Raw genomic sequence first — 110,161 nt, 5'->3', positions numbered from 1 at the left:
AAATTATCTTTGCTTTTACTGAGTTCGCGCCGGAAGTCGGAAAAATCGGGCTCCATAGCAGGGTAAGAAATAAGGAATTTCAATAGATAACCCAAAATTATATTACTCACCTTTAGTTTTCTTTCGTTTAGAATTTTTTTAAGAGCTACAGGCATGATCCATTTTGGTTTTAAAACAATATAACGCAAAAATATCTGGTATCTTGAAAACCGCAAGCAAAGAATATTCTTTGTCGCAAGTCAAAAACCACGGCGCAATTTTCACTAAAACTTTTTAACTAGATGTCGGTAGCCCTGCCAGCAGCGGCTCTAAGGAGTAAGGAGGCAGTTTTTTCCATAGAAATCTCAGGGTCCAAGGGGTGATTATTCCTCGTTTCGGTTTGTCTCTCCGTCAGAAAATCGAGAGCTCCTCTAGTCGCAGTCGCGTGTGACGTAGTTGGATCCCTTCTTTGAAGCGCCTACGATCTAGACACAATAATGAGGCGTCTTACAATCGCAAAACCATGTATAAACTATGTCTGTCATTTTAAAAACCTCAATCGTTTTATAAGAATTTAGGACTATAAGGGAACTTATGGCACACCGTTCAGGACTAAATTCAACCAAAAATATTTATATATTTTTTGTAAATATAAAGGTGTTTTTAAAATATAAAGGCGTTTTTGAAATATAAAGGCGTTTTTGAAATATAAATTACTTTTCAAAATATAAGGCGAATTCGTCGAAGACATTCGAGGCCAGTTTAAGAAATGTACTACCTACCTGGAAGGTACAAACGCACTATAGTAACACATACCTCACAGGCAGTACAAGGGGGATTTCCAAGTCACCGCCACCATTAGGCCTACGTTTGATTGTACTAAATTGTCACCCCTCCTCGACCCCCTTTGACGAATTTCTGACTACGCCACTGCTTACAGCCTAGAAGGATAGTTTTTTATGTTTATTTCCTGCAACTATGTATTAGGAGACAGCAAATAAACCAAAACTTTATCCTACAATGCAGGAAAAATGGAGTACACCCTAAATCATTTCTCCTAAGCATACCAATGGAAAAAGGACAAAACCAGGGACCCTATATTTTAAAAACACCTTTATATTTTAAAAGTGCTTTATATTTTAAAAACGGCTTTATATTTTAAAAATGACTTTATATTTTAAAAACAGCTTTATATTTAAAAAAATACCCCCATATTTACAAAAAAATCTCTATTTTTCTATTGAGTTTTGTCCTGAACAGCGTGCCATAGGAACTCTTATTTATTTACATCTAAATAATCCAAAGTTTATATTTTCATAAAAACACTTTAATATAGACTAAATCCAAAAATAGTTCTCAAGTACAGAAATATTTATCACACAGGCATGTTAAATGATAAAACACCTTTCAATTAAATTATTAATACTAGTTAAGTGACACCTTTCAATATATTAACGCTTTTAATATTTTATACATTCAGTAACTATATAACGTAATGTGATACCTTTATTATATAAAATTATAGATTTTTACTTTTAAGTATTTTAAAGTATATTAATTATACATATTCAAAATTTACATTAACAATCAACTAGAACTTTATATACCAATTTTATAATATAACACCTTAAATTTAAAATTTTAACATTAACAGAAATCTATACATTCCTGTTACTTTAGTCAATTTTAAGTTTGTACATATTTAAACTTTAAATAACACGCTACTAATACTTTATCACTTTCTTTATACTATATTTCATTTCTTGTTCTTTTTTGAAGGAATGGCAGTGGGTATTCAGAGCCTCTTTGTATTGGGTTCATCAATTCTACTCTCAGATCTCTTGGATAATCTTCTTCATAGAAATGTTCTGAGCAAATCCTTGCATATTTCACATTTATTTTGTCTTGGGAACGTCCGCAAGCGGTTATCCATTTTTGCCTTATAGTTATTTGAGATGGGAATAGATGGTATGACCATGCTCCCGCTATAGTAGCGGATCCAAGGAGGATTATTATTATAAACACCCGAACGCAGAGTTGTATACAAATTTCATTGGACGAACCTTTTCGCCGATGCTTCCACTCTGGGAAATTTGAAATTCCCTTTTTCAATATTAGGTAACCGAAAAAATTCCCTTTTTAATGTTAGAAATTCCCTCAAAATTTCCCTATTGATTTCTAACATAATATGAGTTAAATATAATATTTTCACCTAATATTTAAGTCAAGGAATATTTTCAAATAAATTTATTTTATTATTATAGACCACGTGGCTTGAAAAGGGGCTACGGCCCGAAAGCTCGCCAAAATATTTATAAATTTCTTTTAATAAAAGGAAAAAATTTAGTCATGAAGTATCGTCATGAATATACGTTAAATGTATCGTGTCTCTGAGTTATTTTTAATGTTATACAAAACCATGACTTTTAAAAATATAAATGTTAAAGATAAAAATTTGTAAGTTTACATCCGAATTCCGAAAAACTAAAATGAAACCAAAAAGAACACGATACAGAGTTACAGACGAATATTTCAAAGCGTCTATTTTAGCAACAAGAGAACAAAAAGTATTCCTGAAATTTCTTTAATGTGACAAACATGATATTCAGGTGTAGGTTAATTAATCACAACGTGTTTAGTAACTATAGGAACTGTGCAGCTGATTCCCTTACTATTCAATGAACTATATTCTACTCATAATAGTGGTAACTTACATGGTTTTCCAGAAAAATGGGAAATTCCCTTTTTTTCAAATAAAAATCCCTTTTCTAATTTTTAAAGTTGAAAATTCCCTACAAAGGGAGAAATTCCCTAGAAGTGGAAGCATTGCTTTTCGCTGAACGTTTTACGGAAAGGGCATAGAGATAGAAAATAAATAGAGGCACTATTGAATCTGGCGAAGTTGACCGCGAGTGCCGACCCCCTTTTCGCCAATGTAGGAAGCCATGAGCAGCCTTGGAAATAAGGTTTTTTTTTAACTGGTCCTTATGACCACTGGCCCCTTAGAATATGAATTATTTAACTGGTCTCATATAAAATGTTCTAATGTCATTTTATAAGCCTATAAAAACCTATAATACATGGTAACATTAATTTTACACGTATTCAAAATAGTGTATAGTTTATTTTATGAGTATCACAAGACTACTGCCATAGCCTAGAAGACCCTCGTAATTTACCGTATTCTCTCTCTCTACTCTAGGCCCCGTAGCTCCCGAGTCCCCGGTCCGTTACCGCGTAGATTACCGTACTCGGGAGAAAGCGAGACAGAGGATTGAAGGTTTTGGGCTTTGAGGCCAGAGGGGGTTCGACAATTTGACTCGTTCGTGTGATGCGGAGTCGCGGTAAATAGAAATCCGGTGAATAGGGAAATCAAAATTGATCGAAACCTTGAAAAAATAATCTGTTCATCTCCTATTATTTGATATTATTAAACTGGTCACCTTCTATTTTTTTCTAATTATTTCGAATTAATAAACTGGACACGGTGACCAGTGACCCCCAAAATTTTGAATAAATAAACTGGTCTGAGCAATTAATAAACTGGTCTTTGACCACCTGACCACCGTTATTTCCAAGGCTGGCCATGAGATGGGCAGATTACGTGGCGCCATCGACGCGCGGTGAAATGAAACACATCATGCCTTTTGGAAAATCAACTGTCATTTGAAGTAAACAAAGGAAGATAGATGGCGTTGCAAATTCTTCCCATCTCCGCTTTCATACATTCGTGGGGAGGGATGAATTTTCCCGGTCAAAAACAGGGGTGCCTTAACGCGGTAATCTTCCCTCTACTTCTTTTCTATCTCTATGGGAAAGGGTGAAGACAATTTCCGAATTTTTCCTTTCCGACGGCAGCAGGCGCTAAAGCGCCTAACCAATGAAAACTGTACACAAGAAAATGCAGGAATTTTGACGGGTTGCGTTCTCCTTCTGTGGGGTGCTGTGTTTGTTGCTCCTAGATAGCGGCGTACACGCCTAGATGTCGAAACATGAAACACATTTTTAAGTTAATAAAAATTTTACAGTGTAATGATGAACGTTGAAAAGTTTTTATTTACTAAAATAGTAATTACAAATTTGTATACTGAAAAAAATTAATACTTTATTCTTTGTACAATACCAAAAGACAGTATTGGTGTCCAGCATGAAGGAAAGATATGGAAGCCCAACTACCTATTTCCAAAAGATACAGCTGTTAGGCGATAACTAAAACAGTCCAGCAAGATGAATAGATGGCATTATTTAAAAGGTGGATTTGACTCTCCATATCTTTCTTAGGAACATAAAAAAAACCATGGGATGCTTAAACTGTCTATACCATATTTAACAAAGTTATATAAATTGCACTTATTGTAAATAAAAAAATACATTGGTTTGGAATACATGAACAAAAGCCATGAAACGTTTCTTTTAAATTTAACGAAATATATTTTGAAATAATAAAAGAAAAATAAAACATATCACAAACAACTGCAATCATTTAAAATGAAACTTCTAAAAAAAAAAAAAATTAAGAGAAATGAGAAAATGATACTGGAATTAACTGAACAGCTTCATTGTAAAAGAATACTAAATAATTGTAGAAAAACTGATTGCGATCAGAAATACATAACTTGAACAAAGAATTGTGATTATTTCAAATGAGGGGAAGAATTGTCATCCAAAGTTCAATGAAAAATCAGTTGAATTATAGGTGGTATTCACGAGAAGATGGCGGCCATTGCTCTAAGGTAGATAGTTATGGGGGAAAGGGGGATGACACTAGCTTTCCACTTCAGCGATGATGATGTCACGAGAATACACCCTATATATCAATCATAGCAGGGTTAACTGTTTGTTAGTTCCTGCCTCTCCCCCCCTCTTATTTCTTTAGTGCAAAAATGAAAATCTGCCAAAATACTAAACGTTGACAGACACTTCCCTTGGAATTAGGTTGAGAGAATAACACTTGAACAACCAGCATTATTTATATTTAGCCTTTTCGTATTCTATAAACAATCACTCCAACTATGAGGAAAACAGCGCACCAGGATATAACACTTAAAAATCCATAGACAACAACCATGTTATTGAGTCCCCAACCTTTGGAGAAAACTGAACGAATTGCGTAAGTATTTAATGTCACAGGGACAAAATAAGCTATGTTTCTTAACAAAACTGGCATTCCTTCCAGTGGCCATATAAAACCTGGTAAATAAAAATAAAACAAAGTGTATTAGAAATTTATTGGGTGTGTGTGAGTGAGGGTGGATTCATTTGTAATTTAGAGAATGGTTACATAATACCAACCACAAGTGACTAAATTTGGATACATGACTCCTAAGCCAATCATTACTCCAGTATTTACTCTATTTGTTGATGCAGCAATAAAGAATCCTGTAAAAACCCATAACAAAATCTTTTAGTACAAACTTAAAAGAAGATGAAATTCCACATTTTACCAAACATTATTCCGCATATTCCTTGCAAAATTATTAATATAATAACGTGGATTAGATTTCCTTTGAGTTCGTAGTCAAATGCATTCAATTGTACAATGAGCATGAAAGTGATTTGACCCAATACAACAAGAAGGTTGGTTAAAAGCTGCGAGGCAAAAATTTGAGCCTTAGTGACTCCAGAAATTTGGAGTCTCTCAAAAACTCCACTCTCTTGCTCCATAATTAGGCCCAGACCAGTATAAGCGGCAGCCAAGTAATGAATGCAAATAAGTAGAACTGTCGGAGAAATGTACTCGCTATATTTCATCTTCATTCGTCCATAAACAGGAGGCTCCTGGAACTAAATTTGAATTTGAATTATCTAATATGAAAAACGCCATGTATAAAAACTATTTAACCTCAACAGGTAGATTGGCAATTGATGGGTTTGAATTTAATGCCAACAGTACTTTTTTTTCAAATTTTTCAAAAGCCATCAAAAGGTAATTTTGAAGACTTAGAGATAGAATTTGATCTGTAATTTACATTAAATTATTTAATTAATATTAAAAAAATTAAATGAGCGAGTTAAAAACTTACTAGTCGTGTCCATGTAAAATTTAATGGATGAGCATTCTAGAGTTGCATTATTAGCCCATACACCCAGGTTTAATCTATGAAGTAGACAATAAGAAAAATCTGAATTGAAATGTATGGCCGCTAGTGTTTCGCCGTTCTGAACTTTCCTGATACCTTCCTCTAGAGTATTGTAATTTTCCTAAGAAACAATATGTTTAAAGTTTTCGATTAAAAAGATAACAGCTAAACATTTACAAATCGTTTATTACCTTAATAACATCAAATCCATCCAGTTCTTTCAGAAAATCAGCACTTAGATATGGCGGATCTTCTTTATTGATTACCGCAATTTTCAAGCCTTTAACATCTTCACCAATACATATGCCAAATAAGGCAACCGTTACAGCGGGCAAAAGAAATTGCATTAACAGAATCATCAAACTTCGTTGAAGCACCCGTATATTTTTCTGAATTAAACAAGTAATATTGACTAAATCATCATGCTGTAATCGACAACAGCCTGAAAGCTCCGAAATCAATTTGTCGCAAGCCGGCCGAAATTCAATGGGTTTTAACATCTTTTCTGACAATTTTTGACTAAAACTTCTATTGCAGTTAGAATTGTTAATCTCAGATGTGTTTGCATCATTTTCCTATAAAAAATTTGCGAGATAAGAATTAATTCAGCCTGGAAACTCCAGAAAAAAAACTTACTAAAAGGCTCTGTCGCTCAGGATCTCTTTGATTACTTGATGTTTCGGCCGCTACAGTATTTTCACTTTTAACACATATTTTATAAAAACACTGCTCTAGGCTAGATTCTCCCAAACGTATCATCAGTTCTGATGGAGAAGCTTCTGCTAATATCTTTCCATCACGCATCAAACCAATCTTAAAATAAACAAAAAATTACAACAGATGTTACAAAAACGATAGTATTAAAATATCAGAGACAAATTCCAATAACATTACATTTGACGCTTCTTTCGCTTCATCGATATAATGTGTTGTAAGTAAGATCGTTTTATTATGCTGTGAAGTGAGCTCTATCATGTACTTCCATATTGTTTGCCTTAATATCTGAAAATTCAAGTTAAAGAATTTCAGTAGGACCCTTAATTATTTTCAACAGGGTTAATTAAACATTATTTACTGGATCTAAGCCAACTGTAGGCTCATCAAGAATCAACAATGGTGCATCCCGTAATAGTGCAACAACAAGAGAGACCCTCCTTTTTTGACCACCACTTTAAAAATATAATGTATATTGTAGATACCAAATTATGGAAAGATTATTAATAATAAAATAAATCTAACTAAATAAAATCTAATAAATGTTTCGTTAATTATTGATCTAAGAAATCAAGTTCTGAAAGATATTTTTTTACAAAGACTGCAGGGGGTTTTAAATTATATGTTTCAAATTAATTTAATCTCAAAATCTATTACATTACAAAAGCAGTATTAAAAAAAAATACTCAATAAACTAAAATTTTTTCTGTTATTTTATGTATAAGTATTTAGTAAAAAAATATTTGACAGAAAAGGTTATATAATAATTATAACTTACCTAAGGGCGCTTATTCTTCTATTTCTTGGGGGAATCTCAAATAATTTTGAATATTTGTCTATTCGATCATTTAAAGCTGAAGAAGAAATTCCACAGATACGGCCAAATAACCAAAGAGTTTCTTGTATAGTTAGATTGGGAAAGAGTGCCAACTCCTGAAAAGCAAAAGAACGAAAAGAGATTTAATGCATTTGAAAACTAACCTCATAAAAGAAAATTGGTGTCTTCATATATATCAAGCACTTCAAGCGTAATGCAATATGTGCTAATATAGTTACTCCCTTTGTACTCAATACCTGGCTTAAGGCAGTATAAGACTAAAAATTTGTTTTGTGAAGATAATAAAAGATAATAGGAATTCAAGTTATCTAAGTTAAGGAACAGATAAAGAATGTTTTTCTTCATATAAAATAAAGACCTACCTGTGGCATAAAACCTATTGCTGAAACCGAGTTTCCAAACCCCAAACTAGGTGGAAGCCAGATTTCACCTCTGTATGGAGTTTGTAGACCAGTTATACATTTGAGAACTGTTGTTTTACCACATCCACTGGGACCAAGTAGGGCGTATCTGCGTAATTTAATGAGTAAAAATCACAGAAAAAATAATTTAATCTACATCTTAACATACATTTACTCACATTTCGCCTTTTCTGACACTAATACTGATCCCTTGGAGTATGAAGTTTTTCTTCGATGGTTTATCGTATGTATAGTAAACATCTGAGACTTTGGTAGCCAGTGATTCATTGTCAGGTACTAGCTGATTAAGTATCAAAATATAGCTCTTTAGAGAGAGAGAATCACTTAAAGTTTGATGTAAATATTGGGGACCATACTTTTTCTAAAACTTTTATATCTTGAAGATTTTCGTTTGAAACCAATTCTCCTTTCTCAGTGTCAATATTATCTTCAATATTTATATCATTACTATTCACTAAATAAACAATATAGTATTATAGTCTCTCTAAGGTTAAGTCTAATAATAACAGGGGTAGTGCCCATTTTGACAAGTCATGGGACTCATGGCTAAAGTTTATTTCATTTGTGCTTTATCATATGGAAAGAAGGAGTATAAGGTACCGGGTGTAATTTAGCATAAGAAAAAATTTAGTGCTTTGAATTAGTAAATAGCATTGCGTGTGTTAACAAAATGTATGTTTAAAATGATTAACAAAACAAAGACTGAGTACTTTTTCCGTCTATAACAACAACAACTCGCCATAATCCGGAATGGAATTAATTAAATTGTGGAACTTGAGATTAAAATTTTACTTTCTCGATATTTTCAAAAACATGTAGGGCCATGGTAGGGCGAAGTAGCAGCATGGTTATTCAACTTTTAAGAGATTGGTTGCGAAGCTATACCTAGATGGCACCTAGGAGCAACAAACACAGCACCCCACACAAGGAGATTAATTAGACATTTTCTACGTTTCGTTATCTGCCGAGCTAATTAGACCTAAGGGTTTTCCAAAAATAATCCGACGCCATTTTGAAATATGGTGGATATAAATCAACCTTGGTTATAAATAAAACTTATGATGCGATAACTCCCGAAATTATTTGTCGATTTACGTGAAATTTAATCTGACGCCATTTTACAAAATGGCAGATATAAATATCTCATAATGCGATAACTGCCGAAATTATTTGTCCATTAATTTGAAATCTGCCGTTTGCAAAATAGCGCATAACAATGTATCTCGATCTTGATTGTTATTAGAAAAATTATCGGAAAATTTATTTAAAATGGATATATTTCGGCAAATTCAAATAATATTGGATAAGTTCTTATATCATTGGGTTAACTGAAATAATTAAGGTTAATTTCACATTAAATTAGGAAAGGAATACATTTAGGTAAATTCGTATAATTTGGGAGAAATTCAAACTATATTTGGTGTTTTTAATAATATTGAGTAACTTCAAATAATTTTGATTACATTGCGATAACTGCCGAAATTATTTGTCGATTTACGTGAAATTTTCTACATTACATTATCTGACCCAATATATAAGCCCCTTGCACTGTGATAGAACAATTTTGAGTAAATTCCAATAATATTTGGTTAATTGAAATAATAGTGGGCAAATTTAAATAATATTGTGTATATTTATATAAAATTGGTAAATTGAAATAATATTGTGTATATTTGAATATTGAGAAAATTCCAATAATATTGTGCAATTAACATAATTTTGTTTACAGTCTATTAATTTTTACTAAATCCAATTTATATAGTGCAAGTTCATTTACCATTGGGCGAATTATAATAATTTTGTTAAGTTTATATTATAATATATTATTTGGTTAAAATAAATATCGGAAAAATGTATGTTATATTTTGTAAATAGACGAGAAAAGAAATCAGCTTTTAAATTTTTGCAACGATTTTCCGAGGGAATTGTGGGAAGGAGAAGATAAAGTGATTGGCTATTTCAGGGGTCTACACATAACCTTACTACTCTTTAAACAAATTAGTAAATATATAGACCAATATTACGCCTCCTATAGGTGATACTTTAACTATACTCTTTTGCTGTAGTGAAGTCCAAACGTTAAAATATTTGTAATTAGTTCTACCATATGTAACATAATCACTCATAAGTATGCCATAAAATCATTTTCGTTAATGAAACCTTGTTCACGGGATATGACGTAAATTACGTCACTTACAACTCCGTGATGAAATACGCGTCATCAACTTTACTGATGGGAAACGGAAATTAGTGAGAATTCCTCGCGCGTTTCTGGCTTTGCCCTTGTCAAGTTTAGCTCGTGCCTCGCGATCACATGATTTCATTTAAATGGTAACCTTTTCAATAGCGCAAGGATTATAAGAGTTTTTGCTTTTTGGGTCCGCTTAATGTATGTTCCGTGTGAAACAAAGTCTCATTGAAATTTTTTCAATGGAAATGTTATACAGAGGCATACTTATGAGTAATTATGTTACATATGGTTCTACCTTACCTTGGGGCATAACTGATTTTGACCATGTTTTGACATATTGCCATATAATCTCCCGAATTACCAATAATTTCCCGAGTTACCAATAATTTCCAGAATTACCAATAATTTCCCAAATTACCCAAATTTCCTGAATTACCAAAAATTTCCCAAATTACCAATACTTTCCTGAATTACCAATAATTTCCCAAATTACCAATAATTTCCCAAATTACCCAAAATTTCCTGAATTTCCAAAAATTTCCCGAGTTACCAATAATTTCCAGAATAACAAATTATTTCCCAAATTACCAATAATTTCCAGAATAACAAATTATTTCCCAAATTACCAATAATTTCCCGAATTACCAAAAATTTCCCGAATTACCAATAATTCTACAATGCCAATTGAACTAATTTAATAATATTTCAATTTACCCAAATTATGCCTAAATGATGAATTTAACCATATATATTTTCTATTAATCCAATGATATAAGAACTTACCCAATATTATTGGATTTTACCGAAATGTATTAAAATTTACCCATTATAATTTTTTTATTAACAATAACAATACGGAATTTATCGCATATTTTGAAAAACGGCGTATTTCTCTCAAAGGAAATAGGACTATAAATTGGAAAAATCTATTATTTTAAAAAATGACATATATTGTTTGTTAACCTAGCTTACAAATATAGAGACGTAACCAACAAACGGGTTAGACCCCTGATGACGGAGCGATGTTGCGGCCGAAACTAGTCGGGTTTTAAATATTTTATTTTTTAATAAACAATTCTTGTGCACTCTTAAAATATCGTTGTTTTTACTTATTGTATAATTTATAGAAATAGGACTAGTTTACTCGGTCAGAAATAGAAAATTTCAGAATAATTGATGAATAATTACGGAACTTCTCAGACATGCGCCATTTTGCAAAATTCTTTCAAAATAGAAAGGACTTATTTATTCGATCATTTAATGGAACAGAAAAATTCAGATTTATCGTCGAATAATTACGGAACTTATATGACCGTGAGACATCCGCCATTTTGCAAAAAGGCCTCGAATTTTATTAAAATTAATAGGATTAATTATCTTTAATAGGTAATGCAAAGTAGAAAATTTCAAGTAATTGGACAAATAATTTCGGCAGTTATCGCATTATGATATCTGCCTATTCTGCCATTTTGTAAAATGGCGTCAGATTTCTATCACAGTGCAAGGGGCTTATTTATTGGGTCAGATAATGTAATGTTGAAAATTTCACGTAAATCGACAAATAATTTCGGCAGTTATCGCAATGTAATCAAAATTATTTGAAGTTACTCAATATTATTAAAAACACCAAATATAGTTTGAATTTCTCCCAAATTATACGAATTTACCTAAATGTATTCCTTTCCTAATTTAATGTAAAATTAACCTTAATTATTTCAATTAACCCAATGATATAAGAACTTATCCAATATTATTTGAATTTGCCGAAATATATCCATTTTAAATAAATTTTCTGATAATTTTTCTAATAACAATCAAGATCGAGATACATTGTTATGCGCTATTTTGCAAACGGCAGATTTCAAATTAATGGACAAATAATTTCGGCAGTTATCGCATTATGAGATATTTATATCTGCCATTTTGTAAAATGGCGTCAGATTAAATTTCACGTAAATCGACAAATAATTTCGGGAGTTATCGCATCATAAGTTTTATTTATAACCAAGGTTGATTTATATCCACCATATTTCAAAATGGCGTCGGATTATTTTTGGAAAACCCATAGGTCTAATTAGCTCGGGCAGATAATGAAACGTAGAAAATTTCTGATTAATCGACGAACATTTACGGAACTTATCGCACCATGAGTTTTATTGATATCCGCCATTTTCCAAAATGGTGTCGGATTTCTATAAAAATCTATAGTACGAATTCATTCGGGCAGATAATGTAACGTAGAAAATCTCAGGTTAATCGGATACAAATTACCTAACTTATTGCACCATGAATTATTGAATTTGTCATTTTCGCATGTTATTTTACATAGACTTTTTCTCATTTTATGTTGTTAAAAACATTTTTGGTTGCCATGGCAAAACGGAAACCCAGCGTAACTTTTCCCTTTAAAGGGTGTAGAACCCTCCTTGTTTGGTAGGGTGCGCATTAGCTTTTCTCTTTTCTCGCTCATGGCGCTAGTCTAGAACAATAGCAGAAACACCCAATTCTTATATTAGAGGAAGCGTGCCCGCCCTGAAGAGGTTTTCTCACTTGAAACCTTTATTGTTTCATATTTACTGTTTATTTTTTAAATGCACCCTTCATTAACATATAAACAACAATACTCCGAGCTATAACTCAGGGGCGTAGGAACTTTTTAGAAGTTGGAGGGGGCAAAGAGAAACGAAAAGGGGTCTGGAGAATGGTTTTGAATTTTTAAGGGGTGTAGCTTCTCCGAATGCATGTGTACTGTTTACTACTATGTAAATTGGCGGGAAAAGACTGAAATTTAAACACAGTTGAGGTTCTATAAACTGTATATGCTTTTAAAATGATAATTTGAGCCTTTTGAAAATTTCAACTGACCAAAAAGTTGGAGGGGGCAATAACATTAGTTGCCCCTCCCAGCAAAATTCTAGGGAGGTATGAGAATATTAAAGCACTACCAAAGCGAGGATACTTTTAGTGTTATAATACTCAAAAACCACTGTATTTCACACTACGTATAACAAGTGGTTAGAAAAATGAGGGGAGGGAATTATGTATTGCCCCAAATTCCTGAAAAGGTTATACTCCCTTTAACGGGTTTCATGTTACATCTAGGTCTAACATTCTCTCCTCGTAAGTAGAAACAGTAGCACAGGCTAAAGGCGTTTTTTCACCAGAACCTCTGATTGTAATAATAGGATACCGTGTATGTGATTCATAGAAAAATATTTAATAATAACCCAATCAATCAGGCTTCAGAGCAAAAATAACGAATAGAAAAATATAAACTAACCCAATCGATCAGGCTTCAGAGCAAAAATAACTCATAAACAAATATATAATAATAACTCAAGCGATCAGGCTTCAAAGCAAAAAAAATAATAGAAACATTTATAATAATAACCCAATCTATCAGGCTTCAGAGCAAAAATAACGAATAAAAAAATATAAACTAACTCAATCTATCAGGCTTCAAAGCAAAAATAACCGGAAGAAAAATATAACGCAATCAAGCCACAAATTACTTCAAATATTTTAGAAACTAAGCAATAGAAAATGTAATTATAGCAAGAAATACAACAAATTACCATTCACAAATTCAAATTTTCGACGTTACTATAATGCAACCGGATAAATTTTAGAACACGATGCATACACTTTAAAACCTCCTCTAACACTGGACTATTTCGCGGGGAAAAAAAAGTTAACAACAAAGAAAAATATGAAACAGGAACAAACCAACGATACGGAAAAATAGACAAAAAAAAACAACGTTATCACGATCAGTAAAATACGAGGGGTCCGTCACTCTTTCAAATTTGGTACACGCCAAATTTCAAATTTCTGATTAAATTTTAGAAAATCTTTTCAAATTTCTCAAATGTGTTGGCAAATCTTCAAATTTTGATCGATTCCGACAAATTTCTCAAATTTAATAAATCTTGTGAAATTTTATGGTTTTCCGCAAATTTTTATGAAATCTTGCAAAAATTTGTAAATTTCAATTGAAATTTTAGCAAATCTTGAGAAAATTAAAAAATTTCTACGGAAAATTTAAGAAATCTTCAAAATTTACAAATTTACAAAAATCGCAGCGAAATTTTCTTCGCCCTCGCTAAGATATCCGAGGCAATATCCGAGCTCAGCTTTATAGGGTGGGTCGATGGGGTCGGCCCTCGGATCTACCATAGCGTTTGCCGAGTGTTCGTTCACATAATATATATTTGTAAAACAAATGGGATTTCTAGCATCAGCTTCGAGCGCTCAACTTAGTCTAACATTGTTTTTGTATAAATCGTAGTTCTACTTCACCCACCTATACATCGACCTTGAATTTTGCCCCGTTTTGGTTTTTGTCTCATACAATCCTAAGGATTTGTGTGTTTTAGTCTCACGTACAGTGTAGCCGATGCCGATGCCGCCGATGCCGCCGTGTGGCGCATATCTCTTCAACGGTTAGGGCTAGAAGAGTCAATGATATCTCGTTCGAATGTACATACATCGCCATTGATAGACTTTCATGAAGGTTTCAAATCGGAGCCCTAAAAGTTGGGCATTTGCCCAATTTACTATTTTCGGTGGTTTCGCTTTATGTGGTAGATATTTTATTTACAATTAAGTCCGATAGCGTAAAAAAATCTTATTGGATAGGTTAGGATTCAGCGGACCTACAACTTTAGTTATATCAGTAAATATTAAGTTTAAGTATAGTTTTCAGGGTAATTTACGGGACCCCAATTTTCATGGTTTTATATTTTGGCCTAAGAATCTACATACAGTTCCTTAATTTAAGTCCCATTTTCATGAAAGTTATATTTTTGAATAGCTGTAGTTTACATATAACTTAGAGTTGCAAATACGTTCCTTAATTTTAATTCTAAGTTAGGTTTTTTGTTCAGCGTATACGGACCCCCGCAATTTTCAACATTGTAAATCCGCGTGTTTATAGTGGTCTACGCGCCCGTTTCCTTCTAGCGTTTTTCAAGGCCGTTCAGAGTGCGCCGTGCTTTCAACGTATGACCAGAAGTAACAATTAAGTATGACACTCAGCGCCCTAGTTTTTGGCGTATGACCAGAAGTAACAAGTGTGACACTCAACGTAACAAATAAGTGTGATCAGAAGTAACAAATAAGTATGAAACTGATCGAACTAGCCTTTGTCGTATAACCAGAAGAAATAAGTGTGACACTCAACGGCAGACTAGTTTTAACAAATAAGTGTGACACTGATCGAAGGAATCTTCGATGTTTTCAAAGTATGACTAGAAGTAACAAATAAGTGTAAAAAAATTATTTGTGACCGTGGATATATATTGGTTGTGATACCGGCGTTGCAGGTTGCTGTGAATAGCTCAAACAAACTTAACACATTAGAAGGATTGTGTGTATTCTGACCGTCGTACGTCTTGTTGTTTCTCGCTCGGTCCAGAATTAAAGATATTTCGTCGAATTTACAAATTAAAAAGTACTGTTACACTCTTGTCTATCGAAAAAATACTACCTGAATATTACAGTAAAATCCGAGCGGTAAAATCCCGGACATGTTGGTAATATCGAAATGTTGATGTACTACCCTTTAGTCATAATAAACCGAGTAATACACACTTTTAGATTGATTAGTTAAGTAAATTGAATAAAATTGGCCTCTTCACATTAAAAAGCAATTATTAACACACCTTTGGAAATTCAAAAAGCTTAGATATCCATTAAAGAAATACTCTGGCTTCGTTGCTTTAAAATTATATAAATTTCAAATTTAAATATTTAACTGCAGTAAGTTTCCTAATTACCATCAAAATTTGCGTTTCTCATAAGCTTTGGTCACACGTTGGAATCGATTTCGAAACGGTTTTGGACCACTTTGTAAGGACGGTGTTACGTCACGAAAACGATTTCGAAGCCCTTTGAAACGGTTTGAAGATAATTAACGCGGTTCACACTAGCCTTTGAGAACCGTTTTCGACCGTTTTGGAATGGTCAACTTGATTTTTTTAGCCATTTCGATAGAGTGATCGTTGAAAAATGAAATTATACTTTTCAAAATTAATTTTGATTTCTCAAAACGATCGAAAACGGTTGAGTCGCGTTCACACTAGAGACTTTTACGAAAACGGTTTGAAGCCCCTTGAATCGATATGAGAAAATGAGAGAAATGTGAACCGAGGTCGAAAGAGTTACAGATTTTCGAAAAACAGTCAAATTAATAAAATATTAAAATGACGATCACGATCAAATCTCGTTAAAATTTAAAAAAAACCTATCAAAACTTATCCAAATTTTCAAATTCCTATCAAATCTCATTGAAATTTGCAAATCACATTTTAAATTTGGAAATTCTGCAAATTTGGTAAATTTATGAAATTTTGGTCAAATCTTCAAATCTGGACGAAAAGATTTGAAGATTTTCAAATTTCGTACGCATTTTAGACGAATGTCGGACCCCTCGGTAAAATAACATAAGACCCTTCCTTTGTCTGAAACACAAATTCTTATTATATTACAAAAAAAGCGTATCCAGAAAAAAATAAACCTACTGACAACAAATAACGAGTAAAGAAAACGACATTGATAACATCAAAAGTAACATAAGACCCAAAAGTGTGTCAGAACTGTATAGTAATTAATGAGAATTTGTCCTAAAGTAAAAAAGGGAAACGAAGAGGGAGTCGGAAAATACGTCATAAAAATCGAGATACTCGAGCGCTACCGTGTGAGGCGGCTTAGAACTAAGAGTGATATTCCTACGCGAGCTGTGCTAGTAAAATGGTGCCAATTCTCTGTGCATCTAAAACGTATCAGATTGCGGCTTAAAGAGTTTCAAGCTAATGGCCAAGTTATAAAACAATGTGATGCTAAATACATTGAAACATTTTATTTATAACAAAGTTAGCCTTGTCTCAACGTCACACACATTCAAAATACGCAGAAGTAAAGTTATACTACACCCAATTCAATATCAAACATTAAAGTAACAGAAACAAAAACAAAATAAACATCTACGTAAGGTGTTTATAATCTTCCCACCCAAACAAATATTACATTTATTTTTATCCCGGTTTTACTGGTATTTAAACTTCAGAGATGTAGACGTCAATGGCTCATCGGTAGAACGTCCGCGTCATAAGAATGTGCCCCGGGGTCGGATCCTGACGACGATCGTATTTAACTACAAATTGATCAATTTCCACATTTGACAATTTTATACATATCAAAAAAAAATGCTACACTCTGTTAAATAAGTCTTCGGCCGTTGGGATTTCGGCACTTATTTGCGATTATCTCAAAAACTATGAATGATACCCAGACACACAGATACGGTGATTGTATAACCCCTCCGAGGGGACTACAGGGGCGTAGGAACCGGGAGGGGCAGGGGGGGCAATGCCCCTCCCTAGAATTTTGCTGGGAGGGGCAACTAATGTTATTGCCCCCTCCAACTTTTTGGTCAGTTGAAATTCTCAAAAGGCTCAAATTCTCATTTTAAAAGCATATAAAGCTTATAGAACCTCAACTGTGTTTAAATTTCAGTCTTTTCCCGCCAATTTGCATAGTAGTAAAAAGTACACATGCATTCGGAGAAGATACACTCAATTAAAAATTCAAAACCATTCTCCAGACCCCTTTTCGTTTCTCTATGCCCCCCTCCAACTTCTAGAACGTTCCTACGACCCTGGGGGACTATGTAAAGCAAGGGGCAAAGGAATTCACAAATACAATTGGAATCAAAGATAATATAACTACGTACCCTAGATTCGAAATTACGGCGTTTCTCGATAGCGCGTTTTCTCGTGAGGCTTTTACTGAGTTCGCGCCGGAAGTCGGAAAAATCGGGCTCCATAGCAGGGTGAGAAATAAGGAATTTCAATAGATAACCCAAGATTATATTACTCGCCTTTAGTTTTCTTTCGTTTAGAAACATTTTTAGAGCTACAGGCAATGATCCATTATTGTTTTAAAACAATATAACGCAAAAATAGCTGGTATCTTGAAAACCGCGGGTCAAAAACCACGGCGCAATTTTCACTAAAACTACGTTTTAGCTAGATGTCGGTAGCCCTGCCAGCTCCATGGAGGCCGTTTATTCCGACTTCCGCCGGGAACTCAGTAAGAGCAAGGATTCTATATTTTTAGAAGGATAGGAAGAAAACGCGCGACTGCGCAGTAGCTCCTTCCAAAAATTACCCAGCCAAAGTCAAATACCGCTATTGTAAAAGGGAAATATTGTTAATTTTATGACGGGTCCCAGCAGGGACAGTAGATACAGGGACGAGAAAGCAGGAACGTCTTCATATTCACGGGGAGTTAGATGTAAACAAACCGCAGCCATTGTTAAGACGTGGTTCACCATGGAAAGTATTATTGTAGTTAGTTTTTACCATTTTGATGTTAAATTAAAAATAAAACTACGAGCGTAAATAAAAAAATAAGCGTCGTCAAGAACCACTAAAATTAGGTGACCGCCATTTTTTTTGTTTACAACTAACTCTCCTTGCGTTTAGGTCGTTTTAGGTGATTCCAACAGAGGCCGCAAATACACTTTCTCGTCCCTGTATCTACTGTCCTTGGTCCCAGTAGACTGAATATTAATAAATTTTAAGCAAACTGGGGCTGGAAGTTTATTAAGTTTAATGGCAAGTTTTGTAAACTGATTTCGGGCTTTTAGTAGTTGAAGTTTATCAGATTCGAAGTGCGGGCTCCATATAGGGGAACAGTAGTCAAATAGAGGGTGAACAAGGGAGTTATATAGTGAGTCTTAGTGACTTAATAATATTATGAGATTGTAAATACCATAAGTGTATAATATTCCTACATAAGTGTGACACTTCCTATTCTTCACATGCAAATGTTTTACTGAGAGCTATTCAGAAGACAGACTCCATTACGGTCTTCGTCATCGTTTCGCGTCAGCTTGCCAACGCGTCACACGTAGCCTTTGACAGCGTCTCGCTAGAGGGAGATTTTCTTCCTGTGATGACGTCACTCCGTTACTAGCTCTCAGTAAAATATTCCCCAAAGTGACAAACTTATAGAATAATATTATAGACTTATGTAAATATATGTCTTAGAACAGCCAAGTTTAGAGACGTTATTAGTGTGACTAGAGAATTTGAGGGTCGGGTCAACAATAATTCAAAGGTCCCGTTCCGAGAGAGTGGTATGCAAAGGTGAGTCATCGAGATAGTAGGTGGAATTGGGGTTTTTGCGACCCAAGTGTAAAACTGAACATTTGTTCGAATTGAAGAACAGACCGCATTGAATTTACAAGGACATTGAAAAGTAAAGGTCCCAAGACCGACCCCTTATTAAAAACGTGCATGTGCGAAAGTATCATAAAAATTCGAAATTATCTGCTCCAAGCTTAAACATGGCCGCTCCTTGTAAAATTTTTCCTGATAGAGGCAGGGCCGCGTTACAGACTAGGCAATATAGGCAATTGCCTAGGGCCCACACTTTCAAAGGGCTGGATTCTAAATGTAGGTTTCCTACTTTCCTTACAGTTAGTGTAGGGCGCTGTTGACCCGCGCGGCTGCCCCATGGCAAAACCTTCTAACCAACAAATTTGTGAAAAATTAGATTTTTACGCATCAGTATTACTAAGGCATGTACAAAAGTACTGTAAAAGTTTCAGGTAAAAGTCATAAATATTTAACTATTTATGACTTAAAAAATGGTTTTGGATTTTATAATTTTCGCGTTAAAAACCACGTTAAAATCTTATAACTTAGGTTTAGAAAAAGTCAAATATTTCAAATTTACGATCGTGTTAGTTAAAAGGTTTTGCCATGGGACAGCCGCGCGTGGCATGAAGGGCTTATCACCACCCTCCTACGTATTGTAGCCCGGCCACCTGCATTAATGGCATTAAAAGTCGCTAGCTGACTTGGGCCTAAGGTATTAGCCTAGCTGATTATTATTATTATTATTTTAGAGAAAAATAAAATGCAACATTTAAGGACCAGATAGAAGACTTTGCCTAGGGCCTAGAAAATGGTAGTAGGGATAGTTATAAGAGTGTTTCACACTTAATAGAGAAATTTAGTGGCACCGAAACCTCCCTAAATTAATTAGTCCAAGATCGTCGTGTCTAGAAGTATGGTCGCGTCGACATTACAAGGGAAAAAAGCTGGCTTAAAAACGCAATGGGATCGAGATTCCACATTTTCTTTTCATGAATTGAAATTTGGTTTAAGGCAAAATCCAACTTTCTATTTTTTGTTGACTATCTTGATCGAAAATGGGGCTTTAGGCGTACAAGCCCATTTGCCCCTATTTTTTCCCGGTATGTAATATTACGAAATACGAATTAAAGCTAAGGAGAGCCAATTTCACCTTTGAAAGTTAATTTTGAAAATTCCACACTAGCCATCGTGAGGATATACCGCGCCAGTGGTTCTTAGTAATATATTTAAGTGATGCGGTTATTAGCGAAAATATGAAAAATTGGGAGAGCAGACGAAAACTGTATGGCACCGCCCATTTAGCATCGCTACCAGCCACTTGACTCTCCTTATCTTACCTCCATTATAATACCATGTACAAATTTTCTAGTCTATTCAACTTAACTATAAACGGAATTTATACTTAAAAATTAGATAGCAAACAATTAGCAGTCCATTTATTGTTAAATACCAGGTTTTATTAAAAACTAGTTCCTGCCCACATTCAGAGTTTCATCGTCCGAATTCGTAGCGAAAATAATCGTCTAGCTCCATTATTATAGACATTGTTATGGAACATTATTATAGCCTTGCCGTTTTTAATTAATTTTTATGGACACTAAATAGACTCTTAATTAACTCAATATTTATTGAAAATAGTCTTTGGTTTCGTATTTCTCGATGGGTATGCAAATCGCCGCTAGATGTGTGGCCGAGCTTGAGTGAAGTTATTAGATTGGTAAGCTTGACAATAAGAATTTATTCCGAGATTTATTCCATTGTTAATCTTGACAATAAGAATTTATTCCGAGATTTATTCCATTGTTAATCTTGACAATAAGAATTTATTCCGAGATTTATTCCATTGTTAATCTTGACAATAAGAATTTATTCCGAGATTTATTCCATTGTTAATCTTGACAATAAGAATTTATTCCGAGATTTATTCCATTGTTAATCTTGACAATAAGAATTTATTCCGAGATTTATTCCATTGTTAATCTTGACAATAAGAATTTATTCCGAGATTTATTCCATTGTTAATCTTGACAATAAGAATTTATTCCGAGATTTATTCCATTGTTAATCTTGACAATAAGAATTTATTCCGAGATTTATTCCATTGTTAATCTTGACAATAAGAATTTATTCCGAGATTTATTCCATTGTTAATCTTGACAATAAGAATTTATTCCGAGATTTATTCCATTGTTAATCTTGACGACGCACTTTTTTTAAACTAAAATCACGCGCTGTGCTTATCGAGAAGCTCTCGCTCGGTCACACCACTAACGGCGAACGGTAGCGGACTGTAACCACAAATATTGGTTTCCATTAGACCAAGGAGCCCAATTAGAAGTATAAGGCTATTATTTAGTTGGAATAATGTTTCATATTTACGAGGGCCCACTTGCCATCGGACAAGGCGACCCTATGTACAGTCCCCCACTGACGGCGAATGTTTGCGCTTACACCTATTAGGTGTTTTCATAAAATCGCCATCAAAGAACAGCCTAGGAGGTGGTATACTCTAGGAAGGGACATGTAACCGGCTGTAGTCTTTGGTTTTTATTGATTTTTCGGGAAACATGTTTGCCAGCTTATTGACGTACATTCATGCGAGTCGCGCCGACGGTTTTAGAACTGGAACGTACTGAACTGAACTCCCATCAAAGACTGAGGAGGCAATTTTTGTCGGGGGGGAAAACAACATAGCCGGATTTTATGAAAACACCTATTAGTAGACCTAGAAACAAACTTCACTAAATTAAAGATAGTTTAAGTAAAACAATTATAAGCTTAGAAGGCTGAGAAGGCTTATGGTTAGTGAGATAAAACGCGTGTCGAAAGTACATTACGGAAGTTGGCCATTCTAATATTGTCCCAAACGAAAATACCCTTACATGATTGGAACCGGCTAATTTGAAAGCGTGTTTTACGCTCATGGTTCTGTGCAATCAGTGGCGGACTGGGTCTAATATTTTGGGCTGCCAGAAGACAAAGGGACCCAGCTTTAACAACTATAACGCTATCATGTTTGAGGGGCCCACTTCATGAACGGTCCGTGGGGCCCACCTGCCATCGGGCAGGTTCACTCTATGGCCAGTCCGCCACTGTGTGCTATTGAGATAAATAACGCGCTCGCATCATTATTTCCAGACACGTTCTTTACCGTTGCTCTATTGTGGAAAATATGACATAGAAATTCAAGATTGGAAATATGTATGGAAACTAGGAGCAACAAACACAGCACCCCGCACAAGGAGAACGGAACCCGTCAAAAGTCGTGGATTTTCAGCAGTTAGCCTTTAAACACGGTAAAGCAGTGTTGTGCACATTTGGCTAGACGCTTTAGCTGCCGTCGGAAGGGGAAAATTCCGAAATTGTCTTCCCCCCCGCCCGTAAAACGTTCAGCATAAAGGCTCATCCAATGAAATTTGTACACAACACTGCGTTAGCGTGTTTAAAGGCTAGGTGCGTTCTCCTTGTGTTTGTTGCTCCTAGTTGGAAATTTGTATTTTCGTCCGCGAAGCAGACACTTCGCGTTTTATACGAGGGGCTAACCACTCTTAGAAAGTCTGTACACCGGACTACGCTTAGATTAGCACTGCCAAAGGCAGGGACTTCAAAGATTACGCGTAGTCCCATTAGTACAGTCAAAGGTACGGCTCTGTACACCGATTACGCGGAGTGATCAGCCCCTCGGTTTTATAATAGCAAATTGTTCGCTTAGCAGACGAAAAGCCGGCAGTTTATGAGCTTCTCTCGTTGGTCGCTACGTGGCTCTATGTAAACAGAAATGGCTAATTCGCTTAAACATTTTTGAAATGATAATGCTTTTAAAAGATATCCTTTATTAGTCGTAGTGGATATTTAAAGCCTTTTTTAGAGCTACCAGAAAATAAGCAAAATTAGGATAAGATTTTTAATTATATCACTCTGCAAAAATGTTGTTGTCAAAACCAATTTTACCACTACCCACAATTACATCCTGACTGAAATTATTTGGTAGTACTGAATTTTAGAACTAGGCAAAAATGTTGGATAGTATGATTAGGCCATTAGGAATCGAAAAAACCGTTCAGAAAGCGGCTAATAATTTCCTAAGCCGCGTATCGTTTTGAAAGATAATTTTTGCAATTTCTTTCCCCAAAAGGGATTACTAGAATTGAATTAAACATTACCAGTAAAAAATGAGATATTTACCTTGTGAATATTTGTTGTTTAGGGGGATGACTTCCACGGGATCCGCGCTCATTATCGACAGATTTTGGTCGGTAAAACCGGAAACGCTGTCTCAACACAATAACCGGTATTCCAATTCATCCACTCACGCGCAAAAGAAGTACCTCCGACTGCCACTGAAAAGTCAAATAATTTAGAGACTTCAAACTCGAGGTAAAATTGTGACTCCGTTTATAAAAAATCTCAACGCGCTGCGTTGCCCAATCCGGCAAAAGATAGTTTCCTTTTGGCCCGTAAATGGGTGGACGCTAATAAATTACAATTTAGAGGCCGAGCTTAAAACTGGCTCATGCCTCCAGTCTTTTTTTCTTTTTCTTTCTATAGGTGGTGACTTTTCGCTTACGTGGTAGAGTAGCTAGGTTAGCGTCATTTTACTCCCATTTTGTCCTCGAGCATAGTTCGGGTTGTTGTAACCTAGTAAAAGATTTCCCGTGGGGGATTACTGTACACCGTAAAAGCATTGGCCAAGGGCCGCTGGGATTTGGACGCGAGAGTAAAGATTAGTAATCGGATTTGGTCGTCTGTAAAGTCACAGTAGCTAGCTTCAAAGTCAAGTTTGGGGAACGCGAATTTAAGAGTAACTTCCAAAACAGACGAAGCGTACCCACCAAAAGCGCCGCCAATCTCGACTTTTAAGCAGACGAATATTAACTTACAAACATCCAAATCCGAGTACTGCTCTTTAGCGTTCCTATTGAGGAGGAATAGAAAGTGTAACACGAACTAAAAGTGTGCTCTTTTAGTTCCAGAATTATCGAAAAGTAGTCGGCTAGTTTCGTGACAAAGTCGAAACTACTTACCAATGTTAAAGTCCCACTACGACGTCGTGTTATTTAAAGTCGCTATAGCCGAGACTAAAATTATCTAAACGTTTAATATTTCCATTCAACATTCGTCACTCCAATTTCGCGTTCTGTAACGAGATACTGAAAGGGAAAGTCGATTAAACCAAAGTCCGACCGACACATTTTCAAGAACGCTTTTAATTCATAATAAACGTTAAAACGTAACAGGTTTTCGAAAGGCTCTTAACTCCGAATATTTCGTCGAATTCACGAACCCAGTGCGCATCACTATTCACTAAAGGTTCTACTAGTGGCGCGTTTACACTAACAAGGAGACATCCCGAGGTGTTTCTCCCCGATTTTTTTCATTTCGAGAGTTGAGTAGACCTTCATGTACCTCGAAATCTCCTAAAGTGAAAAGTTTCAATGAAAATTCGTTTTGCCATGGCAACCAAAAATGTTTTTCACAACTCAAGTGTAAACTTTCTCTACGTAAAATAGCATGGCAAATTCACGGATTTGCCGTTTTCAAAAAATTAAAAAATTTAAATTCTGGCAAAACAATTGGGTAAAATTGATAAAATTAGGTGAAATCAATAAAATTCGGTATAATCCGCGATTTTGCCATGCTATTTTACGTAGAGAAAGTTGAAACTTGAGTTATGAAAAAAAATTTGGTTGGCATGGCAAAACGAATGGCCACTGAAACTTTTTCTTTTAAGAGCTTTCAAGGTACATGAAGGTCTACTTAACCGCCGAGTTTGCCAAAAATCGGGGAGAAAAACCTCGGAATTTCTCGTTGTAAGTGATGCCCCTGAGCGTCGTATCAGTTTGGGGCCCTCTCTCTATTATTGTATTTACACAATTGATGATACAAATGTTTTTAAATATATTAATTTGGGGTAAATCGGATGCCTAGACCTAAAATCGCCAGGGATTTCCGTCGTTTTGAAGTTCTTTAAAATCACGAGACCGTTAGACATATTCTTCGTCCGAATATAATTTCAAAACATTTTTTTATTACGTAAACATTTCTCGGAGCTTCCCCTTCTAATATTTCTGAAGTTGATTTCGCGAGTTAACCTCGTGCACTAGTTAAGCAGACCCCAGAGGTTAAAGATCCACAGGATCATTTGAAAAAATCGGGTCGAATTTCAAGTAGCTCCTCCCCTTCCGCGCGTCATTCAGTCATTCTATATTGAAAACACGTAAGCCGACCTTCAAAATTCAAAATGATTTTGTGGTCCTTTAATCTCCCCTTGAACCACTTTTTACAATTGGCCCTCTAGTTGGCGCTCTGACCAAACCAACCCACCCGATAAGCATCCCTCGAGTTAATTACTCCATGGTTGAAACGCACGCCCCACATCGAGGGTCAGTGGTGTAGCAGAAATTCATCAAGGGGGGTCACCAAAGCGAGAGGTGGTTTCTTTTAGAAGGCGATCGGGTTTCGGGGTTAAAATTAGTACAGTCAAATCCACAAGACTAAGAACTAAAGGAGTGGGAACCACCCCTTGTAGAGATATCCAAACCTTGGCTCACGAAATTGTAGTATACGCGAACGCCTACGTCTATCTAGGAATATGAATGACCGATATCCTGTAATGGAAACTGTATTCCCCCAAATCGGGCTCCCTACGCACCTACGCTAACGTAGCTCAAGGTAAAACTTTAACCTAAGCCTGTAGCGCCATCTTACGGCAGGCATTATTACTAGATTAACATATATGCGTGTACATATAATTTCTTCTGCTAATAAGAAGTAGTAACGGGTTTTTCTTTGGTTTAGTAGTGGAAACTGATTTTAATTAGTGGAAGAAGCTGAATGTTTGGTTACAGTAGCAAATTTCAGGAAGAGACGTAGACGTTCGCGTTTATGTCATTTTTACGAGTTGCTTCCACCTAGGAGCAACAAACACAACACCCCACACAAGGAGAACGCAACCCGTCAAAACTCGTGTATTTTCTCGCGTACATTTGTCATTGGTTAGACGCTTTAGCGCCTGCTGCCGTCGGAAGGGGAAAATTCGGAAATTGTTTTCCCCCTTTCCGTAAAACGTTCAGCGTAAAGGTTCGCCCAATGAAATTTGTACACAACACGGCGTTAACGTGTTTAAAGGCTAGCTGGGATTTCCTTGCGTTAGTTGCTCCTAGCGGAAAGTGTATATCATTTTACGATTACGCACATTTCTTTCCAGATTCCGCTATTACATTTTCACGAGCACGTTTTGGAGAACCAAATTTAGTATTTTTGTCACGTTGGTTATAAACGTCAAATACCAATTGCGACCTTAACGTCTTTTGAAGATTGAATTTTTTCGTTTTCAAAACACGAAATTATAAAACTCTGGTCGTATACCGCACGCGATTTCAAGGTCCTTAAGCCTCCGAACATGAACAAAGATCAAGGAGTTTCTAATCCATCTTTATTATAACCCACTCTTAATTTTCATTCCCTAAACTATAATATAAATACTATTTTCAATGGATATATTTCGAAGGAACTTTTTCATTTTGGTAATGAAGATCGTCATTTTAGATAATTCGAGACTTTTAGACATGGTTTCTATACAGGCACAAGAATTAATTAATAAACGTTCTTTTTTGGACAAGACCACGTGAATTATAAACACACCACTACCCTAAAACGAGTTGCTACTACCACCCAATGTGTAATCTCGTTGCGCCGAAAAACGTCCCAGATCCTAAGCACTGATATGGCTTCTTCGCATTACATGCTAACGAAAATAGTAACGATAAATAAAAGCGTATGAAATTGGTGTTTATATAAAATACGGGAGGTCACTAGCTTTAGTTGTTGAAGATATAAGGCCAAAACTATTCGCACGCTTTGGGACGAAAAGAGTACACCCTTTACCCCAAACTACCAACTTCTTCCATACAATAACAGCCAAACTGTATTTTGAAGCTGCTCAGTATTTCGTAATGAGTGCGCGCTTGAGTTGACAAAGATTTTTAAATTTTAAATCCACCTGCGAAACGCACGTGCCAAACTGAAAATAAAGTACTAAAAGCAAGGAGGATTAAGGGAATACGAGAATACAGTAGAAGTTCCGAAAAAATTTTGGGAAGCTTCCAGTGGCCGAGACCGTAAAGGCGTCATTATTCGGAGTTTTTGACTGAGTTCGAATCCCGGTTTCGCCAAAACTGCAAATTATTTTCGCAGCGCCATCTGCCGTGTCGTTGCTTTCCACACCAAACAAACAAACACACACACAACACTTAACGACAATCCGTCCATAGCAATAGTCCCACTTCGATATATATATATATATCTCGATGTGGAACTAAAAAGTACACATTTGGCTGCTGATTGATAATACATATTTAACTAAATAATATAATCAGCCGCGCACTATTCTCAAGCAGAAATTAATCATATATGTAGAATACTTCCCATTGCATTTATAATACATCGGACATTCTGTTAATTATTTTTCTGTAAAAACAGTAGCGGCGCCAGGATTTTTGGGGAGGTAGGCCAACCACAATGTTTCCACATCCGTCACGTGGATTATTTTTTTTGAAGCAAGTGGTGAAATTTTTGGGTAAAATGGGTACGCGACGAAAAAAGTTATTTATGAATTTAAACATTACTAAAAACTGAGTGTGTTGATCCTTTTTTGTGTACCGATAACACTTAAACAAATGAGTGGTTATTTACTTATTTCTACCACTGAATTATAGTCTATCAATTTACATTCATTCCTTCGGTACTTCGCATGTACATCCCTTACATCAGAAGTTGATTCAGAACTTACAACTTTACGAAAATGAATGTACGTAGGTACAATAAGTAAAGTAAATTTAAGAACCATTATCTTGTAAAGATAAAATTAAAGATACAATTTCGATATAGTAGCGCTCGCGAAAAACTAAAACTAAAAAATAAACTACGGTCAAAGAAAGTTACTCGTACCTTTAAAAGGAATAAAAACAGCAGTGTCGTTAAGCCAATCACTCGCGTTGAATATTGGAAAATTAATAAATAAATAAATTATTTCGCAAACAAATTACAGAATTTTCTGATATTAAATAATTTGGAGGCCCATATATTAAATTTTGGAGGTCCCTTAAGACGACTTTTGGAGGCCCCTACCAAAATTTCAAGTAGGCTTAGGCCTACCCCGGCCTATTGCTGGACCGCTACTGTGTAAAAACAAGGAGGATTAAGGGAAGGGGAGTTGTATTGAGGCTCCTCTTATGGCTGCATCCGTAGTCAGAGACTCAGAGAGCGTGAGACGCCCAGTGGGTGGGAGCGGGAGGAAAACGTATGTAAAATACCGGCTCGCGTTCCTGTTTTGAGCGCCCTCAAGTTCAAAACAATTGTTGAAGGTTATTTCGGTTTTTATTTTGAGAATTTTGCTGCTTCGGTGTTTCGTCGTGAATACGCTAAAAATGTATGTCGACTAGATTTACTTAGTAAATAAAATTCGAATTTTTTTATCACGCGAAGATTAATATCATATAACTTAAGTAAGAGCATTTTCCATATAAAAAAATATTTTGAGTTTTGCAAATTGTTTACTAATTTACGGCATTAGAAAAACAAACACCAAAGTAGCCGAATTCTCAAAATAAAAACCGAAATAACTTTCAACAATTTTTTTGAACTAGAGGGCGCTCAAAACAGGAACGCGAGCCGGTATTTTACATACGTTTTCCTCCCGCTCCCACCCACTGGGCGTCTCACGCTCTCTGACCAAGGATACTTGAAATATAGAATCCTTGCTCTGACTACGGATGCAGCCATAAGAGGAGCCTCAATACAACTCCCCTTCCCTTAATCCTCCTTGGTAAAAATTCCCCAATTTTTATAATGCTGGCGCGGAGGGCTCCAAGAGGACTGGGAAGCAGCGGCATCTTGGAGGATGGAAATTATGGGATACTGGTCATTCATATTCCCAGGCGGCATGACCCTTCCCAAATAATGTAATTGCCCTCTCCAACCTTTTAGTTGGTTCAAAACTTGAAATTGGCCAGGTAATGATATAAAATGCATCATGAAGAAAAACTGAACGACCAACGTTAACTATTTCGGTTGTCGATAACCCACGCTTTAGTTTCCACAATTAAAAGGCACTAGCCTAGCTGATTATTATTATTATTATTATTATTGTTTTTTTTAAATAAGTTAGATTACTAATTTTCAACCTGGCTAAATTATCCACCTCCAATTGCTCTTCTGATTGCCGATATCGAGGTTTTGATTGTTTATATCGACACCCGCGTTCGAAGTTGGCCGTGCCTCATCACTAGAAACATTTACAATACTGCCAGATTTTTGGGCAAATGAAGAGTAAGGCGACTCAATTCGTTAAATAGATTGTCCATCTTAAAACGGAAGTTAATAGAATTGGTTTTTAATTTATTTTATGGTACACGGAATGAATAGCACTCGCATCATTTATGAAAAATATTAAAATGAACCTGAATTTATATAATTTTTACATGAAATCTCTCGAAAATTATGAATATATTTAACGCGCGCTGGATTTTCACCCGCTAAGCTGCCATTTTAGCCAGGGCAAACTAGGATCTTCTCGTAAACTCGCACCGTAGGCCCAACAGCTAAATTGTTCGCCGCTTGGTGCACCAGTAAACCAGCACAATGTTTTTCTTAATATTTTCCCAAACGTTACGATTTAAGCTGGCAGGCCTTATGTACGAGTTTACGAGAAGATCTAAGTTGGCCGTGGCTAAGCGGACGAAATTCCAGCAGCTAAGTCTTGGGCGCTAGGTGGCTCTATGCTCACTGAAAAGGCTAATTACATTGGAAATATAACTGAATTGATTTTTGTAAATCATCACCAATTGCATCTAACAATTTGCAAAACTGCAAAAATAATAAATATATCATCCGGAGGCGTTAATTAAGGCTTTCGCATTTCGTTCCTGAACAAGTCCTTCTCTGATTTGCCGCTTTCGTAAATTATAATTAACCGCTAACGACTATTTTGAACTTAAGGAAAATACGGCTATTTTAAATCAAGTTCATATATTACGTCTATTAACAAAATGGGAGGTATCGCGAAATTTAATTGCCTCTCAACAATTATTTTCCGCTGCGTAGATTCTAATGACTTACAATCGTCTTTTGAAAAACATTACGTGTAAATTCAGCTCCTTATCGTAGGGTTAAGTTTAAAATTTAAGGAAATAAAACAGTAAATTAAAAAAGCTTAAATTACAACAAACGGGTTAAGCCCGTACTTGAAAATGCGCGTAGATAACATGTAGGGGAAACAGTCTGCGAGCGTTAAAGCTTGTTCACGTTCTCCCTACGCGTTTTCTAGCGCTGTAAAAACTTCGCTTTTGCCAACATTGTTTTAAATGGAAAATCTTTCATATTGGTCATAACATATTTATCTCGAAAACGTGTAAATATTTTTTTTATTTTCCTAACGTTTTTCACCAGAATTTCAAGGACACAGCTGGCGCAACAAACATTCTTTGCGTGGATAAAATAATCTTGATGAAAAGAGAAATCTTCTTATAGGCTTTCTATCGCCCAGCGAAAACGGAATAGATAGGAGAGTTACGCTGGCAGTGTGGCTGGCTAAACTGTATATTTTAAGAAATATATAGTTTTGAAACGCTAAATTCTTACATTCTTAAATTTTCAAACTGTTTCTTAAACAACAAGAAATAGGTGTTTCCATAAAACAATATAAAACAAAAAAAAGCTAGTGACGTAGAAGATACATTTACACGTGACCGCCCGTATTTTATAGAAACCATGAAACAATAAGCCTTTCTATAAAGTTATTAAGCTTGCCGAACTTGTTTTAATGTATCGCTTTCGTCACGAGATACGTAGGAGTCCAGTTCAGTTTTGAAAGTTAGATCTTTATAGAAAGGGCGACTCGTCGAATTTTAATTCGTATCTTGTTCAACTTATATTTTAGCGTAAAAGGCTCGCTCTTTTTTTTTATTTCGGCGGTCCATTTACGCTAAAATATTAAAGTGCGCGTGGAACTTTTTAACAAGTTGAATAAGACATAAATTGAGTTTATACTAGCGTCTATTGGCTATCATATAGTGAAACGTCACTTCTACCATTCTACGTCACGAGTGACGCGCCCTATACATCTAAACAAGAAGGCCAATGTTACTTTTTAGGGCTATTATTATACGATCATTTCACTCGCTGATTGAAGCGTAATAATAAGAGCAAATATAACTTGAAGACACCGAAGACACGCGGAAATATAATAGTTAAATTCAAGTGGCTCGATTTTAAAAGGTGAAATCCCAGGTTCCTACAAGCGCTCGAACGCACTATTGGGTGAAATCGTCTTTCATCGTCGCGTGTCTTTTTGACGTCCACCACTTTCACGCGTTTTATTTTCTGATATAATAATAATAATCAGCTCTGCTAATAACCAAGGCTGATAAAATACGCGAAAAAGTAGATTAGTCCATAATTAAAAGGGATAATATAGCTAAATCCTAAACAAATTTGAATAAATTAAAAAAACTCACTAATAACTCGTACCAATAGGTCTTCGAGCAAACAAAAAACGCGAATCTCGGATCAAATAGATCTTCGAGTAATAAACTACATAAAAACTAAAAAAAAAAAACTAAAACCAATAACCAAGGCACCACCCTAAGCCCAAGTTATCTAGCGACTTTTAATGGCTTTATCGCAGGTGGCCGGGCTAAATTGCGTAGGAGGGTTGTTACCAGTCCTTCACGTCACGCGAGCCAACAGCTCCCTACACTCACTGTTATTGTTAACCTTAACAAGTTTTTATGGAAAGGGGAAACCGAAGAACTCGTTAGAAACCCCCTTAACTATACACGGAAGGAGTAATTCCTAGTTTCCACCCCGTCAGTGCCTCCAGCGGCGTACCAAGCCACTCCCAAATTTCCTACTGGGGGACAACACCCGTGTTTGTCCCCCCTGAAATACTGTTAATTGGTTTTTACAACCATTATGAAAAAGATAAATTTGTCGTTTACTTTTAACAACAAAGTAAAAGCGAATTTAAATTCAACTTTCGATTTTTGGTCAAATTGAGATAAAATTTGCAAATATTTGTCAACTCTTTTAATATCATATATATGTGAGGGTCGCTTCGCTCGCAATGTACCCCAAAACTCAAAAACGTTCCAACGCCCCTAAGTGCCACAACCACAAGCTGGGATCGAACCAGGCTCCTCTTGCTGCGGAGCGAAAGTGAGGTTGAAAGATTGGATTATAAATAGCGTACTTCGCTTACTTTGTTCTTCGTACTTCGAATACAATCGCGCAATCGGTAGCGAGACATTCAGACTCACAAATTTTCCGAAATACATATAATTTTAAAACGTTAATTTAGTACCTCGATCTACAAATTTTGGTTATTAAGTCTAATAATAATACAACTAGTTTATAATTTTATCACACAAACATAATCAAAAGTCATAGCATACTCACATTTGAATAAATTTCACGAAGAACCGTCTCTTGTCACTAGGTTCGTCATGTAATGTTATTGTTTGACTCACTTTCTCTTCGAGACGTCGAGATACCCCGCGAAGGGGAAGATAAACGCCTCTCTATCCCCCCCCCCCAACTAGGACGGACGAACGGACGGAAAACACGTACTGAGGTGTTTGCGCCTCGCCCGATGATTGAATGGATGGAAGCAGCCTTCGAAACAAGGGAATGGAAATTCCACCGCTATATCATATTCCAATATTTTATCGAGGGATTATTATAACTTAATTGAATTACACTCAATGGAACAATAGCTCTTTCTATAAAATAATATACACGCATACATGTATAAAAAGTGTTATTTTTCGGAGCGCGCGCTTCCTAATATTTCCGTGTAGAGGGTCTCGTGCGTTTTCGCGCGAGCTCAACAAAAACAAAATATGCGCGCGCTCTCTAACTTTAACTGCACGATGAATCTAACGTAATCACGTGACCTCTCGTATTCTATATAAAGAGCTATTGAAACTAGGATTTAGTTGAAACCGCAGTCCGTACAGTGGCGTAGCTAGCATAGGTGACACCCGGGGCGGTTATCATGGTGTGCTACTTAATAGTCTCTAGTTTGAGTAAGATTTAATTTTTTTCACGGTCGGCTATCACCTCCAAATCACGTCCAAACGGGTGGCAACCGCCCCCCCCCCTAGCTACGCCACTGAGTCCGTAGAATTTAAATCAAATCAGCTAAAAAGTATCGCAGTTATTGCGTACATGCAGGAACTACCATTTTCCAAGGTAGTGTCGGATTTCAACCAAAAGTAATAGGCGTTATCTGCGGGGTGTGACTCACTAACGCGAAATATTTCCGACAACATGGCTAAATAGTGCAGCAATTATCGTCCGAGATATATAATTTGTATCCGCTATTTTCTAAGACGCCCTTGCTCGTACTCCTAAAGTATACGGGAATATTTTAAATGTTTTAATGCTCATTATTTTCAACGAATTGTTTTATTACCGGAAGTTTCCTTCAAATGAAAGCTCCTCTCACATTGAAAGTCAGCCCACCTGACAATTAGTGACACCTTGACAGCCGAAAATTACATAAATTTACATATATCGATAGAACTTCCTGGTGACAGCTCACGCGTGGATTTAAACCCCAGACATCTTCCCTTCTCCTGTTACTAATATTTTGCACAATTTTCATTGTTTATATTCCACGCTGTAAAAAGCACTCAACCGAGGGAATGGCTTGTTTTTCAAGGAAACGCTTGCTCTGGTACTTGACCAGCTCGCGTTGTAATTACCGAAGTTCGGACACTCGTAGAAGCTAGTTTTTTTGCACCACAATTTAAACACGCGAAGGTGACTCGTTTTAAAAGGAAGCCGATTATAAATGAGCTACTCCAAACTGAAGAGTTTCAATATCATTATCATTACGTACCAACAATCCATTTACAATTTAATTACATGTCCCTACCCAGAAATAATTATAATAAATGCTAGTGGCTTTTGGGACGGTAACCCAAGGTTAAATGTTTTTTCATGGATAAAGAAGCGGATGTATTCCTTTATTATTGATATTCTTCTATTAAAGGTCTCCTTTGGGTCACTAAGGGCAAAAATGAACGGCGTTTTCAAAAATTTACGCGAAAAAATATTTACGGAAAAATATCGTATTAATTTATTTAACACTATTTAATTAACTCTGATTAAAATGAATTTCGATAAATAGGGCTTAAAAATTACAAAATTCATTGGTCGTATCTGCTATGACGAGCTATGGAAGGGGAGGCAGGGTTGCCACAATATTCCCTGACCATTTTAAGTTATTTTCCCTGACTTTTTAAGGCCAAAATTAGACAGTTTTTAACTTTTACATTTATCAGAAGTTAATCAATTTAATCAGCTTATATTTCAGTACACACGTTATTTCGACGTTAAAAACGTTTCAATTATATAAATAATAATAACATAATTTGCCATAGATCTAAATTAAAATTACTTTAAAAAAGTGTCCAGATGAAACTAAATTCCCCAATGTTTCACAAATTCTTAAAATTCCCTGACCTTTAGGGCCATTTTTAAATTCCCAGATTTAACATTATTATTTATTTTAATATTATTATTTATTTTAATACTATTACTTATTTTAATATTATTATTTATTTTAATACTATTACTTATTTTAATATTATTATTTATTTTAATACTATTATTTATTTTAATACTATTATTTATTTTAATATTATTATTTATTTTAATACTATTATTTATTTTAATATTATTATTTATTTTAATACTATTATTTATTTTAATATTATTATTTATTTTAATACTATTATTTATTTTAATATTATTATTTATTTTAATACTATTATTTATTTTAATATTATTATTTATTTTAATACTATTATTTATTTTAATATTATTATTTATTTTAATAATAAGATTATAATATTATGTAATATAATATATATAACGTTAATATGTCATTTTCAAAACTAGGCATCAACACACCTTGGGCAATGAAATTAATGTTTGAAATTTTGTTTATTTGACAGATTACTTAACTTTAACGACTTTTCATTAAAAAATGTGTCAGTAACTTAACTAAAATTAGTTCATCTTAACTATTATTTGATTATTGTTTATGTTAAATTTGCTGTGAATTGCAATAGGAGCTTCAATAAAACATCTTCAAGGAAATCGCCAAGAAGTAATATATAAGAGAGCCAGGCCCTGCAAGTTACTGTTTATATAGTGCTTGTTAAAATAATGGAAACTTTACACCTGTAAACAGAACGTCGTGTTTTTGCTAAGCCTTAATATGTCAAAAAAGCTAATGGGTTAAAAGGAAACACTTGTTGCATACGGTACAGGTTAAAAGTTCCCATTAATTAAACAAGAACTATATAAACAGTAACTTGCAGGTTCTTGTCCTTGGAAACATTACTTCTTAGCGATTTCCTTGAGGATATTTTTTATCAAGAGAAAATAGGGGAGAGTGTAGCTCTTAAAATAAAAATTGACTTTCCCTTCTTCTCGGGAATATAGTGCTGAGCGAGGTAGTCTGGGATACGTTTATCTCTCGTTTTCTACGAAAAGCGCTCTAAAATGTCAGAAATGTAACCCTTGGTTTCATGGCTTTTAATATTTACGTAGGTGGCTTCGGTTTTAAGAGTGCGGTAGTTTTATAAATACGGGAAAAAAATTTAGCTTAAGGATATGCCACCACGCAAGATGAAAGACGGCCACCAAATTATCTACATAATAAAACTCTAAGCCCCTTTCGTCGCGTTTTTTTCTGACTTTCATTCGCGACTCTAACGTGGCATCGCCGCGGGTACCCGGAGGTACACACCGAAGGTATACCTAGCGCTTTGCCTTAATACTAGGTCATTGAGTATATTTCAGAAATCCAGTCTAACGTGACATCGCCGAAGGTAATATCTCTGTGTATAATCCGCAGCCGTTGCGCTTCGCCTAAATACTAAGTCAAGTATACATTTGGTCATTAAGTTTGTTTTTATAATTTCGGATCGGATTTCGCACTGGCTCGAATTTCGCACTGTCAATCGGGATTCAAGGACGAGCGTATTTTTATTTGTTCGTCATGAGAGTAAATCAACCATTGGATACAGGGGGTTTAAAGAAGTACAGAGGGGTTTGGGACGCCTGCAAGTTTTTGAGTTATTTAGCGGGGAAAAGGGTACCACGGAAATTCTTGCATGGGAAAAGGGGAGGGGAGTACCACTGTAACTATCACATGGGAAAAGGGGGGAGGCGGTACCACGGTAATTATCACATGGGAAAAGGGGGGAGGGAGTACCACGGTAATTATCGCATGGGAAAAGAGGGGAGGAAGGGCCTTACTGGGGTGCTTCTACTATGGGGAAAAGAGGTACCATGGTAATTATCCCCTGGGAAGAAGGGAGAGGTGAGTACCACGGTCATTATCACATGGGGAAAAGGGGAGGAAGGGCCTTACTGGGATGGTTCTACTATGGGGAAAGGAGTACCATGGAAATTATCCCCTGGGAAAAAGGGGGAGGAGGCCTTACTGGGGGGGGGGTCGACTATGGGGTAAAGGGTGCCACGGTAATTCTCGCATGGAAAAAAAGGGTCGGGGGTCTCACTGCGGTGGTTCGACTGTGGGGTAAAGGGTGCCACGGTAATTCTCGCATGGGAAAAGGGGACGGGAGTACCACGGTAACTATCACGTGGGACAAAGAGGGAGGGGGTACCGCGGTTAGTATCACATGGGTAAAGGGGGGAGGGAGTACCAAGGTAATTATCACATGGGAAAAGGGGGGAGGGGTACCAAGGTAATTCTCGCATGGGAAAAGGGGGGGGGGTACCATGGTAATTATCGCATGGGACAAAGAGGGAGGGGGTACCGCGGTTATTATCACATGGGAAAAGAGGGGAGGGAGTACCAAGGTAATTATCACATGGGTAAAGGGGGGAGGGGGTACGACGGTAGTTATCACATGGGAAAAGGGGGAGGGGGTACCGCGGTTATTATCACATGGGAAAAGGGGGAGGGGGTACCACGGTAGTTATCACATGGGGAAAAGGGGGGAGGGAGTACCAAGGTAATTATCACATGGGAAAAGGGGGGGGGTACCACGGTAATTATCACATGGGAAAAGGGGGGAGGGAGTACCAAGGTTATTATCACATGGGAAAAGGGGGAGGGGTTACCACGGTAGTTATCACATGGGAAAAGGGGTTAGGGAGTACCAAGGTAATTATCACATGGGAAAAGGGGGAGGGGGTACCACGGTAGTTATCACATGGGAAAAGGGGGGCGGGGGTACCACGGTAATTATCACATGGGGAAAAGGGGCGGAAGGGCCTTACTGGGGTGGTTCTACTATGGGGAAAAGAGTATCATGGAATTTATCCCCTAGGAAAAAGGGGGAGGAGGCCTTACTGGGGGGGAGGTTCGACTATGGGGTAAAGGGTAACACGGAAATTATCGCGTGGAAAAAAAAAGGTCGCGGGCCTTACTACTATGGGGTAAAGGGTGCCACGGTAATTCCCGCATGGGAAAAGGGGGGAGGCGGCCTTACTGCGGCGGTTCGAATATGGGGAAAAGGGTGCTTCGAAACACACCACTAGCTGAGGGCCCGCCTGTAAGGCGGGCTTCTCAGCTAGTTACAAATATAAAACTAAACAAGACGTACGACGGTCAGAATACACACAATCCTTCTAATGTGTTAAGTTTGTTTGAGCTATTCACAGCAACCTGCAACGTGGGTATCACAACCACACGGTCACATATATATACAAATTTACACTTATTTGTTACTTCTAGTCATACATTGAAAGCATTGAAGCATATCCTTCCTCCATGATTGAAGATTCCTTAAATCAGTGTCACTTTAATTTTTTACTTCTGATCACACTTATTTGTTACTACTAGTCAGCCGTTGAGTGTAACACTTATTTTTTTCTGGTTATACGACAAAGACTAGTTCGATCAGTTTCATACTTATTTGTTACTTCTGATCACACTTATTTGTTACGTTGAGTGTCAGACTTATTACTTCTGGTCATACGCCGAAGACTAGGTCGATCAGTGTCATACTTAATTGTTACTTCTGGTCATACGTTGAAAGCACGGCGCACTCTGAACGGCCTTGAAAAACGCTAGAGGGAAACGGGCGCGTAGACCTCTATAAACACGCGGATTTACAATGTTATCAATACGCTGCCCAAAAAACCTTACTTAGAATTAAATTTAAGGAACGTTTTTGCAATTCTAGGTTATATGTAAACCACAGCTATTCAAAAATATAACTTCCATGAAAATCGGACTTAAATTAAGGAACTGTATGTAGATTTTTAGGCGAAAATATAAAAACACGAAAATTGGGGTCCCGTAAATTACCCTGAAAACTATACTTAAATTTAATATTTACTGATATAACCGAAGTTGTAGGTCCACTGAATCCTAACCTATCCAATAAATGTTTTTTGAACGTTATCGGACTTAATTTTAATGAAAATATCTACCACATAAAGCGAAATCACTGAAAATAGTAAATTGGGCAAATGCCCAACTTCTTGGGCTCCGATTTGAAAACTTTATGAAAGGCTATCAATGGCAATGCATGTAAATTCGAACGAGATATCAGTGACTCTTCTAGTTATAACCGTTGAAGAGGTATGCGCGACACGGCACCATCGGCTTCGGCGGCAACGGCTACACTGTACGTGAGACTAATACACACAAATCCTTAGGATTGTGTGTAAAAACCAAATACATTCAGGCCAAGGCTTTAAATAATGCACAAAGTGTTACAATGTATGTTTAACGCACCACTGTTTTGAAGTTTTTCTATTATGCTCCTGTAAAATCCACTTTCGTCTAACTCAAAATTATTTATCAAAATGACTGTGTTTAATATGATTCCTCGTGTTGCCATTTTGACTTGAAGTAAACCGTAAAACTCCAGGCAGTCAGACTACTACAAAGCTCAGCATACACGTTTGATCTAAATTTCGTAATTGAAAATATAAATTTCCTTTTAACATGCCTTTTGTTTATAAATATAATATATAATTTAAAGAGATAGTGTCAGAATATTTTTGGTGTATTAAATTTTTGCACGAGGTATATAAATAGATAATGATAATAATAACGGCAATGATTATTTTACTTGAAAAATAAATATTCACTAGCAAATTGAAGGGTAGGCTTCACTGCATTTCTTGGGTGTCTATTATTTACGTCATTTGCGGGTAGATGTTTATCTTGGTTGCTACTAGAGCGAGCCGAGAGAGAATGTTTAGAGGGAGATCAGAGATAAAATAGTAAGAGAAAACTTTCACAAGCCTAACTTTGGGATTTTCCAAAAACATTTTAACTCTTATGATGAACACTAATACGACATCGGGATCGAAATTCTACCTTTAATAAAATCATATAATTTTTTTACGTATAATAAATTTAATTATAAAAAAACAGAAATCAATACACTCTTTTATATCCTTATTTGTGAGAGCTGTCATTTTATTACAGGTCTGATTTCAAATAGTGCATTCAAGGCCGCTTCACGCGGTCAAGTGCACGCGACGTCTCGAGCTGATGAGCACGTGCAGGCGTCCTTGCCTGTACTATTTTAAATTAGGCCTGTAATGAAATGGCCGACTTCGTAAAAGAGTGTATACCTTATTTCCAAAACAAACGATAATATAAGAAGCTTTCGAAAAATATTGGTGGTTTATGAAATTTTATATTATAGTAATATCACTTGTTTTCTATCAATTTCAAAAAACGAAATCGAAATTAGCCTGCGGGTTCTCAAGTTAAACCCAACCGAAAATGGCGGATTTGGTGCATTTTTCAGTGGTTTTTGTTCGATAACTTCAAAAGTAAAGGACATAATGCAATGAAATTTTTTTATATAAGATATGGAACTAATTCATAACTGCTTTCGATGCTTGATTTGCTCAAAAAAGTATCACAAGGAGAACGCAACCCGTCAAAAGTCGTTTTGATCGAAATACGACGCCGTCTTGGAAAATGGCGCCTAAACTACGGTAAATTTTAGTTTGTTGTTTATTGTTTTTGGTCCCTAGCGCAATAACTGTAGTTATTTTTATATGATTTCGGCAAAATTTTAAGAATATGGAAAGTTACACAGTTTCATTCAATTAATTCCATGTATAATTTTAATGAGACTACATGACTATTTATTTCTCGTGAACACTCGGCGATCCGAGTAGCATTGCCGAGGGCTAGAATGAAAAATGATAAGGACGTTAGCATACAGCGAGATTTCGTCATTAGACAACTTTTTATTTTTCCCGCGTTAGTACCTCACGGAAAATTTTAAGATAATGCAAATAACTTTTTCCAAGAATTTCGACCCTGAAAAAAAATCGTTTTTCAGGCAAGATGTATAAACTCTTAATGAAATTCCCCCATTTCTAAGCCGGTTAGCGTAGCAACTACGGCAAAAAAAATCAAACCATATTAAAACTTTCGAACAGACTTTCCTCGAATTTCGTTAATAATAGCGCTGTAGGGATTTTAAATTATAACCAAGTTTCCGTTTCTTTATAAGAATAAGACTTAAAAGTAAAACCCTTATAATTACCAAATTTCGTAAATGCCCCGTTGAAAATTATCCCTTTATTTCCGTTTATACAAAGATACAATTATAATCTTGTATTTCTTGTCCGTTAGGATTTCTCAATAAATTTCCTCAAATTAAAATATAAGTAAAATTACATTTTAAATTTTTAACCTTAAAAAATGTGAAAGACCTAAACACTTTTAGTTTTTAGCAGGGGCGGATTAACACTGACGGCGCCCCTAGGCACATAAAATTTTATCGCCCCAAATCCAAACTAGCTGTTGATTTCAGGTTTTGTTTTGAAAATTAAAAACCATTTAAAAAATATAACTTACTAACTTGTAAGTATCTTCTTGATTTACCTTCAACGGAAAACCTTGGATCGGACCATTATCGTATTTTTTAGCGTCCGTCCAATGTGACGATATTTCAGCGAAATTTTTAATAAATTCGCCGAAGAATGATTAAATGTGACCTGTTTTACAGTTTCTTCGTTTTACTACATTAGTCTGTCTAATTTTTAACAAAACGTTTGAGAAAATGGAAAAACGATATCAGAATATTGGCGCCCCTAGAAAAGTGGCGCCCTAGGCACGTGCCTACTGTGCCTAATGATTAATACGCCCCTGGTTTTTAGGTTAGCGAACTTGCACAGCGATACATGTACTAACCTAGAATCTGAACATTTTCGAAGCAACAATTTTAATTATTATCCCTTGAGTCACAGCAGCATATTAATAACTGTATGTCTAGGCAATCAGCGGCGTAGGAACCTGGGGGGGGGGGGGGGCAGGGGGGCATTGCCCCCCCCCTGGAATTTTGCCTGGGGGGCAACCCATGCAAATGCCCCCCCCCCTGGAAATTGCTTTTATTCATACCATAGTCCATCGGGCGGGGACGTCGTACCTTGGTCAAAATCCAAAAATATACATAATATCATTTAGTATTTTAGTAGCCTACTAAGTCTACTTACTTTTCGTAAAATTATTTCAAAACATAACTTAGACAATGTGGGAGTTTTAACTTTTAAGTCTTTTTTCTAAAGTAGTATTAGACTAGTTTCGTGATATACTTTTTCATATGTGTCGGGTACCCGGTTTTACTACTAATATCAACACTATCATGTAAAAAAACGGTTTTATGTATAAGATTTGCTATTTGTGCGATTATGTTTCCCGCTTCAATGAGGCGGCAAAATTATCGCACAAATAACCTCACCTTCGCGTAGCAATACAGGTTGCCAACCCCTTTAAATCGGCCAGTTTTAATTAACTGGAGTCGTGAATAGGGTTTAGCGTCGGTACAGCAGCGCCACCGCAACATCGCACTGTTCTCGTAATATTGTAAAATAAAACAGGCGCTCTCGAGTCCTGTCTCTCCTCTGCACCTTGGGAAATACCAAAATTGCGTGTTTTGCACCAGCGTTGCCAGACGTCCTATAATTATAGGAAAAATCTATAATTTTGCCACAAACTTTTCGGTGTCCTATAATTATAACAGTGTACTATATAGGGCGTTTTTTTTCGATTTTTCGATATTGATAACCTATAAATCCTATAATCTGAAAATCTCTTACTGTAAGCGTTAAAAGTCGAAGAATTTCTCGGATCGCAGCCGACAAATGCGATGAATAAATGTGTTTTTATTATTTTTAATATTTTATTTGTTTTTATTTAAAAGGTTTTATTTTACCATACGTCAATGGGTTTATTTGAAAGTGAAATTTTATCAAACATCAGTGGTATATCTGATGCAAAATTGAAATTACCGCCAAATACAATGTGTCCTATAATTTGAACTGGAAATCTATTATTTTTAGTCCTTGGGCCTATAATTTAATTTTGGCTCTCTGGCAACGCAGTTTTGCACAACCTTTATCTTGCAACCTACGATTTCTTCAGTTGGTTTCGCGCCACGGCTTTGCCCAGGTAGTTAAATAGTAAATATGTTTTGAATTATTGGACAGTGTTTGTAGGCCTATTAATTTTATTTGGAATAAAAGTTTACGCAATCAGGTAAAGATCGTTTAAAAATTTAGCACTGAGGCTTCTAACTTTCTATGATTCCTTTATTTAATAGACTTAATTTTTAAAATGTTGATATCTAAATGATCACTCAATTAGGTCTGATGTTGAAAATTTATATCTTACAAAGTTATCACTACTGAGCCTTCTAATTTTTTATGAATACACGTTATTTTTGTTACACTAGGCTTAACAAAAACATATATCTGATTATCTTTAGATCAGATGTTTAAAATTTATTAAACATAAAACAGTTATGACTGAGGTTTCTAGCTTTCTACGACTACATGTTTTGTTATACGAAACTTAATAAAATATATTTTACACAAAAGTGAACCTAAATATTTAAACAATAAGTGAAAGATTTTGTAAATTTAAAGTTAAAATCTTAGGTACTGTTAATAGGTTAGAGACTAGAGTACGGGAAAATTCATCATTCATAATTGTTGAGATAACGTAGGACTCGAGTTCGCGTTGAGAGAGAAGTTTAAACTACTGTATAAGGCAAACAAGGGAGTATGTATTGTTTTTGAATTTTAAATATTTTACGTTTTTAGTTAGTGTCTGTAAGCGAGTCTGTAAGGGATTTGATTTTGCTTTACAGGATGGAAAAGGGTTTGGGCTAGCGGGAGAGGGATCGAATATAAATGAGGGGTAATCGGGCGGAAGAAAAAATTACTTACCAAGTGTCAGAAAAATTGAACTCTACAACCGGGAAATTTTAATTTAGCGAAAATATTATCGAATTTTCCCCGGTTTTAACGCATTTGACCATAATTATCCACATCTGATTTGAGTTAAGTTCGTACCGCTTTTTTCTAGTCGTTGCTTTATATTCTGTGTTACTCGATTTTGAATTTTATTTGTTATGTATTCGGCGAGATGGAAGCGAGTGCTGAACTATTCAGACCACAAAAATACATTTTATTTTTTGTTACATAAACTCAACTATTTTTCTTCAGTAGTAGCGAGGTCAATAGAGCGATTAGTCTATGCTTTGAATGTCACTACATATTTCACTACAACAATTTTAGCGTACTTGCGTCGACTCAGGCTCGATTAAATAACTTGCGTCTTCTTAAAGTGTACAAAGAACATGTTGATAACATGAATACTGATAAAGTGCTATCCGATTTCATTTCAAAAATGAAAACCGAATCGCAATTTTTGGATCCTGAATAAAAAAAATTTGTTTTATCTAGAATCCAAATATTGCGATTCGGTCTAGCATTTATGTTCTAATTTTGAATAAAAACGTTTTATTTAATTATAATGTATTTGGATTCAATGGATTCTTTTTTTTTTCAGTGAGAAACTAAGAATAGTTAAGTAAAATTTTATTTCTTTTAATTACCTAAAATTTACAAAACTTTGATCCCCCGTGGAAATTCTCACCCAAAAAGAGAAACAATAACAAAAAAAATTATATCTGGGGGGTTCTTGTCTTTGAGAAGAAATAGACTTTTTTTCAACACTGGGGAAAGACTTGGGAGTTTTATCGGTTTGCCCACCCCCCCTCAAATAAAGACCTTCCTACGCCCCTGTAGGCAATATTATAATTCCCGCTCATTTAATATCAGGCATCATAACAGTGGATCACTTCAAACTTGCAGTTAAATCATTTTTATCGCGGGAGATTCGCCCCTTAATTACAACAGGAAAAACCCATAATTTCGTACAGAAAAAGTCTTCCTGTAAACACACCAAAAATATGAACGCGGAATATCAACTCAGCGGAATAAGTTGTTTTCTGAATCTGACAAACCTATAGCTTGAAATCTACTCGCGCTAGGTTCAACGTTAAAATTCTGTTAAAATGTAAAAATATGGAAATAACCATGAAGGAAACATAAGAGCCAACTCCGCCTTTGATGTAACTCAAGGTTTGTTTAATGCCACACTAGCGCCTTCTACTCGTGAGTTGTTCGTAATAACATAATTTAGTGATGCTCCACAGTCTGCACTTAAGTAGAGGTACAACTAGTACAAATGTTTAATTGTCATAGACCAATATTTAATAGTCTTTCATTGGTGGTGATTCTATCAGTTGGGCCTAGCAATGTTTGAAAACTCCGTTTATCATATGCACCAATAATTAAGTTTTTATTTGAGAAAAATAGAAAAACAATTAATGGTGATAAGACTAACGCCCTGCCTACTGCTCTACCGAGAATCCCTTTTTCACTTGCTCGTTGTTTTGGTACTTTCAATATTTACTAAACATTTAACAGGGAGGGTATTATGTGAAGACGCCGTGTGTCATAGGCACCAACAATAGTGTTTATTTTGAAGGAAAAAAAAACCAGTGGATAGTATAATTATAGCAGGGCTACCAACCTTTTTTCCAGAAAAGGGCCGAGTTGGTTCTACTTATCTTTCCTCTATTGAAATAACCAATGCAATCTCAGTTTAGAAATCTACCGGTACACCCTTCACCGAAACGCAATTCTCAGTGAAAACAGAAAGAAATGAATTGAAGGATTCCCTTACAATTTACTTATGGTATTTGTACTTGATAATCATTAACCCTTATATCTGTATAGTACTTGCTCTCCGTCTCCTTCCATACAAGTTGTTGTCTCAGTCTGTATCTTGAAAAATAACTGGTCGCAATTGCTTCAATTATTAGCGTAGTTTCGGGAACTTTCGGCAGTATACAATGTAGAAGCAGTGGTGTCGAAAAAATTTAAAAGCTAATAAAATAAAATAAGATTTTTTCGATTATAAAAAGTCCGCTATGGAAATTAGTTAACGAGATAATTAAGATTCTAATCGCGATTAACTTCTAGTATTGAAGTTTCAATTGCAGTATTGGTGACTCGAGTCAGTTTATAAGGAATTATGGATGCCGTCTATATTGCTAAACGAAGCTACATTGTTTTTTTGCTCATAAAAACGTAAAATTTTGACCTGGTCATCTTTAGGAAGGAATGAGTATTTAAGTCGAAGTCGGCGTTTAGAAGTCAGTAGGGAGTTAGAAATTTTTAGGTCGTCCGCCCCATACATTTCGACCACAAAATTTGTGTTATTTTAACGGACGGCCCAGCCTGCGAAGATATATGTTTTAATGACGTAGATGGATGATGCTTATCTCGTAATATCAAAAGTAGCATAAGACCCAAAAGTGTGTCAGCTGTACCTTCGCGCCTCTTAAAATTTAACACTATAGACTACATAACCTACTAGTTGGAATAGTACTAGCAACATTATATTTAGTCTATAGTCTGGCGCGATTATCTCTCTTCGATTTACTCGCCCGTAGACATACGTTCTAAAACGCCTCACTCGGTGGCGCTGGAGTAACTCGATTTTGATGACGTATTTTCCGACCCCCCTTCGTTTCCCTTTTTTACTTTGCGACAAACTCTCATTAACTACTATACCGTTCTGACATACTTTTGCGTCTTATGCTACTTTTGGTAATATATATTTTATAAACTCCTGGTACAACCGATAAGATGGGCAGCCGAGTTTTAAGGCAGATAAAAACACTTGATCAAAGTATCCTAATTAATTTAATACGTATTTATTTGTGTTCTTTGTGTGGAAGGAAACTGGTTAGACACTTTGAAATATTTAACACAAAGATTTTGAAATCAATCGACGTCGGTAGTTCCGGGGTAGGATTCTTTCTGAAATCTCACCTCCTTAAACGGGACGTTTAAAGTATCACGTCTGTTACGCGAGCCCGATGCGTTTTTCCCCCGACGTATGATAACCTTTATGACCTTCAGCATTCCGAGGAAGGACAAAAGGCAACCGAATGCGCAAATGGAGACGGTGTAGAGGACGATGTTGGCGATAATCTCGAGGGAGGAACCGATAACCAAGGCCATAACCAAGCCGCCGCAGGAGCAACCAACCACGAAGAGACACGAAATGTTGTTGGAGATACCAACGTAGATTTCCAACCAGGCGAAGAGCGAAGCCCAAGTGGATGACATTCCCATACCCAAGAGCGCGGTGAAGACCCACATGAGAGTCGCGTTCGACTCGCCCCAAATGGACAGCGCTGCACCGCATACGTTCATAATGATAATATTCGTAACCAACATGTGGATAGGCTTAACTTTGGTGGCGAATACGACAGACAAACCCCGAAAAGCGCAGAATAAACCCCAGAAAACGGACGTCATAAAGGAACCGGTTGATTTCGAAAGGTTCAATTTGCTCTTGACGAGGTAAGTGGTGAGAAATTGTGGGTACGTCGCTTCGAGTCCCACGTACGACATCAAGAACAGCATTCCAAAGGCTACCAACACCCGTGGCAACACGGTTCCCGGTACTTGGGTGGTCGAGCGGACTTTTTCGGTGTTGCTCTTCAGATCACTACCGTCCAAGCAAAAGGCGAAGATGGAGCTCAAAGTAACCAGGAACAAAAAGGCGCTGAAGATCGAGTAAGGAATGGTCACATTCCCGTCAGACACATTTGCTGTTTCATTACCGAAATCAGAGAGTGTGTTGTTGTCCAATGAAAAGGATTCGGTGGATAGGAATGGTTCAGCCACTAACGGTCCGACAAAAGCACCAGCACCGTAAAAGAAATGCAAAGCTTGTAAGTAAGGAGCTGGGTTTATTGACCATAGATCCAAGCACCAAACGCTACCGCCTGCAAAAAAAGAACCATTTGGTTATATTCCGTTGAACAATCTCTTTAATTACGTATGACCAAGAATGCGTTTCGGTGAACAGGAAATAAGTGGGCAGCACACTGTTCGCTTCGGGGTTCCGGGACGAAAAACCCTTCCCCTCGGCCTTTTCTCCTCGTAAGGACGAAAGCACTTCTGTACGATCGTAGACAATATCTCCGTTTACGGGTAGAATATCTTCCAGGAAGCATGAAACAGAGGCTATAATTGCGGCCACATATTATCCGTTAAGCCGTTATACATTTTTAGTACGAGCTATAAATCCCCAGACGCATCACGGCACACGATCAATTGAAGATGTACGAAAAAGAGCTTACCAGTGTCCATAGCGCCCATGGCAAATCCAGCTAGCACCATGTCCGAAATAAGCAACATTAATGAAGACGTCAAGGGGATTATTAAGTTGGTGAAGGCAATAAGGAAAAAACATCCAATAAGGAGCAGTTGACGATTGTATTTGTTGAACATGTAACCGGCTAAAATTATGGCCCGTCAATTCAGAAGCTCTGTATCAATTAAGTAATTGTTCCATACCAATTAGGGATCCTACTAAATATCCGGCTGACCTTGCCGCGATCCCGTAAGCCATCTCTTGAGTGTCGGAGCCTACATTTTTACCCAGGTCCAGTAATGTTGGACCTGGTACAGCGTAAACTAAGCCCAATCCGAAGTAGCTCAGGTACAGGTTTACCGTTCGTAAAAGACGTATATTTTCCCAGGACACCATGATTGGTTTTCTCGGCTGGTTTTCCGCGAAACTACTTTGTTTTTTTATTTTCAAACTTAAGGCGTATTGTAGATTATTTCAGCTCTCAAACGACATTGAGGTTGCTCAAAAAGACGGGCTGGAATTTCAACAGACATTTCAAGAAAAAAATTGCAAGATCGAAAAATATAATTTCCTTACAAATCGTGATTTCCAATAAATTCGTGCATAATTTCGCTTCTTTGTTTCTAATTCCAAGGTGAAAGAATGTGTCTGCTGCTAAAGCGAATAACTCAACCAGCAAAAATCACCGAGCTTTTAACTTCAATTTTCATCGGAAGAACGTGTATTCTACGAGCATGATTTAAGAATCACCTAATCCAGTTCAGTCGAGAACATTGTAAAACCCACATTGTTTGAGGGTTTTTTTTCAGGATTTTACATTAATAGGCAACTTAAATTTATATACTTTTGGTTTTTAATTTTCAAGGTCAAGTAAAACATTTTCAAATATAATTGTCCCAATACTGGTATGTTTCATACGTTGTACATTAATATTGTACTCAATGCAGATGCTAAAAGGTCAGTATCCACAGTCGTTATGGAAAGAACGACGACACAAGCCTTTATGAAAGTTAAATCCGTAACCGACATGGCACAGGGTACTAAATACGATTGACCAAACCTCTAAAGGCGCAGCATTAACCCCAGAAAGCGTAGATCATACGAAGGAACCGATAAATATAGAAAGGTTCAAATGGCTCTTGATGAGGTAGATTTTTGGTTTTTCGGTGGTCGAGCGGACTTCCTCTGACTTGGTTCGATGATGAATATGGAACTCATCGTAACCAGTTGTCGAAAGGCGCTGAAGATCGATTAAGGAATGGTCAGTGTGTGGTTAACAAATGATTATTCGTCGTTATTACGAAGGATTCAATCGATAGAAATGGTTCAGCAACCAGTGAGTCCAATAAAAGTCCCGGGACCGTAGACAAAATTCAAAACGGAGGACGTAATGGTCCGTTGTCTAGGAAGGCAACGTTCGAAATCCAGGCAATATCATGTCCAAAATCAGAATCATTAATGACGAGGTCAAAAGTACAATTTCAGGGCCCTCACTCAAATCTTCAATTTTTTTATAGGAAAAATAGGATTATATTTCTAAAACTATAGGACTTTATAGGACCATTTTTTTTAAATTATACGATTTTATAGGACTAAATATGATATTTCATTTACTAACTTTATGCATTTAAAAAAGAAAATCTATATTTAGTGAAATAAATCTTTGATTTTCACTTGAAAAATAGAAACTATTGAACCATTTCATCACAAAAATATACTAGTAGCTAACCATGTTAACAATAACAAAAATATAGACTAGAGTGACTTTGTATAGGAATTGATCCTATAGCTAAATCTAGCAATTTAACAGAGTGGCAGAAATGGGAAAAATATCAAAATTATAGGATTTTATAGGACTTTTTAGGGATTTTACTAAAAATATAGGATGTTATAGGACATTTTTGAAAATATAGGATTTTATAGGAAGTATAGGACCTTTGGGGGCCCTGCAATTTAGTTGGTGATGCCAATTGTGGAAAAATACGCCCCACCCTCGTGGCATGTTGAGATAATATATCATGGCTTTCGTTCGTAACTTCTGCTTATGACGATATAACATAAAATCGACACAGTCAGCTATAATTAAAGTTGAACGAAATAATTTAAAAGTAAAATCGAACCTTTCCGTAATTAATTATACGTATCCTTGAAATATAAATAAAACTTTCTTAGGACCAATACTAGAGGGCGTGATACAATAGGGAAAATGTGGGGTTTCCGTTTTAGATTGGCGTTCAAGTCAAAATAGCGGGCCTGTAAGGTAAACTCGTAAGTCCGCAATAACCTTAATATATTCTTGAGACAGCTAAATACCCTTATAGCAAGATCGTATCTTTCTCAAAGCGGTAATTTTTTTTCCAATGGGCTGAAATCTCTTTACTTAGCTCTAACATATTAAGTAGACAGATTGGAACTTTGAGGTATTCTGTCCAATAACATTATCTGCGACATATTGAAATACTAACCTTTCCAAAATCGCGATTTCTAATAAATTCGCGAGTAATTTTGTTCCAAAGTCACAAGAACCTTGGAGTGATTAAACTAATTTACAGGGATAGTTATCTCTCCTACAATTCGCCTTAGTAATACTTCAAATGGTTGGTTTTACCGGTAATATAAGTATATGATAATCAGCTAGGCTAATACCCAAGGCACCACCTTAGGCCTAAGTCATCAAGCGACTTTTTGAAGCCTTTAATTCAGGTGGCCGGGTTACAATGCGTAGGAGGGTGGTGGCAAGCCCTGCTTGCCACGTGATCGAGCCAACAGCTCCCTACACTAACTATTACCATTTACCTCAACAAGTTTGTATGGAAGGGGAAACCGAAGAGCTCGGGGGAAAACCCCTTAAACCAGTGAGGAGAGAACTTGCAAACTTAACGCTGAAGTAGTTGTTCCGAGTTTTCACCCAGTGCCACAAGCTGGGATCGAACCCGGCTCCTCTTGCTGCGAGGCGAAAGTGCTAACCACTCCGCCACCCTCTAGTAACCTCTAGTGTGCCAAGGGTTGCACAATAATGGTGTGTAATCGCTTAAATTGTAATCTTCCGTAAAGAAAGCGTTGGAGGTCATATTACTTCTAACAAGGCAGAGTTAATGCTACTCAAAACGCAAATATTTTATTCCTGGAAACATGCATCGCTAAGGCGCGATGTGAACGAACACATTACCAGAGATAACCATCCAAGTGAGGTTGTTTAATCCACGATTGATTTTTGAAGGCGATGGGATTCTTTATAAAACGGGGGGTGGGAATCTCAATCTAGACTGATTCAATGTCGTGATTTAATATTTTGGTCGGGACTACAAAAAAAAACCCATAAATAAAGTAGTAGAAAACGTCATAAAAGGCTTTGATTTTCAAGTCAAGATTCATTTAAAAAAGGAGAGAAATATTGTGGTTATACATGTTATGTTACATATATTGTCACATCGCAATCATACGCAATACGATAAACTAAAACTTAGTAATAATAGTTGTACGATCCTCTACCGCGTCCTCGACTTCGTCCATAGCCAAAGCCGCGACCTCGGCCTCGGCCTCGATACTGATAATCTGAAAATTTGACATTGAAGAACTTAAACACTTTTTTTGGTTACTAAGAACGGATCGAGGCAACTGAGAACGAAGAAACGTAATATTCCAAATGACAAGATCATACAAATGTGCTCTGAAGAACCGTTTAAGGACTACTTGGTTTCAAATGATAATGTCAAAAACCACTGGAGGGAGCTGCCAATATTGGAACACTTTGGGGGTGACAGTAATAATAGAGACTATACAGGGTGGAAGCCTCAGCCGTGGTCCAACCTCGGTACTTCTCCTAGAACAAGTTATATTTCCACAGAAGCTATTCAACTTAAAGGGAATATAACTTCTTTTAGTTCTGAAACCCCCTCCAAAGGGTTCCACAATATTGTCTACTGCCTTCTATGGTTTTTCACATTTCCAGCACTGCATAGTTTTTTGTGGTGGTGGTAATCCTTAAAATTTCTTGGGGTTAAGGTGAAATCCTATGACTGTTTACTATTCGCGCCTTCCACAAAAAGGAGGAGTTAGAATCCCTTCAACGTTGATCTGTACTAATAGCTAGAATGAAATCTAATTATACAGCCAGTGATGAATAAGAACCAGTGTGCTTTAAAAACTTTTAATAAATTCATATCTCGGCTGTAAAGTAACTAACTTAAACAGTTACGAATTTAGCAACATCGAAAGAGTAATAGAAGATATAAAAACAATTTATTAGGCAATATAAGTATAGAGAATGATAGCCAAAGAATGACTTGAAACCCATATTTCAAATTATATAACATAATTTAAGGGCCTAAATGGAAAATGTGTTTCCAAAAGATCTTGAAACGGTGATTCTCATGTTTAAGATGAATTTTAAAAATAATTAAAGGGTTAAATGAAATCCTAAGTTTGGTATATTAGTTCAAGTACCAAAAACAGAACACCAAAACCTTTTATAGTGGCCAGAATTACAAATACTGTGACCAGAAAGGTAGTTAAGGTGTAAAGAAAAATCTATTTTAAGAAATGAAGAGGTTATAATGGTCAAATAAAATGAAAAATATTGACCTCTAGTGAGAAATATAGTATCCTAGCCATATTAAAATGAAAACACTTCTTATCACCTTAAAGGCATTCAAAAAATACCAATTTAAGTGTTTATGAAAGTTAAAATATTAGAATAGACCCATGATGAAAGTTGGGGGGCCGAAAATTAACATTTTTACCTGGCAACTCCGCATTTGGACGGAGCATCCGTTTCCTTACTTCCGCCTGTATATTTCAATTATTTCAATGGCGGTCACGTGGTTCAAAACGTCATAAACAGGATGTTCCGTCCAGAGGTCTCACTAAGCCTCGTCTGCGGCCCCTCTTTTGTTATGGGTCTATTGAGAGACCTATAGTAATGTTCCTCAAATACTAAGACCTTTTTCTATACATTTCCATTGCCTAAATGCTTTACTTAAATAGACTGAGACTGAACACACAACTGTCCTGAAAATGTTTCCAATGAGGATTACCTTGAAAACTTATGTTCTAATTAAACCAAATGTTCATTGCCCAATGTCCTCTTTCATAAGGATGTGTCCTGGGAAGCATAGTATCTGATTTATTTATTCTTCAGAGACTTCAGTTCATCTTTTAAAAATTTATTTATTTTATAACCTGCTATTTTAATCTTTAATTTAAATCACGTCAGGTTAAAGTCAATTGGATTTTTTCCAGTACAAGCAAATCTAAATTCATTTTTAGATGACCTTTTTTCACTATCAAATGACCCCCCCACCTCAAGAGCAAGCTTTTTGACTTGTTATTATTAAGTCCTGGATCATTTTTAGTGGCCAACATTTAGTGTTGGTGACAATTTACCTTTAAATAAGTATTTTCCCTAAAATTTTAATTAATAAAAAGGAGATCACAAAAGCATTCTCAGTTGTTTCAATCTATTCAGGGTTTGCTTATATCAATACCGAAGAAAGTTGGTAATGACTTACCAGTTTGAAAATCAATTTTGGTGCTATATTTTCCACTTGGTGGTTGGTATATTTCTCTGGTATTTTTAAAAGCAGGATCTCCACCCCCTCGAGCTGGAGTTCTCATTGTTTTCTCACTCTTATCGTAAACAATCGGAGTTTTTGAGGTTCTTTTCACACTAAATATTATAATAAAATTAGTTGCTGCTACCAAATAAGTAACAAAGCAACACCAATATCAGTTTCTAGAAAAAAAGGTATATTACAGTAAAATTAAGTTGCGTAAGATTTAAAATATTTCTTATAGATTTTGCAATGAAAAAAACAACATAGTTTGGGAAAAGGGTGGTTACCATGATTGTAACTCGTAATACCTTCTCAGACAGCAACAGATTCTACCATGTCGAATATAAATATATGAGCTAATGGTAGCATTTTAAAGTGTGCTGGATATACAAACATAAGAAAATAAAACCAGTGTGGTTTTCAATCAGTTTGCTTAGCAACCTAAGTTTTTGAAAATCCACGACCCACATATATTATAGTATTTGTTAAATAACATGTCAAAGATATAGGGCACTAAGAGGGAACTAGCATTAGACTTCGTAAAATTGTGCAATGTCACATGAAATCACTCCCACATATCGAACAAATCAAAGTGGTTTCTCCTGTTCTCTGAAAAACTATTTCAGCAGATTTCAATCAGATTCTCTTATTCGAACAACTTATTTAGCAAACGCTTAAACTTCATGTCAACACACTTTAACTCTGAAAGATGTAAAGCTAAATTTCCCCAAAGGCACTTCAAATAAAAATAAACCAATCTTTTAACTATCAGTCTAGAAAAAGTGGTTTCTCCTGTTCTCTGAAAAACTATTTCAGAAGATTTCAATCAGATTCTCTTATTCGAACAACTTACTTAGCAAACGCTTAAACTTCATGTCAACACAGACTTTAACTCTGAAAGATGTAAAGCTAAATTTCCCCAAAGGCACTTCAAATAAAAATAAACCAATCTTTTAACTATCAGTCTAGAAAAAGTGGTTTCTCCTGTTCTCTGAAAAACTATTTCAGAAGATTTCAATCAGATTCTCTTATTCGAACAACTTATTTAGCAAACGCTTAAACTTCATGTCAACACAGACTTTAACTCTGAAAGATGTAAAGCTAAATTTCCCCAAAGGCACTTCAAATAAAAATAAACCAATCTTTTAACTATCAGTCTAGAAAAAATGTTATATGAAAACTAATTAGGTCCAAAAACTAATCGAAGTTCTCTTCAATAACTGTAGTTTTTAACAATTTGGTTTGGTTTAAGCCTTGAGAACAAGAAATATTAACCATGTACTCAGTCCAATAATAATTCAATATATTTACAATCAAAGTTCAATGAGCAGGCTTACCCAGTAACTAAAGGATCGTCGTCAGTAACCTTAATCACAGCTTGACTCTTCTAAAAATGAAATTTAACATTTAGACATCAATTTTAATGTAATTAACATTACAACACATACTTGCACAGTGGAAGATGCCCCTTGTGGTGTTTTCCATGACAAAGTAATGGTACATTTGTAAGAAGGTGGAACATGGAACAAATCTTTAATCAAATTATTGATATTTGAAGTTGTTCTCAACGCAGCAAGCTTCAATTTATTCTTATAACAAAATATAGACTTTAAACCGTGCTCAAAATACTTTAAATGTAAATCAAAATCAGTCTTACTTCTTCGGACTTCAATTCTGTGCCTTTAGTAGCTTGTAATGCCTCACGCAGCTTTTTGATGTATATTTGGATACCTCTAGCTAAATACTGTAACCTATTTGGAAAAAAATATTGTTTTAAAAGAAAAGTTTAACTAAAGTTCATTCCCTAGTATCAAAAAAAGGGTTCAATCATCTTTTTTTTTCTTTCCCCAACATTAAAGTAATAGCCACCTCGATATTTAGACATTGCAGTTCTATAGCTTAATGAAACTTGACGATTTGGACATCGGTTACAATGCTGGATTTAAAACATCAAAATGTTGAGGTAGGGAGAGCGAACTTACCATCGCTAACAATAAAGTGGTTAAGAAGCCAAAAATATATTTAAGACCTTTTTTGAAAATAATGTTGAACCTAGGCCTCCAAAAAAGTAATTAATTATTTGAGAGGTCAGACATTCAGTAAAAATGTATGGCATTTCCAAAAACAATGATTTTTGGAGTTTTAAGTTTTTTTGCTGGACATTTTAAAAATTTTGTATTTTTATTTGAGGATTTAGTAGATTTGTTAATTTATTGCGCGGCTTTTCTTTCATTTTCACTGATTGTGCGAATTTCCTAAATGATTTTGTGGATTAGTTAAAAATTACCAGTTTTTCCATGACTTTTTCAGCTAGCTTACATTATTATTCTGAATGTCTGACCGCTCAGTCATCATTAAAATAAATGGATAACTGACCTTAATTTAAAGTCACGGACCCTGTCAGCGCTGTTTTCACTAGCTAGGAAATCTTGATGTTTTTTGGCCAATTGATGAAAAGTATATAATAAACACTCAACGTGAGAAAGGTGTAAATTAGGAACATCGGGATTTAAGGTATCATTCTCTGCATTGTCATCAGCTGGAGGTAAATGTAAATATTCCTACAATACAAGGCTAAATTTAAAATTACAGCTATTTATGGACATATGAAAGTTAATTAAAAATATCGTACCAATAACTTATTGAAGACAATTTCAACGCAGACTGGAATGTTTTCCATTTTTGTTGAATGTGGACTTATTTCCGCCAATAATTTCAATATTTCTAAACCCATGTCAACATTATCTTGTTCGTGTAGAAGCTCTAACTCAGGAATTACTTGCAGACATATATAACTTATGAATGGAGCTGCACTGACATATGCCTATTGAAAATGTCTCTATTATATCTAACTTTTGAGTGAAAGCGTAAAGTTTAAACTCAAATTTAAAACTTACGCAAAAGAAAGGCATTGCTTGCTTTAAGCAATGAATGAGTCTTGATAAAGCATCGGGATCTGTATGCTATTGGAACAATTAGCTTTAAGCCACTTAAAACAGTATTAAACAATGACTTGTGACTTACATCAAAAACTTTATCAAGCTCAGCTTGTTCAACAACTAGATCCACAAGAGCTTGCTGACCAGTGATGGATTTGGAGACTTTAAGAACACTTAAAAGACCCATAAATGAAGCAAATTCTTCACCAGTTACATCTTGCATTACCTATTAGAAAAAAATTAACATTATAATTACTTTAATTACACTTTGGTAATTTAAGATGTATTTCATTCAAAAACAACAACCTTTTTGCATTCTTGGAAAAGGTATTCTTCAACTTCTTTCGTTGTGTATTCAGATGGAAGTGTCTTCCATTTACTGCAAAGAAACTTGATCGCCCGTTCTCTTACAGCTTCTTCTCCATTCACAATTTGTGAAAACACTCCTGCTAAAGTACCACGTTGGTTTTGCTTAAATAGAGCTAGAAGGGATGTATGTACTGCTACAATTTCGGGTGGCTCATCTGATGGTAAAAGTTGGGTTAAAACATCAGCAATTTTGGGAAGAAAGTCTTTAGCATCGTTGCACAAATTTGGCAAATCTTTAATCGCTTGTTTTCTAATCTGTATTAAATGAATATTAATAACCTTTATAGGTGGGCTTAATAATGAGAAACATACAGTAACATCTTCATCTTCCAAAAGATCAATTTCCGCTTCAATCGCTTTTGTAAACAAATTTGGAAAATGTTTAAAGAAACGCGGAATGAACTGCGCTGCCAAACGTTTTTCATTGCTCGATCCCCTTACTGCTTCTAAGATGTACACATATTTATCTTCATGCTTTGAAAGAAAAGATATATTTTGGGAAATGGAAAATAATAAAAAGTTCAATGTTTAAGCCTTGGTGGAAGCAAATTACCTCCGACACTTTATCTTTTGCTTCCGCAAGAACGTCGTAATAATTGTAGAGTTTTTCTACGCCATCCATCACAATTACAGTTATTTTAAAATAGTGATATTTCACAAAATAAGTACCTTATTAAAAACTTGTAAAAATATCAAACTTTGCTAAAAGACAGAATCAAATGAGCGGCGCGGTTAAAGTTGTTAAACACAAAACACTGTTATTTTCTCTCCCAGTGTGGAGCATGAGGACTGGGGGAGGCAAAGAAAGTAAAGAGAGGAATAGAAACTTCATCTCGGGATATGTTAGTGCTAAAGCCAGAAAGAAGAGTCTGAAGTAATAGTACGGAGTCAGAGGGGGGCCAATACGGACGCCGCCCGTACTGGGATTATTTCGCCCGACCTGGCGTTCCGCGTAAAATAAGAAATTTTTATTAAACTTTCATGCGTCTAAAGACTCTCAACTTTAAATGCTTAAATGTATTTCAATTTACGTTTATTTTTATTTCCTTTAAAAGCGCCGATCCCTGAATTCTGATAAGACTTCGTATAAAATCTTATCAGACTTTTGATATTATTTTTAAATGTTTTGTTGGATCTTGAGTCCACTGAATTTTTATTATTCAATTTATATTTATTGAACCATCTTTTTCTTCGTTTCTTAAATCTGGCAAAAGCAAATCGTATTACGCTAGTGTGAATAGACGCTTCAATACAACATCATCAAATAAGGAAATCGACAAGTAATATTTCCGAGAACCAGGACCTGAAAGTTACTGTTTATATAGTACCATAAGTATATAATATTATTACATAAGTGTGACACTTCCCATTCTTCACATGCAAAAGTTTTACTGAAAGCTATTCACAAGATAGACTGCATTACGGGCTTCGTTACCGTTTTGGGTCCGCTTGCAAACGCGTCACATGTAGCCTTTGACAGCGCGGGGTGGCAGATACACCGGAATTCTATCCATATTTTTTGCAGTCTACCCTGTCTTCGCTGAAAATTTGCCACTGGGCAGACTGCCCTTCCCCCTACGAGCGTGGCGTCTGGCACAAGAACACAATCTCACCTGGCTCTTCCATACTAATTCAAGGGGTCATCTTCCCGGACGATCATCGCGCGTTGGCTCTCTTCTTCTCCCAAAGGAGGTGCCCAGTCAATTCTTCTTCGATACGCTCGACCGTTTAACCAGTAACGCGACAGTGATCTATACGCATGGCTCACTCGCAATGGACTCGGGAGTGGCTTATACGGTCTTCGCGATTCCGGTCCTTGTGGTTGGCGCAAGGTCTCTCGTGGATTTCGGGCACCCTATCAACAAGATCGAGCTTTTCGCCGTACAGATGGCTCTTTCCTACGCGATGTCACATGTGTGAGGCGCACTGGTGATATTCTCAGACTCTAAAAGTGCGCTCACTCAACTCATATCGCGTTCCGCTGATCCGTTGGACATTTGTGACAAACGTCCTAGCTTCATCACTCTTATGTGGTGTTCCGCGAACATTGCCGTTTCTGGTAACGAATCAGTGGACAAATTACCCGGGGTTGCTCAGCTACAGTACCCTCAGCGGGTTGAGTTTCTCCTCCCCTTGACGCTCGTTAAGATAAATGTGCCTGCAGGTAGGCGATTACCGCTATGTGGACCCAAAATTGAAGGTCTTTCCCCGATCCTTGGCCTTTTCGCGAGGCGAAACCATCACCGGCCTCCAGCACCGTCATGGCAGTTAGGCTTTAACGTTTGGAAGATACGCTCCTAGCGTGGCTTGACTGCGGACGCTTTCTTACAAAAGTGACACTTCATCAGTTTGGGCTAAGACCCACTGATTCTGGTTCTCGGTGTGAAGCACGGGGTGATATTCCTCATATTCTGTTCGGATGCCCTTACTATGCGGTGCCTCAGAGTTCCCTCCGGAGGATACTCAAATATAGGGTGCTTCCAGAAACCGTTGTTAGTGTTCTCCAAGAGGGCTACGCTGGCTGGGACGAAGTGATTTCGGATACCTGTCACCTTTTGAGTATCGTTTAAAATTTGGTTTTATTTTGTTTTGTGTACTTTGATTTGTTTAATTTTTCCATTTGCGGATTTTAATCCCACTTTTTGTACCATTCTGTGCCTTTTTTGAGTTTTTGCGCGCTTGGTGTAAAGGCTATGTACACCATCCCTCACTTTTGTTACTCGCCTCCCCCCTTCTCTGTTTATATAAATGATAATAATAAATAAAAATAATTATTGAAAAGCGTTATTGATTCATCGGGGCCATTTTCATTTCTAACACCAGAGTTCAACGAATTTAGCTCGCATTACATAACATAATGTTTCAAAGAGCAGAAATTTTGTCTAAAATTAAAAAATGGCCCGTTAGAAGTAATATTTTCGTAATAAGGAAATAATGGAGAGTGACGTAAAATTTTAAGTTGCGACTAATAGCGGCGAAGTCACCTTCCATGAAGGAAGTTCAGTTTAGAACGTGGTTAACGCGCCGGTGATATACACTGACGGCTCACTCGCGCCGGACTCGGGAGTGGCAGGTGCGGCTTTCGCGATTCCTGCTCTGAAAGTCGTTGCGAAATCGTTCTTGGATTCCGGGCACCCCATCAATAGGATTGAGTTGTTCACTATCCAAATGGCTCTTTCCTACGCGTCGTCTCATCTCCACGGGCCGCTAGTAATCTTCTCGGATTCGAAAAGCGCCCTTACTAAACTTCTTTCGCACTCTCCTGATCCAGTGGTTCAACTAATTCATGCCCTCTGTGGCGAGTACCCTAGTTCCATAACTCTGTTGTGGTGTCCGGCACACGTGGGAATACCGGGAAACGAATTGGCGGACAGTCTTGCACGGATTACTAAAACCCCGCGCCCTGGGCGGATTGACTTCGTCCTTCCCTCTACTCTAGCGGAGTTAAATAGTGCGTGTGGACGGGCTATTATCTCGGCATGGACACGGCACTGGCTGTCTCTAGCCGATCCCTGGCCTCTTCGCGATGCGAAGCTTAGTCCCGAATCTCATGCTATTACGCGCGTTAATCTTAGGCGACGGTATGACACCCTGTGGCAGACTTCCTACCAAGGCTTTGCTCCGGTATTCGGTGTGGCACGCGTGAGGATGCCTCCCATATCCTTTTTGAGTGCTCTTCAAACGCAGGTGCTCGGAACCTACTCAGATTTACCTTACATCAGAAGGGTCTTCCCAAAACATTGGTTGGCGTACTAACGGGGATCCAGGCCGGGTCCCACGGTGTGATTGAGGCCACTTGTGACATTCTGCGAAAGGTCCTTAGTCCATAACTCTAACCCTGAGTGAGAACCTATGTCGATTGACTTTTAGATTGTACAGTTTTTTGTTTTTGTTTCTTTTTTGTTTCCGAACCCCCCCCCCCCCCCCCCCTTAGAACGTGGTTATAAAATCACAGTCATAAGTTTTTTCAAACACCAGCTACAATTAGTTTAAGGTCTGATCGGGGCCAACTCAATTTGGGGGCCATAAAGGAAAAACTTCGCATCAATGGGAAATGGGACCATCCCGATTGCATAGCCGGTGGGACCAACTACTAGCCAGTTCGGCCCTGACCATAATTTTTCTAACGTTTATTAGTAAACGTTACAATCAATTCATTTAAGTTTCCCTTTCCAACCTTTTTTAAACTTTGTAGAATATTATCGAAAAGCTAGACTGAAATCGTCATATTTTAATAAATTGGGTAAAACCAAGAATTGATCTATTTATATATAGAGAGAATGTTTATATTCCGTCGATTTTCCCCTTCGCTCCCGTTGCAGCTCTAGGATAAGAACCTGGCCCCTGCCCTTAAAAATCAATCAATTCCAGGCGGCGCATTATTGGCTCCCTAAATATTACGTCCTCTTGACGCGATTGACATTCGCGTGAGTGACGCGTTAAATAAGAACGCCTCCTTTTACATTTCCTCCCTCGTTTAGTTGATTCCCCTGGTACATGTTGCGTCGCGACTGACGGAATATAAACATTATATCTATATATAAATAGATCAATTCTTGGAAAAACTAATTTACAAATGTAAAATAAATATTGTAATTTTTTTCGTTTCCATATTTTTAAACGTATTTTATCTTTTTAATGAAATACTTTTCTTAAAATAGAGATTTATTTATTTACATTTTCACATATATTGTAAAAAAGCCACTAACAAGTAAATCACATAAGACTTGTATGCAGCCTCACAAAAGATAAAGTTATGCTGAATTTGGTTTTGTCTGAAATACACAAATCAGATATCTACAATAATTGACAATTTGTATCCTACTGTTGAAACTTATACAATACAGTCCAGGAATTATTGAACAGTTGTTGAATTTATCCAGAACACGACATTTCTGCGAAAAATGGCAGACGTTTTCAATTCAATAAATTCACGTGGCAGGCTGTTCCAATCATTGATAACACGAATTGAAAAGTGATTTTCTCTGACTGACGTTTTGGGAGGTGGTTTTCGTAATTTGGAGTGATGACCTCGGGTAAATGTGACTGGGAAGGGTACAAACAAGTTTTTGAGCGAGGGGTCGATTATTCGATACGGCCATGGTAGATGTCATGAAAAAAAACTAAGTCGTTAATTCGATGGCGCAAAGATGGAGACACGAATCCCATACAGTCATCACGCTCCCGAGAACTAAGCTTCTGGAAGTTTCATGTTAATTTGGTGAAACGATTATGGGCCTTATTAATTTTCGTCCGCTGGGTAATGAGCGACGGCGACCAAATTACGGAACCGTAGTCAATGACTGGAAGAATAGGCGATATAATAAAGTAACGTGGCCTTATTGTTTTGATGGGAAAGGCCACCTTCCACTATGCTTCCATTAGCTTTCCCACCAAAGAGCCTATGAATTCATCCGTAGGCTTTAACTGTACTATTTCGTTATCCCATTTTAACAAGTTGAGTAAGCATATCTGACTTTATAATATCGCCTATTAGGTACGTATATATAGTTTACTCTCTACTGTAAAAGCAAAAATTTCGTCGTACGAGAACACTGATGGAGTTAACACGGGCAACTATCATGGCGGTGTGATCGCAAAACTTGAGCTTATCGTCAACGATAACACCCAGATCACGAACTTTGGAAACAGGCGGAATCACAGCGCCATCCATAGTATAGCCAAACTTGAGATTTTTTGATCCAAGATGAAGTAATTCACACTTTGAGACGTTAAAATTCATTCCCCGGTCCCTTGTCCATTTGAGAACGTCATCCAAATCGGCTTGAAGACGATCACAATCGTTTTGGTCAAAAACTGCCATATAAGGTTTCGAATCATCAGCAAAGAGAAGGATAACCGCGTTTCGAACCACCTCGGGTAAACTGTTTATGAAGATCGTAAATAATAATGGTCCCAGAACTGACCCTTGGGGTACTCCACTCTACACTGTTCTACAAACCGAAGAACAGCCCTTGAAAACCACACGCTGACTACGATCAGAATTGAGATAAAATAATTAAATATAATTTGATAACCTTAAATGCTATCAATTAATCTTTATCGAAAAATATTAGTATTTTTTCGAAAGATTTTATTATACACGTTAGTTATATTAATTAAAATACCCATTTTTTTCTATTTGAGCTTAAGGAAAACGGTTTTAAACTATAGTTTCAGTATTTATCTTAGAATTGAATTTTTTTATGTGCTCGAGCGATTACTGCATGGTACAAATGATATTAACCTAATTGTTGTGTTCGTGGGAAATACTTTAACCAATTGAGACTCATTACTTTAAATGTTTACAATACGTTTATTAAGGATTAAAACTTATATACAATATTACATCGTAAGTCATGGTGAACTGAGAGTGAAGTCCTTGTTAGCTAGGACCTGTCAATATATACAATTTAATCAAGGATTCTATATTTTTAGAAGGATAGGAAGTGACTACGTTCCATTGTATAAACGGCCTGGTGGGAAGAGCGTGGAGTTTTACAAAACAGTGACGTCACTTTTACCGCTTTTACTCACCCCCAAGGCCAAATCGCTCAACGGCGAAATCGGCTTTGGCGCCTTCACGCTAGCGATATTTGACCTTGGCTGGGTAATTTTTGGAAGGAGCTACTGCGCAGTCGCGCGTTTTCTTCCTGGTGCACGATTACTGTTTGTATCTAGCTGGTTTGTTTCGTCGTCCTTGAGGACATTGATTGGAACTGGTTCCCTGTTTTGGGGTTTGATCCGTTGATTGACCTTGAGTGCCTGTATCCTGAGTGACCAATGACGTAGTTCGTGGTTGAGATTCAACTGGTGTGGATGCGATTGGAGTCGTTCCATCAGCTGTTGGTTGCTTTGCGACTGATGGAGAAGGCATATGAAGTTCAATCGGTTTTGGATTGTTCCTTGAGTTCGATGTTGTTTGAACTGGAAGTGCGGTGGGTGTCATCGTGCTGGTGTCCAAAGGTGGTATGTCATTGCTGTTTGTTGCTACAGAGACTGCTGTTGATAGCTCTGGTGCCCTTTTCGCCACGGGAATTTCTGTCGAGACTGCTATAGATAAATCTGGTACCCAGGACTGATCTTCTAATGATTCTGGAACCGATATTGAAACTACCTCTGGAACCTCGGATGGTGTGATTGGAATTGGTTTTGGCAAGGTTCTCGGTCTCATCTTATTTCGGTGTCTTTGAATTTCTCCTTTTTGCGTCTGGATGGAGAACATCATTAGACCTTTGGATGCTAGGACTTTTCCCTCCAACCAATTTGAGCCTCTCCCAAAGTTACTGGCGTATACCGGATAATTGATTTGGTATTCGTTGGCTTTCAATGTTTTTGCTGTGGTCAAGTCCACGTTATTGTCCTTGGAGACTGGAATCTTTAAAGTCTCCGGATATTGAACGATTTTATTCTTTGGGTGGCACAGAGCAATTCGAGATATCTTGCGACCAAACATCATCTCCGCTGGTGATAGACCATTTGCTGTCGGTGATCTAGGATGATTAAAAAAGTACTCTTGATAGTCGGGTTTCGAGAGTTCCAGTTTGAAATGTATCAAATCCTTGGTTTAGAATTTCAATTTCTTCGTAAGTTCCACCACTGATTTTTTTAAGGCTCGTTTTATGGCGCGGACTGTTCTCTCGGCCTGTCCATTTGAGGCAGGGTGATATGGAGCTGTACGTAGATGTTCGATTCCATTCTGTTTGATAAATTGCGTGAACTCGGTGCTGGTGAAACAGGTACCGTTGTCCGTTACTAGTGTCTGCATGATGCCAAATCTTGCTATAGTTTCCCTTAAGGCTGCGATGACTGCTTCTGTTGATGTGGATGATGTGACCTTGACCTCAATCCATTTAGTAAATGAATCTACGATGATGAACAGGTATTTCCCTTCTAGGGGACCAGCAAAATCGGCATGAATTCTTTGCCATGGCTTTATGGGTTTTGGCCATTCTTGATGTTGAGATTTTGGCATTGGTGCTGATTCCTGGCAGACCGTGCAGCTCTTTATTGTTCGCTCGATGTCTTCATTAATGTCTGGCCACCACATCCGCGATCTTGCTACCACCTTCATTTTAACGATGCCTTGATGAGTACTGTGCAACTCCTGTAGCTTTTCTGGTTGACATGAGTTTGGTATAATTACTCGATTACTTCGCAGCAAAATCCCGTTGAAATTTGACAACTCTGAACTCTTTGTCCTGTAGACCTTCAAGGTGGATGGCATTTTCGGTGTTGGCCAACCAGACTTCATATTTTCTTGGACACCCTGTAGAATGGGATCTGACTTCGTGAATTGTTCCAATTTATCGACTGTGATTGGGCCTTCGCCCATCCCCCGCATGAGAAATACGTACTCCACTGGTACTGGGGTCTTTTCAACCTCTGTTGGGAGCGGTAACCTGCTGAGTGCATCGGCATTGGAGTTCGAGCTACCATTCCGGAATCGTATTTCATAGTTGTATGCTAGGGTGTTTCATTTTGTGTGTCAAGAAATAAAATTTAAAATTTTTGCAGACTTTGCTTATGCCCCTAGTCTTACTGATGTAAAAGATATATATGTCAAATTTCAAGAAGATTGGATAATATTTAGAGGTTGCACACTTTGATCAGTTTTATAAAAATAGGCAAAAAATACGATTTTTCAATGTTAGTTACTTTTATTGGGAAAACTAGAAATCACAAACTTAATATAATATTAAAACTAGACACTAAGATTAATAGATATTATGATAGGCAAAACATGTGTTATATTAATCAAAGCGAATATGAACCACCAGTTGCGTAGCGTGCATTTATTCCACCCGGGGCCAACCCTAAAGTCGCCGGCCGCTTTCTTTGCAACTACATGTCGGCAAAAAATTATGTGATACTCTGTTGATCCGTTAATTGCCCAAACGATTTAAGTCGTTTAAAAATTAAAATTTTATTCTGCGTGTTTTTTTGCAATGCGAATTCTTTAATGTAATGGTCAATAGTAATTTGTACCTCTAAGCCGGACGGGGCCATGACCCTTGCCCTGTATTGCCACGCAACGCCACTGAAAACCACCGATGGACTAAAATTTGGTATAACAAGACGTTAAATTATAAAAAGTCCATCAAAAAAGAGGACAAGAAAGCTAAACCCTAACAAACTTGGAAACATTAAAAAACTATGAGAAATACTCGAGCCGATAAGTCTGCAAGCAAAAATCAAAAGCGCGATACTCGGATCACATAGGCCTTCAAGTGAAAAACTATAAAAAAAAATACTTAAAATGCCAGAAAATCCAACAGTAGACCGGTTTCGCCCTAGTTGGGGCTCATCAGTGCTGTGTATCTTGTGAGCGACTTACGAACCGATCTTGAAGTTAGGCCTAACAGTACTGATGAGCCCCAACTAGTGATAAAAGTGATCAATGTGTGCAACCCCTAAATATTATCCAATCTTCTTGAAATTTGGCGTATATATCTTTCACATCACTGAGACTTGGGGCGTAAGCAAAGTCATAAGAAAATCACATCTTCGGAAAAATGCCGCTAACAACAAAGACCAACGCTGAATTATTGCTGCTGCATTTGGAGGAATTTGCTTGTTGCTTGCCAATAATGTTACCAGGGGCTGATGGTCAGTGTGTAAATAGAATTTTTTTCCGTACAGGTAATCTTTAAACTAGATTACTCCGAACACGATGGCAAGCGCTTCTTTCTCTAGTTGAGAATAATTCCTTTCTGCTTTCGTGAGGCTTCTTGAGGCAAAGGATATTGGCTTCTCAACTCCATCTTGTACGTGTGAAATCACTGCTCCCACACCAATTGGTGATGCGTCACAAGCAAGATGAACATCTTTGGCTATGTCATAGTGAACCAAAACCTTTGATTGAAGAATTGACTCTTTGACTTCATGGAAGGCTTTCTTTTGTTGTGCTTCCCATTTCCATGGTGTAGATTGATGAAGTAGTTCATATAAAGGAGCTAACTTTGTGGCATTATCTGGTAGGAATTTTTGGTAATAATTTAACAAACCAATATAAGAGCGTAGTTGTCCAACATTTTCTGGATCCGGCGCATCTCTGATCGCAACCATCTTTAAAGCTTGGTTTCCACCAACGCGCGTAAAGCCCCATTTTCATGCTCGCTGGTAGCGGATAAAAATCGTCAAAATTCGCTTCCGCCACTCGCAGGCGTGAAAATAAAGCTAAAATATCTGTTTGAAACAGATCGACGCGGAAAGTGAAAAAGTGTATAGCTGAAGCGGATTTTGACGACTTTTACCCGCTACCAGCGAGCATGAAAATGGGGCTTTAGAGCGCGTCATAATGTTAATTTTTTGTCGCGCGTAAGAACATTTGCACGTTTCAAAGCTGAGTGTCGCTTCTTGACGCGCGCTGGTGGAAACCAAGCTTAATGGATGTAAACCTTCAGCGTCCAATTTGTGGCCCAGGAATGTAACTTCTTTCTGTAGAAATTTACATTTATCTTTTCCCAATTTAATTCCATTCTTACATAATGTGCTGAGGACAGCGTCTAATGTTTGTAAACTCTCTTCTTCGTCTTTCCCCCCGAGCAAAATGTCGTCCTGGAATTGTGATACTTTTTGTGCCCGCGCAACAACATCTCAATGTGTCTCTGGAAGAGTGCAGATGATGATGAGATTGCAGTTGGCATTCGCAAATATTCAAATAGTCCCTTGGTAGTGTTGATGACTGTAATGTGCTTCGATTTATCATCCAAAACCAACGGGTTATAGGCTTCTCGCGTATCCAGGCGAGTTAATACAGTGCAACCAGCCAACTTGGTAAAGATACCTTCAGATCTTGGAAGCGGGAATATTTCTGTGTCAATAGCGGGATTGGCTGTGGTTTTGAAATCCTCACATATTCGAATTTCTCCATTGCTTTTCAGGACCGGTACTATGGGTGAAGCGAACTGAGAGAAAGGCACACTCTTAATTATTCCTTCCTTTACCATGCGCCCCAACTCGGCTTCTACCTTGCCCTTCATATGAAAAGGTAAAGTTCTTGCCTTGCAAAACTTCGGAATGGCACATCTCTTGACTTGAAGGTGAATCTTGACGCCTTCTAGTTTTCCCAGACCTGGTGAAAATAACTTTTCATTCTTTTCCAGAACTTGATTGAGAGTAATAGGTTGCTTTGGGTCTAGGTGATTGACAAAGTTGACAGATGATAGTATCTTCAATGAGGAGTACAACCATTCCAACCGCAAAGGCTTGTACCACTTGGTAATTGCGCAGATATTCCCTTGTACGGGACATTTACCCTTGTACGCTTGAATATATTGACTGGATGTCCCGAATAGGATCGGTGTTTCTTCGCAAAAGGTTGAACCTCCGGTTTATCTGGTAGTGACTGAAATTCATATTTCGTCATCATGGCATGGCCTGAACCATGGTCCAACTCGAATTGAATACTTTTGCCGTTGACCTCTAAGTGAACAATCTCCGGTGGAAGTGCTTCTTCATCCGAGTCCTCAATTATTATGTTGTATACTGGTACATCATATTCTTTTAATGCGGAACTTGATTCCCTAAGCTGATTGACTTGATTAACTTTTTCGAATTTGATCTTATCTGCCCTTTTGTACTCCTTCATTGATGGCCTTGGATTGGGATTCAAGTATGCTTTTGCTATGTGCCCCACTCGTTGACACTTGTAGCAAATGTCCTTCATGAATCTGCAGTCCGAATTCTTGTGTCCAGTTCCAGCGCAGCGTATGCACTTGTCAGTGGATTGTTGGCCATTGGCCGGCTTCCTTGTGTTTCCACCTTTCTTTGGACCATTCTTCGCTTGGCTTCTGTGTGATACGAAATTAACATTGTTTTGACCGAGCTCACCTCCCGTGACTTTCATTTCCTTCGTATTCCTTGACGCCATCTCCATTGCTTGTAACAGTTTGACTGCTTTGTCCAATGTGAGGCCATCTTCTTCAGCTAGAAGTTTATTTTGCATCGTATCGTCATTTATACCCCAAGCCATTTTGTCCAGCAGTTCCTCATCTAAACGCACTCCAAACTGACAATGCTCTGTTAATCTTCTTAATTCAGCTACATATGTTGCGATTTACGATCTCTCCTATGAAAACGTAACCTTTCTGCCATTCTGTATGGTTTTGGATTGAAGTGATTCGTCAGCTCTGCAACTAACTCTTCATACGTTTTGTCCTTCATAGGTGATGGTAATATTAGGTTACGGAGAAGTGCATATGTTTTTGGGTCGAGGATTTTCATGAGTACTGCCCTTTGATTCGCTACATCTGTGATGTCATTTACGAGGAAATATGCCTCCGGTCTCTCTGAGTACTGAATCCATGGTTCTTTGCTTGCATCAAAAGCATCTAGTCGTCCTAGAGTTGCAATCATTCCTTGTGGATGTGGAACTATTGCTTCAAAACTTCCTTGGGCTGGGAGGTTTCAAAATTATCTTCAATAATGTTTATTTCCAAAATAAAATATCTTTAACTTTTCTTTAAAGTATAATGAATTTGTACTTTCCTTTAAAAACTCCTCCTACTTATTCCAGTCTGCAGTAGAAACTTCGTAGCTAAGCCTTTGCTAACTCATTGACTCCCTTCACTGGTTGACTTCCTCATTGGTATCCCATCCCCGTCTCCATTTATTTGTTGTGTTTGTGGGAAATACTTTAACCAATTGAGACTCATTACTTTAAATGTTTACAATACATTTATTAAGGATTAAAACTTATACAGGGTGTTTTTTGTTGCTCGAAAAAGTGTTTTTTTTTTTTTAAAACTATGTTTTCTAGAAAGTTGAAATTTGTACCGTACATTATACGTGCCGGGGGACACTTTCTACCAAAATTGCATCTAAATCGAAAAATATTTTCACGTTTTTTGAAAATTTAAATTTTAACCGCTAGGTGCTAAAAGAAAATTGTAGAGCGTCACCGAAATCGTACAAATAGCGTTGGCGAGAAAAAAATAGACGTCTTTTTCACTGACAAAATACGACTTGAAAAAGTGACAAGTTGGGCAAGCTAAAATAACTTTTTTTTTAATTCCATTGGGAGAGTAGTGTAACTTTATGAAAGTCAGAAATTTGTTAATCTGGTGTTTAATGCAATAAACACCGCTGAAAAATCGAGGAGACAATGGTGGTTTTAGCAAGACGGTGCCCCGCCTCATTACCACAGGGCCGTGAGAGATTACCTAAACAACGAATTTCCACAACGATGGATAGGGAGAAACGGTCCCGTACACTGGCCAGCAAGGTCGCCCGATCTGACTCCGTTGGATTTCTTTCTTTGGGGCTTCATCAAGGACAAGGTGTACGCCACTCCGGTTGAGACCCTTGAAGAGCTGCGTCAACGAATTGTAAGCGCTTGCGGGGAAGTAGGGTTGTTAATTTTCCGGAAAAATAAAATGTGGAAAATTTTCCGCAAATCGGAAAAATAAAAAATTTAAACATAAATTACTTTTCAAGGGTTTTTAATGTTTTAAACTTTTTATCGATTTAAAATGACTAATATCACTAAACATACTAAAAAAACATTAATAGTGTTACATTTCAACCAGTTTAAACTAGTCTATAGGTTTAGTTTTACTTTTAGATTAGAAAAAATTAGGTGAAAATGCCGCTTTATTTAAATTTGCAAACAATATATTAAACAAATCATGAAATGAAAATGTTTTTAATATTTTTCGGAAAAATACGGAAAATTTTCCGGAAAAAAGGCCTCGGTAATTTTCCGGAAAATTTTCCGAGCGGGAAATTTTCCGCGGAAAATTTTCCGACTTACAACACTACCGGGAAGTAACCCCGGAAATGATTCAAGCCGCCTTCGACAATATGATTGTTCGCGCCCAAGCCGGCATCGCAGCCGAAGGTGGTATTTTCGAAACATACTAGTACTTATAAATTTTGTTTGTAAGTAGATAAATAAAATGTCTCTTTGTTTTTTCAAAAAATTCGCCTTTTTAATCCTACGAAATTAAATCGTGTAATACCTTCTTCGCCATTGTCTCCTCGATTTTTCAGCGGTGTTTATTAAATTAAACACCAGATTAACAAATTTCTGACTTTCATAAAGTTACACTACTCTCCCAATGGAATTCAAAAAAAATTATTTTAGCTTGCCCAACTTGTCACTTTTTCAAGTCGTATTTTGTCAGTGAAAAGGCGTCTATTTTTTTCGCGCCAACGCTATTTGTACGTTTTCGGTGACGCTCTACAATTTTCTCGTTGACAATTTTCTTATAGCACCTAGCGGTTAAAATTTAAATTTTCAAAAAACGTGAAAATATTTTTTGATTTATATGCAATTTTGGTAGAAAGTGTCCCCCGGCACGTATAATTTACAGTACAAATTTCAACTTTCTAGAAAACATAGTTTTTGAAAAATAATCACTTTTTCGAGCAAATAAACCACTCTGTATACAATATTACATCGTAAGTCATGGTGATCTGAGAGTGATGTCCTAGTTAGCTAGGACCTGTCAATATATACAATTTAATATACTCCTAGTGCCCCCTGGCTAAACATTGAGAACTATGCTTATCTTATCTAAACAGTGAGAACTATGCTTATCTTATCTATCTCTTATCAAAAGTGACATAATTACCAAAAGTGTGTCAATCGGACCTATTTCTTAATGAATGTTACGAGCGAAATACAAGTTGGGAGGGGAGAAGGGAAAGTATGCCTTGGGGAGGGAAGGAAGTTAAAACCAACAAATAACGCCTCGTAGTGAGGAACGGAGTAACTAAGTAGCACTGGTCAAAGTTAGTGTATTTTTTGATTTTTCGTCGTTCTGTGGAGAAGCTATCACCATCTCCCTACGATATAATACCATAGACTAAAAAAAGATCCAGAAAGGCGACAATAAATAGTCTTTTACGTGGTCGATTAAACCTTTAGCATACGAAAGTACAGGGATTTTCACACTTTTGGCAATTATGTCACTTTTGCTCTTATCTATAACAACACCAATATTGTTGCTAATATAATTATTTGTGCCAATAGAGCGTTCTATAAAATTGGCCCAAAACCGGCCAAACTTTTCATACAGACTATAGAGCTAGTTCAGCAGGACTAGCAACATTTGTTATTCTTTGGTTTAAGAGAATTCGGCTTATGTCCTGTCTTTATATGAATATTTTAGAGACGTACCTTTTAGGAGTTGTAGGAGGGACCCTAGTTGTTGAAGTATGTTTGGGGTTAAGAATATTTTAATATTCTAAGTTTCTTTTTAAACCAGTGGATTTGGGACTAGTATTTTGCTTATTTGCCTCATACATTTATTACAAAAATCATTTAAAATAAGAAAAACAGCGCGGAAAGCCGGAAATTAGTGAAGCCTAGGCTAGCAACTACGCTACTCCTAAAAATCGACTGCTCTCAATTTCTTACGGGTTTGCCAGATAAATATTTTTCTCTCACACGAAAAACCGGCCAAACCTTCACCTCCTCCGAACTCAAAAGGGGGAAAGCACACCACACCGATTTTATAGAACGCTCTATTAGTTTTATTAAGTAGTAACACTAATTTGCACAAGAGTAGGGCTATTCTGCTACCAAATTTTCGTTATGAATTTAGTTATTAATTTCAAAATTTTAAAACCCAATAACTTTCTCCAAAGGTTGCAAAGAAAATTTATTAAAGACTAGTTGTAACGTTGGAAAAATTATTGATATCCACATGTTTTAAAATGACCTTTTCCAACCCTTAAACTAACGGTAACTGTTGTTTGAAATAACTTATGATTGATAATTTTTTTTCCAAGTTCTAAATTCGCTACAATCTATCCTGTGTTCCTTCAGGGAAGATAACTTCGCCGCTGAGGGTCGCAGCTAAAAACATTTGGTGCTACCAGAAATACATGAACCGAAATTATCAGAGACCTATTCCTCTAACGCTATTCGCAAATTCTCTGTTTTCCCCTTCTTAAACGCGGTTTGTCATCCCACCCTCCTCAAAAAACGAGAATGTCCTTCTCCGGGGTGAGTGTTTGAATACGCCACCTGGTGTTGCCTAGGTAAACTTTTGAGTTAAAACAAACTAAAAAGGTGCTGCGCGTGCATCATTTTTAGTCTGTGTAAAAAATTAAAACCACGAGAATTTTCCTTTTATAAGTTGTTAAAATTTAATACGAAAACCTTCAAAATGTCGAGTATAGATGCTTTTACACAGTGTTTCTGATGTGATAATATTGACTAAAAGTGTCAAGATTAAGATCTCTTAATTCCCTTGCTTGCGAAAAATAATTTACTGTTAATTCTGCCATTGCTTTATTGGTCCCAATCTATAATTTCATTTTCTTCCACTTCTTCAGTATCTATTGGCATCTTTTTCTTCTACCTCCCACGTTTTTTTAGGAATCGATGGTTTAAATTTGCTTTTTAGGTTTTCATATAACTTCAGAAGCTCTAACAGATATTTACATACATTTTCAGACTTTAACAATACTAAAAATAACTCTTCTTTCGAAAATAAACGGACGCGCAAGGTTTCCCAAATAACGAATTAATTTCTGTACGTTTTTCATTATTATTAACTAACAGACGCTAAGCTTACATACACTAAGCCTCGGTTGACAGATGACGTTTCACGTAGTTTTTTCTAATAGCGTTTTCCATTTGTCTGCTCTCCAGCACTCTAGATCGCTCTGATCAACATTTTATGTTCCATTAGCGTGCTCGGATCTGCTCCGATCAAGTTTCTCGTGATCCATCGAGATCGAGATCGGAGCAAATTTTCGCGTGTTCCTTTTATATTTTTTGGTAAAATGGCAGACCAAGACGCGAAAATTCAAATTACTAGCAGACGAAAATCAACAGAGTGCGGGAATATACTAATGGAATGTTCCATTTGCGGTTTTACTCTAGTCGATTGGAGTGAGATCTATGACGTCAGAGACAGATTCAGAGCGAATCTTGATTAATCAAATGGAAAACGCTATAAGAAAAACGATAGATCTTACCTCACTAGATGGCGAACTAGTTTCCCGTGGTGCACTCGGATATTTTACCTGCTGTCGGGTGGGACGAAATAATCTAAAGTAAATTTTCCTTCCCTTGGCGTACAAAGAAAAAGTATCCCCCGAAAAAAGCGTTCGCTGATAATTTCGGTTCATGTATTTCTGATCATACACATTAAAGGTTTTAAAAGTCATGGCTTTGATATGATAATATAAAATTCATATACGAGACACGATACTACATGACTATAATCATATGTAACATAATTACTCATAAGTATGCCACTAGCTCTCAGTAGCTGCGCTAAGGTTTTTTTTACAGGTGGGCTAATTATTTTGTGGCCCCTAAGAATTTTGTGGCCCTTAGCTTGAACCTTGGATCGACTATATTTCGCAAAAGTGGTGGAATCGAAAAAACCCAAAATTTTCTAGGAAGCGAGAAGAGCACCGTCGATTTATTGTTGCGGCTCTCTTCGCGTTTTCTGGACCCCCTACTGACCTTGTATCCGACCTGGAGGGGACACGTCACAAGTGCATGCCTGGGATATTTCCCTAAATTCCCATAAGCCCCTTTCTTTTCAACTTTCTCTCAATTTCCGCTACCTTCCTCCCGAATCTATCTGTTTATGGTCTACTACCTTTTTGAGTAAACAAATTGATTTTAAAAGATTTTTTTCCAGAAAAACCTTTTTTGGCAATAAAACAAATTTCTAGAGATAATGAAAATTAATAAATTAAAATATGTGGCCTCTTAATTATGAATATGTGGCCCTTTTAATATAAATATGTGGCCCCTCTCAGAAATGCAGGGGGGCTAAAGCCCACTTCAGCCCACCCTTAGCTTCACTAACGGTTTGTTTCACAGATATTGCGTCATCCATACCCTACGTAAAATTTGACGTCATAGAATCTCAAATGCTGATTACGCCGTCGCTCAATTAGCTCTACCATGGCCGACGGCCATTATTTTAGTAAACAAACCGGGTTGAACCACCAAGGCTTAGGAGCTAAAATGAATTACAATATACTGTCAAGTGCTGCTAATGCAATTAATAAAGTTTTCGGAGACTCAGGTTCTAAAATAAATTTGCTATGTCAAATAAAAGAAGCAGGTTTATTGAAAAAATAGTTGAAATTCAGGTTGAGCTTTTCTGGCGCATCCACAAGGTTATAGTCTTTACAGATTCTTTTGAGCCTACGCCTAACTCTTCTAGGCTTGATATGAGTTTTAATAACGCTGGTGGAATATCCCACTTCGACGACTTGTTCCATTTTCGGAAAGCGATCACTGAACCGAACCGTATGGATCATTTTCCCCAACCTTTTCTTTTTCTAAACTACTCATTATTTAACTTCATCAAGACAAACCGAGCGAGTTTATAAATTTCAATATAGCTACATTGGGCTGACTAATGGCGTTTTCCATTTGATGGCTCAAGATTCGCTCCGTATCTGTCTCTGACGTCATAGATCTCGCCCCAATCGACTAGAGTAAAACTGCAAATGGAACATTCCATGAATATATTCCAGCGTTTTGTTGTTTTTCGTCTGCTTGTAATTTTAATTTTCGCGTCTTGGTCTGCCATTTTGCCAAAAAAATCTAAAAAGAACACTCAAAAATTTGCTCCGATCTCGATCTCGATCCGTTGATCTGTCGGAATCGGCAGATCGGTTTTGGGCGATCTCGGAGTACCCGAGAGAGCGAAATGGAACACGTGAAACTTGATCGGAACAGATACGAGCACGCAAATGGAACATAAAATATTGATCAGAGCGATCTAGAGCGCTCGAGATCAGTCAAATGGAAAACGCTATAAAATTCCGACGCAAAAAATTCCTTCTCAATTTAGTGGTTTTCCATTGGCTTAAATACATATGTTCAGTGGCGTAGATAAGACCCCCGCAGACCCCGCAGTGCGCCCCGGGGGCCCCCGGAGCTTTAGGGGCCCCCTAATTTCATATCAAAGTATATACTAGATACCGGATAAAATTCCGAATATTGTTTTGCGGGGGGGGCCTCGCGAGTCTTAGCTACGCCACTGCATATGTTAGTAGCCAATAGTGTGACCAAGGTGTGACTCCCAAAATTACTAGGATGAATAAAAAGGTTAAAATCTAACGTAGTCCACCTTTTTACTGGTTCGTGGTGAAACAAACCGTTAGTGAAGATTTTTGTATGGAATCATGGACACTGATGGAATAAAGGTACTGTGGCATACTTATGAGTAATTATGTTACATATGCTATAATTGTATTGTCTAATTAAAATTGATTTAAAAATTGATTTAAATGCTCTATTTTAAAATGTTTTTAAATCAATTTTAATTAGACAATAAAAGTATAGTCATTATTATACTTATACCTACATGGAGTACCACAGGCTAGAAGGCACTGTCGTTTGTGATATGGACAAAATTCAGTGGCGCTACCAAATCCTTTAGTGGAGAATGGAGAAACTATAAAAAGCGGAAAATTCGAACGCTGGACGCAAAAACTAGGCTTACCGCGACTTTTAAAAATGGTTTATTTTAATTCGTCAGCGAGGAGGGTGGAAAAACAATCCTACGTGTAGAAACTTCAATGCAGCATACAAAAAAACGTTGTTTATTAAATTGAAACATCAAAAAGTGGCCACGTAATTGCTTTGGACAACACCCACATTCCAAAATTGTGCGAGGTTTCAGTAGGGACGTCGAGGGTTTCAGTTCCAAGTTTCCAACCAACGAACTTCGAGTTATTGAGGAAGAAATGGATGATTTTATTATGTTACTTACATCAACATCCAACATCTTTCGAGAAAAAATAATCCATTATATGGCTTGTTTTGTTGTAAAGAAATTACGAAAAGCATTAAAATGCCAAACATGTTTACCCACATTAGACGAAAGGCATACCTCACTATCTAATCTTAACTATGCAAAAGAGTCAAAGGACCCAACCAAACTTCTACTCCTTTTAAAGGACAATGTTGAACTATGTCATCCAACAGCTAGTGTTGCCATCTACCCTCTATGGTGTTCCCAAGATTTGTAGATTGATTGAGAAAGCAGTGAGATACTTCGGATCGATTAAAACTGTGGCTAAAAACATTGACTTAAAAATAGAATGTTTGGTTCTGCGCCAGTTAGTCACGGAGGATATTTTCCCAACTCTAACTCAAGTTACTGAATACTATTTTCAAGTGCCATAAGAGTTATTTAACCCTTCATCATTGTGTGTAGAATCCCTTCCACCCTTATATCTTCCTTTTACATCCTTTGATTGCAATGTCAATGGCCAAATACTCAGGCACTGTTTATTTTTATTACTATTGTTTTAGTTTATTTTATTTATTTTTATTAATATAGAAACTAATATATTCATAAGTATTACATTCACAGATAAATATCATTAATATTTACTCACATTTCATTATATAATTTGGAAATTTATTGGTGCATTCCTACATGCTTCCTTTGTTTACATCTAACAGCTGACTGAGCTGAGCTATTTTAACTTTTTTTTAGCAGCGCCACGTAATTTTGTCCATATAACCAGATGTGGATAATGGGGGGAAGTATCAAAATAGCCCAAAATCACGTGATATGAAAATTTCGCCCTATTTCGTCGTTGAGCTACGCGTAGAGTTACAGCGATTTACTCGGATTTACCGCTTGGTCTCAATTGTCTGCTATAATATCTGATGTTGCCTAGGTTGTGTACTCCGAGGAGACTTAATTGGCCTTGCTTTTACATGGAAGAGTGTAGTGTAGTGATTAATTTTGAAATTATGGATTTAATAATATTTTATAGAATTATCTAATCAGCTGGCATATCTATTTACACTCATGAAGAGCGTGTCTAATGCAAAGTTCACAGTTCAATCTTGGATTAATAATATGCCCATTGCCCTTAGACCTAGGCTTAACGGTTATGAAGCGCACCTGCAAATGAAACGGAGCTATCTTCTTCCAAATAAGTTCACAGATTCCTTATTACAAATATATTTAAGAAAACAAATTTTAAATTTAATACTTTTACGATTATATTTAAGTTATTATCCGCAAACTGTTAAGATCTCAAAATGAAAAAACCCAGCGAAATCCTACCGGAATTTCCCGAGCTTGGCTGTCGATTGCATCGTCTGCAATTTTCATACTTATCCTCCTGCGGCATGACGCTTCGAGAGTAGCGGAACCGCTCTACGGTCTCTCATTGGCTGAAAGGTTCAAAGCGAACTGGCGACAAGCTCGGCCGTAGGCGGCAGCATTCTAGTTACCTATGAAATTTCTATGGTCACAGATGTCATGGATGATGGTGACCACCGGGTTCGAAGAGCGCGAGTGGAACTGGGAGATAGGAGAGCGCCTTTGGAGTCTGAACAATTTACTAAAGCTCCCTAGAGGTTAGCCGACGCGGCCATTTGATGGCGAAAAGTTCGATCCTGATTGCGAGGGGCTCTAAAGTCGTGAAGAAAAGTTGTCACTGAACATCCGAGCTATTATTACCCTTAGTGGTAGCGAGCCAACGCGAGATAATCTTCTCAGTAGGCGGTTCACATGGTGCGGTTTCCTTCGATGGTAGGTGGCTCCGGGAGGTATTGAAGAGCCAACACCAACACAGGTTGTGCGTCTGTACCAAACGCCAAGCCCCAAGGAGGAAATGAGAACGGACGGTCCACCGGAAAAAGATAACCCAACACGGGGTGAGGTTGGGGAGATCCCACAAATCTCGTCTGAAACGCAATGGAGGAATCGCGGCTTACGCCTCTATGAGACTAATGGCCGTTTTTGGCGAGATAGTTTTTAGTTTGACGTGGTGGAGATGGCGATACTGTCGTACGCCAACCAATGAAAAGCACAGGCTAAAGGTACGCACTGAAATATTATAAAAATCGTTCTAGTTATTTCTCCGATTTTTATGGGTTTGACTCGTGATTTGATACTCCCACAAACGGGCGTTGGGGGTGGGTTGAAAACGTGGGGACCGAATCCTGGTAAATTTCCGTCACGTGGGTGATTTCGTTAGTTCGCGCCATCTAGAATGAGGAAGCCGTAGCGGCGTCACCATCTGTCTTTTTCGAGAAAAAAATAAGTTGTAGCGGCGTGTTTTCTTAGGTTACCGAGATCATTAGAATCTAAACGAAAGAAGAATCGAGAAACGATCATGTAGTGAGGTATTTACTTTCCAGATTATAATTTAATGATTTTTTTATCACTATTAAACTGTTTTTTTTTGCTGTAGTTATGGTCATTTAGCTCCATAAATTCGCTATTTAAAAAACTACTTAATAATAAAAAAGAGTGAAAAACCTAAACATTCGAAACACGTGTTGAGAACAAATATAATTTCGATAGAGTTTTGGGTCCGCGAGAGGGCGCGAGCCACGCCACACTATTAATTTTTACCAGGATGCCCCTTTTTTCATTCCCCCCATTCTCTCCCACTAGTGGGAGTGAGGTATTACGGGTGGGGATCTCCGTGGGCATTCAAAACACCTCCTCTACCTTCCTCCAAGGTTTGACAAGAAAAATTTTAACGCCCTAAAAATTAATTTTCACTTCCGCGAACTGGCATCACTGCTACATAGTGCTAAAGGAGTTTGCTCCTGCTGTTATTCGTCCATTGTGTGGGCATGGAGAAAGAAAGCTTTCTTTCTCCATGGTGTGGGGGACCGTTACTAACTGCCAGCATAGACAGTATATATCCCTGCCAGCCCGTGGCCCAGGGGAATTATGGCGTTCGACGCGCCATCTATCGATGAATTGTTGAAACTATTTTTTAGATAGTTTTTTTGTGTTTTATGGAATATGGAGTCATGACTCGTGAATTAGCGGATGTTTATTTTAGTTTCTGAAGATAATTGAAATAGCAGTGTAGGGGTAAATTATTATGTTACATCTTCATATAGTTTATTAAATAAACAAGTCTTTGAAAATAAGGGCCAGGCATGTAGCTTAGGCTTTAATCATATATTTCTTAGTTTAGCCTAAGCTTAGCCATTTCTCATGTTTAGTAGTAAACATTTTTCGCGCTTTAGGAGTAGAGGCCCGTTAATAGCGGCACCTGCATTCTAATTTTTATTATTGATATTTAAAATATAATTTTTAAAATACGAAAATAGTATTTTAAAACAGAGATTTTTGCTTTAGTTATAATTAAATTATACTTAAATTTAAAATAATAGTAATAATTAGTACTTTTTTCACAATCAAGGTGGCGCTTGGGAAGCTATAATTCCAATGGGGATAAAAGCATGGACACTGTATCTCTAACCGGACGGGAAAAGCAGCCTAAAAGAGGTACCCCCTCACTCAGCCTTGGAAATAAGGTTTTTTTTTAAACTGGTCCTTCTGACCAGTGACCCCTAGCATATGAATTATTTAACTGGTCTCATAAAATGTTCTAATGTCATTTATAAGCCTAAAAAAACCTATATTACATGTTTAGAAGTTAGTTTATGTTGGTAACATTAACTTTACACGTATTCAAAATAGTTAACTTTATTTTATGAGTACCACAAGAATAGTACAATATAGTACTATCTCACCTAAGACTTCTACCATAGCCTAGAAGACCATCGTAATTTACGGTATTATCTCTCTTTCTCTAGGCCCCGTAACTCCAGAGTCCCCGGTCCGTTACCGCGTAGCCAGGGTAGCCTACCGTACTTGGGGGAAAGCGAGACTTGGAGGATTGAGGGTTTGAGGCCGGAGGGGGGTTTGACACTTCCACTCGTTTGAGGGATGCGAGCGAATAGACTCTACATAAAACCTCGACGTGCGACCGCGGCGGTAGTAAGCGGAGTTGCTGTACATAGAAAGCCAGTGAATAGGGAAATCAAAATTGATATAAACCTTGAATTAAAAGGTCATCTCTTATTATTTGGAATTATTAAACTGGTCACCTTCTGTTTTTTTTTGTTATTATTTCGAATTAATAAACTGGACACGGTGACCAGTGACCCCCAAAATTTTGAATAAATAAACTGGTCTTTGACCACCTGACCACCGTTATTTCCAAGGCTGCCCTCACTGTCCGTTTGCGTCCTACTTCGTATTAGCCGTACTCGATTCGCAGGGCCGTCAAGGTCATTCGAAAGAATGTAAACCCCCATTTCAAATGGAACGTTTTGTCGACCACGTGACGAATTATATGGCCCTCGACAGCCCGAAACTTTCAAAATTCTTGAGTTTCCCCCCTTTACAGAGAGACGGTGGCGGCGGAAGGTGATTTTGTATGGTGGAAGCTACAGCTTTTCCCGTCCGGTTAGAGATACAGTGTCCATGATAAAAGCCAGCAGTACATAACCTAGGAGGATTCAAGTTTTCATATTACTAGACATAACGGTTCCCCTTCTTTAGTACCAGAGAGGGTAAAGTCGCTTCGCTACTGAGAGGCGTCTCTTCCTATTCCCGCAATGTTAAAATTTCGTTACCAGTTTTTGACGCACGCGCGAATAGAAGAAATTACAAATGAAGTTCAGGATCCCACTACCAGGGTGCTACAGGGTGTCGTTAGTTAAATTTTTTTAGAAGATTTTTGTTACATCCGCAATATGGCACCGATTATTTTCTTATTTCTGATACTAAAAAATTTAATTAAAATGTGAAATGGTTGTTTCATGTAAATTTATGACGCAAGTAAGTACAACTAATTATTTTTAAATATTATATTTGAATATTGAAGTGTCAATTCTTTTTAACAGCCTAAAATAATGGGAAACATAAATAGCCAAGGCCTAACAACAATAACAAATTAACAATAGAAATTAATATATTGGAAATGAAATAAGATCAAATAACTTAATGAAAATAAATAAGAAATAAATATATAAGATAAAGCTTCGAAGTAGTTCAAAAAAGACGAATATGAGGTATGAGTTTAGTGCTGTATCTTCATCAATTTCCTGTCCAGTCTTTTCTGTGTCTTTTTGTAATCATGATCGAGATTTCAGGGCACTGTGCATGCCAAACTCAACGAAGAAACTTATCATGTTTTGAAATACAGTCGGACATGTTGAATCTATTGATGCTTGAAACCAAGTCTTGTCAATTCGACGTGTAATAAATTTTTCCATACGCTCTTTGACATTGGCATGTGAGATAGTAGTTTAAAGCTATAGTATCAAATACCTCATTTGTTTCTGTAATAAACTTTAAAAAAATTTCAGTAGGTACTATAAGGCTACCAAAAGAAGAGTTCTTTGTTGTTTTGAAAAACTTGAAGAAGGAGAGCACATTTGTAGGATCAATAATTGGATTGTTCTTTTTGAGTTGGCTGAGGCAAGAGGAGCATTGGTGGTTGGAAAAACAGCGATGGATTAAATATCCTGATATATAGCTAAGGACATTTTGTTTAAGTAGATTTGGACTCTCAATTGAATTGCATATGCTCTGTTCGAATGTGTTTAGAAGATGATGACAATTGCGTGTTTAAATCTAAAGTTCTTTTACCATTGTGATTAACAACTAAAGTAATGTAATTTATTAAAATTATTTATTATTGAGATAGACAGTTTCAATTTTCGCATGAAATACTGTTGGACAAAGTGTAATTATGTGTTTTCCTCTGAAATTGGTTGTGTTGCGTTTGTGACCAACGCGCTTTCTTCCAACCCATGTTCATATGTCGCGTATGGATATGCTATACATTTTAGTATATTAATTGTCAGTAAATTTTTTAAACCACATTAAGAACCCTTAGATGTTTTTCTTTATACTTCACTAACTGTACTGGAAAATGAGTAGTGTTAATAAAATATTGTTGGCACAGCTGATGGTATTAGACTATTTTTAGTTTTAATATTCATAAAACTCGTCAGTGAAATGATTAGAGCAAAACCTATGGTTAAAGTGTAGGTATTCCGTTGTTTTATTTGTCAGTTTCTCGTTTTTTAAATTATCCAACTATGATAGGGAACTGAAATTTCAATAAGAAAGTTAAAGTAAAAATAAACCTATGTAAAAAACGCGTATTCACCGTTCTTATTTTTCGTATTAGAACAATTTACGGCGGAACACAATGGTCCAGGCATATTTAAAACATTTAAAAACTACTTAAAATGTAAATTAAAAACTGATCAATTTTTGCGTCGTACTAAACTAGGGGTACGTTCAGCAGGACTCACCGATTACTAATCGGTGACATCGGTTTCCTACTGTACGCTTTGTAGCGTTTCCGGTTTTGACGTCACGATAGTCATCGGTTACTCACCGAAGTCATCGGCTGGAGGAGTCGGTTTTTCCGATGACTGACGTCATTTCTGACGTAAAACTACTATAAAAGCTACGACATTTTAAAAAACACCGATGACTGAATAAAAGCGTTCAGCAACTTACGACGTCATTATGACGAAAAAGCTCATCGGTGGAAAATATCAAATCCATCGGGTTTTTTTCCGTTGACTGCTGCTGAACGTAGCCTGAATATTGAATCGCGCGCTAGGACTTCCGGATACGCTTGCAGCGCCATCAAACGTTCGGATCCTATGGGCATTTTCGACGAAAAAAATAAATACGGATTTTTGAACGAGAGACGCCTCTCAGTAGCGAAGCAACTTTACCCTCTCTGGTATAAGTCAGACAGTGACGCCAGATTGAGGGAAATTTCTCACATTTAGGGAATTTTTGCCCCGCAAATACTGTAAAAAGGGAAAGTGGAAATCCGACCAAAAATTGGCTAAATCTAGGGAAATTCGAGGGGGAAAATTATTTTTTTCAAAGCTAACATAAAACTTATTATGAAAGAGTCAATTAATACAATCATAAGTTTTAGTCGGATTCGCTTTAGCTGGCACCCCTACAAATTGTGTGTGTTTTTTTTTGGAAAGTCGTCTGCTAATTCCGAACGAATTGTTCCAGCTCTATCCTTAGTAAAATCTGTATACTGGTAAAATTGTTCCTAGTTTTTATTCATAGGAGATGAAAAGAAAAGTATTATTACCTTCAGGACTTTTGTTAATTTTGTTTTACAACGTCCTAAGTAATTGTTTTACGCAAATATCATTGTTTAAAGTGTTTTGGAAAACTAGGAAAATTTTATTCCAAAAAGGAATATTTCAAGAGTCGGAAAGGAAAATTCCATTTTTGCGACCTGGCATCACTGAAGTCACGTCGATTTTTTACGAAAATTTCACATTATGGGTAAACAATTCAACCAATCTTATGGTTTTTACATAGTTTTTATTATTTTTCTTATCTTTTAGAGAATCAATTAGGAATTTCTTGGCACGATAGTGCTTGGATTCCAGTTCTTAACCCGGGAAATGTAATGGATTATTTCTCCGAAGGTACAAACCCATTTTATGACCGAACATGCAATAACGAAATCATTAAAATGCAGGGATTAAGTACCAATCAATTAGCGTATGCAAATGTTTAAAAAATTTAATCACTGATCCAAAATTTTTATAATAAATATTCTATCTTTAGAAATATGACAGGAATTGAATACTCTCTTTTACACGTACAAGAACCAATATTATTTGTAATTCGAAAACAGCACAGGCATTCACCCACTCAAAGTGTGAAAAATCAGCAATTTTGAAAATCAACTTTCAAAAATAAATTTTCAACTTTTATTTTAGTAACACCTTTAGCCGATTATTACATATTGGCGGGTGTAGTTTATCAAGCTCCGGATTTAAATTCAGTCATAAATTCAAGATTGGTATTGATATCTTAAATTAAATTTTACACCAACATTTTTAGAAATAAGTTTTTTCCTTTTAATATAGTTAACTACAATTCACCATTTGCAAAATGCATTTGATGAAGGTATAAATCTTCTTTATATTAAATATTTCCTTGGTTTTCAAAGTATCAGTCCATTTTTAAAACTTGTAATATGAATACAGTTCCTCAGAGGGTAATTGGACTTTTTTATCACCTTTGGGGCAGTTGAGGTACCAATAAGTTTGAAAACAACTGAAATATTTAGTTTTTTTAATAAAAAATTATAAATTACTAAAAAATTTTAAATTTTTAAGCTTTATCTTACTCAAGATACCATCCTTCTAAAGGATATTGGTGGGAATTTAAAGACCAAGATAATTCTGGTAAAAATTGGTTTTAATTTTAATGAACTTTGTAATTTCTGATAAAAATAATGTAATTTAGAAAAACCGGCAACAACCGATAAAGTTCGAGAAGAACCGGCTTCTCTTTTCCAAAGGAAGATGGTAGATATTCTACTTGGAGAACTAACACGGAAATTTCCCCCAAAAATCCCTTCGCCTCCCCAGCTTGAGAAGCAACCACCAACTGCCGAAGAAACAGCTAAGATAACTGAAATCAAGACGGAACCCACGAAAACTGAACCTAACACATCAGAACCAACCCCACCTAAAGCCGCAAGTGGTATGAAGCCACCCCCAGAGAAGAAACCCAGAATTACTTAAATTACCTTTTCATTTCACATAGAGCCACATTGCAGGAAACGGGAGAAGCTTATAAGCTCCTGGATTTACATCTTCTAAGCAGATGTTTTATGATTTATTGGTTGCTTAGCAGACAAAAATCCAGCAGTTAATGAACTTTTCACACTGCCTACTCTGTAGCTCTATTTAAACTGGAGTGTATAAATTATTTATTTTCATTACATATATAAATCTTCTTGAAATAAATTGTTTCTTGTTTAATTAATGCTGTTTTAAACAGTGGCGGCGAAATTGGGGGTACAAGGTAACATTGTGCCCCAGACGGAAATCTTGTAACTCCCAAAAGTGTTATAAGTTTTCAATCTAAATTTTTTATATATATCTGAACTACAGAAAATTTAGGTTAAGTAAGAAACACTAAAATCGTGAAAAATAATGAACTTTTGAACAAATCAATTACAGTGATTTTACTCGTGTAGTAAAGCAAGGTACGCACGCACAGAGTAATTGTTAGGTTAATTTTGACAATTAAATTATTATTATTTTTCAGTGAACTCAAGAAAGAAACAAACAGTGGGGCTTAAGTGGTTTACATACCCTACCAAATATTTTCTTTTCGCAGCCACTGAGATGATTAGATTTTAGTGCTAATCTGTGCAGTTCTGGTGCTGAACCGATCCAAAAATCACACTGCACCTAGTGGCTTCGAGTAGTCATTTTGTAATATCATATAACTGATGCTGGCCCAATAAGACCTTTTGTGCTTCTATCTTCTATTATCTTCTAATATAAATTAGGCCCCTGACTGCAGAGTGAAAATTATATTAATAAAGGTAGAAGCAGATAGATGTTTCAATAAAATCAAAATGGATCTATCATAAACACTCATATTTTTGGTCATTAACTTATGCTTATACGTTATTTTAAGTATAACATTTCGATGAACGTTCGACTCCTTTTAAACTAATAGTATAATATGCCATGAAAATCAACCGTTTACTGGCTGGAATTTATAGTGGGGTACAAAATATTTCAATCTACTCGTACTCCAAAAATCGCTCAAAACCTTTCTGACGCAAGACAAAACAGTTTTCGGTCTTTGGATCCCCTTCTTTCCAAGAATTTCTATTGGCGCACGTGAGGTCCATCATGAAGCCGGGGAGCAAGGGGGGGGGGTCTCTTACGCAATTGTGCAACATCCCCTTTTCTCATCTCAAAGGGCAGAGCGAAACCTTTAAATTTCCGCTCCAGATTCAGCAATTGCGATTCCGTTCCGTCATCAGTCTCTCAACTTCCCACGCTCCGGACTGAGGTGAGCGCTTCTCGAAGGATCTTGTTGGCAAGTGTGAAATCGAGCGCTTTCAAAATAAGATGAAGAAGCCGAAGGTTCTAGTGACAAGCCACGAAGTACCCGAATTTGCCATTGAATTACTGAAAGAAGAGTAAGTCAGCTGATTTGATATTTTTATTTTGCCGATACAAACGGACTCCGTAGCCTATTACAATAAGTCTGATATAAATGGGACCTCAATAGCGACATTTCACTGTCAAAAAGCGGAACATTTAATTAGTTCAGCAAAGCTCCTTTAACTGTAAAAAGGCGCAAAATGTGTTACGTCTTCGGACGAAATAATTATAACCGAAATTATTTACGAGCCTAGAGGTCGGTAACGGTTAATCATTATCCATGTTTAAATTGATTTTTTTCGGGAAAAAATGTAAACAAAGAAATTTACCGGTTAATATTTTGGAAAATGATAAAAAAAACATGTATTATTCGTAAAACTTGAGCTTTTTATCGAAAAAAACGTCGTTTTTCCGATTAATTTTACAATTATATAAAAAATTAATCGGATAATACAGAAATATAAATTACTTGATCAAAAAGTTTTACGAATAATTTTTAGAGCTTTATCTATTGAATAAAAGTTAACCATCCCCGACCTCTATTTAACGAGCCTATTTAAAAATGAGCACGAAATATCCTTTTCAATGGAAATAATTAAAAATTACATATAATTATGCATATGTATAAACCTAAGCTGTATAAATTGAGTAAACGATAAATTTAAAGTTGAAATTAACGTGGGAAATACATGATATCTTAAATTATTTACGTTAATAATTAAGGTGTAAAATACGTTGGAACGTAAAATGTTTCCTACGCTTAAAAATATCAAAAATTATGATTATTATTTATCATTAAAATTACCGACACTGTCACTAATGCGTGAAAAACACCTGAAAATAATTTAGGTAATAGGGAGAAAATACAATGTTTGAAATAAAAGAATAAAATTGAGAAATAAATAGAGTAAAAATATTTCTAAACCGTAGAAATCCTGTTTGCAAAACATTACGAGAAGTTACTTAAAGACGTTTATAAGATGTGTATGTAATAATATAATTTATTATACCATTATATCAAAATAGCAAACAATAACCATGGACCCACCAATAATATCATACGTAACTCAGTCATTATAAGTATGCCAATGTAGAACAACCCACTAAAACCATTACTATACGTTTTTATTTCGCAGAAATGATATAAAAACGAGTTATCTACTTCCCTATCCACCAATTGACGCCATCTTTGAAACCAGGAAGAAAAAACCATTCGCGCATACTTACGAGTAGTTAGATTACATATGACTACGTTTAAAGTTCCGTAATAGAAGTAAACCGACGACTCATTTTTCATCAACTGTATACCACCACTTTTTAACTTTTACTTTCACGACCCGTATATCATAATAGTTCCCGCCTTTTTACAAAATACCCTTAGTTGACTCGAACAGACAAACCTAGGAAAAAACATTTTAATTCTTTCTTTTCGCGAAAGCCGGGCCGGGCTAAGAGATTTTTGGGGTTAGCTGAGATGACGCGTAGAATACACACAACGTCTAGAACAAAGTGTCATCAGTCGTCAGATTCCTCTCGTCTTAGTAAAGTCTTATATGTCTGGGACCCAACAGCTGAAATATCCAGAGTGAATGACCTGGGGCGTATTCTTAGACTAATAAAAATATCGATCTCATCTCAATTGTCCACCTCCTACGTAGACTGTTACTCACCTCGTGAAAAATCCGTTACAACGCTTTCCTAATAAACAAGACCATTGATAAAAGCGTAAAAAGTAACACTATACCGAGGGGTCGGACATTTAGTCAAAATCCCGTACACTCCCTTCGAAATCCAAATCACAAAACGAAATCCAGAAAAAAGATTTCGGATTTTGTAAAAATCCACTATTTTCCGAAATCCGGAACGAAATCACGAAATCCGGCGCGAAATCACGAAATCCGGAACAAAATCCAAAATCACAAAACGAAATCCAAAAAAACTTTCGGATTTTGTAAAAATCCACTATTTTACGAAATCACGAAATCCGGCGCAAAATCACGAAATCCTGCTCGAAATCACGAAATCCGGAAAAAAAATCCAAAATCACAAAACGAAATCCAAAAAAAGATTTCGGATTTTGTAAAATCCACTATTTTCCGAAATCCGCTTAGAAATCTCGAAATCCATTTCGAAATCTTCGAAGTCCGTTTCAAAATTTCGAAATCCGCTTCCAAATTTCTAAATCCGTAGGAAGATTTCGAAATCCATGGGAAGATTTCGAAATCCACCAAAATCCAGAAAATGATTTCGAAATCCACCAAAATCCAGGTGGATTTCGAAATCCCGTACAATTTTCCCTGAATGTCCGACCCCTCGCACTATACGCTACTAAAACTAGCACCTGATTAAAGCTACCCTGTTTCAGATTTTAGCCGCATACGAGAAAATATATGGATTTATTTACCCTGTAAATTCATTGATAAGCGCAAAATAAAAACCTGAGAAATTTTTACTAAAATAAGCGCTTCTTTTCTTTAAGAACAATATCCCATTCAACGTGTTTCTCAACACGTGAAAAATCCGTTACAAAGTTTTCTCAATAAACATGACCATTGATTAAAGTGTAAAAAGTAACATTACGCTACGAAAACTAGCACCTGACTAAAGCTCTCCGATTTCACACTTTGTCCGATTATGGGAAAATACTCCCCAAGCTCCAATACGCGGTAAACGTTAGTAACATGAGAAATCAAAATATAGGCCCTGGACGAAATTAAAAATAGACATTTCTCGAGTTTTGGACTCGAATCGCAAAAATTGATATAAATTCCAAAAAGGTTGGGGCATTTTCTATCGATTGATAAATCATTTACTCTTATAAGAATTCAGTAGAAGAATGCCAAAATAACAGAAATAGGCAACTTGTGGGCCCCCGATCTCCAAAATTCATAACGGGCTACCGATGTCATGATATTTACTTTCGATTAAGATATCCCTGGCCCTTATAATCCTAATTCTTGGAATACGGCGGCCTCGGCATCGGTTACCCTATACGTAGGCTGGATTGTGTGTAAAATGGATCGAAAGGTGAGGCGAGAGTACCACATCCAGCAACTTGCTAATATAAACACCTAAAATATTCCACACTGTTCTCAAAATTTCTGATCTTTATACCTACTTCCATCGCTTCAGTCTAATTATAGACCTAAAGATACGGAGCTATGCCCAATTACCCAAACCCAATGTTTTACCAGTACAAAGCCAGGTATCTAAATCTGTTAGCACTCTAAGTATTTACTGTTTAGAATTAAAAAGCAGTTTTAAATTTAACAATCCGAATTTTCACCTTGGCATTGTCCTTACATTGGTACACCCTAATAATCTTTCCCCTCTAAGCAGTCTGGCGGCAACTGCCAAAAATCTTATCAAAACCCCAAAAAACCGCTAGCAAACGATTTACAGAAGCGTAGCCCACTCCCCCCAAACAACCACCACCACAAGAAAACCGTTCCTAAATTAAAATGCGAATCACTTAAAAGTTAAAAAGCCACCTTCAGATGATCTGGAGCGGGTTGAAGAGTTTGTAGTGTTCCCAGGGACCAAGCGCCGCTTGGAAATAAAATAAACAAGTTGTTGCGGATATACATACTATCCCTGATTTATAAAACTAAAACATAAATTGTCTTTGGCATAGTACGTAAAAATTCCCTTTGGCTGGGGTGCCTGCAGTAATTTAAACGTTCCAGGCGGTCTAAGTTGACGCTCTTTGATATTCTTGGCAAGAGCCTCTCTCGGTAGTAATTGCAAAAAAAAAACAAGGAGACCGATTTCTTAGTTTTTTTTATTGAGTAATTTAACGAGCCACTCACAAAACGGCAGGCTTTCAAACCGATTTCATTTTGTCGAGTGGCGGGGAATTAAGAGAAGTGGTTTTTCGCAGTGATGAGTTCGACGAACTTGTTTTAAATTTTCCAGCTAGGAGCAACAAACACAAGGAGAACGCAGCTAGCCTTTAAACACGCTAACGAAGGGTTGTGTACGAATTTCATTGGACGAGCGTCACGAGCCTTTACACTGAACGTTTTACGGGCGGGGGGAAAGACAATTTCCGAATTTTCCCCTTCCGACGGCAGCAGGCGCTAAAGCGTCTAGCCAATGAAAAACGTACGCAAGAAAATCCACGACTTTTGACGGGTTGCGTTCTCCTTGTGTGGGGTGTTGTGTTTGTTGCGAGGGGCTGATCACTCCGCGTAATCGGTGTACAGAGCCGTACCTTTGACTGTACTAATGGGACTACGCGTAATCTTTGAAGTCCCTGCCTTTGGCAGTGCTAATCTAAGCGTAGTCCGGTGTACAGACTTTCTAAGAGTGGTTAGCCCCTCGGTTTGTTGCTCCTAGCTTCCAGTAACTCTATATAGGTGTTACGCGACTGAAATATATAATTAAGGAGTGTTATGTTATTTTAATTAGCTGCGAAGTTGACGTCTACGAGCATGAAATCCCCATCCCGCATGACGTTCTCAAGGAGAGGATAAAAGGAAAAGAAGGTCTATTCTGTCTACTTACCGACAAAGTCGATAAAGAAGTCATCGAATCTGCCGGTACTTACATGGTTATTACAAACCCGAGACTAGCCACGTTTCAAGCGTGAAAAACAAAAACGCAACGAAATTTTTGTTATGTATAAAATATTTTTTCGATTTAATTTCGTTATTTTTTGTTGAAACATCAGGTAGCGATTTGAAAGTGATAGCGACCATGTCCGTTGGATTCGACCATATAGACATAGCAACTTGTATAGAAAAGTAAGGAGAAACTATAGGAATAACTTGGTCTAGAGATTGTGTTTTCTACCTGGGGTACAAAGATTTTGCGTTATCGTTTTAGAGGTTTCGCGTAATCATTTAGAAAATATATACCGCGTTACAAAGCCGTGTGTAACCCGTCACCTTAGTGTAGCACACAAATTGACTCATGATAATTAAAAGGTTTCATACTCTCCAGTCACAATTATAATAATAATAATAATAATAATAATAATCAGCTAGGCTAATACCCAAGGCACCACCTTAGGCCTAAGTCATCAAGCGACTTTTGAAGCCATTTATTCAGGTGGCCGGGTTACAATGCGTAGGAGGGTGGTGGCAAGCCCTGCATGCCACGAGATCGAGCCAACAGCTCCCTACACTAACTATTACCGTTAACCTCGACAAGTTTTTATGGAAGGGGAAACCGAAGAACTCGGGGAAAAACCCCTTAAACCAGTGGGGAGAGAACTTGCAAACTCAACGCAGAAGGAGTTGTTCCGAGTTTTCACCCAGTGCCACAAGCTGGGATCGAACCCGGCTCCTCTTGCTGCGAGGCGAAAGTGCTAACCACTCCGCCACCCCACTATTCATTTACCGACTACAAGGGCAAATAAAACCAATAATGAAATTACATCAGAGCTTAAATCACCAATACAAAACCCAATTTAAAGGATGCTAGCCTCATTTAAAAAAAAAGGTTGAAAACCGTCTCTACGCAGGCAAAACAAATTGCGAAGTTAATTAAATAGCGCAATCATTACAGAAAAATTCCAGTTAGTAACACTCCAGAAGTGTCTACCGATTCGGTAGCAGAATTAACTGTGGCACTACTCCTAGCTGTGGGTCGCAGACTATTCGAAGCTTCAACTGCCATTAAAAAGTATCGTCAATCAGAAACCAAACCTATAAGAGATGAACGGTCCTAAGTAATTACAATTTCAGTGGTGAGTGGAAATGTCCATGGCGACCCGTTTGGCTTTGTGGTCAAGGCGTTCACGGTTCCACAGTGGGGATCATCGGAATGGGACGAATTGGTAGAGGAGTTATGCAAAGGCTTTTACCGTTTGGTGTTTCTAAAGTATTGTACTACGACGTTTTCCATCCTGTTAAACCAGGTAGAGACAACATTAACATTGTAATAAGGCTGATATAGGACTTTAATATTATCTTTCTATTTTAGCGGAGGCTCTAGGAGCTATTTTCACACCTCTAGACGAGTTGTTACAGCAATCGGATTTCGTTGTTTCTATGTGCAACCTCTCCGAAGAAACCAAGGAAATGTTCAACAAAAGGGCTTTCGGTTTAATGAAGAAAACTGCTATTTTTATAAACACTGCCAGGTTATTTTAATACCAGAAAAAATCTGTGGCGTAGACAAGGGTTAATTTTGTGTCGACCCCTCTATAATTTAACATGTCTGACACCCTTGAAGAATTTGTGGTTACGCCACTTTGGCAAACTGGTAAATCCATGAACTAAAAGACCCATTTTGTTTATAGAGGAGGATTGGTAAATCAAGAAGACCTCTACGAAGCTTTAAAGGAGGGCGAAATTCGAGCGGCTGGGTTGGATGTTATGTTACCCGAACCCTTGCCTAAGGACCACCCTTTAACTACATTACCAAATATAGGTAAATATTACTAATTATTATTTTCCTAATTCTAATTAGTTTCCGCAAAGAGCTTCAGTTTAACTTAAAACCAAATAAAACCCTTTCCCAAGTCGTCCACACCATGGATTAATTAACTAGTAATTAATTAATCCATGTCCACACAGCCCATTTTATTTAGATTTGAGGGGAAATAAAATCAAGAAAATGGGCCGGAAATAAGTAATAAATTTATTTTTCTTTGCAGTGTTAACACCCCACATTGGTAGTAGCGAATATACAGTGAGAAACGACATGGCAAAGTTGGCCGTAGATAACATCGTTACTGTACTGACTGGGGGAAAAGTTAAAACACCTGTTTACTAGTTCCTATTACAAAAAAATTAAATAATATTCGTATTACCAGGAAATAATATATGTATGTACTTCGAATGTCTAAGTACCAGTGCTGGCCGTGAAAATTCCCATAGAAAGGGTCCAAATGGGCATGGTTTACGGCTGAGCTTTTCACTCGTGCTGTCTTAATTCGATATTAAACCTTGTCACTTACCTCAGCGATGGCCAACCACTAAATTTTAAAATACGTATTACATCATACCTTCGACGTAGTTAAAGCTCAGTCAGTAAATAAGCCTTCGACATTCTAAGTGACATATATAAGTTCCTGATACACAAATGTATTATCAATTGTTTTGAAAAAATTTCACCCCAACGCGATTATTGTTATTGTTAGATTTTATCAGCCAACTAATTTTTGTTTTTGTTTCCCTAAAATTCTTTATTTAGTAGGTCTGATTATATTTTTCGAAAAATAAAGCGTAATTCATTAACTTCAAAAAATGCCTAGATTTAATTTAATAATTATCAAAAAAGTGTACAAAATAATGAATTATGACAATTATAAAAACGTTATTTTATGATTCTGTTAACATACTAGAGCACGCATCAAAGTTCTTCCTGTGCATCGCGTACGACTTCCCTGGAACACTGACGGTCCTTTTACGTAATGTCTTAACCACGTGTTTACTTCCGGGCACGCTCTCCGACTTCCGGACGTTATAGCGGAAGCTAAATTTGGGCTGATCCATTTGAAGGCACGTTTTAAAAGGCTTATCGTAGAAATCAAGGTCGGTGATGAAATCGACCAAGGCTTCCCCGCCCATCGCGAATTCCACGTGACTCTTGGCGTAGGCGGTATCCAACCTGATAGCGCCGTGCATCAGTAGGGCTCCGCTGCTCTTCACCACAGAATGCGAATTGCGATTCCAGAGAGAAATCTGAATGGCTCCGCTAAGGTCCGTCGACAAGGCTCCTTGTAAATTGGTTTCGGCAACCAGCCCATTGTGCAAGGGATAAAACTCCCTTATGTCCTGTAGCATAAAGTTGGCTCTGATTGCCGGCGTTAGATCGCTCGCGGTACCCGACCAAACGTGACCCATAAGTTCGCCAGTGCCGGTGAAAAAAGTGTAGGGACGCAATTTAACACCCATGACAGTGAGCTCCATTCCAGCCGACGTTTCTTCCTGTGAATCCTCATTACCACCGCTTCCTCCGAAGCCATCCATTCCATCGGCAAACAGACCGACACTTAGTAATCTTAGTTGGCTGTTGTCGCTTTGTAAATGCACGTCCAAAGAACTACGCTTCATGACTCCTCCGCCGACCATTTCCATGTAGATGCCATACGTCGCGTTAAGTCCTTCAATTTTCGTCAATGGTCTCGAAAAAGCCGCCGAAGAACCCTTTTGCGCCAAAGTATAGTAGTTCCAAACCACGGCATCTTTGGCAACATCTTTCAACGCCGAAGCTAGTAACGAGTCGTCTTCGGATAATTCGAAAAGTTTGGATAAAGCAAATGTACCAACTTCGGGAGTCAATTGCGAACTTAAAGAATACGCAAAATCTCTGACGTACTTCTTGAGGTTCTTTGATTTGGAACGGAAGATTATTTCGATGGCTACGAGCCTGGCCGTACTCTCGTAAGGTTTTCGAAGTTGATGATACACCACGGCCAATTCGGCCACCACGGTGTCGTTAAGGTTTTCCGGTCCGACGGCCTGAAGAGCCAACAAAGCCAATAAAGCCGGTTTCCCGCCTCGTTGTATCACGGTGAGTAGGGGCGCAACCGTGTCTTTGCTGGCCATATTGATCAAAGCGCGTAGATAGGAGCCTTTGCATGAATCTGACTTACATTTTTCTACGCTCTCAACGAGATATTCCGTAATCTCCCTGACTAGCTGAGACTTCTGACAAACTACGGCATCCCGGTTTCGACAATACGTCTTCGTTACGGTACCCAAAGCGATTAAGATGGTGGATTTCAACTTTTCGTTCTTGGCCTTTTGACTGGCCAAGTGAAGTTCTTTTAAAAGATATTCCTTGGGGCGAGAAGATAGCGCCAAGCACAGGAAAAATCGTTCACTAATGTCCAATTCGTCTGCCAATAGGTTGATTCGAGACAGCGCGGCAGCAAGAGCGTCTTCGGTTTGAGTGGCGGCGGCCGCGTCCATCAATTGTTCCAAAATAACCTTATTTTTGTTATCCTTGAGCACTTCCTGAATATCTGGCTTTGACGCGGACTTCATGCGTTCTACCACACGCAAGAAAGAGTTGGCAGATTTGACTTTTCCGATGTTGTCTGATTTTAATCGCTCGCGATATTCCTTTATAACTTCGCCTAACGTTTTGCAACTACCACCAGAACAAGGGTTGTATACCTCGGGAACTGCGAATAGTTTTTCCAAACCGTATTTGAGTTTCTGTTTGTTCGCCAACGCTTTCATCGCTTCATCCACGTTTGAACTCTCAACTAAGTCCCCTCCTTGTCTTTCATTGACTAAACTTAGCTTGCTGCTAGCTTCCACGACCAAGGCTGCCTTTCGCCACAAGTTAACGACCAACGACAGCGTTTCTTGAACATCGACGCTCTTGATGGTGCCGTCTGGACCCAATCCGTATAATAGAGTAGCTTTAGTACCAACTTTACTCGACCTGACTTTGTTACTGCTATGGTGTCTCAGTCCACCTTCATCGGGCAAACTACACGACGATTTAGTTTTCTCAATGGAACCAGTGTTTACCTTGTAGGTGACACGGCAAACTCCGGAAACGTCGCGTTCCACGTCGCTTCCAACGTTGACGGTACGTAGCTGAAATAAACTGGCGAGTCCTTTTTTTAAGTTCTTGGTCTCGTCCTTGGCGTCATTAGGAACGTATACAGCCAAGGCTTCGCCGTTCTTCCAGTGCAGGAATGTCGGTAGTCTCGATGTAGAGTCGAGTCGCGATGCGTGAGCTTGAAGTTGATGATCGGGCGTTTGCACGGAATGGACGTGCAGTTTGACGCCGTTAAATTCGATTTTGAGCAATTTTTCGTTCGAGTCCACCGGGCTTTGCCAAACGCTGGACACTCTTACGCTTCCGGCTATTTTATAGCCCACTTCACGTCCCGTAACCGGAAGCTCATTTAATCGAACCGCGCTATCGTAAGAGTATTCGTAAACGGTACCGGGTTGGTACAGCCTGCTCACTGCCGGTGCTGGATGGGGCGCTAGAAATCCGATAAACGCCAGAAACAAGGCGGCGTTCAATAGATTGGCCATTGTTTTAAAATTTTACTAACCAAACGCGACTAAAGCTTTCTAGAAATATTTAAATCCTAGCGAGCAAGAAATGTACACTTTCTATACATTCATATCTCGCGACTGCGACGCGAATTTCTTCCACAAATAGCGATGAAACGCGTAGTTCTAAGAAGCGCACGACGACTCGTCTGCGATAGCGACTCTTGGACACTGTCTCAGCACTGATTACGGGCTCTTATCTCGCTTTTTGACCTATTCTCCCGAACGTCAGCGATTTCGTTAGTCAAGAGGACCAAAGTATTACAAAGTTCAAACATTTCGCGATCCTAATCTTTTTAATATTTTCTTTTTCTTCGATAATAGCTTATTTGTCTAACATGTCAGAATTTCTCTTTGCACTGATTGACTACGTATCTATCACCAAAATTAGTTCTTAGAGTACTTACACGATTATTCATATTGAAAAATATTTCGAGATGCAGCATTTTCCACAACGTTTTTGTCGAATATTAATAGGGCGTTACTACTACCACCCGGGACCAGCGCCGATTTTACCGCATTTTTAATCAGCTAGCTTCCCGAAACCTCACTCCTGAGAAAACAGAAAAACATTCGACCCAGTCATTCACCCCTCGCAAGACAAGAAGCACGCAGAAAAAAGTATAGAGCAAACACGATTCACCCGTTTGTCGGAGAGGATTAATAAACTGATTTAAGTAGCGTGACGGCCGGAAGTTCTTAAAAATAAATTTCCTGACGTGTTTGAACGTCAATAATCGATGACAGAGGGCTCATTACCCCAATCATCGAGGGCTAAGCTCTCAGTTCAAAAAATATAAGTTTACAAACCATTTCACATCCCGATAAAGAAGAAATATAGGGGAGTGTATAATCCGATATACTATCTATGGTCCGTGTAGGGAATTTTGCCCTTCCTTGAAATGAATTTCCTCCCTATGACCTTGTCTCTTTCTGCAACCGAGCTGCTGCCTGCTTTAGACAAAGCTTGCGCGCATGGAGAATAGTACCCTTACATCAATTTCGACGTCAATTTAAAAATCAAACTGATGGGATGTTCCTGTATTAAAACTTTTTTCCATTTTATTATATTGCTTTGTACTTTAATCGTATTAATCAAAAATTTCGAGGAACGCAATCTTATCTCGAAGATATTAGATATGGAAAATTATTTGACTCGCAAATAAAATTATTTCCTAATTGAATAGTTTATTTTACTAAATATTTATATAGCAAATATATTTTGTACAGTTACCTATTATCGATTCTTTATTTCTTTTACTGATCTATTTGATATTGAAACGCAAACAGAGGAAACGTCTACGCGAAACCATGGCGGAACTGAACAGAACGAAGTTTCTGCTGAACGCCCCTTTGCGCTTACTAGACAGCGTAAAGCGATGGAATGTGATTTGTAGTATAATTTATGCGTGTTAGCACCATTCGCCTGATGATATCATGAAAAAACTGATTTTGAATTTAAATTTAAGTTTTCATTAAACTCCATTGAATTTTTTTAATTCTGGATATACCGGGCTATCTTTCCGAGAGGATTTTAAATCGTTTCTTAAGTAAACCGAGCTTTTATTTGCATTTTGGATTTGATAAGCCTTGGTTATGGCAATTTTTTAAAATATACGAGAAAAAACCCATAACCATATTTATTATCCTACGTTTTTGGGTTAGAATTCCATGTGTTGTCAAATATATAACTGGTATTATTATTCTGATATCTTGCATGCGTCCAAAATACACTTATTTTATTTACATAATTAGCACAAGAATGCCATTTCATACTGCTGACTATTTTTAATAAACAGAAGTTTTATTACATACTGAAACTAAAACCACGTTTTTATAACTTATTTTACCATAGATGTTACATAAAAATGTAACTTTTTTGACTGTAAGACTCAGTCAAATTTAATAAATGGCCGGCAATGGCGTCGGGATCATTCAATGATGATGAACTTTTACAATTAAAACCTCCTGACTTGGCAAGACGGTTAAGGCATGCTGAAGGAGAAAATTTAAAATTAATGATGGATCATGGAAATTTAATAAAAGAAGTCAATCGCCGCATGCAGGTTATTTAAGTTTAAATATTAACCAACTGATCAGGTTGCTATAAGGAATATAACTGAACACAGGTTCATCTTTTGGAAATCCGTGGCTTAAAAGATGTGAACCAAAGATTGCAGGATGACAATCAGGAATTGAGGGATTTGTGTTGTTTTTTGGATGACGATAGGCAAAAGGGGCGTAAATTAGCCCGAGAATGGCAAAGATTTGGAAGATATACCGCTACTGTAATGCGTCAAGAAGTTTCGGCTTATCAAGCCAAATTAAGAGAACTCGAAAACAAACAACATGACATGATTAAAGATAATTTAGAACTAAAGGTACATTTGAATAGGTTAAAATACGGGAAATTATAAATAATTATTTCCATCCAGGAACTATGCTTATATTTGGATGATGAAAGAACAAGGTCACTTTGTACTCAATGTGGAGGTCCTTTAAATGGACGTAGAGATGATGGTGATGGAAGTTCATCATCGACAAATAATGAAGAACTGGGGATAATTTCATCCCATAGTAGTCCCAGTACTTCATTACAATCGCGAGTATCACCCTTTGCGAACCGATCACCTTCAAGGAGGCAGATAGCGATTGAGGAAGCAATACATAGGCATCGTTCCATTATAAATGGTAACGGTGATGGCAGTATGCAATTCTCTACATTTTCCCCTTTAAAACTAGTTTTTGTCTAACAGAACAAGTTTTATTGTATATAAGAAGTTTGGAAAAGAAACTTCAACAAATGGAACAAGAGAAGAAAAGTTTGCTACATGTAAAACGCATACCTTTTAACTCTGTCTTGTTAGATATGCATGTTATTGATAAAATTACAAACATAAGACTTAGGCTTAAGAACGATATGGCACAATTGGTTAATGATTTTAACAGCAAATACCTTTGGCTAGCTCTGGAGCACTTATGGCCAGTTTTCGAGCAATATTTTTGCTAGATCTGAATGCAATAGCTTGGTAGTGGTATAGCTCTGGGCAGCCAATTAGGTTTTGTAAATTGAGATGATGACGTCACAGGTAAGTTGAAAGCTCTCCTTAATTTAAAATAGGAAAAGTCATTTGGCCTTTAAAGGAAGCATTAAGAAATGGCTTCATGATGAAGTAGCCTTATTTGTGGCTTTGTAACATTAAAGAGTTGGCGCCTGGTGATTTCTTTTTATATGGGGTGGAAGGTGTTAAAATAAAAAGTTATATTCACCAGGTTCTTTACCTTTTTTATAATTGAAGATAAGAAATGCTACCTAGTTTTTTTTCAGAAAAACCGTAAAATTTAAGTATATAAAATGAGTTTAAAAAAAATATGCTAGCCCAGAAGCCATCATGCTGATGCCAAAAAAAACCACAACTTATGTATCATTTTATAGAATCTCGGAGAAATGTCAGAGCATGAGGAGCGAAATTTCACTATGCATTCCATTCCTCCATATAATCATCGAGATTCCCTACATCAACCCCTGCAACAATCTCTCCCACCATCTCAAGCATCCTCCACAAGAGAGTTATCTTCCCCACCTGTAGGTGTACATGAATTAACAAAACATTTATCTATATAAATATATCTTTCAAATTTTTAGGGGGATGATAGCTTCAGTATGGTAAAGCCAGAAGCAGTTGTTCACGCTTTAAAAGTATGATAAAAGTGATTAAACGCCTCAAACTTTTATCTAACTTTCTTTTCTATGAAAGGTACTGGAAGTGCATGAAAGATTGGTTCACACTCCTGGAATGAATCATGATAGAGGACGTTTAGAAGATGAGGAAAAAGCGTTAGTAAGAGAAATGTGCAATGTAAGTTTATATTTATGGGAAATTTTCTTAACCATTGCTTAAATTTTTTTTTATCTATTATCTAGGTGGTTTGGAAAAAACTTGAGGATGGACCCACTTAAAATATATTCTACTACTACTCACTACTCATGACTTAATGTGTACTGTACATCAGTATTTAAGTAAATTCGCGATGATAGTACTAGATTTTATAAGTTAAAAGTACAAATATTATGGTAAAAACTATTTTTTTATAAACAGCCTTTTATACTTTTTTAATTACCATATTTACTCTTCTCAATGTTTTAACTGGTATTTTTAGGCTGCTAAAAATGTACATTTTCCCTTGACTAAAATGTAAATACTCTAAACTTTTTTGGAATTGGTTTTTTTATAGTTTGGACTAAATCTTTTTAAAATTGATAACACCATAGATACAGGAACATTAAGATGAAAGAATCTAAAAAAAAACAGACAAATATGCAAATGCGCCTGTATCTAAGGCGTCCATTTTTGGAATATTGTATGAAAATTAAAGAGTTCTCCAAAAAATCTTGTAACTTTGTATCATATTTTTAAAATTGTTTTCTCTTAATAAAGGCTTAAAGTAGATTTTTGTCGAATTAAGTGCACATTATAGCCGGTCTTTGTTGGGTATAATCTATGATAATAGAGATAGATAATTTACGTAATTATTTTTTTATTAACATCAAAGATACCAGAAAAAAATAACACGTGGCTATTCTGGTACACCTAGTAATTTTTTCTCGCAGATATACAACATGTTGTAGTCCACCATATTTTTGTAGATTTTTCCATACATAGGAATATTAAACATGGCCACAGGGACAGTTGAGTGAGGACACTCCTACTTATAATTATTTAACTTGAAAACGAATGTACCAAATGGAATGCTTCTCAGATAAAAGAAACGTTAGCTTCCAGTAACATTAACATCACCATATTAACTCCAAAATTAAATCGCGCATACTAAACTACATGTATAACACAGAAAAGAATTTTTCTCTGAAATTGTGAAAGACACTTAAACGTCTTTGGTGATTCCCAAATGGAGTCTTAGAACTATACCAAGAAGAAAATTTAATCAACGTTCCAGTTATTGTTTATTTTTATACATTCAGCTAATGAATTGTAAACTATATTAAGTTCAGTGGTATTTTGGTTCGATTTCATAGCAATTAATGATGGATAGCACTCAAAAATGTATAGAAAAAGTGTGATTTTTTTACACATTTTTTGTTTATGTTTAAAGAGTTCCCGAGGCATGATATGAGCTTCGTTTTAACCAAAACCCTTAAAGTTAAAGTAATAACAATTAACATTTCTTTGCAAAACAAAAATACATTTATATATATATATAAAAATTTTACCACTAGTAATCTAATGGAGAAATACTTTTTTCGACCTTACATTATATCACGGAGTTTCAACCCGTGTTGTGGTTAACTATATTTTACCAGGGCTTTCAGAGGGGAAGGGAAGAGGGTCTAGAATTAATGAAGAAATGTTGTAAATTAAGCACAATTGTAAGAAGCAACCGGTAAACTCGCGATAACTCATTCACAGTTTTTCTATTTGCGAAGACTTAGAATTGGTCGTACAACAAGTCACATAACTGTTGTGCTACATTATCTTTACTCATTCGAATTGTCAAACGATACATCTGCCAGGAAAAAGAGAAATAGCTTTAGCTTTCAAACTTTGATCAATGAATGGATAGCTTTCTTTCATCAAAATAATTAATGTCCCAAGTAATGTAAATTTTTTTAAATAACTTACTTGCGCCTGACGATTTGGTTCCAGCCTTAACAAGCATCCAATCTGTACTGGTTTAGTATGTATAATACCAGCGCAAACAAAGTTCTCTGGATTTGGGTCAATACCTTCGAGAAGCTGGATGCCGAATCCAGATAATTTGGGTTTAATTGTATCTCCTTCCATTGGGAAACGAGCTTTGAATATCTTTTGGCATTCTTGAGCCGCTCTATAATGATATAACATCAAAAATCAATCAATACTCAAATTTAAAATACTCTTAATATTTTAAATTATAAATAGCAAGTTTTGTCCATTTTGAATAGATAAAGGAATAGCAAATATTTTACACAAACTAATAATTAAACGTAGTAGCGTAACGTGTTTTGGGGTTCCCTCTTATCATATAGACTATTTTCATAGAAGTTTTTTTAAGGGGGGGGGCTTTATTTTTCAGGGGACATATGTGCCACAGGGCCATAATTATTAGTGGTGTGCGAGTACTCGAAAATTGCGAGTACTCATTATCGAGTCTGAGTCCGAGTCCGAGTACTCGGACTCGGACTCGGAATACGTAATTTTATTACTCGCACGGGTACCCGATTCCCACGAAAAGGGTACATAATTACTCGAAGCGGACTCGAGTAAATAGATAATTTGAAAATTACCCGGCGAGTCTAATATAACTCAGCGAGTCAATTATTACTCGGCGAGTCCATTATTATTGGGCAAGATTATTTAAACAGCGGCAAATAAATTTCAGACGAATTGGCCACGATAACTTAGGACTCGAATTGAACTCGATAAAAATTAGGACTCGAATTGGACTCGTTAAAAACATTCTGGACTCGTATTGGACTCGAAAGCTTTAATCCTAATTCTTAAGGACTCGAGGACTCGATCAAGTCCTTAATATTTGGACTCGAGGACTCGTGAGTCCAAGTTTCTAAGACTCGAGACTCGACTCGAATTTCAAAAAACAGGACTCGCACACCCTTAATAATTATTACGCCACTGGTACCCTTGCACACTGCATTTACAATGTTTAATTAATTACAATCAAACTTGAGAAAAGACCTATCATTAAAAACGATGGAATATACACACTCAAAACTTGATGGCACTTATTACAAATTACTTACCCACTCAAGTTCTTCCACCTTGTGAAAAAAGATTCAGAGTTCATGACTGTGGGCTCAAAAAATTTGTTCAATGTCAGTGGCAGTTTCAAGCTTAATTTTTGCTGAGCTCCGCAATATCTGTAATGAACCAATAAATAAATTGACAAAGAAAACACTTCTGACAAATCCTCAACAACATTTACACTTACACAAACTGAAGGGTTAGAGAAGGATACTCTGAAAAGGAATCAATGCATTCCACATTCAAAAGCTGTTGCACTTGCGCTCCCGCCTCAACTTCCGGTTCTACAGGTCTTACTTGAACGTTAAGTTCTATAATAAAGATAAATATTACACATTATTATTATTTAATAATGTTACTCTGAATTGCGGTAATAACTCTTTAACATACTCGTTGTTAACTCCCCAGGGCAAGAAACACTTGGCGTAAAGCCACTAAACTTGAAATTTGTTTTATTACCATAAAACAACGTCATTCGTCCAAGATTTTGACGAAATTCGCATTTCACCCCAATTTGAAGAAGGTCATTTTCAAATAAAACACCGTTTGATTTGAACATCAGCCTAAAATAAGCTATTAATAAGTAAATGTACTGTTTACTGAAAGAAATAAACATACTTTTTAAGGCTTTCATCATTATTAACAACTACAGCGCTTCCTGAACTGGGGTCTACAATTCCACCACTATCACCTAGTGAACCATTATTAATTGTTGAACCTAGATCCCCGAAGACATCAACCAGAACACTGGTGTTGTTAACGGGACCTGAAGGACCGTTACTAGTCACTCCATTAGTTGAAATACCAAGTAAATCTACACTTCCACCACCATTAGTTGAATTTTCTAAATTGGCTTTGGCAGCTACAGAAGCCGCAGAGGAAGGCTTGTTGGAGAAAGCGATGTTAACACTTAATCCTTCAGCAATGCCAGGTTTTTTCTTCTTAAGAATAGCTAATATTGAAGATTCTCTTTCAGGGAAAGGAGGCATTTCTTCTAAGACTGTCGCCTATTTAGAAATTTTTTTCAGATATAAGCATTTGCAAATTAAATTTCAAATAGTACCAAAACGTCAGCCGAGGCGATGTTACTCAAACTCAGGTATTCCACGGATCTCTGTTGTAGTTCCGCATCAGCACTTCGGATGTTATTATCACTTTTTAATATCTAGTTAATGAAAAATAATTTAGGTCCGGATATTGTCCACCTTTATCCATTCTTACATTTTGAATATCAGTTTTAATTTCTGAAAATAGGTTAATGAACTTGACATATGTTGTTAAAAGTAAAGCTCGTGTTGAGGCTGAACATAAATGATACTTGGAATGAAGAAGTTGAAACTGAATAATGGGGCTGAAATCAAAAGAAAGATTTCAAACAGGCAAAATTTTTGCCCACATATTGATTACCACACAAATATACAAAGTTACCTAGATCTCTGATCCCCTGCAATGAGATTACCAAACTCCCCCAAAACGTAACCAGCCACTTTAATCATATTTTCGTGACAGGCTGGAGCTTGCAGGGCCTCAAATACAGTTTTGGCAGCGTAACCCTGCACATCTTCCCTGTTTATTACAATCTGAATAACTCTATACCAAACCTTAAGTATAACAAAATAGAGGTTTGAAAATTGGAAAAATTAAGATAATTTAGTCAAAAGCTGTCAATGAAAAAAAACCAACCTCCTCACTGACATAATCGCCGGCAATTCTTATCAGGTTGAGGATGACATCCACATACCATGTGTAATCTGAAGCGTACTTCTCTGCCAAAATAGCTACTTTTAACACCATTTCTTCCCTTATCGAATAGTCAGCAGATTCCAAATAGTTCAACATTTCTCCAACTATTTCTTCTGCATTAGATTTGTCACACATTGCGTATAGCAAATCAACAGCTCTTTGCCGTACACTTACGTCACGCTCAGTCTAAAAATTTAAATGAAATTGGTTGTACTTTTTAATAGTAAATAGCCAAATACATGAGAAAATCACTTTTAAGGAGGTAACAACAGTATCCTGGTGCTTTTTAACAGCTTCGTGCGAAAACTCCGAGGTTGCCAAGGTACACATACTTTCTAAAGCTAAGTACCTGCAAATCGTAACTAAATATTAACAAAGCAAACATATTTTTCGCAAAAATAAAAATATTGCACCTTAAGTTTGTTTCTCTATGTTGGAGAAATTGCCCAAGCTGATTACAGGCTCTAACTAATAAATTTGGTTCACTGTCCATGTGAATAATGAGACTAATTGCTTCAAAAAGAACCGCATTCTTTGCATTGGAGTGTTGAACTTTTTTTGACTTCGGAGGTTCTTGGGCTTTATTGAGAATCGTCTCAATGCATTCCGTCAGTCTACCCCTGACGCCTGGATCATCTGGTGGTGGATAATTCTGTAGCAGTCTCAGTAGTTTTACAGAGAGCCAAGGTGCAGGAACAAAGTAATAGGTGTAGTCCTGAAGGTCTGTATAAGACGCTGTTACTATCTAAACAATAATATAAAATGCTAATTTGAACTAAAATATTTTGTTAATATGTAGTTCAAGTTAGACATACTCTACTAAGCCTTGAAACAGCCAAAGACACACATCCTTTATACTCTTCAGGGTTTTTCTTTACCAGTGCATTAATTAGGCTAACAGCTGCTGTCACCACTCCCTAATTTCGTAAAATGTTATTCAGAAATATTATTTTCCTGCTTGGGTTTTTTAAAAACACCCACCATATGCTGATCATTGAGTAAATGAATAATACGAGATGTCCATTCCCCACTAGGAATAATATCAGGTAAAGTGCGAAATAGTCGCAAGAGACAAAGTGCCGCACTCTGTTTAACAACATCTATCGTATCTCCAGAGACTAGAAGTTTGGGTATTTCAGAGCCAAATGTTTCAGCCATTTCTCTACTTCCAATGTTAGCGATACACTGTAAGGACAAGTTGACATGGATCGGGTTGCGAGATGATAGATCATTTTTTATTGACTGAATGATGAGTTTCATCAAATCGCTATTGGCATTCATCAAGACCGAAATGAAAAGATAACCCTAAAGATATCAAGTATATTAAGTTATTCCTTTCTTGGAAGTACAGATCAAATTTTCACACTAACAATTTGTTTCTCAGAGTATTTATTTGAACTAAGCAGATTGACAGCCTCCATATGTCCAAAATCAATATCATGGCCGAGTAGAAATATGAAGAGTAGTTTACAAACATATTTCTTTTTTTGGTAACCATCCAAAGTTTTATCACCTAATGATACAAACAATACAATACATCATAGATATCAGGAAATTAGTCTATGGGAAATTCATGAATAAAGGTTTAAGTATACAAAGGTAGACTGAAGGAAAAAATTTTTCAAATCCGTCCCTTGATACAACAATTACCTTTGAACTTTGATCTAATATTTGCCAGTTCTTTATTAATTCGTTTAATTTCAGCCTCCTTGCTTTTACCTTTAAAATAAATCAGATACTACATTACACTGTTTATTAAATACTTAAAAGCACCAAGCTTGAACGAACAATTTCTGATGTCCGAAATGAAGACTGCAAGTCCTCGCATCCCTTCTCCTCTAACAGCAGGCATGATTAATCTCTTCTATTACACAAGGTTATATTAAAGACTGCCTAATCTGAAATAAATACTTAATATCTGAGCTTTCTCTCACAAACAAATTTGCGTTACTAACTAAACTTCCACAAGAATCCGCAAAACAAAACATAAAAAGGTACTTACTCATTAGTTACTATAGTAAATTTTAGTTAAATACACTAATAAACACTAGTAAAATAAAATGTATCTTTAAATGTAAAATGAAAAATCAGCCCTCAGTAAGTTCAAACTGCTCTAATTTAGCCTAAGGGGTCAAATGAAAAACGCCCACTTGACAAGTAGACTACATTGCATTACAAGGCTTAGGATAAAAAAGCGGTTTTATTATTTATTTCATAAGTCGCAATACTTACAAATTTCTAAAAAGCTTCGCTTAATATTCGTAGACTTAACACGGGATCAACTAGAACATAGCCTATTTATCAATTAATCATCAATTTAAAAATCAATATCCTTTTTTTATCAGATCTCCGGCGACTCACTTTACGGTCAATACTCTCGCCATTTTGGAAAATACCGGAATAAAAATCGAAAAAGGTATTAAGGAAAAGCCCTGAACATAAGATTGAAAAAAGTTGCACTATTGTCAATAATAATTTTTTATCTTAATCTTAGTTTTTATCAATTTGTTCAACTTTACTTTTTGTCTGATGCGTTGACTGTGAATTTATTTAAAAAAATAAATAAGTTAACGTTTGACGGATTTGATATTAAAGGGCCACATCGCTTTAAACGGTTATCATTGGTTTGTAGCAAAAGTGACAAAATTACCAAAGTGTGCAAGTTCCTATATTTTCCAATGCTAAAGATTTACTGAATCCCGCTATCGAGATAGACCACATAGATGGCTAGGCCATAGAAATAGAAATTAGACTAGAAGCACTGCCCTTTCCGCCAATCCCAAGGGAAACACATTGAGTTGGGAATAAATAGAGGTACAACTAAATCTGGCTGGCGCGGGACCAATTTCGTTCAATATGGAGACTTTTTCAACTATATCGTTCAACCGTGGCGGCATCTGTCTCTAGTGGTGGCAACTATATTGCAATTGAATTTTTGCGCGAATCATATAACTTTACAAAATATAGATGGCGCTACCGCCTAATTATAAAGATGAATTTCGTACAGTCTTCTCAGAATAGGTCCCGCGTAACCATGGCAACCGAAATCGTAATTGTAATTCTAGCAGTATTATAATTCCCAATTCAATGGGGAAACAGGCGAGCTAGAAGGCTGACATTAGGTGGTTTTTTTTCGCCTGTTCTGGGTTTTTTAAGCAGGTTCAAAAGTGTAGCCCTATGACATCATTTTACTCCAATTCTATCTTGACGAAAAAAACGAGTTGGAGTAAGAAGGGAGTAGTTAGAGGTTAAAGGTTATATATTTGTTTTGTTTTAAAGATGGCGACCGGTGGTGAGATCACAATATAAGACTCATTTTTCTTATTTATTTAATATTAATAATAATCAGCTAGGCTAATACCCAAGACACCACCATCAAGCAACTTTTAAAGTCATTAAATAGCATTTAACAATTGGATATTCGTTATTAAAGATGTTCAAAACCCGTTATGTTTTCATGAAACGAAATTTAAGTAGACGAATTTTCTATATAAGCTAGATTACTCCCTTTACACCTCCTTTCGAGGAGGAGTAAAAAGTGTAACGTTTGAGCTCTGGAACAAGCGAACAAAATTCGAGACAGGGTAAATCTTACCCCGAGAACAGGCGAATAAAACGTTTTAGGGTAAAAAGTTTACACTTTTTGTCCTGGGACAGACGAAAAAAAAACCACCTAATAGGGTGGAATCGCGATGTACGCGCCATCTGACAAACGCATTAAACATTGTCGCCATGGCTACGACGCGAATTTCGAAGAGGGAAAAAAAGGCGATCCACTGCGCATCACGTCGTGCGCAGCGGCGGTCTTTTAGTGTTTAAATTTTTGCGTCTAAAAGCATATCCGCAAAAATGGTTAAAAACTGCGCTTTTTCACATTGTAAAGAGAGATCTGGGAACGAAATAAAATTCTAATTTCATAAGTATGTAATATTATAGTAAATATTTTATAATAATCTCGGAATAAGAGACTTTTTTTACACTAAGATTTCCTCTGAGAAATGCTGAATTACTAGGAAAATGGGTTTTAGCGGTAAATCGCGAAAATTGGACTCAATCTTCAATTACTTCATATGATGACTGCCCGATGAAATTTACTTTCAAAATGGGAGGCACCATTTGAAAGCAAATGCTGTACCTACACAAGTAAACTGAAATATGAATAATTTCTTTATTAAAACAAGAATTTGAAAGAGGTCCCAAAAATATCTATTCCAGAACAAAGCATATTTACATCTTCTAGAGTATGCCAATTTATTGATTTTAGTAATTGTTATTTAGTTTCCCTATTTATCAAAGGTTATTTCAGAAAACTTACGGAAAAAGTGAACTACCGGAAACCACTCAATTTGACTTGACTAATACTGATGTTAGTTTAAAAGACACTGAAACCAAGATTTTGGAATCTCAAGTAGGTATATTTTAAACCACACTGAAATAATTAAAATTTAGTTAAACTGTGATGATTTGTGGTATTTCAGACTTACAATGATTGCGCAAAGTTAACGTGTGACTTTAAAGGGAATATAACCTGCAAAGCAATCTTTATGGAAGACCCCTTCAATTTTTAAAATTTCCCTGTACAGTGGCGCCAAACATTTCGAAAGCCCAAGGCAAGAGCGGGCAAAGTTGCAAACGTTGGTGTTCCACACCAAATACCTGAGGTTATATTCCCTTTAAGGGTGACACGGTAGATATAGTAGATTCTTGAGATTTTTATGATTTTCCTAAAGCTGTTTCAATAACTTAATATAATGTTAGAGAAATAAAAAAAGTTTTCAATACGTTGCCTACGATCTGTTTTATGTAATTCCACGTGACCATATTTAATTATTTAGTTTAAATTGTTTCTATGAGATGGCGCGACTATCGCGATTCCACTCTTATGGCAGCCTTCTAGCTGGTACGTCCCCGCCCAATCCAATCGTGCTTCTAGTCTAATTTCTATTTCTATGGGCTAGGCTAGGATGGACGATGCACTTTTTTCTGGTTTATTCTTTCGTGTTTGGTATTAAAACGTAGATAGATGGCAGTAGCATTTCCGTCGAGTGGCAAAAAATCAAAACGCTTGTTAGCTTTCTCCCGTGCTTCCTTATTTCTCGAAACTCTCACCAGGTGGCATTATTTCTACTTTTTAACTTATTTTCCTACTTAATATAGAGTGCTCTCAATTCGA

General features: G+C 36.8%; 9 protein-coding genes and 1 long non-coding RNA gene across 20 annotated transcripts; 4 read left to right on the top strand and 6 right to left on the bottom strand.

Annotated features, from left to right (window-relative positions):
- Window positions 1-4,017: 4,017 nt before the first annotated feature.
- Window positions 4,018-32,868, bottom strand: LOC149948190 (ABC transporter G family member 20-like). 3 transcript variants are annotated; one of them, XM_090173129.1, is made up of 15 exons: window positions 32,847-32,868; window positions 23,577-23,731; window positions 8,390-8,487; window positions 8,192-8,313; window positions 7,974-8,121; window positions 7,552-7,706; window positions 7,135-7,228; window positions 6,954-7,061; window positions 6,696-6,872; window positions 6,251-6,634; window positions 6,003-6,180; window positions 5,822-5,937; window positions 5,424-5,763; window positions 5,272-5,358; window positions 4,018-5,169 (listed from the first exon to the last, which is right to left on the bottom strand). In XM_090173129.1, the coding sequence occupies exons 2-15, from the start codon at window positions 23,626-23,628 to the stop codon at window positions 4,955-4,957; spliced, it is 2,274 nt and encodes a 757-aa protein (XP_090029255.1). In that variant the 5' UTR covers window positions 23,629-23,731; window positions 32,847-32,868; the 3' UTR covers window positions 4,018-4,954. The 3 variants fall into 3 exon arrangements, with proteins under 3 accessions (XP_090029255.1, XP_090029254.1, XP_090029256.1); XM_090173128.1 differs by lacking the exon at window positions 32,847-32,868 and adding an exon at window positions 24,416-24,515; XM_090173130.1 differs by lacking the exons at window positions 8,390-8,487; window positions 23,577-23,731; window positions 32,847-32,868 and having other exon boundaries at window positions 8,182-8,254.
- A 13,621-nt stretch (window positions 32,869-46,489) lies between these two features.
- LOC149948189 (sodium-dependent glucose transporter 1A-like) lies at window positions 46,490-48,454 on the bottom strand. Its single transcript, XM_090171032.1, has 4 exons — window positions 48,150-48,454; window positions 47,933-48,091; window positions 47,679-47,816; window positions 46,490-47,575 (listed from the first exon to the last, which is right to left on the bottom strand). Exons 1-4 carry the CDS (start codon window positions 48,340-48,342, stop codon window positions 46,563-46,565), a joined length of 1,503 nt encoding a protein of 500 aa, XP_090027158.1. The 5' UTR covers window positions 48,343-48,454; the 3' UTR covers window positions 46,490-46,562.
- Window positions 48,455-51,297: 2,843 nt separating this feature from the next.
- On the bottom strand, window positions 51,298-57,666 carry cass (apoptosis inhibitor cassowary). The gene is made up of 12 exons (XM_090173125.1): window positions 57,363-57,666; window positions 57,122-57,283; window positions 56,747-57,064; window positions 56,526-56,666; window positions 56,399-56,464; window positions 56,134-56,325; window positions 55,878-56,062; window positions 55,159-55,252; window positions 54,950-55,090; window positions 54,839-54,888; window positions 53,457-53,614; window positions 51,298-51,501 (listed from the first exon to the last, which is right to left on the bottom strand). Exons 1-12 carry the CDS (start codon window positions 57,429-57,431, stop codon window positions 51,410-51,412), a joined length of 1,668 nt encoding a protein of 555 aa, XP_090029251.1. The 5' UTR covers window positions 57,432-57,666; the 3' UTR covers window positions 51,298-51,409.
- A 10,312-nt stretch (window positions 57,667-67,978) lies between these two features.
- Window positions 67,979-77,861, bottom strand: LOC149948187 (uncharacterized). 3 transcript variants are annotated; one of them, XM_090173124.1, is made up of 2 exons: window positions 77,833-77,861; window positions 67,979-69,447 (listed from the first exon to the last, which is right to left on the bottom strand). In XM_090173124.1, the coding sequence occupies exon 2, from the start codon at window positions 68,784-68,786 to the stop codon at window positions 67,986-67,988; it is 801 nt and encodes a 266-aa protein (XP_090029250.1). In that variant the 5' UTR covers window positions 68,787-69,447; window positions 77,833-77,861; the 3' UTR covers window positions 67,979-67,985. The 3 variants fall into 3 exon arrangements, with proteins under 3 accessions (XP_090029250.1, XP_090029248.1, XP_090029249.1); XM_090173122.1 differs by lacking the exon at window positions 77,833-77,861 and adding an exon at window positions 77,150-77,268; XM_090173123.1 differs by lacking the exon at window positions 77,833-77,861 and adding an exon at window positions 71,937-72,007.
- A 3,422-nt stretch (window positions 77,862-81,283) lies between these two features.
- LOC149948186 (uncharacterized) lies at window positions 81,284-82,488 on the top strand. 2 transcript variants are annotated; one of them, XR_016480490.1, is made up of 4 exons: window positions 81,284-81,366; window positions 81,432-81,599; window positions 81,681-81,786; window positions 81,897-82,488. It is a non-coding gene; the product is annotated as an uncharacterized LOC149948186 (long non-coding RNA). The 2 variants fall into 2 exon arrangements; XR_016480489.1 differs by having other exon boundaries at window positions 81,432-81,786.
- A 1,278-nt stretch (window positions 82,489-83,766) lies between these two features.
- On the top strand, window positions 83,767-85,763 carry MED6 (mediator complex subunit 6). 2 transcript variants are annotated; one of them, XM_090171495.1, is made up of 8 exons: window positions 83,767-83,868; window positions 83,931-84,090; window positions 84,157-84,248; window positions 84,312-84,394; window positions 84,462-84,501; window positions 84,714-84,782; window positions 84,844-85,083; window positions 85,654-85,763. In XM_090171495.1, the coding sequence occupies exons 1-8, from the start codon at window positions 83,865-83,867 to the stop codon at window positions 85,746-85,748; spliced, it is 783 nt and encodes a 260-aa protein (XP_090027621.1). In that variant the 5' UTR covers window positions 83,767-83,864; the 3' UTR covers window positions 85,749-85,763. The 2 variants fall into 2 exon arrangements, with proteins under 2 accessions (XP_090027621.1, XP_090027622.1); XM_090171496.1 differs by lacking the exon at window positions 85,654-85,763 and adding an exon at window positions 85,147-85,346.
- Window positions 85,764-86,326: 563 nt separating this feature from the next.
- On the top strand, window positions 86,327-93,665 carry LOC149948184 (glyoxylate reductase/hydroxypyruvate reductase-like). The gene is made up of 8 exons (XM_090173120.1): window positions 86,327-86,545; window positions 90,921-91,051; window positions 91,183-91,255; window positions 92,022-92,138; window positions 92,201-92,373; window positions 92,439-92,598; window positions 92,758-92,888; window positions 93,115-93,665. Exons 1-8 carry the CDS (start codon window positions 86,475-86,477, stop codon window positions 93,231-93,233), a joined length of 975 nt encoding a protein of 324 aa, XP_090029246.1. The 5' UTR covers window positions 86,327-86,474; the 3' UTR covers window positions 93,234-93,665.
- Window positions 93,666-93,693: 28 nt separating this feature from the next.
- Window positions 93,694-97,479, bottom strand: Mtp (microsomal triacylglycerol transfer protein). The gene has a single exon (XM_090173117.1). It carries the CDS (start codon window positions 96,464-96,466, stop codon window positions 93,782-93,784), a length of 2,685 nt encoding a protein of 894 aa, XP_090029243.1. The 5' UTR covers window positions 96,467-97,479; the 3' UTR covers window positions 93,694-93,781.
- LOC149948182 (coiled-coil domain-containing protein 85C-like) lies at window positions 96,933-100,932 on the top strand. Of its 4 annotated transcripts, XR_016480561.1 has the most exons (11): window positions 96,933-98,037; window positions 98,343-98,553; window positions 98,617-98,868; window positions 98,923-99,178; window positions 99,244-99,320; window positions 99,924-100,073; window positions 100,134-100,187; window positions 100,246-100,347; window positions 100,413-100,562; window positions 100,649-100,683; window positions 100,761-100,932. XR_016480561.1 is itself a non-coding variant. In XM_090173119.1 (9 exons), exons 2-9 carry the CDS (start codon window positions 98,407-98,409, stop codon window positions 100,446-100,448), a joined length of 1,074 nt encoding a protein of 357 aa, XP_090029245.1. In that variant the 5' UTR covers window positions 96,933-97,880; window positions 98,343-98,406; the 3' UTR covers window positions 100,449-100,605. The 4 variants fall into 4 exon arrangements, 2 of the variants coding, with proteins under 2 accessions (XP_090029245.1, XP_090029244.1); XR_016480560.1 differs by having other exon boundaries at window positions 100,649-100,932; XM_090173119.1 differs by lacking the exons at window positions 100,649-100,683; window positions 100,761-100,932 and having other exon boundaries at window positions 96,933-97,880; window positions 100,413-100,605.
- Window positions 100,933-101,006: 74 nt separating this feature from the next.
- AP-2alpha (adaptor protein complex 2, subunit alpha) lies at window positions 101,007-107,347 on the bottom strand. Of its 2 annotated transcripts, none has more exons than XM_090173115.1 (18): window positions 107,221-107,347; window positions 106,777-106,886; window positions 106,639-106,707; window positions 106,359-106,501; window positions 105,970-106,293; window positions 105,804-105,905; window positions 105,402-105,733; window positions 105,241-105,337; window positions 104,929-105,174; window positions 104,674-104,846; window positions 104,467-104,596; window positions 104,309-104,410; window positions 103,864-104,252; window positions 103,636-103,808; window positions 103,433-103,556; window positions 103,245-103,361; window positions 102,127-102,331; window positions 101,007-102,010 (listed from the first exon to the last, which is right to left on the bottom strand). In XM_090173115.1, exons 2-18 carry the CDS (start codon window positions 106,838-106,840, stop codon window positions 101,933-101,935), a joined length of 2,868 nt encoding a protein of 955 aa, XP_090029241.1. In that variant the 5' UTR covers window positions 106,841-106,886; window positions 107,221-107,347; the 3' UTR covers window positions 101,007-101,932. The 2 variants fall into 2 exon arrangements, with proteins under 2 accessions (XP_090029241.1, XP_090029242.1); XM_090173116.1 differs by lacking the exon at window positions 107,221-107,347 and adding an exon at window positions 107,002-107,101.
- Window positions 107,348-110,161: the final 2,814 nt, after the last annotated feature.

This window comes from Leiobunum rupestre, chromosome 4 (genome assembly GCF_980474605.1).
Source record: "Leiobunum rupestre chromosome 4, qqLeiRupe1.1.hap1, whole genome shotgun sequence".
In the NCBI taxonomy this organism is placed as follows: Eukaryota; Metazoa; Arthropoda; class Arachnida; order Opiliones; family Sclerosomatidae; genus Leiobunum; species Leiobunum rupestre.
This window is presented reverse-complemented; position numbering and strand designations above follow the sequence as displayed.

Excerpts from the sequence above, each read along its gene's own strand:
- LOC149948190 (XM_090173129.1), bottom strand. The coding sequence starts at position 23,628 with ATGAGCGCGGATCCCGTGGAAGTCATCCCCCTAAACAACAAATATTCA. Across the intron at positions 7,062-7,134 it reads CTACAGTTGGCTTAGATCCA|ATATTAAGGCAAACAATATG; the intron begins GTAAATAATGTT and ends TTGAATTTTCAG. Across the intron at positions 5,764-5,821 it reads TTGCCAATCTACCTGTTGAG|TTCCAGGAGCCTCCTGTTTA; the intron begins GTTAAATAGTTT and ends ATTCAAATTTAG.
- LOC149948189 (XM_090171032.1), bottom strand. The coding sequence starts at position 48,342 with ATGGTGTCCTGGGAAAATATACGTCTTTTACGAACGGTAAACCTGTAC. Across the intron at positions 48,092-48,149 it reads TTTAGTAGGATCCCTAATTG|CCGGTTACATGTTCAACAAA; the intron begins GTATGGAACAAT and ends CCATAATTTTAG. Across the intron at positions 47,576-47,678 it reads CCGGAACCCCGAAGCGAACA|GCGGTAGCGTTTGGTGCTTG; the intron begins GTGTGCTGCCCA and ends CTTTTTTTGCAG.
- cass (XM_090173125.1), bottom strand. The coding sequence starts at position 57,431 with ATGGATGGCGTAGAAAAACTCTACAATTATTACGACGTTCTTGCGGAA. Across the intron at positions 56,667-56,746 it reads TTTTCCAAGAATGCAAAAAG|GTAATGCAAGATGTAACTGG; the intron begins GTTGTTGTTTTT and ends TTTTTCTAATAG. Across the intron at positions 53,615-54,838 it reads GACGATCCTTTAGTTACTGG|TGTGAAAAGAACCTCAAAAA; the intron begins GTAAGCCTGCTC and ends TATAATATTTAG.
- LOC149948187 (XM_090173124.1), bottom strand. The coding sequence starts at position 68,786 with ATGGCTTGGGGTATAAATGACGATACGATGCAAAATAAACTTCTAGCT.
- MED6 (XM_090171495.1), top strand. Across the intron at positions 84,502-84,713 it reads GCAAAATGCATTTGATGAAG|CTTTATCTTACTCAAGATAC; the intron begins GTATAAATCTTC and ends TAAATTTTTAAG. Across the intron at positions 84,783-84,843 it reads TAAAGACCAAGATAATTCTG|AAAAACCGGCAACAACCGAT; the intron begins GTAAAAATTGGT and ends AATGTAATTTAG.
- LOC149948184 (XM_090173120.1), top strand. The coding sequence starts at position 86,475 with ATGAAGAAGCCGAAGGTTCTAGTGACAAGCCACGAAGTACCCGAATTT. Across the intron at positions 86,546-90,920 it reads ATTGAATTACTGAAAGAAGA|CTGCGAAGTTGACGTCTACG; the intron begins GTAAGTCAGCTG and ends TATTTTAATTAG. Across the intron at positions 92,374-92,438 it reads TTTCCATCCTGTTAAACCAG|CGGAGGCTCTAGGAGCTATT; the intron begins GTAGAGACAACA and ends TTTCTATTTTAG.
- Mtp (XM_090173117.1), bottom strand. The coding sequence starts at position 96,466 with ATGGCCAATCTATTGAACGCCGCCTTGTTTCTGGCGTTTATCGGATTT.
- LOC149948182 (XM_090173119.1), top strand. The coding sequence starts at position 98,407 with ATGGCGTCGGGATCATTCAATGATGATGAACTTTTACAATTAAAACCT. Across the intron at positions 98,869-98,922 it reads AAGATAATTTAGAACTAAAG|GAACTATGCTTATATTTGGA; the intron begins GTACATTTGAAT and ends ATTTCCATCCAG. Across the intron at positions 100,188-100,245 it reads CAGTTGTTCACGCTTTAAAA|GTACTGGAAGTGCATGAAAG; the intron begins GTATGATAAAAG and ends TTTCTATGAAAG.
- AP-2alpha (XM_090173115.1), bottom strand. The coding sequence starts at position 106,840 with ATGCCTGCTGTTAGAGGAGAAGGGATGCGAGGACTTGCAGTCTTCATT. Across the intron at positions 105,338-105,401 it reads CATAGAGAAACAAACTTAAG|GTACTTAGCTTTAGAAAGTA; the intron begins GTGCAATATTTT and ends TACGATTTGCAG. Across the intron at positions 103,362-103,432 it reads TCTCTAACCCTTCAGTTTGT|ATATTGCGGAGCTCAGCAAA; the intron begins GTAAGTGTAAAT and ends GGTTCATTACAG.